The following is a 107,973-nucleotide window of genomic DNA, read 5'->3' as shown; positions in this document are numbered from 1 at the left end:
CACTGGCAAAAACAAACACTTTTAGTGGATGTACTTTTCATGGACGCAGTTGCCCGCAAAGGATTACGTTGCAGCCTGTTCACGGCTGCCAGCTAAGGAGACCTACGGGACCAATTCCAAAACTTTTGGTAACTATTACTCATTTAGACACTAAAATGTGTAAAATCAGGGCCCTGGTTAAAAAAAAAAAATACTGGAATTTCCCTTTAATGGATGCACTCACCAAACACACAACTGTGTTCAAGAAGGAATTATATTTGTCTCTAGTTTTAAACCTTAGTCGTCACATATTGGCTTGTAGAATTAGAATGAGGCAAATTAAACAGGAAGGCCAGTTATGTCATATATCATCAAGCTGGACACTTAAAATATAATACACACATTTATACAAGTGCATGTATCAGTGTTTTTGTAGGAAGTCTAAAAGCCACTAGATCATCAAACAGGTCAAATTAGGATGACACCACAGTCAACAGATGGCCCACTGAATATCCAGTGGTTCTTCTTGCTCCTCTGAAAAAACAAACCACCTCCCCCCACTGCTGGCATTCCCTATTCTCATTCAGCAGGTGAAAACAGCCAGGGAGCAAAGTGTGCAATGTTGAAATTCCAGTCGAACGTTTCAAGAAGCCTGACCAGATTCTGGTGGCAGGTTGTTGATGATGGCTGGAAAAATCGGGATGTTTTTCCACTTCAGCTTAGGATGGATAATAAGACCCACCCCTTGCTGCTATAATAACTGAAACACACCTGTGTTGGCCTGATGTCAAAAAAGCTGCTCCCCCAGTAGTCCACAGGCAATTCCTTTAACTTTCCATCAAGAATAATTGTAGAGCTGCAAAAAACAAATTCCCCTCAAAGTTCCGGTTAAATTATTATTATTTTCTTTTTTAAATCCTAGTAAAATTCCTTCAGCATCGAACTGTCCTCTGAAAAAAACTTCCTTCAACTCTCCTCTGTGCTGTGCTGAGAGCAATGCCACACCTGACTGATGATGTGCTCGTCAGACGGGTGCATATCTGAGCCAGCAGGTATCTGGGTGGGGCTGTAAGTAGAGCTACACTCTCTACCTGACCGAACAGGCCTGCCAGCTCTGTCATGACAAGGATGACAAGATCTGTAACAGACTTGTTGTCAGCAGATGTAAATTACAAAAACATAAGAGCCCTAAGTTGTATTCAATAATAAATGCTGCCCTACAAAAGGCAAACAGTATCAACTAGGGCTCAAAAAGCCTTGTGATCTAGCAGAGGGCACTCTAAAGATATCAGCTCGACCTACCAGTAAACTAAGCTAGAAATGTTGATGCGTTGTTTGCAGTGGAAATGGAGGACACTAGGGAGCCTGTCACTCACACATGCACAGGTGGCATTCAGCATGTTAACGTGGGTCATTTACAGTTATCTGAAGTAAGGAGCGTTTGCTGAATCTGATGTGGCACATTCGTACGAGCCCACCGTACGAAAAAGAAAAGGATGAGAAAGTTAAGATAATACGGAAAACTCTCATGCATGAGGACAAATGTTTTTTTCAAGACATTTGTTCAAACTTGATTTTTGGAAAAGGTGACAGCCCTACTACTGTGTGGGTGGTTCAAAATAAAACTGAATGCAATAATGCCAGGTATTCACGTTGTAATGGAAGGGAAAGTGTGCTCGGCAAGCTGCCTGATGAGTTTCGTTTCAAAATACCACGCTCCTATAATAGGAGCAGCACACGCAGCAGCCAACTGGCAAGAGTCACATTTCTGACTTTCATCATCAATGCATGAACACAGCATTACCTCTGGATGCTGTGAGCTGACCCTTGGCATCTTTGCTACTTATGAATGTTGGTGAAACATTTGATATCACTTCCTAGTTACCAAACATCCAGTAAAGCGGTTGGTTCTTGGAAGGAGTTCTCCTGCCTGTTGGAACCAGAGAAAAAGAAAACATTCCCTGCATGCTTTGTACTACACATCTTGTGATTATCTTGGTTACAGACTCACTGTACAAAACAATCTTGACACGAAGTGATAAGTATTGTTTTGTTGGTGACACCCAGCCTTGTGAGGCTGACGTGCCCATTTTCTTTTTCTTGTTTCCGGAACACAGTGTCTGTTTTTGTTATGTGAATAGGTCATAGCTTTCCTTTAAGACACGTGCTCCTTTCAATAATGATGTAAAGCTGGTATTGACACCAATAATCATATAGAAGAAAATGTGACAATGTTGTGCAACACACTGCTGTGGTGGGTGGTGCTACAAAGGGCTGGGCGATATAGTTGAAAATTGTATCACAATAAATTGAATGTTTAATTTCAGTCGATAGATTATTGGTCATTTTTAATGATTAAATTCTATTTAAAATTTAACCACCTTACTTTGAATTTGCCATACTCGCGAGCTAGTCTCACACAGCCAGACCAATCTCCAAAATTAGTTTTAACGCTGAAAGAACACTTTCACACAAGCTGACCTGTCCTTTCTGATTAATAACTTCCTCACCGTCTACACTCATTTTCTCACTCCACCCTGTTTTCTGTTGTGTCACATGTTGATGGTGCAAACGAACAACAAGTTAAGTTAAGTGAAACTGTTGAACATTCTATTGAACAATTTTCTTATCGCTAATGAAGTGTTGGCACATATCACTATCGTTTTATCGCCCAGGCGCTACCACTGGCATATGGTTCGTGAGGTTCACTGGTGTAAATTTCTCCACAAACTCCCTAAGATCATTCAACGAGAAACACTGCAAACTAAAAAGATATCTACAAAGTTAAATTGCAGCTGCAACAACCAGCGATTAAATTTAACAAACGGCTTCTTCCCACTGGCTGCCACTCATGAACAACGCCCCCTAATCGTCCCATCTGCCTCTCTTTGGCAGATATCCACAGTGACAGTGGAAAAATTCACAAAAATTCCTCACAGCTAATATCATAAACCAGGTATGACACATGTATGTGGAGTCATTCACTAGAACACCTGAACAACCATGAGAAGTATGTGGTCTGACCAGTAAACCAGAGACGGAGCAGGGGCTGAGATACAGCCCTGAGAGCATTATTCTATGCCTCAACAACTGTAACCTTGCCTGGAGCAGAAAACAAGGCCATGTGTCAGTTGTACAATTTGGTGTTTGGATTCTGTGAACTCATTCAATGCCACGTTTCCTGTAGCTCACTGCATGTTTCAAAAAGGTGCACAAACAAGATCCTCGGCTTCAGATTAATCTGTTTGAAACACTGACGTACAATGGCTACATTTCGTGACTCTGGAACATTCCTGGCTTAAGTCAAGTGTGTTCTGCCCAAACAGCAGTTGCACATGCTGAATGCTAACCAGGTAGCCAGTTTGAGTAATAGATCTAGGAGTTTGAAGGCTTATCAAAAGCTCAACCAGGTTCAACATTTTTGGAGGACAACCCTGCATTTTCTTTTTTTTGTTTGAGACCTCCATGTATCCCCGCTGTGCGTGTGCATGCTAGTCAGTCTGTTGTGCCTGTCCCGTATAAACCAGCACTAGCTGCAGTTCAGGAATTATCTTGAATGGAGCATTAGTGTTGTTTATTTTTTCTTTTATTGACAATATGCTAGTATTTGAGTGCATTAACTGTTACAGTAATAATCATGGCCAATGAGCCACTGTTGAATGTTTATATTTTTCAAAATAAATGACAAAAATGTTTTTAGTTTTCCCCACTGTACCTAAAACATACCAAACCACGACCCCAAAATTGAGATACATACCGAACAGTATGTATTGATATGTTAGTTAGCTAACACAACAGTTAACTAACTCGGAGTTATTCATAAACCTTTGTTTGACTAGTTTATTAACATTGTAGCGAGTCACCAAACATAGCCTAGTAGCTATGGGAACTATGGTACAACTGGACCAAACCAAATGCAAGATTCATAAACAGATGCAAATTGTATCGTGGTGCGCGATTTAAGGGAAGCGTTCACTAGAACAATCTGTACTATCACATTCATGTCTGTGATGTCACCTCAGACAAGGCCTTGGCTTTTTTTTTGTTAAATGCACAGAGATTTTAAACCCGTTTCTCAAGTTGCACTTTTTTTCTAACCCAAACAAAGACGGTAGCTGTACATGGCATCTCCTTAATCAATTCATACAACCGTGAACCAAATTAAAAAAAGGCTATTTTCAGTTGTAAATGCTTGTGTTTTACACAAAGAGATGTCATTTCCGGCTACCTGAATTAGGTCATAAGTCATTATTTTAACACAGGCGGACTATTTTTTTCAGTCAGATGGTTAGAAGAGTCTTTGAGGATGGTTAGTGCCAAGTGTTCTTAAAACCTCCAGCTTGTTTTTCTGTTTTTTTCAAAGAACATAGGGTATTTGTTGTTAGTAAAATCAGATGTTTCGCTCTGTAACTGGGGATATTAGCAGTACAAACACAACTGGGTGGTGGTAATAATAATAATAATAATAATAATAATAATAATAAATTAAAAAAACTTCTCAGAGACAAAACAGGATCTTAAATCAGCGTGAATTCAGCAGCAAACACAGCAGTGTGGAAATCTACCAAACAAGACAACACACCCCGACTGGCTCCTGGTGAAAAAGAGGAGCATCCAGTCACCCAAGAGGCTGTGGGAGGGGGGATGTGCGTGTTGTTGGGGACAGAGGAGGAGGCTTAATCAACAGGTTTGGTTCTAGTGAAGTGAAGTGAAGTGAACTGAACTATACACCCCCCCACCCCCCAAAAAACCGCCATAGAAACACAACGATACATTTTATATGGCATTTGGCTAGTTTCACGCGAAGAAGAAAACTACACGCTTTTTTTTTGTTTGTTTTTTTTAAATGCTGAAAATAGTGAGTTAATAACGTTTGTCAACTTATTTCACCTAGCAAAGAAGGAGGAACCGCGTGAACACAAACCCCTACCGACCAAACAAAACAGCGGAAAAACGCTTCCACCGCTTGGGAACTGAAAAAGTGTCAAACATTTAACTCGGCGTCAAGACTGAAACAATATCAGACATTTTAACTCGGCGTCAAGACTGAAACAATAGCAGACATTTTAATTCGGCGTCAAGACTGAAACAATATCAGACATTTTAACTCGGCGTCAAGACTAAAACAATATCAAGCATTTAACTCGGCGTCAAGACTGAAACAATATCAGACATTTTAACTCGGCGTCAAGACTGAAACAATATCAGACATTTTAATTCGGCGTCAAGACTGAAACAATATCAGACATTTTAACTCGGCGTCAAGACTGAAACAATATCAGACATTTTAACTCGGCGTCAAGACTAAAACAATATCAGACATTTAACTCGGCGTCGTAGAACGATACAATTAGCCACTTTTCTGTACAAAAAAACTCACCTGTTTTTATGGTGAGGCCGCGTCCTTCCCGGCCGGAGACCACCTGCTGAACTGATGAAACTCCTCTTCCAAGTTTTGAGCTTGGCCGCGCTCGCGCTGCTATCTCTGCTCGCGCGCGCGCGCGCGCGTGGCACAGATTGCAGTTTCGCAGCTGCACCGGCAGGTACAGGTGCATCATGGGAGCGCCTTTTATTTTATTTATTTATTTATTTATTTTTTAACACAACATTTTTTAAAAAATTAAAATCGACAATTGGAGAACATTATCACATCGTCAACAATTATAATAAAATAAATAAAACAGTAAAAAAAACACACACACACACACACACACACAAATCTCTCATAAAGGAGCAGATCTAAGACATTAAAGAACAAAACAATTAGTGACAATAAAATAAAGTCAGACGTGGACTCATTATTTTAAGATCAGATTTTTGCCAAGGTTGTGTCTCCTTGGGGACAAAACTGTAGTGCCACAGTTATGTAAATATGCGTTTGTAGTATTAACAACTGGCTTAATAACCTGTGCTCAGGTTGATTTCTAAGACTGAAAGTGTGGAGAGAAGATGCTGGAGAAGACTGAACTGGAAAAAGGATATGATTAAAGAACAATGCGACAGCTTTGGTGGATACGTATGTGGGGGGAGCAACCTAACCTTGTCAAGAATCTGATGGTCTGATACAGCACATATGTTATTATTGCCATGTATTAATGTCCACCGCACAAGCACACTGACTGACATATGAAACATTGTTGGGGTAGAACATAGTCTATTGTTTGTTTTTAATATATGTACCCAGTACTTCCTGGAAAGCAGTATTGATAGTGAGTGGATCATCCTGAGTCTTGATTCAGGGCAACTAAATTCTTGAAGCTTGGCAAGTTGGTGCTGTGCACGCCTGCAAAAGATTTAGACAAAGCTCTCCATCTAGTGGACAAAGTAAAACTAAAACCTCCTTATCTGTGTTTTTTGTAACCTTGGGAAAGTTGTTCCCTGAGCTCGTCCTCTCAGGCAACACTTCATTCCCTTCTATGTTCTGCTGCCAGCAAGATACTGATGAATAATGACTGATGCTCATGAAATACTTAAGATAACAGATGGTCAAGTTTAGGATTTAGATCACGACAATGTTAAGGTACCTGCCAAGCATACTGAATGCGGCAGTAGACGGCGTGCAAGGAAATGTTGCCTGAGAGGCTAAACTCAGGGAACTAATGGATCCAATACCATTTCCCGCCTCAGTAGACACGTCACAATGCCAGTTGCCAACTCTGGACCTGAAGATCTCTTGACTTTCCTCTATGTGGAAATCTCTTAATTTGGATGTGAGTTCTCTGTGTTTAAACAGTGGATTATTGCCATATATGCTATTGTTATATATAAGGATGACTACAGGGGTAGTTGTATATCTGAATATTCATTTGAGTTATTTGTAATGCGATCGATCAATGTGAAGTTGCAACATGTTTCGGTGTCGGTAAGATGTGAGAAAACAGCAGAACTAGTCTGCCTGTTTAGATCATTCAGGCCGAAGGGTGTTTATTTACGCCATTGCCACTAATATTTCAAGTGCAAAATAATGCTGTTTCACCCTCTATGTGCAACATTCAGGCCTCATTTGGTGTCAAAAACTCAGCTGAAAGTCATGTAGATTTTAGTCCATACAGCAATAATATATGATGATAGTTAATGGTGCAAATATATTATTTTGAAGGACTGTTTCCTTTTTTAAAGTTGCTTAAAAGCCTGTATACCAGCAGGCCTGTATTAAACAGTGGGAAATCTACTGACAGATGTTTTTATTTGAAGCTCTGTCACCATAGTTCCCCTTATTTTACTTCCCTAACTGTAACTTCTGCTGACATGAAACTGAACTTTTACACACTTTAATGTAAGATACTGCCATGCAAATCACAAGAATTGACACTTTTAAGGAACATGCCTGAGATTTTGCAACCATTTTACTAAAAGCCATGTATACTTGACATGACTAGAGGCCATTGTTGAGTGGGGGAAAGGAAAAAGCGGTGGAGTATTCTAGTAAGTAAGTATTCTAATAAGGCGGTGAGGCTGTACTTGGACACAGTGGAACTTTGATGACATGCATGTTAGGGTGCAGGTATAACGTCTACCATGGTCGCCATTTTAGTTTAGCCTGTTAGCATGCTAATATTCATAAATATTTTGACCTCATGGTGGTGCTAGATGAAAAGTCCCCGATTCCTCAAAGTTTCAAACTGCACAGTTCATCCCTAGGGGACCATGAATTCCTGTACCAGATATAATGACAATCCATCCAATAGCTGTCAGGACATTTCATTTCTGACCACACACACAACCACAGCTGGCTTCGTTCAGAGGTTCAACAGGCCTGACATTTTTAACCACAGGGGGCAGCAAAACACTGTTTTTTCAGCCTGGTGTTAAGTTGCTCTTTAAGGTCCACTTTCTAGATTTTTGGTTATAGCAAATAAATTACGGTTAAGGCATGGTAAGGGTTAGGCAACTAAAACACTTGGTGCATGAAAGTCAGACATGCTAGAGTCAGATGCCTATCCACCACCCTGACCTGCACACCCTCGCTTTCTATCTCACTACATACAGGGTACACTACTTCCTGCACTGGCGCCGAAATGAAATGTTAGCACTGGACGTAAAATTGTGAAGTGCAGAATTCTCCAACATGAACACAATTCCTGGGGATACTGGACTGGTAATCACTTAGTACCATCAAGCTAGCAGCTGTGCGGACAGACTTATGAGGTCATGTGAATTTTGCAGGAGCAAGGCATTCATGTTTTGTTGCTTATTCCAAACTCAGGATATAGAGTCAATCATGCGAGAACAGGGATTTGACGAGTTCATAAAAATGAAAGTAAATGGCAGAGAACCAGTTCGCAGATCTCCACTTTTTTTTTTCATCGTTGAAGCAAATAAGAGAAGAAAGACATCACAGCAATAGATGAATAATCAGGTTCTAGAGCAAAATGGAATCACCGCAAGCCCCTTGCAGCTGATCTTTGGCTTTCCAGTGGACTAGGTATGGATTACACTATAAGTTTTGACATTAATGTGCCAGCTGCCCATAGGGTGCAATAATGTTGGATGGCAGCTCAGTAACTCCTGCGAAGACGTGAGCAAAATATAAAAATGCGAAATATTTATTCTACACCTATTAAACTTAATATTGCATATTATAATATTAATGAAATAATATTGGAAACACTGTTCAATGCTGTGAGATGATTCCCCTCTGATCATCTTGCTGTTGCAGGTAAAAAGGCCCTCTGATTTACCAGGAACCAATGATGACGGCAGTTACGGAGCTGCTTTTGGAAACGCTGGATAATCTGGGAGATGAAGAGCTAAAGATCTTCAAGTGGTTCCTGCTGCGGGCTGAAGCCCCGGGAGTCTTCCCAGCCATCCCAAAGAGCCGCCTGGAGACGGCTGACAGGCTGGACACACTGGACCTGATGATGCACACCTACAATGAACAGTCTGTGGAGGTGACCAAGAAAGTGCTGACGAAGATCAACAGGAATGATCTGGTGCAGAGTTTGTCCAGCGTCAGCTCGGGACCCAAACGTGAGTCATCAAACCTGCTATGTGACAAAAAATAAAGTCCCATGGCCAAGCGATTAAACCAATTTTATTCAAGTCTGTTTTTGAGATATTCTGCTTTCTAACAAACTAGCAAACATCAACAAGGACCAAAAATACAACTTACTAGGCGGGGGGTCATGACTGTTCAATAAACCCAATCCCCAAACAGCAGCTTCCCAATCATAGTTTAACAACTAGCTGAACAACCGTAGCTAGGCACAACCGCTCTGTCAACCTTTTGATTTCTTCACATGCCGAAATGGTGTGCATGGAGCTCCACTCTGTATCTAAAGGCTTTGGAGGGTGGTGTCTTTTTTAAAGCCTTTACAAAACCAAACACACGGGAGCAAAAGTGTAAGGAATGGATTCAACTCGCCTACTGTCTAAAGTAGTAACCTAGCATTATTTCCAAAGGCAAGGGGCACAGCGTACTCCATTGGGGGGGGGTTACATATTGTCCATATTGTTTTCTACAGCAGAGCATCTGCAACCGCCAACGGTTAGAACAAATGTCATTTTACATTTGTATTTATACAGCAACAATACAACAGTAGGACTACTAATTCTACATTGCAATACAAGACCAATGCTACTCCTTTATTTCTGTCTTCTACGAGGATCATTAGCTGGTAAGGATGCTGATGTTTTGCCTAGGACATGCAGCTTTAGCCTCAGTCTTTTAGCATTGCATCATTTATGCAGATGTCAAGTCCGTATTTTAAACCTTTTGACAAGATTCTCCTTTTAAAACAAGTCAACTGGAAACTTTATTAAGCCAGCTGGAGACTGGAGCTGGATTCAGCTTTAGCATTAACATGCATTTGCTAGATAAAGCTGATAAAATCTACTGGCGACAGTCATTTGCTACCATTATGATTGTAAATTGCATATATCCTGCATGTGTGAAGCTAGAATGGAAAGACTGACAGACGTAGCAAAGGTAGCTAAGGTGGGGATGGGCTTGACAAATCTTCAATTGGCTGCTACATATGAAATGAAATATGTGAATCTGTTTGTGGATACACAGATTGATACTTTGTTTTTTACTGTGTGTTCATTTGTTCTGCATAGATTTGCTGGAGCCAGAACCTGACCCTGACCCCCCAGAACTCATTGCATCACACCAGCACACGCTCCAGTCACATTTCCAGAACAGGTTTATGTGTGCACAAGAAGGGTGGACAGGAAGGGTTGATAAAAAACACCTAGATGACATCTACATAGAGCTCTACATCACGTATGGGAGTGTTGTAAACATCAACAGGCAGCATGAGGTCAGACAGGTTGAGATGGCATCAAGAGAACCAGGGGGAACGGAGAAACCAGTCCAACTGAGCGATATCTTCAAACACCCTTCTGGAAAAAACACGCCTGTAAGAACAGTCCTGACCAATGGGATCGCAGGAATCGGCAAAACGTTCCTTGTACACAAATTCATCCTGGACTGGGCAGAAGGAAGAGCCCATCAAGATGTGCATCTCGCATTCCCCTTCAGCTTCCGCCAGCTGAATTTACTGAAGGGGAGGAGGTTTCGTTTTGCCGAGCTCATTCACAAATGTATCAGGGAAACCAAAGGCACAAGGGAGGAGGATCTTACTGACATCTTCACAAAACTACAGGCTTCAGGGAATACCAACTACGACAAGAGTAAGTTCAAACTTCTTTTCGTGCTCGATGGCTTGGACGAAAGCCGCCTTCAGCTCAACTTCAATTCTGACGAAATTCCCGCTATTGATGTGACCCAGGCAGCTGGAGTAGAAGTCCTGCTGACAAACCTCATCAAGGGGGAACTGCTGCCTTCTGCTCGCCTCTGGATAACCACACGACCGGCAGCGGCCAGTCAGATCCCTCTTGACCTTGTTGACATCATGACAGAGGTGAGAGGGTTCACTGATCCACAGAAGGAGGAGTACTTCAGGAAGAGATTCAGAGAGGAGGAGCTGTGTGGCAGAATCCTCTCCCACATCAAGACATCACGAAGCCTCCACATCATGTGCCACATTCCAGTCTTCTGCTGGATCACCGCTACAGTTCTGGAGGACTTGTTGAAAAATAGTGATAAAAGAGAGCTTCCCAAGACCCTGACTGAGTTGTACACAGAATTCTTGGTGTTTCAGATCAGACAGACGAAAGAGAAGTACAGCACAGAGAACAGCATTCAGTACATTCAGTCTCTTGCAAAACTGGCTTTTCACCAACTGGAAAAAGGGAACCTGATCTTCCACGAGAAAGATCTCAAAGAGAGTGGCATTGATTTAAGCAAAGCCTCGGTGTACTCAGGAGTGTTCACACAGGTCTTTAAAAAGGAGCAGCGCTGGAAGAAGGACGAGGATGAGGATAAGATGTTCAGCTTTGTCCATCTGAGCATTCAGGAGTTTTTGGCTGCTGTTTATGTGGTGCAGTCACTCATTAACAAAAACAAAAATGTAATGGCACAACAACAACTCAAGTTCCAAAGGGTGAAGACGCTTTTCAGCAAACCGTCTATAGCAGAGGTCCAAAGAATGGCTATTGACAAGGCCTTACAGAGTCCAGATGGACACCTGGACTTGTTCCTCCGCTTCCTCCTGGGTCTCTCCCTGGAGACCAGTCAGATAAGCCTACAACACTTGCTGAAACAGACAATAAGTACTTCAGAGGCCAATCAGGAAACAGTGCAGTACATCAAGGAAAAGATCCGTGAGAATCCGTCTCCAGAGAGATGCATCAACCTGTTCCACTGTCTGAATGAGCTCAATGATAATTCCCTAGTGGAGGAGATCCAGCAGTGCCTGAGTTCAGGAAGTCTCTCCACAGACAAACTGTCTCCTGCTCAGTGGTCAGCCCTGGTCTTCATCCTACTGTCATCGGGAAAAGACCTGGACGTGCTTGACCTCAGGAAGTACTCTGTTTCAGAGGAGGGTCTCCTGAGGATTCTGCCTGTGGTCAAGAACTCTAATGTATTCTTGTAGGTGTATAGACAACTTTATATAGAACTTGATGAAATTAATTTCTGACAGAAGAGAGTGATTTTACAAATTCACCTTATTACTTTTTAAGCCTGTAAAGTCTAAATGCTGACTGAGTCACAGTTCCCATTGCATATAGCCAGCTAATAAACCTTTTTCACAGCAGACATTCTGACTTGTCATGTCAAGGTGAAACAATCCATCAAGTTTCCCAGTAAGCCTCGACAGTGAAGTAGCATGCACAATTGCCCTGGAACCCTGGAATTAGGTCACCTAAACAGAATGCAGTCATTTTTAATGTTATCATTTACACCTGTGCTTTTCGTCCTATGACAAAATGTCAGCTGTAAAAAAAGGTCTGTTTTGGTTCGTGGCTAATGTTATATTTGTTTCTAATTCTTCTTTAGTTTGAGTGGCTGTAACATGTCAGAAAGAAGCTGTGAAGCTCTGGTCTTTGCTCTCAGCTCCCAGTCCTCCTGTCTGAGAGAGTTGGGCCTGAGTAACAACAACCTGCAGGATTCAGGGGTGAAGCTGCTCTCTGCTGGACTGGAGAGTCCACACTGTAGACTGGAGACTCTCAGGTTTGTAATTTGCAATATGCAATTTGTAATTTTTAATTCACTATTTGTGAATTGTTTTTTTATTTGTGCTCTGCTTTAGTCACTTTTGTAATAACTAAACACAGTTGTACTACAGCAAAATATACTATCTGTATATATCTGTGTGTATTGCCCATATGGGTGTGGAGGTTTGAAGCTAGGCTTATTGTGAACAGTTTCTGATTCCTGTTAAGGCTGAGTGGCTGCAAACTGTCCTGGAGAAGCTGTGAAGCTCTTTCCTCAGTTTTCAGCTCCCAGTCCTCCAGTCTAAGAGAGCTGGACCTGAGTAACAACAACCTGCAGGATTCAGGAGTGAAGCTGCTCTCTGCTGGACTGATCAGTCCGTGCAGTAAACTGGAAACACTCAGGTTAACATTCATGAAATTGCACATTTTAACTGTGATTTGTAAATCAGTTTGGAATTGTTAAATATATATATATATATATATATATATATATATATATATATATATATATAATATGTTATAAGGCATGAGGGTAGAGAAGGAATGTAACCTGTTTCACTTTAGGACATTAATGTGAACTAATATATGCGCTGACATTTTTTGTTAATGTTCTTGATCCATCCAGTGATATGTGAAGGCCAGTTTATTTGGTTGTTGTTGGGAGTGCGACGGGGTAATTATTGATTTGTACAATAATTTGTTTTCACAAAAAATAATATAATTTGGCACCTGGCAAAATCAGACAGTGGGGGTGGCAGCAGAAGGGGCTATAGGGTGGAGAGTGTGTACCAAGAATAATTTGATATTTTTTTCTATTGACCATGAAACACTTTATTTATCTTATACAATAGTGGTTCCCAACCTGGGGGTGGCTAAAGCTCCGTGGAGGGTTGTGAAGCCCTCTTGATTTTAATGGTGTAAGAATTTTTATATACATACTATATATATATATATATGCATTTAATTAATTTCCGTGAGAAAGACAACTAAATGTAAAGGTTATTTTAGAAGTTTAGAAATATCTTTATTTATTTATCATAAAGCCAGGCTGCTTTGAATATTAAATACGTATGTATGATAGTGAAATTAAAAGAAAATCATAACACGGACATAGAATTGTGTATTGCTCATACTGTATGTGGCCCACATACAAATAGGCCAAATTTCCCCTCAAATTAGTATGCTGGTGGGTCCATATCTGGCTCATGTGCCACATACACCGTAAAATCTGCATGCTCTGTAATTGCCACATGTGACCCATACGCACCAAGCTGAAATTCTGGAACATATGGTTGCTGCCATTGCCAGAACTGAACTGTGATTGCCAGAAGTGCCCCAGATCTGGACCAGGTGTGTGCTCTTTGGGGTATAACTGAGCATGCAGGACATTACATTTTGATGCTTTTTTTATTCACACCTCTTCAGGTTGAGTATGTGCAACATGTCAGAGAGAAGCTGTGAAGCTCTGTCCTCAGTTCTCAACTCCCAGTCCTCTAGTCTGAGAGAGCTGGACCTGAGTAACAACAACCTGCAGGATTCAGGAGTGAAGCTGCTCTCTGCTGGACTAGAGAGTCCACGCTGTAGACTGGAAACTCTGAGGTCAGGAATCCTCACATTGACTATTTAAATCTTTATATGCAGCTTCATATCAAGGAATACATCTAATGTTACACAACATTCTATTCTCTGAATAACATTCTGCATTTTATCAATATATGTGTGTATATATATATATATATATATATATATATATATATATATATATATATTGATAAAATGCAGAATTTTAACAAAGTGCTTAACAAATGTATTAGACCACCACCCAGTGTAAGGTGTTTGCTGCCCTAAATGAACAGTATTGCTGATGACCAAAATATCTGATGTCTCTGTAATGGTTAATCCACCAGTATGTGCAAGCCAAGCTCTTTAATCAAAATGATCTCTTTAATGCTAAAATATAATTATTGTTGTTATCCATGAATTTTCAAATTTACTGTTTTACAAAAAAGCAGAAAAAATAGTGAAGCATGTTATTATTTTTTGATTGAGATGCCAAATTACAGTTATTTACTTGCATTCCTGAACAGAAAAATGTGTTTTGTGGTTTCAAGAATGCAAGCTGTTATCAGGGCCAAAGGAGGTCGTACAAAATATTAAGATTTTTGGTTAATATATGTGAATAAGGACTATTTAGTTGTTCCAGTTTGTTATTTGTCTAAGCTACATTATAAAAGAGAATTTTGAGGATTAAGCAGCAAGCTTATTCAAGAACTGCCAAAGTGACCGAATACAGGCAGAAGGCAGATTCTGCTCTACAATCGTCCTTCTGTCTGTATTTGGTCATGTTGCAGTTGCAGCACACATACCAAAAGCTTTGGAGGAAGACCGTGGTCGTCTCATGTGTGTCTAGGTTGTCAGGCTGCCTGATCACAGAGGAAGGCTGCGCTTTTTTGGCCTCAGCTCTGAGCTCCAACCCCACCCATCTGAGAGAGCTGGACCTGAGCTACAACCATCCGGGAGACTCCGGAGTGAAGCTGCTGTCCGTCCGACTGGGGGATCCCCAGTGGAGACTGGACACACTCAGGTATAGCTTTAAACTCAGTCACACCGAAGATCTGAGATGCATCGTCTCCTAGTTGATAAGGTTGTGGACTGATGTTGGTTGTAAATATAAAATATAACAGTCTGACTTTTTTTCTATTTCCCCCAGTGTGGACCATATTGGAACGCACAGGTTGAAATCTGGTCTGAAGAAGTGTAAGTGTGTATTTCAGTTTGACTCGTCAAAGTCAAGAAAAACGATAAGTCCTGCGCATTCGATGATGGACATTGGACGTTTTGTGTGAATGCTACGCTATGATACCTTTGGGAAGCACTTTTTAATCAAAGTTTGAATGTGGGAACAAAAATGAAACGTTGAATCTGTAGCAGGGGCAAAATGGTAATAAAAACCTTCCTGGGACATTTGACTCAGACCGGCCCACTGAAACCCACCTGGAGATACACCACCACCCATACAGACCATGTGACATTTTACGAGAATTAAGCGGTAAACTTAGATTAAATATGATGATTTACAGAACGGTGCATGAAATAGAAATGAAAAAAATACAATGTTATATAATGATAACAATATACTACATAAGTGTGTAATGTTATAATTGTTATTTACTGGGCCAGATCTGATTCTGTGGCGATTCTACAACTGTAGTCCGTGAAGTTGCGGGGTGGACAAAATATCCGAAACAGAAAATACCACGTTCTCAAAAAACGACAATGTAACTAAGTCAACACACAAACAAGTAATGCATCAACAGACAAAATAATTTGTTTAATTAGCAGAATTAGAATTTCCGATAAAACCGGAGCCGGGACCAGAGCTAATTACCGTTATCCCTGTTGTCTTCTGCCCACCACTTCAGCTTCCGAACTTGGTACTTTCACTGGTCTCACTGGGAGCTGTTGCTCTGGAAAAAAACTGTGCTGCTCTGGTCCTCCCCCTCCCTGTCACCCGCAGCACTGAAAGCAGTTATTAGAGTAGTTATTAGAGTAGTTATTGTGAAGCATCGTGATGGGATTTCAACTTTTTTCTCAGCACCACCTTTTACATTTCTTAGCTTTTGACATACATGTAAAGCAAGTCGGCTGCTCGCTGGGTCAGTGTTAAAACTATGTTCCACAGAAATGGTAAAGGGGTGGGGGGTGGGGGGTAGCCTACCAGGTAACAAAATGTGATTGGCCCCGGGGGAGGGAGACCCACACCGAACCACAGTGGGCCGGGACGCCCAGTCGACTGGTCCACAAGACCTCCCGGCACTCCTGATGGCCACTTACCTGTAATAATCTGTTCAAATGTAAGTGTGTAAGCCGTAGCTTCCACTCCAGCAGTTCAGCTCCTAAAATGCACTCTCCGCCTGACCCATTTCTAAAAAAAAGCAGAAAGAAAGAAAGCAGTTTGGTCTTGAAAGACGGAGGAGGAATCACGGATAAAGATCAGACTTGTTTGTCTTCATCAGATGCCTGTGAACTCACCCTGGACCCGAACACAGCAAACAGGTTCCTGTCTCTGTCCGAGGGCAACAGGACGGTGGCGCTGGTGAGAGAGAAGCAGCCATATCCGTACCACCCGGACAGGTTCAACCACTGGAAGCAGCTGCTGTGTACGAACGCTCTGACTGGCCGCTGTTACTGGGAGGTGGAGAGGAAAGGGTGGGTGTCCGTGGGAGTGACTTACAGAGGAATCAGAAGGAGAGGGAAAGGTGCGGACTGCTGCCTCGGGCTCAGCGACACGTCTTTGAGCTTGTGCTGCTCTCGTGACCGCTACTCCGCCTTTAACGACAGCAGAATGACCGCCATATGCACGACCACCTGTGTTTCCGACAGAGTGGCGGTGTATCTGGACTGGCCGGCCGGCGCTCTGTCCTTCTACAAAGTCTCCTCTGACGCACTGATCCACCTCCACACCTTCCACTGCACGTTCACCGAACCCCTCTATCCCGCGTTCGGGTTCGAGTACTTGATCAGGTGCGACTCCACCGTGTCTCTGCGTCAGATGGAGGAGGGGGAGTCGCCTCCTGTGGACAAACGCTGCTGCTGAAACATGACTGTACAAGAAACAACTGTGTACAATGAAATGACTCAAGCTGTTGTGTGTCTGTATATGATTGAATCCTTTCACTTGGCGTTTCCCTTTCTAAATCTCACCTTCCAAATGTCGTTACGCAGATAACGATAAGCTCAAGGTTAAAGGACTCTTATTGTCACCCAATCTCATGAAAATTCCAAAACCAACAATGTGTGTTTTTTTTTTTTGAAGAAAGGCTCAGTAATTTCCTAAAACAGGGGTCAGCTGTAGTTTTTTAGTAAATGGGTCTATTTTCAACTGCGTATTAATACCCAGTTGGTGCGCTATTGAGTATTTGGGGCAGCAGGGCAGTGTGGGATTGAGTCAAAATAAACTACATTGTGCACATGTGTTCATGGTAATGGTGCGACTGGTGCGTTTTTAATGGTTTTGGACAACAACGGAGCTCTATGGCACAGAGGAAGAAGATAGATCAGGCATTTGAACAGGCACACGACACTTGTTGCAGGTAGTACGATCAGTTCACTGTTGGTTTTGGCTCTGCACATCCGACTTGTTGGCAATCACAAAATTATAGAGTGACACCGGTGTTAACATTACTTAATCTTAAATTAAGCCGGCAGAGGTCCTACTTTATTGGCCTGAAACTAAACATTACTTTTGACCATGAGAGTGTCATCACTGGCTTACATTGTTGAAACAAGAGTCGCTGAGGCTCGGGTTCAAATATTTTAATTTGGGTTTAGTGTCTAGAAATAAAAGGGAAGTGACGCTACACCAAATTCACGGCATTGTTTCAACTCTTTAGCTAGCTGCAATTCTTGCCCACACTTATTGTATATAATAAGCAATCTAAAAGAAGTCAAGATGGCAGCGTTGCTCCCACTTACAGGCACCCTGTGGAGTTTTTGTACGGAGCAGTGCGAGTAAAATCCTATTTGCAAATGCGTCGTGAGAGAGAGGAAATGCATTCATCACAAAACCCATGAGGTTTCATGGTAGGCTCAAGCATCCACATGGCTAAACACTCTTGAGACTCTTTATTAGGGCTGGGCACCCTTGGAATTCTGATACTAGCGCTGGTACTATGAAAATACTTGTTAAACATTTTACTTATCATACTCATGTAAGGATTTCAACTTTTATTTTCATTCTAGAGCAAGAACTATCCGGTCAAAGAGTAGGTATTGTTTGCAATGCTTTGTTTTTAGTGTTTTTAGCACGATACCCAGCCCATCATAGCTGTCTGAGACTTCTTCCAATGCGTCTTTCCAAAAAGCTCAAAACATGATACTGCGGTTTTCAGCCCGTATTCTTAAAGCCGCACTTTTGCTAGGTAAAAGCTACAAGTTACTTGATAGTTTAAAATGAAAAAGATGTTAAGATTCCCGCTGTCCTTGCTTCAGATTTTAAACGAGACAAGTAAGATGTACTCGCTGTGGAAAAACAACAAGCAGAAAGTTGCACCTTCTCTCTGGATTTACTCCTCAAAACAAATATCACCCTCTTTTGCATTGACAGTGGGTGTACACTCCACCTACCAGACCCAAAAAAATAAAGAAAAATAAAAAGACTACTCACATGTATCAGGACTGAACAACATTTTATTCTGTACTTTTCCAGAACTTCTGTACAATACCAACATTTTCAAGACCTGGAGATGATCACTTCGGCCAGTAACCCAGGCTTTATACAGCCGCAGAAGAACCCTGCTTTAAGTACAACACAACACAGCCAAACAGGGACATGATCTCTTCACTTCCATTTTAAAAAGGAAGTGTGCTGCAATCAACATTTTGGCAATCACATATATTCTGCTAGCAGCTGCTCCTCATATCGCCATTCTAATATCGTAATAAAACAAATAAAAACGTAATGCCCTATATTAGTGATCCCGGGTGAATCTTTAGCAACCTAACCCCCTCCACCCCCCCCCCTCCCACCCCCCGCCAGTGTACCAGGGTTTGACGAAAACGCCGCAGCGGAGGCGCGCTGCTCGTCTCTCCGGCCAACGCGGCTGTGGAGAGCCAAAGGCCGAGACTGGAGGACAATGGGAAGGCAGAAAGGGAACACGACGAGCACGGCGGTCATTCGTTTGTCTGACCGTTTTTTGTCTCACCATGTTGAAAAGATTCTTGACAAGTAGTACAAGAAGGGTGACGATATGCTGACGTTTGGACTTAAAAAGGAATGGTTCAACGTTTTAGGAAATACACACAGCCAGCAGCCAGTTTAGCTTAGCACAAAGACTGGAAACAGTTAGCCTGACTGTCCCAAAAGAAACCCTCCTACCAGCACCTCTAATGCTCACATATATATATATAAAAAAAAAAAAAAATTATATATATATATATATATATATATATATATATATATATATATATAAAATTTTTTTTTTTTTTTAAACAAAAACAAAAGTGAAAAAACATCATTTTAGGTTTTCATGGGTGGGGGTGGGGGGGTTATGTACCTGACTATATCTTTGCATATAACCCCTATATATTCCTTATACCTTATTTTTTTTACAGCTTAAACAAAGAAGATATAACGTGTTCATTCGTGAGCTTTGGAGGCGTTTCACCCAGTTTCCGGTCCTTACGCTAAGCTAATCGATCTACTCACTGCCTGTGAGGAGAGCCCTTCCTGACGGTCGGTGAAGGGAGGGGCGACGAATGTTAAGTCTTTTTTAGTACAACATATCCGTTTGTATCTTGACGGGTTAATCGAGAAAAAAAAAAAAAAAAAGGGCCGGCAAACCCAACAAACGGTAGGGTTTTCCAAATTAACAAAGCACCCTACGCACTGCGGATTAGTTTCAGCACAACAATGAGGAAACAGCATAACAAAAAGGGTATAAAGGTCGGATGTCAATCAAGCTGACATTTCGGCTTCTTATCTGGTAAACAGGTTTACTGTCAATTCAACAGCGCTAGTAGAACCGAAAGCGAAGCACAGTTTTTCTTTTTTTTTTGTATAATATACAGGAATCATATTCTCAAAATCGCAAGCTGCTGATGTTTTATGTGGCCTGGTTGTAGAGGCGGTTCAGTCTGAGAGCGTGGCCGGAGGCGACAAGGCACGTGACTCGCGAAGCCTCGGCGAAGAGTCACTTTCTCCGACCGCCTTATGTCGTTAAAAAAAAAAAAGAAAAGGTCCATCTTTTCCTCCTCCCCTCTTGAATTCAAAGAAGACGGGGCGACTATGGAAGAGAGCCTGCTTTGATGAACACCATCACCTTTCACCCCAACGTTATAAAAGGTCCCTTCGTCCGGCCCCAAAATCTGCCTCGACTTCGAAGCCGTGGTGAACTCCAGGCCTTCTCCTTTTGCAGGGTCGAGAGTATAAACATCTGCCTAGATTTCTGTTCAGGCTTGTGGGTCAAAGTGGAACAACTGCCTTAGAATGCTGCAATATCCATTCTTTTGTCCATTTCTGCAGTGCAAGTCAAAAAGCCCCGAATCTAACCTTCTACATCCACAAGCAACGATGGCTGGTTTATCTCAGCATCTATCAAACATTTGGGCAGCACACTTGTTTTAGAATCAAACAGGACATCAAAATGACAGCTGGTTATAGCTACGAAGGTAGCGCAAATGCACTGCTCCAGGCCAAATTTGCCAGCATTTGACTAGCAACTTCCAAACAACAGAAGCTTGATTCCAATCCCGAACCCCGAACTCACTAAAGCCATAAACGTAGGCGCTGCATTCTCTCCTGCGATTTTGTTCCTCCACTGCAAACAAAACAAAACAAACAAAAAAAAAAGGTCCCTTTGTCTTTAGTTCTAGGCCTGGCTTTGGAGTTGGCTCTGGGGTCCGGCACTGTCCGGGCAGTCAGGGCTGAGAGCTGCCCTGGCTGTCGGGGTCCGTCCCAGAGGAGCTGGTGTCCGAGTCTGAGTCGTCGTCGTTGTGGTCGTCCTCCGCCAGGCTTTTCTCCCGTATTCGCCTGTGGGTGGCGCTGAGGCGAGCCAGCAGGCCCTGGTAATCGAAGCGGCCACGCTTCTCGCCGAACGGGTCCTGGGTAGAGGCGGACAAATGAGAGAGGTATTGACAAAAACTCTGAAAACCCTCTCTCGGGCTATTTTGCGTGCACTTTTGAGACGGCCCTTAACTTGAGTTCATCTGTCAAGTCACCAAAGGTGCCAGGCTTCAACATGTTACATTATATTACATTTAGGCAAATCTGCATCATAGAAAGTCCTTCTGCTTTTGGCTTCTGGCTGTCCCTGTTCACACTGTACCGACGGCAATCACCTGGATTACTGTTGATACTGAAGAAAAAGGTCGTCTGAATCTGATGACTATGAGCCGAGAATTTTTTCTCCTAAATTGATTTATCATTTATCCTCCATGGACATCAGAGATCCCGACAGCACTCTAACAGGGGGGGCAGTGTGGGCGCCAATGTTACTGTACAACGTTGAAGTAATCTGTTCAGAGCACATTATCTAGTCGTCCAAATAATGTATTTGTGCTCGCCGACGTCCCTACACCACTGGGCCGTTTGGTTCGGTACGCAAAATCCTTCAGTTCAAAACATAGGCATGTGCAGAATGTAAAATCTAGAGCCCCACCCTGAAAGATAGCGGCCGTGTCCGGGAGAGTTTTGGCTTCATTTTTGTGCAGTGGAGGAGGAAGTGGAGACGCGTCGGCCATCTTTACATAGAGTCTATGGTTGTAACTGAAAACATGGCGATGTTTGAATGATGGAATTCTTAAAAGAATGCATCGTGAGCCACCAAAATAAAAGGGTTAGAAATATGCAGAACTGTGAGCGCGGAGCCGAGGCCAGCACTGAGCTTTGGAGACACCCTTTCTTAATCAAACATTGTTGCATCCCTATGGTGTACGTATGTTGGTAAATCTTTGCATCAGGGATATTAATCTCACAGGAGGTTCTTTACATTGTCGCTAAACATAATGCTGAAGTTAACATTGAATAAAGGACAATACATATAATCACCTGCATGTTCTGTCCCTGTAGGTGCAGTCTCTCTTTGCAGACGCCCTCGTAGAAATCATAGTATTCCAGGAAGGACTTCTCCATCACACTCCTAAAAAACAAACAAACAAACAAACAAAACAAAAAACACATGTACACAAGAGAGCGAATGAACAGGAGTGAGGACATGAGAAGGACAGCCCAGGAGTGCAGAGAGGAAAAAGGTGTTAAAGACAGACAAGAAAAGAAGAAGAAGAAGAAGAAGAAGAAGAAGACGGAAAGTAAAGATGAGTTGGGCGGTTATGTTGGTCTCACCACAGAGCTTCGGGACAGGGGACTTTGCCCTCCAGCATGTCACACACAGCCACCCTCATGGTTTCATGGCGGATACACTCGTTGTAATTCTTACTGTCCCCTGGGTGGCGCTCCTGAGAGACAGACACACACACACACACACACACAGACATGAGCTGAAATCTATACTGGCTGTGACTGACTGTTGGTATCAGCTCGCACACAGAGTAGATGCAGACCCACTGGAATCATCTCAATTCAATTCAATTCAATTTTCCCACATCAGTGCAAATGGTGTATGACACGGCATCTGTTTTCCTGGCTGGTGTTGACTCCACGCATTTCACTAAACCGCCACATTTTTATAAAACGCGGTTTACATGTAAAAAAAAACCCAACGTGTCCACACCAGGAAAAAAACAAAAAACATTTACTAGCCTCGCACCAAAGCTTTGCGGGTTGTTAAAAGTTCAGGTTATAAACCAAATTCCCACGGCGGCCATTTTCCACTGACGTCACGCTCAGGTTGGGAATGCCCTGCTGCTGTGTTCCAGGTCGCAAGTCTGGGAGCAAAAGCGTTGGATTGCAATCAAGCTGTAACGTTAACTGTCCCCGGCCAACACTGTGAAGCGGTGATGTTAACGCTAGCGAGGAAAGTGGATGAACGCGAACGCTGGCTGTTGTCAACCGGTAGCTAATGGGTTATCAGATGTGTTGTTTTACTTTTCAGTTGCTGATCAATCGGGAAGCTGTGAAATGACAATACTAATTGTCAGATTCCCTACAATCACACGACTTGCTTGACAGGATTTCAGCTTCCCACCCAGAGGAGAATGGCCGCTGTGTGAATATGGTCTATAGAAAGCTCCAAAGTTTCCGGTTGTAAAGTTCCTGCAATGGAAAAGAGGACGTAGCTCCACTAATGTTGAGGTACACAAGCCTTCACGTGATTCACCTTCAGAAAGATTAGAAAAATGTTGCGTTTTAAACAAATCTTTGGATACTTTTCGGGGACAATAAAACGCAAATGGGTGGCGCGTTGTTTTGCGCTTAGGCTTGCTTTGGATATTGTAATATGGCGTGTTAATCAACTCTGACTTTTGCTCCCACTGCGTTTAGGTGTGCGTGTTAAAGAGCCTTACTGATTTTCTCATATGTCTCTGATACAAAGATGTGCGACTTACTGTTTTTGTAATGAACATGTTCCTCACTAGACGTAAAGCCGAGGTATACGCACAGCCTTGCCAGCATTTTACATTTAAAAAGAAAAGTGTGTCGTGGGGTGGGGTTAATCAACACACACGCACACACACACACACAGTACCTGTTCAAAGCCAGGTTCATTGTGATAGGGGTTCTCCGTCATCAGAGACTGGATGGAGATGAGGACAGATGAGATACTCTGGGCTGGACTCCATGCTGGGCCTGTCCATGTCCTACACACACACACATACACGCACAGGTTATAGCACCATATAGTCGTTTACAGTGTATGCAAGTCCAAGTTGTAAGATGGATTCCTGTGGCGACAAATACAAAACTGGGAAAGGAACAGGAGCACTGACTCACCCCAGGATGCTGAGGCAGACCTTGCCGTTGCGGTAAAAGTTGGGGTTGAAGCGGACAGTGTTGTGTCCGGTGGTGATGAGCTTGACCCGCGGAGGGTGGATGGGGTAGTCTGGGGGGCAGCGGAAGAGGAAGAGGAAGAAGCCGCCCTCGTACGGTGTGTCGAATGGCCCTGTGATCAGGGCATGGATCTGCGGGAAATGAAAGAAGAGAAAGAATGTGTGTCAGGAGGCAGAGAGGCTGGATGGACGAGAGGAAGGAAGAATGTTGGGGGGGGGGGTTCCCACAACAATGTGAAACCAAAACCGGATCAAATGTATACAATGTCACAAAAAACAACAACAACAACAACAGGTAGAGAGCGGCTCCAGTGATTTCAACACATCACCACACAGAAGGCGCACCGAGCCTCTGTACCGTTTATCTGGTCCCTGATCAGTTTAACCGCTGAATGATCTGTATGAATGAGGAAGCAGTGTGAGTGAGAGCCTGTGAAGACAGTAGTAGTAGTAGTACATAAATGCAATTCATCCATATGTTTGAGTTAGTTCATGGCTACTTCTTCTTGTGCACCAGGGTTAGAGAGTGTGGGTTAGGGTTAGGTTCTTCTTCTTCTGGTGTTTTTTTTTCCTCTTTTAGCTGTGGCCCTGATTTACATGTAGCCTGGGGGAAAAAAAACCCAAATCGCAATTACAAATCAGATTTGTGACCTGGATAACTAGGAAGCATATATGCGGCATTAAATCTCATCCAGATTTCATCCGGATGCCTCGTCACGGGGGTTGGGGCCTGGCCTTTTACCTTGGTCATGTCTTGAGGATCAGGGACGACAAACATCCCTGGTGGCGGTTCCTTGTAGATGGACATGATGTCTCTGCAGAGACAGACAGAGAGAGGGAGGGAGGGAGGGAGACAGATGAGGATCCTGAAAGGACAAAGTTATGGTAGAGATGGAGAGACTCTTATATAGAGATATATGCCCCTGGCCTGGCCACAATCTTGCTGTGAACAATGTTTCATGGGGACTGTTTATTTGGTAGTAAGTAGTTCCAATGGAAACTGTCCACGGTGAACTTTGAGGATTACCTTTAGTACCTGTGACACTGCTTCTGGAAACCCAAGACACTGTGGAGTTTTCCCCCCATCGACAATAGTCTGAGCACCACAGCTCCACTGATGTATGTACTAAGTGTATGTTAAATCAATCTAAATAGGCGATCCTTACATCTTTCTGGAGTTAAACATGTGGTCTGTGTACTCTTGCCTCAATTACAATCAATGTAAAGTCTCTAAAAAGGTTTCCAGTGATGGCAGAAACTTCAGGTGAGGCTTTCACTTTCGATTTCTACTCGCCTCATTGACATTTTTAGGCCCAAACTTCAGTGAACACATACAACCGTGACTACGCGGAAGATTCTTCAAAAACAACGTCGGAAATGTTTTTATTACCTCTTTATCCTCAGGATGCACTGCTGCGAAGCCTTCTCGTTGTCCCAGTCCGTGCTGAGGGTCGGGTCCCAGGAAGTGGCGTGGATTTGGGACAATAGGCCCGCTCCTGCTACCCCGGCCACCCCGCCGACCCCTAGCCCAACACCGGGGAGCGGCGAGGAGGTGTGTACGGTCGGAGACACGGCCACGACGGGCGGCGAGGAGCCGGGGGTGAATGTGTTCCCAAAACCGGCTGGGGTAGCGGTGACAGCGGACATAGGGGCCACCACAGCGGTTAGGCCACTCTGCGCGGCCGCGGCGGGAGGAGGGGAGGCTGGGTTAGAGCTGGAGTGAGCGCCGCTGGCTGCCGAGTTGCCCCCCGGCAGAGAGCTGGCCAGAGTCGGCAGCGGCGGAGCTCCGCTGACCTGTCCGGTAACGCCTAAGCCAAGGGCACCGCCGCTGGACTTCTCCCCAAAGCTGTCCGCCATGGCTCGCAAGCTAGTACGCTAGAGTAAAAAAACCCGTCGGTGTTGACTAATTTGTGATGCTAGCTAGCTGTTAGCTGCATTGACAGCTGAGTGCGAAGTTACCTCTGCTCGTTTTCGTCCGGCGGGATCAGAGAGCTGAAAAACCGGGTAGAGGCGAGGCCAGAAAACAAGGCATTTCTTCCCACGACATGGTGGCTACTTATCGCTAGCTTACCGTTAAGTTGTGTGTTTTTCCCCAGGCCTCCAAAAAAAAAAGAAGAAAAGTATGAAGTCGATATAATAATTACCTCGTCCACCCTGCTACTGTTCATGCAGCAGCTCGCCGCCCGGTTGTTATCGGTCTAAAGTATTACGGTGACAGATTATTTGGTTTTTAAAAAAAAAAAGACCACATCTCCACTAGACCATACAACGCAACTTCAGGATCTGGTTTCCCACCGGTCAAGCTGCGGCGACACGATCAAACACGGGACATCCGGTGGGAACTTTCAAAGTAAATTTCCTCTTTCACTTGGGTGTCGCAATAATGCTACGGACAGTGGCAGGTACAGTGGGGGGGGGGGGGGGGGGGTTATAATTATTAAATCAAATAATAAATGGGGGGTCCAAGCCACCCAGACCTGCTGATGCATCAGATTTAGACTTAGATTTAGACTTTATTAATCCCACAGCAGGGAAATTTAAAAGTCACAGCAGCAAAGACAGAAAGGTGCAGAAACACACAGCAGACAAGCACTGTGTCAATAAGAATTAGAAGTATTTTTTCAAATAGAAAAACAATATACAAATAATAAATAGATATAAAAAATGTGGGGGACAAAAATAAATATAAATATATACACGGAAAAAAATATAAAGTATGTACAAATTGTGCAGATTTATGTGCAGTTAAACAGTCTTCTAGCCGCAGGAATGAACGACCTGCGGTGGCGCTCCTTCTCACACCGTGGGTGCATCATGGATACTGATTCTTAAGGATTTACAAGACATGCACGGGCAACAGTAGCACCATGCATATATCTGTGCATGTTATTTTTTTTCTTACTTATGAGTTAGTTACTGCACTGTGACCCTTGAGGGGGTCAAAACCAGTGATCTTCCAATACCAAAATTGATCTTTTGGGGATGTGACAAATACCGTGCAGACCTGCAAAATATGTCATTTAGTTAGCTTGTAGTGTACCCTCTACCCCACCATAACACTGCAATGCAACATTCTTTTCCCAGAGGGCCATACTGACTTAAATTCCAATAATTTACTTTAGTAAATTATTGGAATTGGGCGGCATGGTGGCGCAGTGGTTAGCACTGTCGCACGGGAGGTAAAAGCTGGTTAGAGCGGGTTGGGGGTTTGATCCCCGGCTGCCCCCATCATGTCGAAGTGTCCTTGAGCAAGACACTGAACCCTAAGTTGCTCCCGATGGAGACCAGCACCTTGCATGGCAGCTCGGTCGCCATTGGTGTGTGAATGTGTGAGTGAATGGGTGAATGAGACTTAGCTGTAAAGCGCTTTGGGAACCGTGAAGGTTGAAAGGCGCTATATAAGTGAGATCATTTACCATTTAATTTACCATTTATCAACTTTTAAATTGGCCTACATCTACAGCCATTAGTCTGAGATGCACCGCTGCATAGGCCACTGATGAAACACATTGCATTATGTTGTAAATGTGGACTCAAAGTACGCTGCTTTACTACAATTGTCAAAATTGAATATTTACTATTAAGAGTACAGACTCATGCATCACTGAATGAAGAAATGTATATTCACAGACACCAATTAATGTCGTAGGGTCATAGAACTGATCCCCCCGATGTACTGTAGAGTTAACAGTACATCAAGTTAAGGACATCTGGACATAAGGACAAATTTTGTAATATTATAATTGCCATGGTCAATCATCATGATACATCTTCATTGAAAAAGGTTTGTTTTATTTAATATCTAAACAGGAGGTAAGACTGGGGAATACATCAAACACTTCTCTGCAAACTTGCGTCATCATTTATAGGAGGAGGGCAAACACACCTGAGTGACATTTGAAACAACTACCTGTACATACAATGAAAGATTAAAAAAAGAAAAAAACACTGGAGACCGTTTTTAGTTATCCCAACCATTTATTTTGGACAGATTTCAACCGAAGTGAGGTCTTACATAAAACTTCTGAAAAACAAAAATAGAGTAGGAACATAAAACTGTAGGGTTGGAGGTTTGCTACCCTCAGATGTAAATATTTTTCCTTGTTTTTTTTTTTTCCCTCCTTTGATTGGAACGGCCTACCAGCTCACTCACGGTACCGACCCCCCCCTCTGGATGGAAGGAAGGGAGAAGGGAGCGAGGAAGGAAAGGAGACAGGGAAGAAAAGGGCAAGTGATGGGAAGCTGTGGGGCGTGGTTCCAGGTTTACATGGCGAACAGGATGAGGAACGCCACCATCAGACAGAAGAGACCCATAGCCTCAGACAGAGCAAAGCCCAGGATGGCGTAGGAAAAGAGCTGCTGCTTCAGAGAGGGGTTCCTGTGGAGGAGGGGGGGGGGGGGCACAGAGGTGCACAAAGTTAAATTTACAGACAATAAAAAACCCCCCAGCAACATTTATTTGACTATAAATCAAAACAAAGACAGGCATGTAGTGTGTGTTCATAATTTTCCTATAGCGATTGTTCGACCGTTTGCAAAATATGCATATTTCGCTTTCTTGTCGAGAGTTAAATAAGATCACGTCTGTACGGTATACATGTAGCTAGAGCCAGCAGCGGGTTAGTTTAGCTTAGCATAAACAGCTAGTTTGGCCCTGTCCAAAAGATACTGGAAGGAAGTTACTGGTCCTGGCAAACAAAGTAGTCTGGCACATAACCGGCCATAATAAAAAAAAAAAAAAAATATTTACACTTGGCCTTTTGTATGAATTGAAACAAGCTAGAACATGTTCATTAGTAAGCTTTAGGTGTTTGTAGGGTATAATAAAAATATGCGTAGCTTAACAGTGCAAAATAAAGCAGTATAATATTGACATTGTTTAACATTATCTTCTAATTATTTATATGCATGAATTAGCGAGTGAGATAATTATTAACTTGTGCTGACATATTACTCATTTCCTTTTTTCACCCATTTAAAAACCTCATGCTCCGTAGTTATTCATAACTATGATTAAATGACGACAAACTGTTTCCAAGGTCACTAAAATTTCCCCTTTCTGTTTTGGACAGAGTAGGGGTAGATTAAAAATCCAGTTCTCATCTGAATGGGACCATGAAGAGCGGGACGTCCCACCCAACACTTAATTTCAAGGTTTTGAAAGGCTTTAAAAATCTGTCAGGGACTACCTCCAATTATGCTTCAAGTCTGTTTTAAAAAAACAAAAAAAAACAACCAATCAATGATGGTGATATCAGGGATCGGTTGTCGTCACCGTCACAAGCTGCAAACACTGAGAAATGCTTCAAAAGTGGGCCGACGAGTAAAAACGTTACCTGGCGTAGCCAATGATGAGGCTGCCGAACACTGTGCCGATTCCAGCTCCTGAGCCGGCCACACCCACTGTGGCAGCACCAGCGCCAATGAACTTGGCGGCAGTGTCGATGTCCCGGGAGACGGCGCTGGTCTGGAAGGAGCGGGTCAGGACCGCCGACTGGCTGACTGGCAACAGGGCCTGGGAGAGGAGGAGGAGGAGGAGGGAGAGAAACGTAAAAAGCTGACTTTTATGCGCTTCATGCATTTAAAAAGGTTATCTGAATGTATCCACTGCAAGGCAGCTATATGGCATCTTGTACCTCAGGGACATTTACAGTAAAATTTGACCTACTGAATTGTTAAACCACAGGATGTGAGGGGTGCTTGTACACACCAAAAGTGTGGAATCCAATATCATAATACAATTTAATGGTAAAATGCAGATAAACTGATGTCAATCACCACATGCAGTACATTTGTTTATAGATGTGTTCTATGTTGATATTAGGGTTGCAAATTTTGAGCATTTTTCTTAACCGAGAGCTAAACATGTTATCAATACGCAGCTAGTAATCGTCCCTCTTGAGTGGTTGCGATAGTCTGGCTCAATGCAGTTCAGTTGCTCACGAAATCCCACAATCCCTCAATCCACCATGTTTATAGGCATCGCTGCTGCCTCTTCTAGCCAACACTGACAGGATAGTTTGTGGGGGGGGGGGGGGGGGTGTTTCACTTTGCAATGCAACCGTGGGGCGCTAACTTTTCAGGTGCTAAAAACAGTGACGTCGCACTGGAGCTGTATTTGAAGACGGCGGGCGCGTACCAAGCCTCTTGAAACATTGCATCCACGTTTGCCCTCACTTGCGTCTTCGGCCCTCCCGCCGAGGATGCATGGAGAGACGCAAGCGAACCAAGTGAAGAGAGCTCAAACGAGGAAATGCGTTTTAAGAGTAACCCGTCGTTTCCTCTGGTGTCTTTCCTGTGCCATTATGTGGCGGCCAGGTGAACGCCTGTAATGTTATTACCATGTAACCAGGGGCGAAGCAGGAAATGGTCCATATATACCCTCACTGGGTCCGTAAGGTACCACAAACGCTTCACTAGATGAGGCAATAAGGGCGCCATGTCCGGCCACTGCCAGCCTATTTAGGCCTATGTTCTCTACAGTTACGAGTTTCTAACACATGAGGTCCGATAAATAATGGAATGCTGTACAATAGATGATCAAACATGTTGTTACACACACACACACGCTGCCGTTAGTGAGATTTATGACCAAACAGGCTGTGGATTACATGAACTCCATTGAAGCATGACGATGTTTAGGATCCCCATCTTCTTGCATTAAATAGCATTTCTCTTTAGGAGTCACGTCTGAATTACAGATGCGAAGAAGAAAATAACGGTCACTCAACACTTTTAGTGTTTCTCTGCCATCTCGTTCAAATGTATCAGATGAAGTGGAGTATTTAAACTGAAAGTCTTCCGCGATGGCTGGTCTTGTGTATCCTCGCTCATCTGTGCAGAATTGCAAAAGGTGAGGCACACCCCCTTGTGGTATTAAAAGTTTACATGCGAGCGCTGGAGAAATAGTACAGAATCTGCGTCTTGTGCCCAGTTACCTCAGTTTGACATTGATAGAAGAGTTTTTTTTCTTCAATATTGGCAATCCGTATACATATCCCAGTGTCTGTCAGGCCTGTTGGCAAGAAGGCAAAAGCTACTTGAAGGTCAAAAAGGACTGACCTGCTGCTCCACTGTGGCTTCAGGTCTGTTGAAGAGGGAGACGGAGACTGGCCGGGCGAGGACTCTGGACCCCCCACGCAGCTACAGACAGACAAAATTAACAATATTTAATATTAGCGCACGTCCACCACGGGCCATGCTTCAATACATTTTCTTTCGCAAAGAACAAAAAACTGCATACTAAAGTTGACAAAATAATATAATTACATTAGATTGTTGTGTAGTTTTTTGGGGGAAATAAGCAGCAATGAGCAGCTGAGATGAAGCATGTGCATCAAGATCATTTCAAAGACTGCAAGATTGTGATAACAAATTACCAAATTAAATAAAGCTAGGAAAATGTAACTTGTTATGGAGCATTTCTCCTTTAATTATTATCAATTACAATGACAATAGCCACTGTCGCAACTTGAAATGTTCAGGTTTCACACACCCCACAGGTAGTTACATATAGCAGGGCAATGCAGCTACATATACACACGCAAACATTGTGAGAGAGAACAGTGATCCGTCAACCTGTCGAGGTTTTACTACACCGTTTCTACCATGGCACCTAGAATGATTAAAATGGCACTTCTGGCCATACGATCCATTCAGCCCCCCCAGTGTGTCAGATGTAAATAACTTTGTCCTCCACGACTGTGATGGCCCAACGTGCTTGCAGGGGTGGGGGGGTCAGCTGACAAGGAAACGTCGCTAACTGTGCAACGGTCATAAAGAGAATGGAGCAAACATGGCTGTCATTCCTAACTACCGTGTCCTTGGGAACAAATACAGGATGCCCCCAAAAAAAAAAGCTCACGCAGCCATGCAACTCTGAAGGTAGTCACCCTTTGGAGTCATGTCTGGGAAATATAACATTATGGGTTTATGCTTCCTAAAAAAAAACCTCCCCCAAACAATTAGACTTGTTTTAGTCTCAAGAAGTATTGCAGCTGACATACCACAGCAGGAGAAGTGACAAACTTGGCGCAGGCATACATGGCTGGAAGCTGGAGAAAGAGAGAGGGAGAAAGAGGGGAGAAACATTTTACATCTGTAGTCAGTGTTCTCATGCATATCCACTTCCACTTGTGATCCAGTGGCCTGGTTAAGACCTTACAAGTTACAGACAGTGCAACTACTAAGCCACCCATGCAGATTACGAGCACAAAACGCAAAAGGTGGGCGAAACCTGGAAATTGACGGTCTACAATTCGTGGGGAGTTTCATCTTAATGTCAAGGTGTGGGCAATAAATATATCCACAACTGGAGTTCAATACAGCTTTGTGACACAGCTTCTAACTAAACACCTACAGCTTTACAGTAGAGAGAAGCTACCTTAGGTTCAAAGCCCAGGGTCAAAGTACACACACACACTCTCATGTAGGTCATTTTCAGGATAAAAATGCCCCGATCATAGAAAAGACAATGTGGAGTAGCGTTATGCAAAAAAAAAAAAAAAAGGTCAAGATTAGCAACAAGTTGATCGAGGGGGAAGCAATTCGGATCTGTTGCTTCTGGCCAGTTCAGCCAAGAGGCTAATCCAATTGCACAGGCTGCCGCACAGGGATCAGCTCCAGATAAAACTGTTCCAATATCTACACATGCTGAATGGATGGCTTTAACGCTCCCACTTTCGGACGCCATTAAGCTTAATCCTCGAGGACGTTTCTGCTGGAAAGATTCACCTAATCCAAGATGTGGAGTTCCGTGAACATCAGAATTTTGACTTAAAAAAAAACAAAAACGAAACAAAGACAAATGCGATTTTAACCCTCGCAAGACGGAGAAGGAGAGGTTAGCTTGGATTATTGTGTCAGCTGTTGTAGACCTGGGTTTGGCTGGCTGTCCTCGTAGTAGAAGGGAAGCGCCGGAGCTAAGCTAAGTTGCTAAGCTACCCAGTCTGCAGACTTGAAGGTCAAAAATGAGCCACGGACGGTCACATTGGGCCTGGGGAGCGGGCACGGTGCACTCTCCGCCGCAATAAACCTCGACCGCGCCGAGTTGCAATGACAAGGGACGTGTGTGGCGCCGCAGGTCTCCGGCAGGGATGTCCTTGCAGCGGCGGGCTGATTCGGTGCACGGTAGGCCCAGAGTGTCAGACATTTTACATTCAACCGCCTGTCAACGCTACTTGGCCGAGCTGTGTCCGGTGCGTGACCCGCTGCTTGCACCGGCGCCCAGCACGACAACCGCAAAGGTTCTGGCCGACATGCACTCCTCGCGTTGCTACTTCTCCATTACCTGTCACATAGTTAAACCAAGAGCATACGTGCGAATCGGCTCAGAAGTCACTCCTAGGAATCAAGTCATTGAATGGCCGACCTAGCTTGCTAGCTAGCGAATTTAGCAATGACAGCTAGCTTTACAGACGTTTCCCGACGACTAGCACGGTGGGGTGTAAATGGCAGACACACATGGCTTTAAAACACGACCCAAGTGAGTACATATGAAGCGCGGGAGCTGTGAAAGGCAAATATTACCGGTTTGTTACGGCTTTCGGAGGGTCCGGGATTAGCTGCTCTCGCACACCGCGGCAGTCAATGAGTGTAGGATGAGCTAGACTGTCACCTTGTCATTTATAAGCTCAGTATCTACGTCCTAAATGCCCATTGGTCAGAAAGAACCCTCCTTCATTCATAATTGGCCCGTCGCCAGGTTACTTCCGTCACTCTAGCCTATCAGAAAGAGCCTACACTGAACTACAATGTTTTTGGCTGGCCGGGAGGTTTGTGGAGGCGGGACCAAAGGAACGTTCATTAATTCCATTGGACATTGTTGCCGGGAATGACGAGTTTACGAGGAGTGACCTTTCAAAGCACATCCAGTGTCCTATGTACCTATTGGTTAGTCTATGGGAAGTTCCGCCTTTTTATAAATTCAGTGTTGATATAATCTCCACACATTTGTCAGAACTTCATAGGAAAATTCTGTTATTTTTGAAGATGTTATATACACACAATGTCTCACCCCATAATACCACAATTTATAACTGGATCTCTTAAATAAGACACTGTTTTGTATGAAACATAACCTACATAATTATGTAACTCATTAACAACATCTTTTATTTGTTTTCAAGAAAGAATGTAAATGTGGAAGTTTCAGTTTAAGCACTTAATGAAGAGTGCCAATTTATGTGCAAAGTGTAAATGTTCAAGTGCTGGAAAGAGTTGAAACATCAGTGTAGAAGTGTAGATGATAAAGTGTCAGTTGAAGTCTAATTTCTGAAAGAAATGAATTCCGTAGTGTATACATGGAAAGACGACGTCAGACCTGAAAGGGTTTGAAGTATCAGTTGAAGAATGACTATTCTCTCCCAATTTGGTAAAGAGTGAGAGCAATCAGTCTCCTCCTGTATTACCCGAGACAAAAAAGACTATGAGATTATGAATGGTAAGCTACATATCCCTCTAAAGTGTGATTTAACCACAAGCTACATTCTTAAGAATAATATTAAATCAACAGACCCTATCTTCTTTTCATGCAATCGCATTTAATCGCATTATTTCATTTCAGGCAGGTGTAGTTCCGTCCTTTACACCCATATAACATTATAAAGAGTCTGCTCTATTTTTGTAAAGTGTCATGAGATGACTTTTGTTGTGATTTGGCGCTATATAAATAAAATTGAATTGAATTGAATATTTCAAGAAAAGCAATGTAGCTTTGTGTTTAGCATAAAGTTACAAGATATAATAGAAATGCCAGTTTCCTAGCATTTCTAAGTGAGTCAATTACATGTGAAATCTTTGAAACCAATGAAAAACAAGAAAGCACTAAATTGTGTATTATTTGCTCTTTTATTACTGCAATAATATATTTACCAAACTCATTATGTTTATTCATATAATACATTATACCATATTATTTTCTTAAATAATATTATTTGATTATATATTTTTTGTCAGTACACAGACCTGAACATACATATTATTTGACAAATCAAACCTTCGAATCCTTAAATGATTTTATTGAATTATCGGCAGCCGCAGACTGCCATACTCCTTCGCCGTTCCTTCGTTCCTCTGATCAACCCATTGTCAGGCACTGTGACCTCTGACCCCTACACCCTCCACTGTGCTCTAATGTTGTCCAGCGAGTAACCGCAGATGAAAACGTCAGCGAAATGTAAATGATTCAGCGCCATTTACTGCCGCCACTGAAAAGAGGAGGCGGGCTGTCAGCTGATTTACGCTTTCCACGCTGACAGCTGATTGGACGAAGGCCCTGCTCATAAATATTGATTGTGTCTTGTAAAAGAATGATAGATTCCTCTATAGAGCCTCAGAGAGAGCGAGCTCGTTTTATTTACACTCCATAGCAGCAGAGGGCGCCAGAAGATAAGAGGCAGCAAAGTTTACTTTGGTTTGGGAGATTGAATATTTACATACTTTAAGAGTTTGTTTTCATCTGAATTCATTTTGGGTTTCTTTTTTTTACTATACAATTTATCATTTTGTTATAATCTTAGGCTTATAATCACCTCTCACTCCCCCTCATGCTTTCCTGGACAAGATGCACCTTCAGTAACAGCAGCAACACACTGATACCACCAAGGTGCACCCCCCCCCCCCACCCCCACCACTGAACACCACAGGAGATCCTTCCTCCCAGTTGCCATCAGTCTGGACGCAACACACTGGACACTGATAAAATCATCATGCAGTCCACTGCTGTTCATTTCTGTTCCGATGTGTTCTCTGTGCGTGTGTGTGTGTGTGTGTGTGTAGACTATGCATATATTTATTTGATGTACACTGAGCATCTTTGGCACTAAAACCCTTCGAAAACAGGATGTTATGAAACGTTGGGCCCCTATTTTAACCCCCGTTCTCTCTCTGTGCATTGTGTATGTACCCCATCACTTTCAAATACACATTAAGGGCAAACCACATCTCTCTCTCTCTCTCTCTCTCTCTCTCTCTCTCTCCCCTACTTCCTGTTCGCCTCTCACACTGTCACTATCAAGCAAAGGCAAGCGTGCATCACGAGGTCTGGATCACCCGAGACCAGCGGCCAGACATGTCTTTTGTTTGACTTCTTCTTCTTGTCTTTTTCTTTTCTTGACAAGCAGCAGTCCAGCTGAATTGAAAGTGACGACTTCTGCACTGTGAGCGAAAACGAAGCGATCTTTGCAAAGTGCTTCTGTGGATGTACAGAGCTCCGCAGATGCCCAGTCTGTCCCCGACGGGGCTCTGGAGGGACTCTCCTCCAGCTGTCCACCAGATGTCCTCCTAAACATGATACCGTTGCTGTCGGTGGAGCCGGGTTCTCGTCACAGTCAGGAGAACCCACGCAAGATAACAGCTGAATGCCCCCCCTTTTTCATCATATTTGCACAAAAACATTCTAGATGGACCTCGAGCATCTTATGTGGGGAAAGACTGAGAGACTGATCCATCTGCCGGATAAAGACTTTGTCTTTGTTTTGAAGGCAGCAATTCTTTATTTATTTTATAAGAAGAAGTGGACTGACCCCAAACCTAACTATAGACACTATTTGAGTATTACACCATCATTAGATAACCATATTAAAAGCAAGTAAAAAAACCACATATTTTATTAAATACAGTGTATACACATAATGTATTATTGTTATTATGATTTTATTTATTAATACACTCTTGTTATGTGCCCTGTTTTAAGTTTAGCTGTTATATTAATAATAAAACGACTACAGGCCATTTTATTCCGTCAGCTCCATTCATACGAATGTGTAGTTACGTCCCCAGTGAGCTTGTTCAATCCTAATTCCTCAGCAAAGAGCTGCAGTCAAATCTGTGACCAATGAAGACAGAAAAATCATTTGAATATTCAAATGAACGTGGATCAAATGTAGACTTTTTTTAAATTTTATTATTTAATCAGCTTTTATTTGTCATAAAATAGGATTCTAACCAGACAGGTTAAAAAAACCCACAATCCACAGATTAGTCAAACACATTTGGAAGAGGCAAACAAAACGGTAACGTGATTCCCGAAATATGAATAGGCCCTCTCAGTCAGTTGATTGATTTTCAAGTGATGATAATAGTATATTAACCCTTTGGACTCCGGTCCGCCGGTGCCTATATTGGACTTTTAGCTTATTGTGATACAATTCTTCAAATGCTTCATATCCCTAAAATCTGTGCAACCTAAGCTGGAAGATGATGTTAGTCAATATGCCATAATCACTGATAAAAGTATTGAAATTGTGTCATAAATAAAGAAACTACTAAAAGGATTTTATTTCATCAAATTTTTGCAAAATAAACACACAAAACAACATTGATCCAAAAGATTTCTAAATGCAGAACTGTGAATAAAATATTTACACTCTGTAAGTTATTTGAACTATGTCCATTTTTTTTGTTTCTCAACCCCTCTCTGACTTCTTCACCGCCCACAACGTAACGTAAAATGGCGTCATCGCGAGCGCACAATTAGCTATTCATGGTTGTCACTTTAGATGGATTTGAACGGGACCGTGCAAACAACGACACATCGCTGTTCCGTTTTCAAAGGGTTCGATACTGACGATCCCAATTTGCCAAAAGGTTGCCAAAGGTTTTATTTGAACTGCACAAAGATCCCGAGGCACAAGGTGTTGTCGTGGGACTGAAATGCAAGTTGCTGAGGGAAATGCAAACTAAAATGATGCTACGGCTATTGCGCTGCATAAACTACGAACGTCGAAACGAGACGTGCTTTTCCCTTTTTTAAACAAGCACACGGCACAGCGTTGGTCGTGGTACCGTCGGGTCACAGCTGTGGATGAGTTTTACGCATACGTATAAGACACAGGGTGGTCTGCATACAGATGGTACAAAAGGCACGGCCAACAGCGTCGGCCCACCGCTTGCGTTGACGGAAATTAGATCCAACATCAAAGATGGCGACCGTTCATTTGAACTCAGAGCCAAAAAAGGTTTTCTTGCTGCGTCCCACTGCACATGCACATTAGTGTTTCCCCTCCCTGACCCTGCCCACCTGTAGACGTTACAAACACACACACACACACACACACACACACACACGCACAAAATAGCTATTCTAAGCTCTGGGAAAATTTTACATGGATTAAAAAAAAGAAATAATCGTTGCAGTACTGCACTCGGCCACTGGGGGAAAAATTGGCAGTGAGGTAGGTGGGCAGCGTCCGGCTCTCTCAATACCATCCATGTGTCGGCCCCCAGCTGGTTGACTGGAATGACACCTATTCAAAGTGAATGCCCATGCAGATATTGAACCAATTCAAATCACAGTACCGTCATCGCCGGTCTGTGCCAAAAACAAATTGACGATGGGCGAACACTAATGCAGCGGTGCGCTGCCACTGCAGAAAAATAAATCCAGCAATGTTTGAGGCGGACAGACTGAACTCTCCCTTCACCATCCAGACAAATCCAGGCAACGCATACACACACACACACACACACACACACACACACACACACACACACATATGTACACACTGAGAGAGAGACTGCGATCTTTATTAGTGCTGAGTGCCAATGTGGCCTCTGGATTTATTGGCAGGCAGAGGGCAAGCAGACATGTATACACACACACACACACACACACACACACACACACACACACACAGACCGCCTCAGCATTCCACTCCACAGTAGCCTAGTAATAATGACCAACCTCTGTGGGATCACATCATCAATAGACTGGAGACAGATGAGCCTGGTTAAGACACACACACACACACACACACACACACACACACACACACACATTCACATCTTCGCTATGCTGCTCTGGTCTAAGCGCAGGAAGATGGATAGCTGCAGTCACACTCCAATTAATGATGGTTTTACAAGACTGATGGCAGTGTGTGTGTGTTCGGGAGCGATCTATTGCAAGATGGAAACATGGCCGGATATTCCTCCCTCCGTCCCGCAGAACCGTCCATCCGTTTTCTAAGCTGCTTATGGTGACGGGGGTCCTGGAGAACTATCCCAGCATGCAACGGGAAAGAGGCAGGTTGTACCCCTGTACCCCCATGTGGAAGACACAGACCATGCCAGTGCCAGTGGACGCACCTGCACCTTTAAAGGATACAACATACATGATTTTACTTGCTGCCTGTTGTCTGGTGCATTTGCCACAGTCAGAAACTGCCATTATCTGACCTCACCAACCCTGTGACCTCGAGCCCAATTTGTTGTAGCTGGTTAAGGGAAATTTAACTGGTACCGTAATTGCGTTCGGTGGGAACGTTTTCCCCACGTGTAGCCAGTTCTGAAAGTGTCCCTCCTGAGCCACCGTAGTGCTAGACGGCCCATAGCAGCCATGGACTGTATATAAAGAAATAAAGAAAGTGATGGCAAAAATATCTGGATCGCCCTCTGGTGGTTGGATGCAGTATAGGTCAGAAGCCCCGCCCCCTCCATCCATGTTAGCGGATGGGACGTGGGCCAAACTGAAAAAATCAATACATTTTTCCCAGAGATGGCTTCCTGTAGTAGTTCTTATCACGCCGGTGTTTGTTCAAGTGTTCACTTTTATGATCTGTTTGGTTTTGATTAGCTATTTGATGCTGTAAAAAGGGGAGGTGAAATGTCATGATTGACAGCTGTGATTGACTGCGGTGTGCTCATGATTGGGATGCATGGGCGGGACCTCCACACCACGGCTCCACTCGCCCATCACCACTGCGCAGACTCCAAATGACATCACCAGTGCCAGATGGCAGTGGACCCCCCCCCCCCCCCCCCCCCTCCCCCCCGATGGAGTCTAGTCTCTGGATGTGGTGAGGATTGGACTTCTGATGAGATCAACCCAGCGATTCCATGACTGCTGACAGAGAGCGAGGGACCATATTTATTTTTGTTTTGGCAGCAGCAATATGACTGTCTGATCATGGCTAAAATCTGGTTGGATAGTGAGAGAGTGAACGCCCATGATCAGCTGATCAGAGAAACAGGAAGAGAGTAATTATACTGATAATGTTTTTTTTTTTGCCTACTACAACATGTTTATTCTAAATCCATTATTATTATATGAACTGTGACAAGCTAATTGAGCCTTTTGTGTGCCATGTGTGTCTTCTCTCTGCACTGTGTGTGTGTGTGTGTGTGTGTGTGTGTGTGTGGGCTGGGGGACAGTGGGATGTGTTCTAATAAACTCTTTGTTGGGTAGTTGTCTGACTCCGATGTCACCAGAGGCTGAGACACCGAGTATCACTGCCTAATAAACTGCGCTAATAAGACACACCCAAATAGTCTAATTATCAGGCCAGAGACTGTGACTCCAAAATAATCCCACTAATCCAATATGTCGGATTCATGCATGGGGGGGGACCCTGTGAATTAGAAATTGCCATTTGAACAGAAATGTCTGATTTCCACTAACTACAGCAAAGTCATATATAGCGAGTGAGCCGTGGAATAGAGAGAGAGAGAGAACACGTTTGAGACCCAACCGTTTTTCTGAAGGGACCCCTATTTTCCCATTGCATATGCACTGACCCCCCCCCAATTAACTGTACAATTCCTGTGGACGTTGCAATGTATCAGATGATGTTTCCTCATATTTTTAGGACCACAATTCTATGTCTGTATTATGATTTTCTTTTAATTTCGCTATCATACATACGTTTTAATAGTCCAAGCAGCCTGGCTTTATGATAAACAAATAAAGATATATAAACTTATAAAATAACCCTTAAATGTAGTTGTCTTCATCCTAGAAATTAATTAAATGCACGGTATATATACACACACACACACACACACACACACATATATATATATATATATATATAAAACTTCTTACACCCTTAAAATCAAGAGGGCTTCCTGGAACCTCTAGATGGAACAGAGCTGACCTTAATGTTATTAGTTTCACATTCCCACTAATGCAGGGTGTCATTTGAAGATATAGGCAATATTACACCTTTCCCACAGCTGTTCTTTTACAGGTATCTAATCCGAGGAATATCAACCAGGTCTCACAACAAAAGACGCCAAAGTTCTCAAACATGGTATCTCAAGTCAGGTTTCCGTCCCAAATTTAGCAAATAAAATCCAAATCAAAACGCCATTTCCATCCACGGCTGTAATGCTGTAGGTGGCCACCATTATGTGTCTCTTTCGCGGTTTTTTCATGTGCAAACTGAAAATGTACAATGAAAACAGACGGATGGAAACGCGCTTAATGACTCTGACCAGGCATTCAATAGAAGCACGGGCACTAGAGGCAAATGGCTGATACCCATGGACTATGTTCACATGCATTTCCACCTGCTCAAACTTCTTTCGCGGCTTGTCGGCAGAAGAGCTTTTTTTTTTGGGTCGGCACTAAAAACAAAAAGTATTGAGGTGTAAATGCTCCCTCCGTCTGCTCTGTCTGATTATCTGTGCCATCTCTGCGTCTGTGTCAAGATGCTACCAAGTCCTGAATTTAAAAACGTTAAAATGTGTCTGTCTCTGTGCCAATTTTGTTGAATAACGCCGGGGCCTGTGTCTGTTTGTTGTGTACATGAATGAATGTGTGCATTCATGTGGTGCTTATTACGCTGCCTCTGTATGGTGTGTGTGTGTGTGTGTGTGTGTGTGTGTGGCTGTGAGGGAGTTTTACAAGCAATCTCTTTACTGCTTTGTGTGGTGCACACCTACTTTTACTACCCTACCACAGCGAAGAAAGAGCAGAACGCGCGCATGCACACACACACACACACACACACACACACACACACTCAGACACTCAGGCAGTTCCATGTGAATGATATGAGCCGGTCGGTTTGGTATTGGGTTCTCTCTGGCTCAGTTTATGAGGAAGCTGCAGTGGGCGATGGGGGCTGGGGGGGTTTTCGGGGTAGGGGGTGTAGGGGATTAATTGTCGTCAGGGTCTGAGACACAATGCAGATCCCAGTCTCATACAGTGCTGCCTCTTATCCACACTTTCAGTGGACAAGATATCACCGACATCAGAGGCAATTAGTATTAAGAGTCGATCAAACATGTTTAATTAAGACGTCATTAAAGAGCTGATGCACTGTAATTACAATAGGCCTAGTTTCCCCGCTTACCCCCCGGGGGGTCTGGCCACGCAGATAGTTTTGGTTTTATTCGTCCAGGAATTGAGATATCCATCTCTGAGATTAGCAACCTCACCTGTCTGGCTAGATTTGAACGCTGTCGCTGGACTGCTGGACTTTTCTTTTCTTTCAGTGGATTAACAAAAGAAAAAGAACAACAGGAAAACGACTGGATAAAGAAAAAAGAAAAAAAAGAAAGACGAATAACGTAACTGTTATTTCAATGTAAATGTATTGACCTGGAATTGCATTTTCTGGTGATAAATGTCCTTTTAAGAAATTCAACAAACAACATGCGTGGTCCGGCCAGACACAGTGTCACTCTGGGTAACTCTGGACCGGACTGGCTGAAATGATGAGGGCTAACGGTTAATCGATTAGTCAAAAAAAACAAAACAATGCACTAATCAATCAATCAATCAATTAACTGTTGAAGTCATTTATCGATGTTAAAAATGTGGCCAAGAGTGCACTATGTACTTGGTTTTGTTTCCCCCAAACACAAGTGAACATCTGTGAAATGTCTGAAATGTGGAAAGAGCTTCAGACAAAGCAACAAACAGTATGTAATGTTGTAATGAGTTTTTAGTTTAATAACAAACTTCTACACTAGACACTATTGTGATCAATAGTCTATCAGGTCTGCCTATGTATTACTGCATCAGTTACCACGTGTTGAGTTTGAAAATTACAGGCTTAATCTTGATTTAGAGAACAAGCTTTTCAAAAAAACATTTGGAGGAAGACAAACTTTGCCAATGTTGTTGTAGTTGTTGTAGCAAAATGTGAGGAGTTTGTGCTTTTTTTTTTTTTTTTTTTTCTGTTTTACTGTTCTGCTTTTGTATTTCTGACTGTTGGTCAGACAAAACAAGCGGCCCGAAGCCTTGGGCTCTGAGAAATCGAGAGGAAAAATGATTCGTAATGAAAATAATCGTTAAACACGTTAAACATCATCAGTACATCACAAAAGGTAATACTGGGTTAACTTATTGTGACCCGGTGTTTGTGGTATTTTTTACATCACTATAAATATATATATTTATAGTGTATTGTTGCATTGGTGCTATATCGACCTCACATTCCCTACTCTGGAAATTCACTGTTAACAGTTGCCTTCTACTGAAGAATGCAGCCCCTGTGCCGACTGGGTCCCCTCGCAAAACGAAAATGCCGCAACTAACCATCTAATCAGGGTCAAGTCCTTGCATTCTTTACATTTCATTAATTCCATTCTTATTGACTTTACATTGATCTGTAAAACATCGACGTCAAACTGCCTTATTCTGACTCTGGTCCCCTGCCCGTATCCTGAACCAGACCTGAGAACGTTGAAGGACTAAAAGTAAAACTGGAGACATAAAAAAATGCATTTCTGAGAAAATCCATTGTTTTTAAGTTACACTTCCTCCAGATATCTCCTGTTGAGGAATCATTTGTCATTTGCAGCGTAATATTTATATCTAACTTTGCCTGTACTGAGGCTCGTTGGATAGATAATGCTCAGAGAGGAAACTGGTCTGGTCACAATTCAAAGACGTCATTGCAGATGATGTATAAAAGACACACTATAACACACATTCCGAGAGCTGGGGAGTCCGTCTAGCCCCTCAGTTAAAAAAGCAAAACACTACCGATACAAGGGATTAATTAATAACCGGCCAATCACGAGTGAGTGAGAATAGAGCCAACAGAATAAGTAGTACGTACGAAACGAAAGCCTGAAAGATTATGTCGAAAACATTACGGAAAACACACATTTTCCACGCCATTCAAACGTTTCCCGGCAGCGATGCCGTACCCCCAGCCTGTAACAGCATAGAGCAGGCACTGGCTGAAAAGCTCATTATAAAATAGTCCTGTCAGTAAACCTTAATGAAATATGTAAAGGTCATTTCCTCAATGAAAATAAGTATTTGAGAGTAGGAATTCCTTTTGGACTCATTTTATTTACTGAACAAACTGTATTACTGTAAATGTACATACTGTACTACTTAACCACAGTACATCCTACATGTACACAATGCAAAATGATGGTTAGACTAGTATTTCATTGCATCAGTTTACTTTTCTTTCTTTTTTTTTTGTCCTGACCACAAAAGTTTGAGTTTTTATTCCTAACGTGAAACATTTAGTATTTTACATTCGGACCAGGTTTGAGATTTCTGCCGAATATAATGGAGGTGAATGGAATTTTAGACACCTGAAAATGGAAAGGGCTAACATGCTGTAAGACGCTGCACACGGCGTTTATTCTTCCTAATCTTTTCATCAAGCAGCGGACTCATTCGTTCATTGGTGCAGCTTTATTAGTTGGAATAAACATGCGGTATGTGTCGCGCCGTGTGTGTTTACAGGTCCTCCATGTGGCTTTCATGGTTTGCAGCCTTCTCTGTCGCAAGCCGCTGTTCCCCTTATAAAACTTCTGCTCCTCGCTTCGTTTGACCTTCACCGCCACGGCAATTAGCACCAAACCACCACTGCCTCTCTGCTGATTTGAAACAAAGCCGTAATGCGGCGTGACTACCAGTACCAGGGACCGCACTACTGTGTGCGCCAGGGCATTCAGACAGGACGCCGTGATCAGACCCGTGACCTTGTGTGCTGCCGCTAGTTTGAACAGTTTGAACCCGCCTGGACAGCCTGAACGTTAGCTTTGGTCTCTCTGTACAGAATAATGAAGGGACTGCTGAATATCAATCAAGGATCTTTAAAAACAAAAGTCTTTTTAAAAACGAACCTTAAGGAAGTAAAACTCTTGTCTTTTTAGGACAGAATATACTATGAAATACTTTTTTTTAACAAATTGCTACACGCATTTCTCTATTGAGCTTCAGAGCTGTTGATGATTGTCGCTTTCATCTTTCGTTTTTTTTTTTATTAATTTCTGCTATTTACTTTTTGCATTCAATTACAGCAAAAGGAAGGACGCTTCTTTATTGTATCGGCTGTGCTGTGCCTTTGCAGTACATGACACAGGAAGGAATCTGCAATGTGCTTCTTTAGACGAATCTGGAAGCTCATGTTGCCCCCCCCCCCCCCAGGTCGTGCCAATCACAGCCGTTTATCTAATATGGGGCGGGTTCAAGCATTGCTGAGGCATTTCCATAAACGACCAAGATGGCTGCCGCTGACGTGGAACGCTCTGAATCCGCTGTCGCGTCAGTATTAAACAAACCGGACGGTTACAAACCTACTGCTTTGTCACATGTTCCGTCGCTCTGATTGGTTGTAGCGCCCCCCCCCCATTATGCATACTTGTATAGCATATATAGCATACGTATTGTTATATAGCAATGCTAGTCATCTCTGTCCTCTGCATTGGACTATAACTACTCATCCACATCACACCTTATGTCTGATCCATCCCTGGCAATCTTCTGGAATCTGGAATGACTTTCATTCAAACTTCGTAAAAAAATTATATTCTTGCACAAGAAGTGTTTAATTATTTCTGATTCTGGTTCTGATCCTGCAGATATGTCCACACTATCTATCTGCGTGTTACCGTTTCGCAAGGGCACCGTCGGTTTAAAGAAGAAATACAAACAAGCCAGGGTGGAGTTTTTTTTTTCCCCCTATCCCAGAATGATGATGATTCTCCAAAGTGTGGCGATAGGTCTGGCTATGCTGTTTGAAAACTCTTCACAAGGTATATGCTCGGCAACACGTTCAGGCATTTCAACTCTAGGCCAGATGGATGGACGTTGCAACGGCTCTGGCTGGGTGCAGCACAGCCTAGTGAACAACAGGTGGCAGTATAGATGTGTTAGAACCCACAGAGTGTGAGGGGTGTCTTGTGATTTTTTGCCAGCCAGGGGAAGGGAGGGGCTTGGCTGGGCTGCCCATTTCCTCACAATCCCACACACACACACACACACACACACACACAGTGCCATGCCCCCCCACCCCACCCCGAGAGAGAGAGAGAGAAAGACACTCTACCTGTCTTGCTTGTCCACAAATTACGAGTGCGTATTCTGGCACAGTTCATGCTGACATATGTTTGCGGTCCCACGTTCCCTCGAATGAATCTGTCACATTTAAATGCACCAGTGCAGTGTCTCACCCCCAGCTTAAGCTACTGACAGGTCCCACATTCAGTAACATGTGCACGAACACGTTATGGACGATCACGTTCACCTTGACAGCGTCTTCTTTGAAAAAGGAAAACTCCCAGCATCCATATCGTTTACTGTAATACTCCTTGTATAAAGAGGAAAGTGGGATTATTTTCTCTGGGACACTGAAGATGGGGGCAATGCAGTTGGTCCCGCTGAGTTGGGTCGAATATATTTATGCAATATACCATAATAGCACAATACACAACCTGCGTCACTCACTGTGTGGTTGAATTGCCAGAAGTGCAAAGCTAACGTTGGGCTATAAATATATATATTTCAGGCATCTAACCAAAAAACCCATTAAAAAAAACCCACTGACTTCCAGAGGAGGGAACCGGAAGTGTAAAAATGCGGACTCATTTCCGGGTTTTAGGACTCTCCGTTAGTGATGCACGATGCATTATCTCGCAATAATATGGAGCCTTACCTCAAAACGGCGTGGGCAAAGCGCAACGTCTCAAGCAGATCCGTGTCGGCCACTGCTCGCGAGACTGCAATATTATCAATAATTCATGGCTGAGGCAGGCGAGCATGAGAGGCAATAAAAGTTCAGTTGAAGTACCACAAAGGAGGTACTACATAAGTATAAAGAACCGCAATGCTACAAGTTTCATCAGTCATTCAAAAACACATCACGGCGACGATGTATTTAAAGAACACGAAGCCGCTAACATGAGCAAGGAAAGTAAAGTAGAGGAGGCATTTCAGAGGTGCGCCCCCCCCCCCCCCCCCCCCAAAGAAAAAAACAAGCAGATGATGGCGATGACTCAGCAGGTGACAGGGAAGAGCATCCATGATCACGAGTTGTTACGAACCGTTAGCACACACTGCATCTTGTAGATACGCAGCGCTGATTGACAGGTTAAAACGCGTATTCAATAGGCTCCTCTGCCTTTTATTATCTCCTTTGTAGCTACCAGGATACGTTGCCGAGCCCCCCATCCCCATGGATGCGAGTCCATTGGAATGTCAGAAAGCAAAGGGTCAGAATCGGATGTAAGAACAAGACAAATGTGACCACATTGATGGGTGGGTTTTGTTCTGGACAGAGACAGGCCAGCTACATACATGAAAGTGGTACTGATCTTCTCATCAAACCCTTGCTTCATTAACAACAAGACATTTGGTATTTAGCAGTGGAATGATTTCATTATCAGTGTCATGTCTGGTCAGCTCTGTCGAGGCGGACACAAGCACGACCAGCTGTTTGCGGCGCTGAGGACCTCCGATATGGCCACCAGACAGTAAATGATGTCACATGAAAGCCCTTTATTCAATCCTTACCTCTCTTCATCCCACCTGTGCCAGTTCAGACAGGCCAGTCTGTCCCCCCCCCCCCTCTACTTATGGCCATGATTACACCACATCATTATCCCAGCAGTACCCTCTGTGTGTCCCGCCGTGCTAAGCTCTGTTCAGGCGTACTCATCTGTAATTAACCCTTCTGTTTATAGTCCTAAATGATTACACACCAGCCCGTGTGGAAGCTGCCTCTGGTTGCAGCCCGCACAAGTATGGCTGTCAATGGCGAACACCTGCCCAGGTGAGCTGGAGATCAGTGCGGGGGGCGTCTGAGGTTTAAAGGCACACCTGCTGGCCTGGAGTCAGCAGACGGCGCGGCACTACACTCTGGGGCTCTCGCGGCCGCGTTGTCGGAACTGTTTTTCACAGCACTTGTTACAGCGTCGCAGCCACCAACTGGATCTGGAATTCATTCTGCTAAAGGAAATGAATTACCTCACAAAACCTCAGGGGAGATCATATGCGTCAGTTACAGCTTTGTTTTGATTCTGTAAACCCCCCCCCCCCCCGTATTGATTTGTCAATAAAAGCCTAACTGTTGCATTGTAAAAGCCCTCACAATGAACACACAATTTTATTATTCATATTCTTGCTTGTTCATACTCAAACTTTTACTGCCATCAAACTTAAGGGTCCGCATTTGAAATGTGCATCAGTGTTCTCATGCCGCTTTTGTAGGCTCGAGTTGTTGGAACTGTAAAAAAAAAAAAAAAAAAAAAAGGTATAGGCCTGGCGTATCCAATCCACTGCTGTCGAGGGGCGCAGTAAAGCGTTTAGTTTGTTTGAAAATTGTAGTGTTGTGTTATTTGATTTGGGCTGTATGGTATAACACGCCGCGGTAGCGGAAAACGCAATGGAAAAGATTTGTTTGTTGTTGTTGTTGCTGCTTGTTATTTAGCCAGTTTCAAGGTATAGAGCCATCATTCAATCTGCAGGCGTGTGAGAAAAAGAATCTTTTCAATGCATCATTATTACAAAGGTAAATCGTGTCATCATTTCACAAAATAAACTAAAAATTGGCAATAGCAATATTACAGCAATGCTAGCAGCTCTGGCTGAACAGTAGGCACGTTGGTCCTTTGGGCTAAATGCTAACATGCTCACGGTGACGGTGCTAACACGCTGATGTTTAGCAGGTATAATGTTTTCTGTATTTACCATCTTAGTTTAGCGTGTTAGCGTTACCATTTAGCTAATTACGAATAAACGCAGTGCACAGCTGAGGCTGATGGGAATGCCATTGGTTTAGCAGGTCATGAATGGTAGATAAATGGATGTATTGGGGGGCTGGGGACCGAAGTGCTCCACCTCCTGAGCCACAGCCGCCCTGTGGACAAAATATTGACCTGTTGATGGCGTTAGATGAAAAGCCAGGGGCTCATCAAAGTTACTGCAATGAATCCGGAAAATGAAATGAAAATGCAAGTTTCTCTAGAGATCTATAACTCTCAAATTAACTTAAGGTTGAGGGCACCTGCCTTACGGCGATTTCCCCTTTATGTCCCAAAGTGGATATAGCATATTGGTGAGACGATAGCGACTCATACGCCACGGCTCATGCGCAATAAAGTAATTCTGATCTCTGAAAACTATCTCCAGCCATGGTTACTTCTTTCTAATTCCACATAGCATTTATAGCAGTATTCATATATACACCTTCCATCTAGCAATTCATTTGTCACACTTTTAATTGATAACTCCTGTCACGTCGTTCATAAAATGAATGCAAAGTTCACCACAGGCTTGGGCGCGTATGCGTCCAAAAACTGCAGTACCTCTACATAACCAGCAGGAGAATCACTTAGACGTTAGAGGTTTTCTGCCTAAGTCACACTTAATTGACCGTAAGTCTGTTTTATATATGAGGCCCCCGGCGCGGTTTTCTGGTCAACCGGACACAAAGCAATGCCAGCAGCAGTCTGCGCACAAGGAAAAGACTGTCACGTGGCTGCAGAACACATCAGACTCAGGGCATCAGATCGGGTTAAAAGCAGAGAAGAAGAGTTCAGTGGTGGTGCAGTTTAGCAGCAGCGTGCGCACAGCTCATGTCTTTTACAGGAATCGCCAGCCGACAGACTGATTGACTTTTCTGTCCAAAAACCCTTTACAGCCTCTGCACCATTTACAAGACGAGGGCTGCTGCACTCTGTGAGGGCTGTTGGACCCAACAGCGACTGCAAGGCATGAACAAAAAGGAGGGCAGGTGCAAACAAACAAATTCAAGCATGCACACGGTTTAGCAAGACATATCTTTCTCTGTCTCATTCTGTCTTTCAGTCCGTCGCGCGCGCACACACACACACACGCGGCAATTTCAATCTTTTAATCAGTTTATTGCTTCAGTGGAAGGTTTGTGCTTTGACTGTAAAACTCCGACAGACCACAGGGAACTGCGGCAAATTAATCAGTGGTACCACACTAATATGAATCGGGTCAGAGAGGATATTTTATTCTGCCGAGTGAACATGACAGATTCATTGTGAAAGTGGCATTTAAAGGGATTTTTCGATCGAAGTGCATTTGTACCATTTACAGTAGATTACAGTGTGTTACCATACTTTTAAGTGAATGGAAACAGAAAAACAAACAAAAAAAAAAACTAACCTTTGGAGATGCAAGGTATAATTTTTTTTGTGAAGGGAAATACCAACTGAGAAAACATGGTATTTCAAAAAACATAGATTTTTCAAAAAAAAATTTAAAGGGTCTATATGGAGTCTTCAGAAAGTCGTTTTTAATGACACCGGTGGCCGTTAAGTGAACTGCAGTCAGCATCCTGTTGCTCGCGCCCACACAACATACAAAACGACTGATTTACTGTGATTTATAATCATATTTAGAATAACATTGCTATCTGTAATGTTCCTATATTTTATTTGGACCATTGGCTCTGTGATACAAACTAGCTTACTGTTTGCAAGTTAACTTCATCAGCTAACGTTACGAGTCAACCAAACGCCAGATCCATGCTGCATAGCTAAGTTATAGCTACCTAACCCTAACCTTACCTTAGCTTAGCTCAGGTTAGAGTTAGCGAGTCTTGATAGTTCGGCTATAATTGCTGCTAGATGCTCAAAAGTGTGTATCAACGCTAGGCTAACATTAATTTAATTACTGGCGTGGTGTAAAATAATTCATTGTCATAAGGAATGATTAAAAACTCACGTTTGTCAAGCGTGACTGGTCCTGCCCGCTCCAATATGGCGGCGACATTGACGTACGATCCAATGCAGCCATTATTAGGACCCATGGCAAACATGAACTCCATAAATATTTCCATCTTTTAAAACTGCATAGGTGAAATTGGGTGCTTTTTACTGGGGTCCCACAATACATTTCTATTTAAAGTGTATTTAAAAAGCACTAATTAAAACAGAAAACAGTGATATTAGGAACAAATTTATTGACAAAGTCATGAAAAATTGGAACGATAGAACAAAGCGCTGCGAGATTTCTGTGGATGTGCTTGCACTTGATTATATATATTCACGTAACCGTGCTCTCAGCGTTCATATCAAAGTGATATATGTAGTATTAATCCCGTCCCATGTCCTGACACGACAAAAACACTTCCCCTTCCTCCTTCTGGCAGTGTGAGCGCCAGTGGTGTCAGTTCACTTTCATTTGATCTCGTTTGGTTCCGTCGGTTGAAGCATTGTCTCTCCGTTGCACAACCTGACCAAACACACAGGTTGTATCCTTGTATATTGTGGCTCTGGGCAAGACAAAGCCTGCCTCTGTTCTGTAGAGTTTTTACGGCTGTGTACGTTAACAGGGATCACTTAACAACTGGTCTGATGTCAAGAGCAAAGGTCGGCAATTTGAAAAAAAAAATCTAAAACATCATGCAGACACATTATTTTCAACCGTCAAGCAATTGTTCTTCAAGTGCCATAAACTACATAGATGAATTGGGTGGAGTTATTTTTAGGGGTTTACTCGAGTTATAAATATAGTGGACGTCATATCATATGGCCAGCAATTAGGAATTATGGACAGGGGGACAAAACTTCCCAAATTGCGCCCCTCATCCACACCATAGACTGTATAGAATATGATATGACAGCTCCCCAAAAGTCAAGCCGAAACGTCTCGCCCCCCTGGTGGTAGTATAGGTCATAAGCCCCGCCCCCTCCATGTTATCAGATGGGACATCAAATACACTTTTCCCAAAGATGGCTTCTGTCATTTTAGGTAGTTCTTATCATGCGGATGTTTGTTCAAGTGTTGTGACTGTGGTGTTCTCGTGATTGGGTCGGGGCGAGTGTACGGGCGGGACCCCCCCCCCGATCACCACTGCCCAGACTCTGGCTCCAAATGACATCACATGTACAGTGGGAGGAGGAAGTGGAGACGCGTCGGCCATCTTTACATACAGTCTGTGTCAGTCAGTATGATCCACACCCACTCTAGCACCACCACTTCAAATTTTCCCTCGGCTATTAGCCCTGTAGTTAACAGATGGAGTCTCTAACAACCATTTCAAAACCCCAGTGTTGCAGACCCATCCTGCTCTGTTCAGCATGTACTCAACGTGATCATGAGGCTGAGGTCCATCGTTTCATCTCACGCTCAGGAAGAAAGTGAATAATCTCCCAAAAATATTGAACCATTCCTTTAAGTCGACGTAGAGGCTACAGTTAAACTCAAGCACTGATAGTCACGCATATACACTGGATTGAGAATGAGAATTTATTCCATATGTTTTTTGAAACACACAACCACTCCAGCCTCTAGTTTCCCCAGGGATTTTTTAATTTAAACGTTGTCTCTACTCTAGTCTCCTTATCGTGCAACTTCGAACTTTACAGTTGTACAAATAAATAAAAGCAGTAGTCATTAGTATTACAGCAGAGAAAACAATGAAAATCAACTCCAGAACCACATTATATACATTACAAGTCTTCATTCGGTGCGATTGTGCTTTTATATAGACGCTGGCTTCAAAATGGTTCCTTGCCAGTGACAAATCTAAGGATTCAGAAGGTGTTTGGTTCACATTAAAGTGCCCGGAATGGCAGAGCCGACCCCCGGATGTTAGCGTGGAAATGCAATCAACGGCGGCGGAGCCCGAAAAATGAGACAAGGGCAGATTTCAGAAAATCCGCTGGGATCCTGCCATTTGGGCAGCTCTCGCCGACATCTACTCCCCTTTTCCTGGATAAATAACCGCAGGAACGCTTGCACGGACTGAGGACGACCAAATGCACCGAAACGAGGCGAATTCCTCCACTTGGACAAATGAGAAGTGGTGGGAGGATGTGCCGAAAAAGAAAAACAGAGGATCTAACTATTCTGTATGGCTGGCATTGTGGTTTTTGAAATGGCAACAGCTATTTTCTGAATAATCTGTACTTTGCCAAGAAATTCCAGTGTCCAGGGAAATGGAGTAGTTATTCCTAGAAAGTAATCATCTTAAAAATGATGGAAAAACCTTTAATCCTAGCTTACACTGAAAAATGTAATGCCATTCGGGCGCTTTTTGTACAATCCTGACGGAATACATTTCTGCAGTAAGTATACGGTGGTTCCTTAACAACAGTGTTCCGACTGAATGCAGAGCTTTTTAGAGCTGTGACTGCACACAGAGTCAGTGGGAATCGGAATGAATGAAACTGGGACCGAATGAAAACACCCGTGCGAGGTGAATAAACATGGACTGTGCCAACAGTCTTAGTGGGAAAAAGTCATGAAAACAACGCAAGACAAACATTTGCTTGCTGTTAAATATATATATATATATATATACTGAATGCATCCGCTAGGCTGGCAGCGTGCTCCAAATGAAACTGAATTTGGCAGGTTTGCAACCGTAGAAATTGTTGGCCACGCTACTGACCTACTGAAGGCGTTGAACACAGCCTTCCAATGCACTTCCACATTTTTGTCGCCTAATAAACGTTTCCCTCCGGTTAATCGGCAGCGTGTTTGAGATAAGACCTTGGAATTGTGTGTTTGGAGGAGCTTGTGGGTCTTGTCTAGACTAACTGAACTTAGAGTTACACAGAAGCTAGTGAAACTCTTGGCGAGCTCCGCCATTTAGATAGCATTAATTGAAGTCGCAGTGAGTGTACTGCTATTTGCACATTTCGGTTTCGTTTCATGTAGTTTTTTTTTTTTTTTACACCATCTCTTCCCTCTGCTCCAGACTGGCAGGCTGGATGTTGGCCTTGGGACTACGGGGCTGGCTCAGTCCCAGCGCCTCCCCTCTGGCTTTGAGCAGTTGTTCTGGTCCCCAGTGAAGGCAGAGGGGGCAGGGACACGAGGCGGTATGGTGCACGATGCTGGTAGAGGGGTAGAGGGCTGCTGTGGTTGGAGGCAGCCCCCCTGGTCTGCTGTGGTACTGGGAGAGGCGGAGTGCGTCCAAGGTCCTCATGGGCGCGCCGTAGCGAGCGTGAGCGGGGGATAGTGGGTAGTGATGGTGGTGGAGGGGGAGGTGCGGGAGGTGGGGCGGGATGAAGGGGTACGGCAAGGCGGAGGAAGGAGAGGCCCGGCCCATCAGGAGCGCCCCCAGGGGGTCGACGAGAGGGTGAGGCCACGGCAAGGAGTGTCTCTGCCGTTTGTCCTTCATCCTCCTGTTCTGGAACCACACCTGGAGAGAGACGGGAAGGAAGGAGGAAAGAAATCACTTTCACTGGCCATGATTCGTTCTTTTTACTGTTCAAATATACTGAATGGGGTTCAGGCACTGTGGGGTAAACCACGTATGTAATATAATGTAGGGGGTCTAACTGCAGATGTTCTGATAATTGTACTAAATTGACCTAAATATATGAATATTGCATAACTCCTGCTTTTCTCTGTTGCAGCACTGACTGTCTCCACCTTCTTAAAGCTTTAAAGCTGAGACTTACAAGTTGCCGGCATGTGTGTGTGTGTGTGTGTGTGCGTGTCTGTCCAGCCCTCAACTATTTTACCAGCTCACAGAATCTCCCGCAAAAAGGCCCTCGCTGCTAAAACGTCAGGTGGCAGCGTTTTACAAGGCCTCGCCTCACATTCCTGCTCTTTCATAAAAGACCCTCCAGTAGCTGGCAGGAAGGTGGGCGCATCCACTGCGTGTTAAATCTGCCGCGTTGGGTCAGAAATGCTGAGACACTTCTAAACCTGTCACTGCTCAATCTGGAAGTGACAAGTAAAGGGGGGGGGGGGGGGGTCTGTATTGACCTGCTTGGCTTTATGGTTTTGCCTTTAAGCAAAGACTGTGGACATGTGAGGTAAGACACCATCATTTCCTAAAGTAGACATGAGGATCGTGTCGGTGCGGAGCTGGAGCTGAAGGTTAGCTTAGCTTAGCATAAAAGCGGGGGGGGGGGGGTAAACAGCTGGCCTGGCTCCGTTCCAACACCTCTAGAGCTCGCCGCACGGAAACAGGCGTTTTAGCTTTGTGTTTGCGCGTGGCTTCGACCCAAACAGATACAGTTCGGAATTCTGGGAAAGGCGCTCATTCGCTTTCGTGCGGAGAGTTAGACGAGCCGATAGATTAGTCAGGCCGGTTGGCTTAGCTTAGCACAAAGACTGGAGACGGGGGGACAACTAGCCTGGCTTGGTCCGACCAACACCTCTAAAGCTCACAAATGAACATGTTCATATCTTGTTTGCTTAATCCGTACAAAAGTAGAAAAAATGAGCACGAGACGCCACCTCACTCTCGGAAAAATGAACCTAACGGCTGTGTTTTCCCGAAATGTTGAACTTCTACTTCTTAAACGCTTCTCTCCAACTCCACGATAAGATGTTCTTCATGGGCGCCCCCCGTGAAAAGTGTCACTCTTGTCTTGCAGGAAGGTGGGCGCGTTGAGACTTAAGCCAAACTCTAAGTTGCAGAATTGGAATCATGTACTGATACATTTCAGCGAATTCACACTATTCCTGAGTTAAGGCCTGATTAACCAGCCAAAAATGACCCCCCCCCCCCCCCTCCCAAGTTCCCTCCCACTCTTTGTGCAGGTGTACACTATTCCCGTGCTGGAATATTGACTGCAAACAGCTTCATAGGCCTATTTCTTTCAGAATAGGTGCAGTTCTGCTGCTTTCAGGGAGGCGGATCAGACGCATTGGGTCTTCACCTGCTTGATGGCGCGTACATTAATGTATTAAGTGAGTTCATTAATTGACCTTCAACCTCTCTGAGTGCATGGGTTTGCTGGCCGGCTGTACCTTTATCGTCGTCTCCGGTAGGTTCAGCGCCGCGGCCAGCTCGCAGCGCCGGGGCCTGGAGACGTAGCTCTCCTTGCCGTACTCCTGCTCCAGCCGGGACAGCTGCTCGCGCGTGAACGCCGTGCGGTGCCGCCGGCTTTGGTCGAGCAGGGCGCTGCGCGGGTACGGCTCCCGGTCCCGGTCCCTGTCGCGGTCCCGGTCCGGGCACGGGCTCGGGTCCGTCTGCTCCTCTCCGCCGGGACCGTGCGCAACGGCTGCGGCCGCGGCTGGCGTCTGTCTGCCCTCCGCCACTGGAATCGATATAGAGATATATATATATAGAGAGGCACGAGTTCACAGTGGGAAACATGACTTTTATTTAAGCAGCACAAGAAGTCTGTGGAGTAAAAACGCCCACAGGCTCAAACCCTGAAGCCTGAAGCAAACGTTGTGTTCGGGCTCCTGGAGACGCGGGGCCCCCTTTAACGGCCCCAAAAAACAGATCAGTTACTTCATGACTTTTTTCCTGATTTTTATTATATTTTTTATATTTTTACGAGAATTGCTCGAGACTCCAGCTCTATATAGCCCTCTCCACGGCCGCGACCGGTCTGTTGTGTGACAGTAGGCTCCTTTTTTGTTTGTTTGTTACGCAGCAGCCTGCTACTCTTCCCTAATCCTAAAGTTAGGTTTATTATGAAAGACTTTTGCAACACTTTGCCCAGAAGAGCTCTAACTGGGAGTTCGACCTCTCTTGGGTCCCAAACACAACATCACTCTTGTAGAATCACATTCTATAGGCCTATATATGTATATATAATTTGCTTTTTTTTTTGACCTTCATCAAATGGGCCAAAAAGTCACTTTTGTAGCAATGGGAATTGTCAGCCTGCCACTTTAGTACTTTTTAACAGGAAAAAAAAAGTGTGGTGGATTTTAGCAGTTAATATTATTGTTATTTACACAGCCAGAAGTGGAGGAAACCACGCGGAAGTGAAGCCACAGGGCTTAATCGTTGAACACATTTGGCGTTCAGGCCATTTCATGTACTCAAGACGTTATTTGTCAGAGTTTGTTGGCTTCCTGGCGGCAGAAGTAAGACGGGATAAGTCAATAAATCAACGGGTCTCCGTGATGGAACTCAAAAGCAGCTTTTACGTTTACTTACGCATCAGGCCGTTTCTGTGATAGAGGTGCAAAACAAACAAAAAAAAGTAGAAATCCGTCTTTTTTCCTCTGTCGTTCTTAAGGTCGAGTATCTCCCCTCTGCAGGCTGTGTCCCCCCCCCCCACCCCACGCCCACCCACCCACCAACCAACTCCGCCGCAGAGAGAGAGAGAGGCCGGTGAAGGTGCTGGGCCGCAGTCCGACCGAGCAAAATAAAAAACTTCTCTCCTTCGCGCACACACACACACACACACTTCTTCCAGGTCTGTTCAGACCGTCACGGGAGAAGATGGGCTGTTTTTGTCCCAACATACCCCCCCCCCCCCCCCCCGCCCCACTCCTCCTCCTCCTCCTCCTCTGTCTTCCCCCGGGGGCTGCTCTCCTCTCTCTCCTCCTCTCCTGTCCCTATCGCGGGCGCTCCAGACGGGGCCGTGGTGTGCGCGTCGGCCCGGCGCGGCGCCGCGGCCCGGAGAGGTGTTAAAGGTGTTTAGGGATAAAGCCTTTGGTCTCCGTCTCGGCCTTTGTACTTTTGTTATGGAGAATTATAGACAGCACAGGCAGAGACAGCAGCCAGACCCTCATTGTCCTCCGCCGTTTGATGTGTGCGGGGTTTGGAAGTAAATCATTACAGGCCTAATGGCTCCAAATTGGCCGCGCTGGGGAATTATTAATTACGTTGAAATTATGGCTATAGCTGTCGGCATTACAGCCGATAGCTGTGTTTTTCAGTCTTATTTCATATTAGACATTTTTCTTATTTTTCCCCCCTCAATACTCAGAGTCCTTTTTAAATTTAAAATTGTATTAATGACGTTCGGTTCCAAAGTGATGGTATCCTGTACGGTTCTTAGGGAATGGCTTCATATATTTTCACGTATTACTCTTAAAAAACCCCAACAACAAAAGTGTATTTGAACGATTCTGGGATATGGATTAAATAAAGGAATGGTTTTTATTTTTAAAATAAGGCTTTTCCTCGAAGGTTTGTAATAAAGGTGGTGACTCCGCCAGGCGATGTGAGGAAAATATTCTTCCTTTGGTTCTGATCATGCGTTTAAATAATAACCGGTTATTATAAGGCTGGGCGGGATTAATCGGGCTTTGTGCGGCGCAACAGCAGTGCAGCGATCCTGTAAGTACACAGCCCTCGGCCGCGGTGTCGAAACTGACCCTTGAACCGGTGCTTTTGGATCTTATTATGGCTATAATCTGCGCTGATTGTTAATCCGGCGGCCAAATGATGATAAAGAGGGACAGGCGGGAGGACAGAGACAGACAGACAGACAGGCAGGCAGACAGACAGACAGACAGACAGACGCCAGGTAGGGTGGAGTCACTGTTACAAGCAGGAAATTTATCATTATGACAAAACAAAACAAAACAAACAAAGAACAACAACCCCACTCAGGTACTGTTGAAGAATCACGTGCAGCCACTCAGTGAGCTGTCCTATAATAATATATAATATATATATTATATATATATAATTAGAAGTATTAGAATCATGAATTGTATTTTTCATTTCTACAGCTCCTCTTAAGCTTGTTTAATAGTTTTGCTGAATTTTTATGACTCCTTATGTGTCCCCCCCCCCCCCCCCCCCCACACACACACACAGTTTTTCCTGTCAAATATATAATTTGTTTGATTTCATTTGAACATGACATAATATGACCATAAATGTGAAAACACAACAGCATTTCCTGTTTTATATGTTACGTAGGCTGCGCACTAGCAAATATCCAGTGTATTCCTGTTGTTCTTTCACAGGTAAAGAAATGTACAGTGTCTGATCCCGACAGGCTCAGTTGGACCCCAGAGAAGCCTGACTCCTTGTTAGAGCTCTCATGAGCAAACTAAATACAAGCGATCAAAATCAAGTCTAAATAAAAAGTGTGAAGTCTGAAAGTGACAGAATGACACTGAAGGAAAGCCTGCTGTTGATGATGTCCGTAAGGGGTCGCCTGGTGACCGAGCATTGCACTTGTCAGACACTCAGGAAGAGACTGGAAATCTGGACCTACTTCACCTGCCATATACTACCTCACTATTTATTCTTTAAATGTTTCAGTGCAATACATATATAGCCATACATAAACATTGTTATTGTATATATTTTCTACTTTATTTTTCACTTAAATACTGTAAATGTGTATATTTTTATTTTCTATTTCTTATTTTTATATTTTGTACATACTTTTAGCTCTAAATTTATGCTACTTTCCTACTTTTGAATGGGAGCACCGGTACTGTACAACCCCCCCCCCCCCCCCCCGCCCCGAGGATCAATAAAGTATTTCGGAGTCTGATTCTGATTCTGACTTCCATGAAGTTAGGGGAACAACAAAAGACGTGCTAGCATGGTCAAGACAGCGTGTCGATGTTTAACAGGTATGAAGTTTGATACGGGTTTGTCGGTTTTCCCAGGTATTTGGCCATAAACCAAAGCACTGGACACATTCGACATTTTGACCAGACGATGGCGCCGGATGAAAAGTCAGGAGGATCAGAGTCATTGCAATTCATACTCTCGAGATGTTTCAATATAAAGCACTAAATAGTCGACCTCCTGGTGGCGCAAGAGGAAAAGTCAGAGGATAACCAGAGTTAGTGGGATTGATCCTCTTGGGACATTGCTGGTTGGAAAAAACAGCTAGGATTCACCCTCTTGGGGCCGCCAATATATGTTAGCTAGCATATGCAATTTGTACATTGTCTATAGACAAAGTTTTCAAGCTGTTTTCTCAGCTTCTAATCTTTTTCTCCTCCGAGTGCCCCCCCCCCCCCGCCCCATGCATTTGCACGAATTGTCACCTATACCATGTACTGCCACCGCCTCGATGGATCAAGCCCCAAGAACACTTGATGCTACAATTTACATCAGGCAAGTTGACAGCGTCGTTTGTTCGACCATCTCTGCTCTGAGTGAGCAGGTGAAGGGCTCCGTGACTCGTTCAAGGTCAGCCGGGAACTCACAGCGTCAGGGGGTTTAAACTCCTCAGGCACTGGGTCCATGGTGTCTCCTCACTCACCGTCCAGTAGCTTGCTTCCCTCTGATAAATCCAACGTTGTTTTTCCCCCTCTCTCTTTGCGGTAAACACTGGAACAACGTGAAGATGTCTTTCATGTGTTTTGAATATCGGCGGTTAGAGAAACGCTCTGACCTCGGTTTGAGGTCGCGGGGGGATAAAGGTCGGGAGGCTGTCATTTAGAGCGATGAGCTGTTGTGTGTGAGCGATCAAACACTCTTCTTCGCCATATCCACATTTGAGGAACAACGCACATGTTGCATTGCTTCTCGATGACAACATGTGTTAAACATATGTAACTAGGCGGCACATGTTGCTATAATGTTTTGAGAGCTTACAGAAAATATGTGCGTTGTCCCCAAGTACCCCCACACACTGAACGTGTTAGAAAAAAAAAAAATCAATCGACAATCTAGCAGGGTGTGAGCAACATATGCTAATGTCCTCATCTAAGTTCTCGAGGATTTCTGTTGTGGTGTTGGCCCTTACCAGCAACGTCTCAGCGCAGTGGAACTGGCGACTGGCATCCCTCAGTGGCAGTGACGATTGGTACCTTTATTTGTCCATGTATGAGGCGGAATTGTCTGCTATCAATAAAAGTAGAACAGTGTTTAGGAAGGGGGAGGGTGTTATCAATTAACTTTTCAGTCATGTTTTTGGCTTCCAGTAGCCTTCACATCTTGACAGGAATACTGATTCGAAACATTCATGAGGTCCGTCAGCCTCCAAACAGTTCAGTGGTCAGTGTGGTTCTCTAACACGCAGGGGGAAACAGTTGTTTCCGCCTTCTGTCGAGCCTTCACAACTCAATCTGTTTGATTAACCATACGGACGGTAGTTTCTACAGGCGGCAGGGATTCAGATTAGGCAATTAAACTACGGTTAAAGTATGGTTAAGCCTGTAACCTGGAGCTTCCCAAAACTGGAACTTTTAAATACTCTCTAAAGCTTTGCTGATAGGTCGTGCCTTGTGTTCCCACTGTTATTTAAAGACGGATATACGATATTAAGGCAAGACCAGGACAAACATGGTCATTTCCATGTTGTGTTTGGTAGGTGATGTAGCTGTGGAACAGACGAACGCTGGAAGAAGAGGCACTGCTATTGATTTTCTTTCACATTCACACATTAATGTCAGCATCAATGAATTCACTGAAGATTAAAGAGATCGACCAAAACCAGCCAGCGCCTGCTCCCACACCACTGACCAGCTCCCAAGAACTGCTGCTTTCTCTACGAATTCTCCCCTGAATCAGAGGACGGGGAGATGCTGGTGAAGAACCTGGTTTAGAACAGACGGGGCGCAGCGCAAAAAAAAGTCTCAATGCCTGGTTTTTCCTCTGCAAACAACGGTTGCATTCCTTTCTCCAGGAGAGTACCTGGAGCTTGGATCGCGTCCTAGTGCCGCGATTCACCTCCAAGAACTCGTCCCCACAGCGAGCGGAAAGCAGTGGAAACTAAAGCAGAACCCATGGCAAAGACCATGGTGGAGAATTTGTGAAGGTTAGGCAACTAAAACACTTGGTGGTGCTTCACAGCGACCTATCACTCTTGACTTCCACACGCTTACCGCCCACTTTGCTACATGAAAGGTGAGGACTGCCAGTCCTTGAAGGGACTGCCTAGGTTAGAATCTCTCTTTAGCGCCTGTGTTTAACCCGGGTCTCCCAACCGGGGGCTGACCTATGTTGAAACCTTTTTACGCCAAAGATGATGACCTGCAATATTCCAAAATCAAAAAAAACAAAAAACCCCACTTGTTTAAGGTTAGGGAAAGTTTCCTCCCTAAGAGGTTTTGCGGTGCCATTGGAGTTTTTTGGTCAGGTACATGTAAACATAGGTGGTTTTAGGGATTTTAACAACTGACTAATGCTGCTGTTTTCCTTGTGAGGACAGTGTTGGCCTCCTATCAAGCCTTACAAGGAGACTTGTATTATTCTTTAACAAGGCTCTGACAGATTATCCAATGGTGTGTAAGACTGAATTTGTTGTCCTCACAGGCGAAATGGCCTGACTGGGTTTGAAATAGTAGGTCGCAAGTTGCCTTGCTTGGGGCAGTTGGGGACAACATAGTTTCCCGCTGACTTTGATCATCCAGATTTCATCCAGATCAGATTCCCACCAGCTGTTTTCTGTTTTGTTTTTGTTTTGTCTTTTTTCTTCTCCACACTCGTCGTTTCAGCTGCCATGAGCTAACACCTAAAATTGATACAAGTTAGGACGGCCTGTATTTAACTAACTACAGTGGCAAGAACTTTGTTACACATGTGTCTCAGAAGAGCAGATCACTCCCATTGTGGACTGCAGAGTAATGACAGGGGGGGGGGGGCTTATAAGAAACACATGCCATACAAGAAGAAGGAATAGCGTCCCATACAGACACCTATTAAGCACATATCCCTCTCAAATGAATAAATAGGGTTATATACTTCATTTGTGACTGCGCATACAGATGAGAGTTTCTGCTTTGGCTTTGATTTGATCCGCAGCACCAGGACTTACAAGAGATGTAATGCTTTCCATTGTTTTATGTCTCACTCTGCCAATCCCAAACGAATGGTAGTTTTGATCAAATGATCAAAGTACACTGTTGTATCTGTAAAACATATGGCTATTGAATCTGTTTTATCGCTACCATCCATGCTTGTGGGGAGTCGACCCTGCAGTGATCGCACAGGCAGAGCAGCCCAGATTGTGTTCGTGGTTTTTCGCTGTTGCAGTTCTGCCTTTTGGTGTTTTGTAAGAGGGCCCACTTTCTATCTACCTGCTCTGTCTGTTTGATTGACGTCCCTCATGGAGAACAATGTTCTTCCACAACCCCCGACTTGTTGCAAACTTCCAGATCACTTTCAGGTCACCATGACAATATCACTGGTAACACAAATGACCACGTGGGATGAGAAAGGTGTCACTCGTAATGGTGAACCCATAGGGAATTAGCACCAACCCAGCGGTTATACTCACTTCTGCAGAGCGTTATAGCGTCTTTCAGCTCATTGTTTAGCTGTCACACACCTCTCATAGTGCTGTTTTGATTGCAGCAGGCAGGTTTTCAGTGAAAAAGCTCTGATAAACCCACTGTACACTGCATGCTCAGCACCAAACAGCAGGCGGACACAGTTACAAACTAGCCGGTGGAGCATTTAGCAGCTGAAGAGCCCGATATTTCCCTCAGGAGTTGGTGGAGACAAATGCTCGTACAAGTAGTTATCTGACTAAATATCTACAATACAGAAACACAAACAAACATTACACTATACTGTAGACTTTCCTAGAGTGTCTTTTAGTACAGCCGAACAGTACAGGAGTAGCGACCTGTCAATCACATCGTAGCCACGCCCTAAAGCACACCCTGAGTTACCATCTATTTTTGATAAATCAAGTGAGACATAGGGTCATTTTCTCATAGACTTCTATACAATCAGACCCCCGCCCGCTGGCCATTAGAAAGAATGTAGCTTTAAGGCACCTCAGCATCAGCTTCACTTTTCAGACCCGGAGGTTGGTGCTTGACCTCGGCCAACCCATCTTCTTGCATTACTTTAAGTACATCTGGGGGCATTTTTTATGCTATTAATTGAGAGTTGACAGTATAAAGATGACAAGAGTTTCAGCTAAGAACGATACGCAACAAAGGTCCCCGACCAGACTTGAACCAGGAGCATTTGCGGTTCATTGTCAATGCCTTAAACCCCTCTGCCACCAGGGCGCTCCCAGCTAAACTCTTGGCGGGAACTCAGTGCGAAGCCATCCGGCATTTCATCGTCTCACCGGTACCTGAAGCAACACTGGGCTGATTTCAACAGCGTGGATGGAAGGCTGAAACTGAGAGTCTGTCGTTCCTCGAATCCTAATTCATTAAGGACATGTTATGACGTGAGATTGCTGTGATTAATCCCCTCCTGACTGATAACCCACTCCAGTCGTTGAAGGAGAAAAGATAAGGTGCCTGACGATGCCTGAGCACTAATTGCATCAAGTCACGTCCCATGTCGTGGCTGTTTTTTTTTTCTTCCATCCGTTTCAGCTGACTCTGCGGCAGATTATATGCCCAGATGTGATGTACTGTTTGCTCAATAAATCTCCGGGCTTTGTGTTAAGAGTCAGTGAAAGCAGCTGCTGCAATGAACAACAGCAGGGACAACAGGACTCATTATCGCCCAAAAATGTGAGACTATCACGTAGCAGCATTTTACAACGTGGACATGGATATATATATATATATATATATATAATTATATGATCACCACCGTGGCTGCAGTTTGCTCTGTTTAGCTTGTGTTCTTTTAAAGTTTGCTCAGTTATTTACTGCTTTGCCCTGATCTTTTGTGGTGGACTCGAGCTTCCGGCTGTCTCTGTTGTCCTACTGTGAGCTCAGGCTGTCAGGCTCCTGATGGACCGACCAGGAAATGTTGTACACATATGACCATACTATACCCCTAAGACACACATTAGAAGACATAATCTTAGCTATTGAGAACTGCACCTCCTGCGAAAGTACATTATAAATTATTAACCGAGGCATGGAAGTTCGTTCTGAAGAGGAACTCCTGTGAAATCAGGTTTTATGGCTTTCGCAAAGTGTGGTGCCATTTTGTAAAGCCTGTGTCACAAAATGAGCGTGCAGAGGCTGAAAGACGTGCATGTCTACCAGGCAGAGAGGTCCTGACAAAAAGATGCTCAAAAGTTAGATATATCCTTTTTGGAGCTTAAAGGAGTCAGTACAGACCGGCTTTCTTCGTCTTCTTCTTCTTCTTCTTCTTCTTCTTTCTTTTTTTTTTAACAACAATGACGCCTGAGAGGACAAGACTGATCGGCATTGCAGTCCTGTATCTGCGCCGGGCACGATGACGACCCCTCCACTAGTTTAACGGAGCGGTAAACAGCAGCTCAGCGCCGTGCTGCAACTCCAGGTCCCATTCACGGTGGATAGCAGCTGATCCCGGTCCCAGGCTAGCGGCTTCTGTGAGGCTGTGCACGTGGGGTGCTGAATGCTAACGTATCACAACGATTAGCTCTGTCGTCCTTAGCCCTAGCTGTATTCGTGTCTCCCTGAACATTGTTGGAACTGCCAGCGACTGGAAACAGGAGTCACAGTCCTTGTACACGGGGACATATATTGGCCAATAAAGCCGATCCTGATTCTGTTTCTGATTACTGGCATGTACACGGAACTCGCTCATTTCGACGGTTAATGTGTTTTACCGCAGTTGTTTTATTTTTCATAATTCACTGAGCCCTTAATGCAAAGCAACGCCAATGTTTTCAGAAAGCAAAGGTCAAACCGGCCTGAACGCTCACATTTCCGTAGCGGCCCCCCGCTCTCAGAATACGGGGCTCCTCGTCCGTCCCCAGAGTTGAAAAGAAGTCAGCTGTTGTGCCCCCTTCCCTCTGGAATGACCTCCCTGTTGACAGACAGTCTGACTCTGTCGATGCCTTCAAATCCAAACTGAGAACTCATCTTTTTGCCTCAACTCTTAATTAGTTTCCTATTTTTTTTTAAATTTCTTTCTTTATTTTTTGATGTTGGTCTCCGTTTCAGTATATAACAATATACAGGTATAAGGTTATAGGTATAAGATTTTTTTATTTTATTTTGGATTTTCGAGAATAAAGTCGAAACGTCCAGAATAAACTGGACATCTCGAGAGAGCTGTCTGTCTTCATGTGTGAAATGAGCGATGGGTTTCAGCAGTAAGCACCTGAGATCTTATTATCAGAGTAAATGAAACCAGTGACATGGTGAAGCAGCAGACGGAGTACATCGGGGGACCTGGTTTTCTCCAGACAGCTGAGACCAGAGTTCAGTCATGGCGTCTGGAAGTGATTAAAGCTCAGTGGGCTTTGTGCGCAAATGATGTGAAAGGCACCCAGAGCCTACCTGTCCTACGGCCCGCTGTGCATCAGGCTACCTTATTGCTCAGCGCTCCGCCGATACGGTAGTAGTGTCCCATTCAGACCTGTCTTGACAGACACCTGACCCCGTTTGGGACTGTGTCTGGATGAGACAAGGGGAAAAAAAAAACGAGACTGTTTGAAAGCACTTCTGATCAGGCATAAATCTCTATGACAGTCCCAAACAGAGCAAAGGAGGCTGTGAGGGAAGGGGAAGGGGAGGCAGGGGAGACGTCGCGCTGTTTTCTAAAGTCGGAATAACTGCGGGCTGTCAGGAAATACTAAAACATGCACATGTAAGTGTGTGACTCAAAGCAGCCAGTATTGATTTATTCTTTCGACCTTATTATTACCACCTTATTGTGGACATTTTGACTTTATTCTGTACATAACACACTAGTCCAAATATTCAGGAAAAACTAAAAAACTAAAGAAGAAAACCAAGATAAAAGACACAAAGTAAATCTTTACGTGTTGTGTTCTTCTTAAATGTTGAAATGTTTCGTACAGCTTTTCCAGCCAATGTTGCCACTATGTCTCTCCGTATTGTAGCTTATTATTGCCTCTGTTGCTCCTCCTGAAGATTCTTCCTTCTTGTTCCCTGTTACAGTTTATTTTTTGATTTTTGTTTTTTTGTTTTTCCTTGTTTGAGCTGAGGGTCTAAGAACTGTAAAACCCATTGAGACAAATTTGTGAGTTGTGATTTTGAGGCTGTATAAATAAAATGATTATTACAACCGAGTGTGATCTGTCTCTTGGAGTTAGTCTGAAGCTTCCTGGAAGAATATATGGAGTGGAGCCAGAAATGCACACAGTATGTCCTCACATTCCTCTATTGGCGCGCTTATAGATGTCTTTGTATGTGAGCCAGGATGATCACCTGAGCTCCAGACTGAGGTACAAGGCTCCCTCCTATTGGCCGCTGAGGGAACAGAACATCACACTGGGAGAACCTACCATCGTAGGCCTCATGGACAACCTGTTAACAGAAAAAAAAAAAAAAAAAAAAGCTGCCACTTGAACTACATTTATGTTGTTCCTTTTATTTTTTCATACTTTACTAATACCGTGTGCTCCTATGGATAATGCTGCTTGAAAAATGCTTTACGCATGTGTTTCATTTACCGCATCTAATCTCATCGCTCTTCTTCATCAGAAAAAACAGAATCGATCAAAAGGAATCTAAAAGGATTTCTAAAACTTCTTTAAACCCTAACCCTAACCCTTCCTGTCCCGGATGGGACGCCAGTCGTCACCAAACTAAACTAAAAGATGAAATCTTCTAGCTTCCTGCAGATGCGCTGGGATGCATCATCAGTGATGGAGCCTGGGGTCCCCGGGTGTTTCAGGTCTTTCATAATCAGACACCCCTATGTAGGTAAACAGAATGTAACACTATCTATTACGCTGTCAGTGGGAGCTGCTCAGTTTCCGCTGGTCTCTGACCAGTGACAGTGGAGGGTTTGTACTGCCTTGCTCAGCAGCATCTTGATGGATAAAAAGGACAACAAACAGCACCTTTCTTACTCAAGTTGGCAATACAACAATACTATGACTGAAAAACATCTTATGTTATAATATGCGGTATTACAGGGCTGAAATAACACACAAACATTGGTTTCTAAATGAAATAAAATAAATGAATATAAAGGCTGGACGTGGAGCCTGGATGCATCAGAGTCTGTTAATATCCATCATATAGTCAGAAACCTGGTGACCCATTCAAATAAAGACAAACAGTGTGTAAACAGTCAGGCTACATTTTCATCCATTCACAACCTCACCTAACAGTGGGCGTATTGCTGCTACAATTATTATTACTACCACCGCTACTAATAATGCTACTGATAAAAACAATAGCTGTCTTTCGTCATGATAATCTTTCCGTAAACCTTGGAATCTATGCCTTGTTTTGTCCAAAGCTCAAAGATATTGAGTTTCCTACCGTATAAGTCAAAGAGAACCAGAAAACAGAGAGCTGGAGCCTAGAATATTTGACATTTTGGCTTAAAAAATTACTAATTTATCCAAAGTTGCCGCAGATTCATTTTCTAATCGATTAATCGACACATTGTTTCAGGTCGCCTATAAGATATTCATATTATTACTGTAGTTCTCTACGCTGTTGCTGTTGGATCACTGCAGCTCTCTTTTTTTTTTTTTTTTATGAAATGAATAATCACCACTTTCATATTTCGCAGCAGGACAAACATGAATATTCCTCAGTAATAACCCATTAAAAATTACAGGATTGTTTTTGTCCAAATACAAAAGAAGGTGATTGACTTTTTTTTTCTCAGTATTTTGAAAACAGCAGGGACAGATTTGATTTTTAGCATTAAGACCCACTGAATAACAAAAAATGCAACATTTCAAACTGACCAGTGAACTCGTGAATGGTTCAGTTATCAACAAGTTAGCACAAGTAGGTCTAGTCGCACTATTACTACACACACACACACACACACACACACACAGCCGCTCTACTCTTGTTAAATGCTCAACAAGGTCAAGTTCAAGGGCACAACACAATGAATGCTGGGTAAAAGCCTGCATTGTAACCACATATGAAAATAACTGCCTACATTTGCCTTCAGGGCTGGGTGGTATAGCTGAAAGGAAAATCGATATATACCGTTTCATGATGTGGCGAAGACAGGTCAATTGCTTATGATTACAATTGGCCCATAATTACTGATTAAATAATAAACAGAATTTGGTAAAACGATAGGACAACGTGCTCACATCGGCACAATGTGATTCCACTGAAACTTCAATAAAGGATCATATTGAATTATCGTCCAGCCGATGCAGTAACTGCAATGATGGTGAAAGCTATTTATTTACTGTTCACATTAAGCAGTTACAGCAGAATTATCAATAGGTGGATTAAGCGTCCGTCATTCTCATACTGTTTGGATTTGTGTTTTTCGTCTATAAAGGCTGCCATGTTAAATGGGATTTAGTCCGCTGATTTGTGCCGGTGAACCTGTGACAACATGCAGAGGTCATGTAGTCCAGATTAAACTGGTCCCGGGGTCACCTCCGCTGCACCACTGAGTGTCCAGCGCTGGACTGAACCCAGTTTTGTGTTCGCTCAGTGTCATACGACCAAAGGCCGAGTTACAACTGGACAACTGCCTCAAAGCCTCTGAAGCCCAGGGGACCTGGTCCCCAGGTTCACCATGTGACAGTGGATTTTGTTCTCCAAATGTTTCTAATATGCGCCACTCACGGGCCCTTATGATTAGTCCTGCATCATTGCCTCATCCTGAGGATGTCTTGTAGATGGGGAATAAATCAAAACCTGGTCTTCTATGAGAAACTCAAGACACTTGCCTTCTAGAGAAGTGACGTGTCATTCAGGGAGTGAGTATGAATGCCAGTATGCAGGCTGCAGGCCGTTTACCACCCCACCGCTGAACATCGAGTGCAACCAGTGCAAAGAAACAAACGGGCCGCCGACGGCAACCGACCTTCAAGTTTCTCCCAGGCAGTCAGGTACGGCTGCAGGCGCTTTAATGAGCTGCAGTAATAATGAAGTGCGGCGCTGAATGAGAGGCCGGCTGCTGTGTGCTGCATGGAGGCGGAGCGACGGCCGTGCTGCACAATATGGCTGCAGGCACAGCACGCAGGTTTGCACGGTGGCCCATGTGTACCCATGCGTTCTCTCAAATATCAGCGTGGAACTTAAATTAAATGCACTTTCCTGTATCAGGAGTGTGAAGAACGCTGCAGAGAAACCACGCAGATGTTAACGCTCTGTATAGAATGTTATATAACACGGTTTCATTAAATGTTTTCCCTAGTCTTGTGTGTTAAATGTTATAAGGCAGCGTGCAGGACTTCACTCAAAAGCGAATTGCGAAAGTTCATCCTTGACCTTGGAAACAAAGTACCTCGATTCAAGGTCCACTTGCTGGCCTTCTCTGGAGCTTTCAGCCGCGTCTCGCTGTCTTCCTCGGTGGGTGGACTTTGCTCGGGCGTTGTGGAGATTGCTCGGCCATTGTCGCATGGCCATGAAAGCGTGGGAAAAATTGACTTCCTGGTCCCGTGACAACACACTGAGGAAGACCATGAGATGCTGTTGAAAGTTTCAGTAAAAAAAAAAAAAGCTAGTATAAGGACCTTATTTCTTTTTTAATCAAAATGTTTATGTTGTTTCCAAAAAAATGACAATATCCTGCAAGTGAGGCTTCCTTTGGGGGGGGATATTTGTGTAAATGACCCTCTACAAATTTGAAATATTTAAAGTATTGGAAGTATAGTGAGTATTTATATTTATTTGGTTAAGGTGAGGGTAAAGCTTTTGTCAGTGTTTTCCTCAAACCCCCCCACCATTTTTCACCGACTTGCCCTTGCCCTGCTCTGGTAAGTAGAACACACTGAAAGGCCCTCTGCCTTCCTCCCTCTAACATCCCTCTGGTTTACGCTTTAAAACAATCCATCCCCACCTCATGCACAGTCGGAACATTCGGTCTCTGCAGGAGAGATTCTCATCCAGGCAAGCTGAGTGTTGGGGAATATAATGACAGCACGTAAAGGTCAGTGGCTGCACTTCACTTTTTCAACGACACATCCAGCTGATTCTGGATCAATGGGGGAGCACTGCCGGTGTGTTTAGTGTTTGGTCCCCCCCCCCCCACCTCAGTATTTTGTTTAACCTCCTAAGACCTGGCATCCACATGCGTGGACATCACATTTTGGGTTATACCATAATACTTAATTCTGCTTATATGGAAATTCAAAATTGTCCCCGTATGCAGAACCACATCATGTCAACAGATGATGCTTAATTGTTATACTTATCAGGTCCCAATAAGCCCAAATAGCAAAGAGAAATTAAGATAGAGCTTGGGTCTTAGGAGGTTAAAATATCCCATATAAATCATCAGAAGTTTTACAAAAAGAAAAAAAAAATCTTGGAGCTGTGACTGTGAAAAGAATGGCTATACATGTGTGTTTTTAAGAAAAGCACAGAGATCTACTCAGGAAGTGGAATTCTTTTGGAAATGGTGCATAAGAACATGGTCGTGATATTTTTTTTTTTTTTGAAAACATAAGTAAATAAATATAGCTCATAAATGAATGGGAAAGCAGCAGATGCCACAAAATGGGAAATATGGATGCATGTATAATAAAAGGAGCAAAGTGAGCCTTTCCACATCTTCTGTATTTTTACTGCATTTGTGTTTTTTTTTTTTTTTTGTTTGTTTGTTTGTCCTCATCAACTGTTTTTATTTTTTTATTTTTAACAATGTGGACAATGAAGTTCCTTAACTGAGTAACTGACTGACTCGCTGACTAACTACTTTCCTACTAAGATATGATGATGATGATGATGATGATGATGATGAGGAACGGCTCCCAGCGCGCGCTGCGTCGGCCGGTTCTGATCAATAGATATTGATAGATAGGATTATCATAACGCACGGCGAAGCGGACCAGGGGACGTGATCAGGGCTGCGGTTCGGCTTTGGAGGTGTCAATGCGTTTTTAGTGCTGCCGATCAGCGCGGTTATTAACACGATAGTGCGCGCACGGGCAGTTATTATTATTATTATTATTATAATAATAAATAACGGACTTTCTCATGTTTTTTTAACGCATTTTAGGTGACACTGTAATTGCTTTTGAACATGCTTGTCTTTGTCTTCCCCGTGCGGGCCCACGCGGAGATTACGTCATATATCGGCCCTTAGAAAAAACCGCGTGAAATGATCAGAAGACATCATCATGGGTGACGAACTGTGGTTTTTTTTATTTTTTTTAGTTTTTAGATTTAGTTTCCTTCAATCTGACGAGTCTCCTCGTCTCGTCTCGTGGCGGGGCGGGTTCCCTTTAGCTGATATGGTTTATGGAGCGAGCAGAACGGGATGTTTGTCTTCATACCGTTTAGATTGGACCGTGCCAGTGCCCGTATCACTGGGACAGCGTGGCGTGTTCGGTGTCATCTGCACGGAAGCAAACACACACACACACACACACACACACACACACAGGAGAAGGTTCAAGGAGTGCTGCGGCCTTGAACTTGAGCTTATTACATCTGTCTGTCTTTCTGTCTGCACCCTCCTCCCCTCCCTCTCTCCCTCTCTCTCTCTTTCCGTGTTAAACTTGACCTTGACCCTCGGGGGCCAGTCTGCCCCCTTACCACCCCCCCCCCCCGTCTCCTGCAGACCACACTATGGGAGAGAGACTGGCTGTCTGGGTGGTTTGTGTGCGCGCGGATGTTTGTCCGCAGTGTTTGCAAACTTCAATGCAAATGCCTTTTAACCCACGTGGCCAGTTGGCGTCCGTTCTGGTCGCCAGTGAGCCAGTGTTCAGGTGTTATTGGGTGTATATTATGGGATGGACACACACACACACAAACACACACTTTCACAGAGAGGACGCTCGCTCACTCTCCTGCAAATACACACATGTGAACCTCTTCCAGTGTGTTAACACTGCTGATGTGTATCCATGATCATTTGACTTGATTTTGATTTATTTGACTTGAACTTGCAAAAAAAACAAAAAAACAAAAGAAAACAAACAAACAAGTTAGGGTGTTAACTGTGGCTTTCTCTCTCTGGAGCTTTCTGCCGCATCTCGCGATATTCATCTGCAAACTGAATTTTATTGCATTCACGTTGAAAGACTGCGTTTTTTAAACCTTTGATTGTATCTTAAAAACCATTCAACTGGGGGTGGGGGGTGGGGGGGGATAAATTAAGAAGAAAACAAAACAAAATGCTTGAACACACAATTCGGCTTCATTTCCTCATTTCAGTCGTCCGAATCTATCTGTGGGCTGCAAGTGGCCTAAAAAGCTTCCAGCTCAGATTGTGCTGCTGCTGCTGCTTTATTTGTTTTGTTTTTTTGAATGAGATCTCATGCAACAACAACAACAACAACAAAAAAAGTGTGAGTGAGTGTGTTTTACGGAATCAAATCTGCGGTACACGCGGGCCTGTAGGCCCGCAAAGCTACATGGACTTATCCAGCCCCTATAGGTCCCTAAAATATATATATATATATATATTTATATAAATCACAACAATCGCCCACCAGGGCGGATTCCCCGATGAAAGCACCCCAAAAAAAATAAAAAAAAATAAAATGAAGCCAAATAGGATCAAATGAAATATAACACTGGCCCCCACTTTAAACTGCCATCAGCGGCAGCCAAAGTGCCGTGCAAAAGCTTTCTGACGCAAAGCCGTCTTTCTCAAATCTTTAAAAAAAAACAACAAACAAACAAACAAACAAACAAACCCCAAAACCAAACAAATCCCTTCCATAAATCCCCGTCAGTCTTCCTGCAGTCAGGTGGTGTGAGAGCGGAACACGAGAAATGTCCAAGCGGGTACAATTATTTTAATAATCAAATGATCCTGGTGTGTGTGTTTCATATATATATGTATATATATATATATATATATATATATATATATATATATATATATTTTTTTTTTTTTTTTTATGGCAACGATAAACTTTTTTTCCCTCCTTTTTTCCTTCCTGCATTTGGCAGCGGCGGTTAGAAGTCTTTAAAAGTGTCCGTAACTCTTTTTCCTTTTAACACCGGACTTCAAATAATTAAAGGCAACGTTTAGAAGAATGAAAGAAAGCCAAAACGTTCCTTCAACGTTTATTCAACGTCTAGAGACGTCATTTACTTCACGTCTCCGTCCGCGTGTCCACTTGCAGGTGGATTCACACTTAATTGCGGACCACGTGCTTCTAACGGGAAATGTGCAAAGTAGTCCAGCGGTTCAGGTGGCGGTGCGCACGCATCCACACTGTGTCTGTGGTTTATTCTCGTGCTTCTGAACTCGCGGCGGCAGACCGGCGCAGCAGACCAGGACAGGAGACTCGGGCTTTGACGCGGTGCAGCTGCGCGAGGACAAGCGGCACATTCGCTGCACGAAGCTCCTGCTCCTCTCGTGCCACAGCTCGAGCCTCATAAAAATATCTTTTCTTTGACTGACAATCCCCACCAAGTCTCTTCTCCTCCTCCTCCTCCTCCTCTTTTTTTCTTCTTCTCCCGTCTCTCTCCTCTTGTCCCATCACGTGATCATCCGGTCTCATCCAATGGACACGCGCCCCCCCCCCCCCCTCCTCTCTTGGTCTCTGGGGCTTGTTGCGTCAAGGCTGCGGCTGGGATGTAACTGGGGGTCCGGCCGGTTACCGGGAGTCTTTGCCTCCGAGCGAGCGCCGTCACTTACGGTGCAGCGCACGCGTGGCTGTGACAGTGCGCGTGACGGCACATGTGAAGTAGTTGCGCTGTGTGTGAGCACGAGAGCCAGAGGTCTGAGAGGAATAGACGCGCACCGGTCCGCCTCATTCAGCCAATGTAGCAGCTCAGCGCACGGGACCGGACCGAGTGAGAGAGGAAACGACGACGAACGGAGGCTAGACCGGGAAACGGAGCGCCTATGACAGCCTCCCTGGTCCTAAACCCTCGCTGGCCAGCGGAAACGGTAATGTTTGTGTATGACAACAACCTGGACGACCTGAACAAGAACATGGAGGGGCTGGTGGGCAGCGGCAACTTCGCCGCTAGCCAGTGCCGCAACATTATGGCGCACTCGGCGGCCGCCGCCGCTCTGGGCGGCCACCCATCCGGCCTGGTGCACTCCTCGGCCGGCTACTCCACAGTGGACGTGTCCGCCTCAGGCTCCGGCGACACCGGCACGTCTTCGGGGAAGCAGTGCGCGGGCGGACCGTGTCCGGCTGCCGCCGTGCCGCACCAGAGCTCCTCTGCCGCCACCGCGTTACCGTACAGCTACTTTGGTAACGGCTACTACCCGTGCAGGATGGGGCGGGGTTCTGTCAAGTCGTGCACCCAGGCGGCCGGAGCCGCGCTCAGCTCGCAGTATATGGACACGACGGTGAACTCTGACGAATACTCGAACCACCGGGCCAAAGAGTTCGCCTTTTACCACGGCTACCCGAGCCCGTACCAGTCCATGGCCAGCTACCTGGACGTGTCGGTGGTCCAAACGCTGGGCACAGGGGAGCCGCGCCATGACACCCTGCTCCCCATGGACAGCTACCAGCCCTGGGCTCTCACCAACGGCTGGGGCGGACAGATGTACTGCTCCAAGGACCAGGGACAGGCCGGACACCTCTGGAAGTCCGCTCTGGCTGGTAATACACCGTTTTCATGCATTTATAGGAAGTAGACAACATTTAGTGGCGTGTGACACATGTTATTAGGAAGAAATAATAGACTTTTCTTTTAAAGTAGCCAGTCTGATGACATGATTAACGTGCTCTGGTAATCAAATGCAGCCTTCATGCATTTGGAACAAAGCTACAAGCGGGCCCCTCTCCTACAGACCAGCGGAGACTGGCGGGCGGATGTTAATCACAAGTCCAACAATCCCGCCGGCTCTGAGGGCGTTTTCGTGCGACTGGTGCGCAAAATGAAACGAGCTGCTCGGATCGGAGCTCAGCTCGTCGTGGAGTGTTGATATTAATATTAACATCTAGAGTCGCCTCCCGGCCTCCTCGTGCTCGTTACGGCGAGGCCGTTTGTTAATCAAGAGGTCACGCGTGGCCTGGTACCAAGTGGCTCATCCTGATCATTGTAGCCAATTATCGGGTGACTGATGCTCTGCTTAGCAGGGACGATAGCGAGTCCACCAGCGCACTGATCCCGCTGAGCTGTGTTTAAAACCCCCCCCCTAAACAAAACAAAAACAACAATCACGGCCACGCAAAGATGCTTCAATGCGCACATTACAATTGAGGACACGAGGTGCGGGTCGGCAGGCATCCACCATGTTGTCAGCTGCTGTGTCGCGAGGATGGATGTCCAATCAAGCTCCAGGCACCAAGTCGCCTGTCCCCCTCGTTTTTTTTTTAAGCCCGCAAACGCAGCACAGCACACATTTGTCTGCGTTAACACTTTCCCCCAGACGTGTGTCCCCGTGTGTGTGTGTGTGTGTGTCCCCGTGTGTGTGTGTGTGTGTCCCCGTGTGTGTGTGCAGCCTCCTCGCCCTCAGACCGCCTTGTCTCTTTGTCCCGCTCTTCAACAGATGTGGTGGCGCACCAGCACGACGGCTCGCCTTTCCGCCGCGGCAGGAAGAAGCGGATCCCGTACACCAAGCTGCAGCTGAAGGAGCTGGAGAAGGAGTACGCGGCCAACAAGTTCATCACCAAGGACAAGAGGAGGAAGATCTCGGCCGCGACCAACCTGTCGGAGCGGCAGATCACCATCTGGTTCCAGAACAGGAGGGTGAAGGAGAAGAAGTTCGTGGCCAAAGTGAAGAGCAGCGCGCCCTAGCACGCTGAGGAGGAGGAGGGGGGGGGGTTATCTTGCGCGCTGGACGATTTAGTGAAGAAACGAGACTGAATTGAGAGAAATTACAACGAAGTTAAAAAAAATGGAGGAACTGGACTGACGGACTGGGGGACTGCGCGTGCTGGCGTGCGTCAAACAGAAAACAGGAAGAATTAAAAAAGAAAAAAAAGGACATAAAGGACATAAAGGACAAAATAAGATGACAGAAAAAGAAAAAGAAAAAAAAGCCCTCTGATAAATCTCCTCAGAGGCCCCCTGTAAATACAGCACCTCCCTGCCTGCTTTCATTCATGTAAACTGTCTGTTGTCTTGTGTTTTACTGTTCGTCAGTGTTGTCAGTGTCCCTGCCCTGTAGCCCAGATAGCGCCGAGCCGGCACGCTACTACGCTGTCCATATTGTTTATAACGCCTGTAAACCAGTAATCAAAGTATAGCTCAACACTTAATAAATTCTTTTAATCCCGACGTCTTCATATCTGGCATAACTTTTTTTGGATTTCGCGGCCAGCGGTTTTCTTTCTGGTCCGGTCGCCAAACTGTGCCCGTAAAAATAATTTAAATAAATAAATAAATAAAAAATGTGCAAACAAATCCGCATACAGTGCACATGTCAAAAGGCTGACAGTGGACACCAGTGAAGCGGACAAACGGAGCGGGAGGATCGAGACTCCCCACGCAGATTAAAAGTGTTTATGAGACTGTGAATTCATATTTGGATCAGGGAGGCGGTGGGGGGGGGGGGGGCTTCCCCCTCTGGAACATTACCACAACAGTGCTATCCCGTTTCCTACTGTCATTTCACAGGCCTGTACACACCCGCGTGAGAAAACACCAAAAAATGAATTCCCACTAATTACATTTGACCAAGTATGAAACATTCTTCACTCAAAGTAAAAGCGCAAACAATGTATACATATGCATACATTTTGTGTTGTTTTTTTTGTTTGTTTTTTTAGGAATATTGTTCTCCCTCGTGAGAAGGTTTAGTTGACGCATCTTCCTCCAGCTTCCAAAACACAACTCGCAACTATTTCAAAGTAAAAGTATCGCGACCAGGAGGCGTCAGGGACCCGGAGCGCGAACAGGAAATAAGTAATATTCGAAAAGTAAATACTGTTAATGTAATATATTCAACTTTATCTTAAGACCCATCAATAATTAAACAAATTACTTAATGCGCTTTTTTTCTTTTTCTTTTTCTTTTTTTTCTCTCTCTCACATTTTGAAAGGCTTTTGTTCATTTTTTTGGAGTTTGGCGTTGTGTTGAATTATGTGAAGAGTAAAATGCGTGAAAATGGCGCATTCATTTATTTAGAAAAAAAATTTGACAAAAAAAAAGCAAAATGCTTGCATACACGTGAAGTGAGGAAGTGGCAAAGCTAGCAGGAGATTACAGCATAGCATACTTTCCTTTCATTGGAACTATTTTTTGTTTGTTTTAAAGGCTCCTTACTGCGCAAAAAGGCCCGCGTCGTCTTTAAAAGAGTGGCAGGCCGGAAGAGAGCTGAGACGTTCACTTGCGCCATTGTTTGTGCGTCCTGTGCATATCCTTGTGGCATGCATGTGTGTGTGTGTGTGTGTGTGTGTGTGTGTGTGTGTGTGTGACAGAGAGAGAGACACAGAAGCCCTTGACCTTGAGAGTCACGTGACCAGCTATAGGCTCGGCTCTCACTCAAATGTCCCGCGAGCGATTTTACGACAGAGCGCCGTGTCGTCTGGTCTGATAGACACACACACACACACACACACACACACCTCTCTCGTCAGTGAGTGACGAGGGGGGGTCATCATCAAGGCTCATAGACAGCATTTTGACATCCACGGGCACCGGGGAGTGGGCGTGGGTGGTTCAGGGACTCTGGTTGACACGTGAAACACTTGTCAGCTTAACAAAATAAAATAAAAAAAACCCAAAAAACCAAAAGGTGTCCATCCAGCTGCAGCTCCTCTGTCAGCTCCAACACCGGAGCAGACAAACCGGTCAGGCCTCCTGAAAACTCTCAGAACTCTGGGTCCACGCAAGAGGGGTTTTGCGTGGCTGTTTTGCGTGGCTCTTTCGGCTCAGAGGCAGCCTCAAGTGGTCAGAGTTCTGAGAATAAAGTCAGAACTGAATAGCCCTGATTCTCCACCTCCCTCCATTATTATTTCCTATTCTAATATCATGGAGTCCCGGTCGAGGCCCTGCGTTGCGTGTCAAGTGTCATGAGATGACTTTTGTTTTTCAATATATATATATATATACATTTCACTATTCACCTTTTTTGGGGGCTAAATTCTCCTGTTTGTCCAACTGTTAGGCAAAAAAAAAAAAAAACTCAGCGTGAAAACAGGCTTTAAATGTCGTTTAATGGCTGTGCTGTGGTGGTTAAACAGCGCGAATATATATATATATATATATATAAATATATATATATATAGTCTCAGGTTATTTAAAATTGCAACGAAACGCACTAGATACAGAAATAGAATATAATAGAAAAGACGCATAGATGACACAAGTTGATTAATGGATTCTATTGAAAGAAATATTAATTTCGAACAGATATATAATAAAAGAAAAAGAAAAAAACAAGCTGGATTCCAGTCATTGTAAAACCCAATTTAATTTCCGTGTGTGTGTGTGTGTGTGTGTGTGTGTGTCGGACCGTTAAACATTAACATTGAACTTGACAAACGGCGGTGCGCTCTGCCGGCCTGTTGACTCTCTTTACTGCTCCGTCTCTGTCCTCCTTTAAAACCAACAATGCCGACGGAAGCCCTGGAGCTCATAAAGCCCTCTCTCCCCTTTAGTCCAAATACCAGAGCGCCGAGGAGGAGGAGGAGGAGGAGGAGGAGGAGGCCAGCGAGACGCACCACCCGACTCATGTGACTCAGTTTTGCTGTACAACAACATTTCTTTACACATTGAGTTTTTTTTTTGTTTTGTTTTTTGCCACATCGCATGAAATGACGTGAGACTAGAGTTAGATGAGATGAAATCCTTTACTTGGGAGTATATTTAAATAGGCTGGCATGCAACTTTTTGCAAGTGCTGCCGAAGACAAAAGTGTTTCAGTGCACTAAAAAAAATAAAACAAAATCCTCATTTAAAGTAGATTATTTTCATTTAAAAACAATAAAATTAAACACAAATTAGAATTTCCTACATAGGCTGCGGGCGGTGGTGGAATGCAACTAAGTACGTTTACTCACTGCGTTCGTGTAATTCTGAGGTTTCCATTACACTCCTACACTTGTACATTTATCGGACAGCTTCGACACCGATTACCTTTCAGGTTAGATTAAGATTTTACACGCAAAATGTACAAAGATGAAACTTACACAAAATATATCAAGCAGTTAAAATGATCTCAGCACATGAAGGCATCAGTGGCAGTGATGCATTAGTGCATTATTTCGGCTAATGGAATCTGAATGGGTCACTCCAGGTGACCTCTTCTGATGGTGTACCTACATTTTGCTGGTAATATATCTGCACTTTTACTTAGATATCAATTTGAATGCATTACTTTTACTTTTTACACTTTTTTTTTTTTTTTTACAAAAACAAAATTTCATTCCATAATTTATATTTTTCAAGAGAATTTCAGAGAATCCCCCCCCCCCCCCCCCCCCCCCAACCACAGCACTTCAGTATTCATAGCTAAAATTCCTACAAGGATATTTATACAGAAATCAGAGGTAAATATATATGTATGTTATAATTACAAGCCAGGTTAATCAGTTTATTAGTTGTTGTTGTTGTTTTTTTTTTTACATCACAGACACTATCGAACAAGTGTTGTTTTTTTTTGACAATACAATGTTAACGTTGGTGAAATGAGTCATACATGCAGACTCTCACTGAGGACAGGATCAGCTGCCAACTGCTGTCCGGTTACGTGCACCAGCACCGAAACTGAAGTTACACTCGAGAGGAGGTCAAAGGTCAGGTCTCCTCGCACTCCGGTAAACAAATATTCACATGAAACTGAGAGTAGTGAAGGTATATATCACATATTTTTATCATATATATATATATATGTATATGTATATGATAAAAAGATAGATGTTTGTTTTGTTTTTTTCACATTTTGAGTTTCACATTTAAAATCTGGCAATAAAACACAAAACAAAGTGAATAGTCACACTTTTACATTCCTGCCTGCAGACAGCTGCACCCTCAGAGAGTAAAGGGTGGAGCTGGGAGAGCCAGATCTCACGTCAATTTTATTTTTACTCAATAATAAAAGGATTCAAAATGAAATGATTCATCGGATCCAGCGGGTCCGTTTGTGGTGCAATACAAAAACTGCAATATGAATGACTCCATTCTAACGAATTCAAAGTCGTGCATTTAAAATGTGTTTTATGTGTCATTAGAAAAATGCCCTTAAAGCATCAAAACACAAAAGAAGCACAACAACAAAAAAAAGAGTGACTATCATAAATTATATTATTGGATCATTATGAACATTGCTGCAACGTCATAACGTCGTCGTACGCGTTAGCTTCGTGGCTGACATGAGCCACTTTACATAGCAGCACATCGTACGACTGAAATATCATATCAATGAATTAGGTCTCTACAGGATTACTGCGTTGCAGTATGGCATGCAGCCGATGAAAACGTGATGCCGTATTACCGTGTTGAGCTGAGTATAAATCTGTGACACCGTCACATTCCTTCCATTCTCACTCTCTGACGTGTCCTCTAGTGTTTCCCCAGAAGTTACAGCAACTAGAGGGGGCAAAGGGGAGAAGGGATATGAAATGCACCGTTACCTTGAATAAATCTATGGATTTTATAAGTATACAACTCGACAAAATATATAATATATTAGACATTTTAATGCGGAAATGTCGCATATTACGCCTTTAAGTACAGTCCACCTGAATTCCACGACTGACGGAATTACGGAAGGCCATTCCTTCTCAAGGAAAAGGACAATTTTCTGCCCCAGAAATTCCTTAATTCCAGTTATTCCATGTGCGCAATTCACCCAGTTATGATGTTTTCTCCTACATATGGACCCCACGATGAAGCCAAAGGAAAAGAGACATAATCCGGATGCGGCCCTTGTTGTCCCTGAAAGCAGACAGTGATCACAATAATGACCTGTTGCAGTCGTTTGCAACACAAACGTGGTTTGAAGAATGAAAAAATACGCGGCACAAGTGCTCATAATACTGGGGTCGTGATTGGCTTACGTCAGCAACTGGCACACATTTACAAAGCCACCTGGACTCGGATGGCTTTCAGTCGTTCTGGGAGAGGAGCCAAAAAAGCAGTGAATCCAGCTGAGATGACAGTGAGTATTAAAGTGCCTGGGGGGAAAAAAAGGATGGAGTTTGGAAAATTGGAGTGAATTTAAACAAGTGAACAAGTAAAATAATTGTTCACCGTCGTTAAAAGCAAACATGCTTACATATGGTGTCCTTACTAATAAAAGCTTCTATATGGCTTTTTTAATCAAAAATCAAAAAAAGTGAGTTGCTCACATGAGACTATTCTAATCGTTTTAGCTTGATGTTTAATGAATTCTTGTTCCTATGCTTTAAAAAAAAAAAAAGAAAAGAAAAAGAAAAGGTTCTATCTATCTATCCCCAAAGCCATTCTTTAACTTGGTGCTACTGCTGTACATATATTTTTCCGTATATATATTTATTTTGTCCCCCATATTTTTTATATCTGCATTTATTATTTGTATATTGTTGTTTCTTTTTTTTTTTTAAAAAATGTCCCTGCTGTGGGATTAATAAAAAGTCTAAAAAAAATGAACCAATCAGTGCTCAGAATATACACCGGTGGACCAATCAAGTTCTGCCAGTTCAAAGAGCTGAATATTGTGAACTTACAAGTTTTCTGGAAGGACACATTAAAAATACCAACGAAGTTGAGTGTCAATTTTTTTTTCATCTTGTTTGGAACTTTTGTTAAAAGCTCATTTTTTTTCCAGCATTAGCTACCATGCTAGACAGCTAGCTTACTGATTACGCAGCTCATGCCAATTTTTGTCCGTTATTATGACCATGAGTGAGTTAAAGTGACCACTTTGATGAGGTGTGACAGCAATCAAGGCAGAACAGGTTTTACGCGCATGAATCTGAGATAAATTCAGGTTTCTAGTTGGCTAGCCGTGTTTTTAGCGACCTGGTGCTAACTGCGGAGCTCTTCACTGGAGGCTCAGACGCTAACAGGACTGGACTCCAGCTTGTCCAGTTTAAAAGAAAATAAACTGTGTGTGCTGTCTGAGATGTGACGCTCAGTTTTTCTGTGTGCTTTGTTCCCTGTAATACGGGACATTTCATTTCTGTGGGTGGAAGGCTTTGCATTTTCGCATTTTAACATGCTTTTTACATGCTTGCCTGTCTGTCAGATTATATGTTATATGTTAAAAAATAGATGTAGCACCGTCAGACCACGGCACATTCCTTGTAATGTAGGTTACTTGGCAATAAACAGTTCTGATTCTGATTCTGGTACCTTTTCTTGGTAAACTGTAGTAGAGCCCCCCCCCCCCCCCCCCCCGACTGTCAGCTGTCAGACAGAACAGACCTTAAATCACATTTCCCTCCTACCCAACATCATCCATCTTCAGTCCTTCTAAATAGAACAGAATAGAACCCACAAAATGTATATATATGCATATATATATAGTATATGTACCTTTACTTTGCTCTATTCTACGCTGGTTTTATGGGACAGCGGGAGAAGAGGAGAGGACCCACCCCCTGAGACACCCACCCACCCACCCACACACACACACACACACACACACACACACCCACAGCTCCCCAGAGTATACTTTATGCTTCAGACCAGGAATGCAGGACTGAGGCTCGTTTTTCTGTCTCAAGTTCATGTCCAACAGACCCCTCACACACACACACACACACACACACACACACACACACACACACACTTTCCCTACCGTTTTTACCACCTTCTCTCTCCACCCCTCCTCCTCCCCCTCCTCCTCTGTCTGCATTGCGGACTGTCTTTTTGTTCCCCAGGTTGGTGGACTTTTGCAGTTGAACTTGAGACAGACAGACATCTTGTAAACAGTTACTAGTCTGGCCCCTGTCTGGTCTGGAATGGCCTGGAATGGCCTGAGGGGGGGCAAAAAGGCGCTATAGGCCGAACAATCCTGTTTTAACACAAACACCTTTCTAATGAATTTTTGCGACGTTTCGCATCTTTAAATATGTCCAATTTAAAAAAAAAAGAAGAAGAGAATGAGAGACATTTTGTGTCTGCGCACTATATAACACACAAATTAAAATGAAATCATCACTGGGAAATAAAAATAAAAGCCTTCATTACTCAATGGACACGGTGGACAGAAACTGGCACAAACCGCTGTTACCGCACTGCAAATTGTGTCGCTTTGTGCAACTGAATTGACTTTAAACTGAGATACGCAGTGAAATAAAATCAGCCCAACCCCGGATCAGTAGACTGTGTGTGTGTGTGTGTGTGCGTGTGTGTGTGTGTGTGTGTGTGTGTGTGTGCGTTTTAACAGCTCAGGAAGAAAAGGAAATGACTGTAAACACACTATACAGCTGGACAGGCCTCCAACAAAGCCTGTGTGTGTGTGTGTGTGTGTGTGTGTGTGTGTGTGTGGTGATTGGCACGGACTCTTAAGTCTCCATTCTGAAACACCTAGAACCTTTATTTCATCAGCTGAATGGAGTTCAGCGCGCTGATGAGGCAGATAAGGCCGAAGGTGAATCCGGTGTGTTTCCAGGAGCCATATTTGCTTTTCTAGAAATAGAAGAGATCCGGTGGCTGCGTCCTCTGAGTAGGACGTGTCCACGCACTGAAATACTAAACCTCCTCTCAGCGATGATGCTGGACGGACGACTTCACCGACGCGGTGATAGTCCAGCCAGGCTCGGACCCCCTCCGTGGGTGTCTTTTATTTTTTTTGAGAGAAGACAAAGAATAAATGGACAAATCCAAGTAGTAACAAAGTCGTTTTACGTCATCATGAGAATCTGAACTCCCTCCCTCCTCTTTTCTGCTTTCTTCTTCTTCTTCAGGTGCTCCTGGTTGGCGATCGGTGGGAGGAGAAGGAAATCTCTCTGTTTCGTCCCTTTCGCTCCTTGTTTTGAGTTTACTTCTTTTCTGACTTCTTACGCTTTAAAATCAGAATTCTGATTCTGATTCCCGATTCTGAGGATGGAGGTCTGGCAGTCCGGGTTTTCACGGCTTTTGTTTGTCCCTGTTCTGCAGTTTTAGGGGTGGAAGCTCTGGATCCGACGGCCCATTGTGCGGCTGGCCCAGACTCCCCCCATTCTTTTGTTATGTTTGGCCCGGGCCTCCAGACTCCCATAGTTTTGGTTCATATGTGGCAATTTTTGAGTTCGTTATTTGCATTTGCTAAATGCCTGTCATTGAGCAGCTACATTAGCTACAAACATCTGTTTATCAGTTTCACGTATATGTCTCTAAAGACCTGAGGTATGTCGGAATGTTTGGAGAAAACGACCTTGCAAGGGTATTTACTCTGTGACATATTAATGAGAGTATGAATCCCCTAAACACATCATATATAGCAGACATCTGAGAAGATTAGTAGGTTTGTCCAAACAGATGGCTATGGTTATTGTGCGAGGTAAAGCACAATATAAGACATCCTCATCATCCACTGTGGTGCGCATTTGCATCCGACCACCAACACGCGGAACATTAAGAGACGAAAGCATCATACGAAGCAACAAACTGATATATTTTGTTACTGATCTGCAGGCCACGTGCTGCCCTCTAGAAGCAGCACCGGTAAGGGTTAGAAACGATAAAGAGACACACTCTAATCAGAGGCGAGACCTACAGACACCACTACAGTCCTCCCCTGGAGTTCTGTCTGTCAGATGTAATAATGATATATCTCAACACTGCCATGCGTTTCACAAATCAGAGTCAAAGTTATGATAACATAGTAAATAAGAGGGCCGAGAAAGGACATTTTTTTTATCAAATACTGTCAATGTGAATATACCACGAGTCCTGTGCAATTAAAAACAAAATTTAAAAAAAGACAACAAACAACGGCAAACAACCAGAGGAATCAAATAGTGGGAAATGCAAATGCAAAAAGGCACCGGGCCCGAAACGAAAACTGAGATCTTCAGAAAAAAACACATCCTCGAACCGTTTGACAGCTCACAGTGGCACAAATGAAAAGCAATGACAATCAGGCAAACAACACAAAAAACTCGGACAGCCCTACAGCTGCACCCTCAAAGGGGCTTTAAGAAACGAGACTGAAATTGGAACGTGCGGTGTGTACAACATCAGGACGGAAATGAAAAAAAAAACAAAAAACACATCTATGAATCATCTATTTGAAGCTACAACATTCTAATGGGGACAACAAAGACCATAATAACCCGTATTACTATAAATATTTTTCTAATTTTAAAAAAAACCCCAATAAATATTGTCTTTTTATTGAAAAGAACATATTAGACAGACAGACAATAAAAGCATGTACCTCAAAAAAATTTATTATTGCCAGCACTGTTCTGTATACTGTATGTATTGGAAACATTCCCAACCCCCAGGCAGACAGACGAAACTACACGCATCAGAAAATGTCAAAATGGCCAACTCTCCAAAATCAAACCACTTTAATTATTCAAATCAAAAACATGGGAAGTCCACGGAAAACTGGAGACTGCAGGGGACCATCTCCACGTCCCTCATCATCTACCCACACAGCATTTGAAATACTGCGACTCATGTTTCTGTGGCCACGATGGCTTCCTCTGGGATAAGTTACGGGTCACACCTTCCGGAGATCCGTCTGTTTGCGGGACGACGTTAGCAATAGCGATAAATGCTAAAGGATCGTGATCCAATTGAAGTCCTTTAACTCTGCGTGACATCAGGCACGTTCAGATTTTTGCCTCCTACAACGACGTGCGCGCAGCGTCTACAGTATGCTTAAGGTCACAGGGAAAGGTCACGGTCAGGGTCAGGCGTTCAGCGAGGCCGGATGTAACTTGGGAGGTACCAGTCGTCCATAATGAGCAGCAGGCCAGCATGCGGCGGGGGGGGGCGACAGAAAAAGAGACTCCGAGTCCTCTTCAAACACGTTTAAGACCGCATGTGGCCGTTAAACAAACCAAATGTACTGGCGGCCGACGCACTAGTCATCTGTGAAATCTTTTTTTCTTTTTTTTTTACAGCCATCTACAATGATGTTGACCTTATAAATGCGAACGTGTAGCCGGGTGTGTTTAGCAGAGAGGTGAAGGCATGCTGATGCGGAGATCCGTCCCGGCTGATTTTCTCCCTCATTTGCGCTGACTCGCGTTTGGACCGCCATTAGGTTCGCCACGAAACAGGTCACTAAGCGAGCCTTAATTGCTATCGTTTAGTTAGTTAGTCAATTTGCACAGAAACCATGATATAAAAAAAAAACAACAACCCCAAAATAAGATGCAAAGCAGCTGTGCAGAAAAAAAACACACCCAACCCCAAGTGTATGTTCAAACTTGTGAAGTGAGCAGATTAACTCAAAAAACTCCCATTGCGGGGGGTGGAAAACAATCATTTGATCTGGTTCCATGTGAATGAATGAGTGAACGGAAAGCGGTCTTAGAAGGGTTGAAGCTAATGCATCATGATCAGAGCAAAAACAAACCCTTTCCTGTGTGTGTGTGTGTGTGTGTGTGTGTGTGTCACCAAATTGAATTAGTATCATCTGCAAAAAAGAGACGAGGTATTAAGGTAGGTGACGAAACAACAAAAGAAAGAATGAAATAAAGAGCGATAGGAACAAGTAGGGCGGAGTCTTTGAGCGAAAAGGCAGGGAAAGTGTAAATGTTGACCTGTGCTCGTCCGCCTTCTAAGAGCGACCGGAGGAATCATTCACCGTTTCATTTCCCTCTCGTCTGATTCATTACATGGTAACATCTGTACGGGCTCCATCAGCAGCGACTTTCCCAACTTTCCTATAACAGACACACACTATAAAAACAGCTAATATCATCTGGACCAAATACATCCCCTCATTACAGTAAAATATATATATATATATATATATATATATATATATGTGTGTAAAAAAAACGTGACCTGACTACACATCACTCCACAGAGCATCATGACTCACAAAGAATCTCAGCAAGTTTTTTTTTTTTTTTTTTTGCATGTCATTTTAGTTGATCGTTTTTCAGGCAGCGCAAGTAAAGAGGTGTCCGACGATGAGGACGTCGAAGACCTTGCAATGCCGCGAGCTCCTTCATTTCAGACAAATGTGTCGGGAATATGCATTCGTGTATTTGCGAGGTACAGCTCAGGGAGGTAAACCTTCCGGATCATTTCATTCGTTTTTCTTTTTTTTTGTTACGCAACCACACAGTCATCCCCAACTTCATCTTTTTAAAAACACAAAAAACATTTAGTAAGGAAGTTATGGAACTCTTTTTTTTTTTTTTTCCTAATTTGGAAAAAACTCTATTTGTGTCTTTTTATATTTCATATGTCATAACCTTAACAGGGTGAATATTGTTTTAGTTTATTTAGGTAGAGGTCTTTTTTTTTAATCCCTCATGCTCATTATTCTGCATTATTTCATTGTCATTTTTCTGTTGTTAACTTATAAAAATAAATGAACTCAAACTCAGTTTGTTTTTGACCATTTTGTTTCTGCATAAGATACCCATGCCATTTCTTTAAACTTGCCTTCTATATAAAAAGCATGTAAATTGTGTGTGTATATATAATTGCATTATACATGCATGCTTTGACTCCACTCTATATACCAATAGTGAATACAGCCCACATCATTCCATATAGCTATATAATAAGTCACACTGTCTCAAGTTCATGTCCAACAGACCATGCAAACACACACACACACACACACAGCGTTGGCATGGTGATAAGAAGCAGATGTGTGTGTGTGGGATCAGCTGACCTCTTAGTCATTTCCTGCTCTGACCGCCATGTTGTTGCTCCTGTAAAACTGTGTTAAAGGAAGAGAAGATTTCCACCTGGGTGGTTTATCAACACCTGAACAGACATGCGTGTGTGTGTGTGTGTGTGTGTGTTTTTATAGCTCCTGTCTGACTTTTGTCAGATGTCCAGCTGCAGCTTTTAAAAGGCGCCGCACGGCCAATTCAAAAGAAATGGAAATGAAAGAATTGGAACGGTTTTAGTTTGACCGCAGCAGCAGGAGAGAAAGGTTTCATTTCTGAATCGTCAAACAAAGACGTTTTTTTGATCCGGAGGGAGGGACTTAACACGTGCACAGGTAGGGAAATGTAATTGGAGACTGATATTGAAAAGAAAAAGACTACGTGGATTCAGCCAGGACAGGGTTTTCCGTCAGACTTCCATCAAAACCGCTACCGGCCGCCTAAAAAAAGCTCAAAGGACAAATTGATCATCTGCTCAAGAACACTTAAAAATTCAAATAAAAATAAAAATAAATGCGGAGTGACCCTCCGAGGTCACTGGAGACCGGTGTGCCTTCTCCCGACGGTCAAAGTTGTTTTTCTTTGAACCGAGACCGTAATCTGGCCTGATCGCAAAGCCGGCGTGGTGTGTGTGTGTGTGCATCAATGACACTGGTGATAATACTGAAGGACAGTACTCACCCCAGCAGGGTCAACCTGTTCTCTGCCGCCTGCCAAGTGATACCAAAGTATATAAGATATATATATATATAGTATGATTATTACTATATCTATTGATCTATTTATTATTAGTATTTTGTATTATTTATATAATCGTACATATTGTAGGGGTATGCTTTTTTAAAAAACTGAGATCATAGAAAATAAATGTATCAACCCATAGTGAAGAGTGTTCAGCTAGTTGTATGGTGTGTGTAATCAAGTGTGTGTGTGTGTGTGTGTTCTGGCAGCATAAAAAACTTTAACTTTAACACACACACACACACACACACACACAGGTTGTAAGAATTGTGTTGGAATAATGCAGTGTCGGCTCGTTCAGGATTGCAGGCATGCTATCGGCAGCATCTTTCCGGAAATAAGGTTTGCCTGACAACAGAAAAAAAGCGCCAGGTCACACCAGGGTGATAAATAAGACCGAATTGGCCACCAGTCATGTGGTGATCAAGGTTTCGAGTCGACGTGACGTGGATCCTTTTGTCTTTTACCTCCTCATCCACACGTGACTCCTTCCATTTGTCTGTGAAACACATTCGGTCCTCGGTTCATCGAAAATTACAAGCCAGCAACGGTGTAAACATCCACGTCTGAGCCTTTTGTCAGTGGATGCAACAGCCAATAAGTCACAAATATTGGCAGGCTGCTGGCTTACTTTTAACAGCTTTTTATTTGTCAGTCAAATTGTCAAAATGTCTCTAAATGTGTTTTTTTTTTTTTTTTTTTGTAGTTCATTGACATATTATTATATATTACCATATATATTTCAAATCAGGATCAGTTGTAGTGGCCAGCCAAGATGAAGATGTATAGAAATCAGTAAAAACTGGTCTCCTTTTTTAAATTTTATTTAATTTAAAAAAGATTTTGTTGAATGAATAATGCCTAAATGTAACTTGTGCATGAAACTAATTAAACATGACAGGACATATATGGGCACCGGGCTGATTGAAACGCTACTGGGAGGCAGGAAGTCACCAGCAAATGAAGAGGGGTATCACCACAGACAACAGGAAGAGGGACGGGATCGTCAATCTGTAACATTTCAGCATGGAAGTGTTAAAAATCAATCATCGTATCTATTTGTATATATATATATGTATATATATATACATATATATATATGATTCATATATTTACCACGGGGGATGGCGGCGCATGCAGCTCCTTCAAACTTTGCAGCATTTTTGTTTTGATTTTATTTATTTATTCGTTCCCCCCGAAGCTAACCCCGGCAAGAGGAGGTAAACACCGAGACGCTGACAATATTATCAACACTACCTTGTTGCTGCTGTTTACACACACACCCCCACCCCCAATTCCAAAACAAAATGCACAAAAGAATGATTACTGGGTGTGTACGTTTATAGGTATATGTGTATGTAAATCACTGCGTATATTGTTTTATTAATTTTATTGTACATTTAAGCATTTGCACATATGTTCCGTGTGCGTTGCAGCATGACGGGGGGGTGGGGGGGCTACAACTTACATTTCATTGTGCAACTCTGTGCTGTAAAATGACAAATAAATGACCTTGACTCCTCGATTCCTCGGTATTCAATGTGTAGAGAGGAGCGCTCAGTGTTTAGCTCTCTTTCTCCATCTAGTGTTCCTCATAGGGAACTGCATCTCATAGAGACAGGGAAAAGACCAGACCAGGATGGGGGGGGGGGGGGGGGGGGTTCTTCCCATGCGGGGTCTGTGAATGTGCAAACCAGTGCAGTTCATTACAAGAGCAACCTGTAATAAAGTCTTACATAGTGAAGCTAACAATGATCACTTTGGTCCAGACTGAAATATCTCAGCAGTCACTGGATGGATTTGCCATGACATTTGGTTCAGACAGCGCCAGCCAGTATAGGTCACTTCTTCATCGAACGTCTACTGACCTTGGCTCCATGGATTGGAAAGACCCCCTTTCAGGATGAACTGAAACCTCCTATCGCCTGACTTTTCATCAAAAGTGATGACATTCCCATCCAGCCTCAGCTGTACTTTGTTAGCAGCAAATCACAACTAAAGTCATCTCTTGACACTTTACATATAGAGCAGGTCTAGACCGTACTCTTCAAACTGGGAGCAGTTTAAAACAGCTGGCCCACTGCAGGTTTTTAGCAAGCGTTCCTCAAAAAGGAGGCAATAGCGGTGCTAATTTGTTGGGGACTATTTTCACCGGTGCATGAATCCTCGTTTGGTGCTGTAGTGCAGAATGGGGCAGCAGGGCGGTCTTTTCACGGGATTTGTTGACAGTAAGAAAAAAACGTAGAATATCAACCAAAGACCCTGTCCTTTTGGCAGCTAAAGGCAGCATTCGACCTCGCTTTATTGTTTCTGACGTGATTATACACTTCAGAGGGGACTCAAATTTAAGTTCGTTCTTGCATTGAAGCGTCACAGCGAAACTTTAAAGCATTGAAAATAAATAAATAAATAAAAGGTCAGAGAGCGTAAGGTAAAAGATTAAAGGCCAAACGTTGCAATAAATGCAGTAAATGCACGTGCAAATGGAATGGGAGCAAGCGGAGGGCAAAGGGTTTACAGATGGAACTGTCAGCAGCATGACATACAGTTAGGCAAGGCTACCGCACAGTTAGTGCAGTGGATCTTCTAAGCATTTTGAGCAGAGGATGAGTTCGATTCCCACACTGTTATGGACACGTTGGGTTTCTCAGTGGCTGTATCCTTCTGGCTGCATAAAGGGATACTGGCCTCGCAGCGTGGCTCCAGCTGTTGGTTCCAGGCTGAAATATCTCAACTGCTGGATGGACTGCCACGCAATCTGGCCAACCGGCCCGCACGCTGCGCGTCGCGTTTGAGTGCCACTTTGCATTGATGTTTAAATGACAACATGTGCTATCAAACATGTTCATGCCAAAATGGTCCAGCTTATTGTTCTCTTCAACTTCTTTTGATATTGTAACATCGTTGACCTTCCTGCTCACGCCGCCACGCGCAAAGAAACGCCACGCATCAAAAGCACAGTTTGCACCTTAACTTTTGTTTTAGTTTTCCTTTACAATGAGCACTATAGAGCTGCTATGCTGGCTGTACACTCATGTCTTTTTGCAACATATACGGGATTCAAGAGCAGGCATTTCACCACCGTATCAACCCCTATATATATACATATATATATATATACATATATATATATATATATGTATATATATATGCCCTGCCACACAGTGGACAACTGCCCTCTCAGGATGGTTTCATATGGTGTCACGTTGTCTCAGGCTCAGGTGTGGTGCAGGAGAAAGCACCCTCAAGGTCAAAACGAGACCTATCTGGGGTGGGGGGGGGGGGTGTTGTGGGGTCCCTGTTTTTTTTTTTTTTTATAGAGCACAGAATAAAACCACCCTGATTGCTGTGGGTTTTCTATCTGCCTCCGCTCCCTCTCCCCGTGACGGCGCGGCCGCTCGTTTTTCGCAGGAAAGACGCTTTTTTTATGGAGCCGCAGCCTGCTGACGGGCAGCAAACGTGTGTTCAGCAGACTTTAATTGTCTGTCGGTGGCAATAAAAGAGCCGGTGAAATACACAACCGTTAAAGGAGCTGCAGGGCCGGAGCCCCGTGCATCCCCGGGAGACGGAAAATTGAGAAAACACCGGGGGTTAGGGGTTGATAGCGACGGGATGAGACAAAGAGCCTTTCACCTTAAAATGTAAATTACTGGAATGCGTTTCAGTCGGGGAAATGACTCCGCGTGAAACCCATCAATCAGGGTTTTCTCTTTTTCAATAAAAGGTGACTTGACATGCGATCGTAGCGTCCAGAGCACACAGTGCGTTTATCAGAAAAGGTCCTTTCAAATAGGTTTGAAGCCTAATGAAGTCCGCCCGCCTCGACACATAAAACGTTTTGAAATTAACTGGCGATAATGACTTCAGTGAAACATCTCGAATGGTCATGCAAAGTGATATGAAACACCGACTGATGTATTGTGTTGCGCTGACCGTGAAGTTATCCAACAGTCACGTCTTCCTTCCGTCTTTTCTTTATTTGTACCACAGTGCCACCTCCTGGCAATAGTTAGGCACTACATGAGCATTTCATTTCAGGCAGCTAATCGCAAATCTCCCAGCCAGATCACACAGAAGAAAGCTTTATTACTCGGTGCTTTCTGGAGTTTCCGGACGGTCTCAGATTACTCTAAAGATCCAAAATGAGTCCTCCATTTGTCCAAAGAATAAGATGCAAAAGAAAAGTTGATACAGATCTGATCCCTCAGATTGTGCAAAGGCCGTGTATTCAGCCAATAGCCTCCGGTTCACACGCATGCAGCGCGCCTCACGCAACGCACCGAACGGCCCATTGCGTGAACACAGTTGAGAGAATGAGTTTCAGATCAGTAACACGTCAACGTCTTGTATACAGCTGCGTTTGAACAGTCAATCAGGGTGCACCCCCCCCCCCCCCCCCCCCCCCCCCCCGACTGAACCCACTGTGACTGATCCCGATTTCTTCCCCCAGCATTCGCATTCCTGAAAATGTTGCAATAATTGAAGAGGAGAGATATTTGGCAGTGCAGCGGAGTATCTCTGCAGTTGTGACTCCGCTCTTTCAGACAAAACCACATGTCCAGACGCAAACATCTGGCTTTGGGAGAGGAATGAGCTTGCACGACATGTGGCGCGGAGGATTAGGAGGAAGAGGATGAACGTTCCTTTTCTGGACGAGACCTTCTTCACGTCTTCTTCTTTCTTCCCGTTACTCAAGCACTCTGCTTAGGTACAACTTTTTGATGCAGATGTACATTGCTTGGGAATTTATGTCACTTTACACTACTCACCATCACATTCAACGGCTACATTTTTTACATCTGACAAATTACGTTTTTGCATTTTACATGAAAAACATGTGATTGACTTATAAAATCAAACTTGAGCAGCTAAAGTTGTTCAAATAAGCTCCGTCTACTGCTTACGTGTTAATGCAGCAGTTCTGATAAACAACTGCAATACATGTATATAGGCTACATCTCTATAGAAACATATCTATATATATATAGAGAGAGAGATGTGTGTGGTGTGTTGTACATCAAAAATCAACCGTTGTAGTAATTTGATTATGAATTATTTTAACATCCTTGACCTTAAACTCCATGAGTGTTCAGTTGAAATGTGTAATACTGCAGGAATGTTGCATGACTTGCCCTGCTTTACTCTGTCTTCATCACTGTCTGCAAACCGTTTTAAGGCCAAATTCATGTACAAATTGTCTCTTTTTGACTCGCTGACATTTTGCGCAAAATCCTTATGCAGCATCAATTGAACCCATGCATCTGTAATGTGATGAGGAAAAAGATTTGTTTCAGACTTCTCAATATGATGCACCATTTTTTTTTAACTTGGGGTAAAATAAGGATTCGTCATTACCTCATCTCCAAGTCTAGTTTCCCATAACTCACCATCCAAGTCTATGTTCTCTCACCTTCCTTGGTAACTAATTTAGAGTACCATACTGCACCATAACTGTTGCCAATAATTCTAAATAATAATAATAATAATTCTTCCACAACTGTCACTTACAGAGGCAAAAGTCTAAGTAGCTGTGGAGGCACTGTCATGTGCAGTTCACTGACACGCAGAAGTGAGTCAAGCCTGATGAAAACAATGATGGCAGATCAATAATAAAAGATGATGTAATTCAGTGGGCAATGTGAGATTATGCTTTTTATTCAGAGGCATAAAGACTCAATGATGCAACGAAAGTATGGACACTGTTTAATTATGAATCAGGTATTAGTCTCTCTGTTTCACACTCACCTGCAGCATTATGTCCAAACAAAAAGAAGGGTTTGATCAGTTTTAAGTGTCGCTGATCAGGTTAATAGATGCACAAGTCCTCTTGGACCTGGGGGGGGGGGGTTAGGCCATCGGATGCGCTCGGTGAGACAAGGGGGAAGGGAACAGTGGAGCTCCGTTTCGAACCGAACCGACCTCGACCTTCAGGCCGCGGCAAGGTCACCGAGGGCCGCGCGCGTCTGCACCCGTAAGAAATGCAAATCCAGCTCCATAAATGCGCTTTAATCCTCCTAATGCGCTCACTGCTCCGATTTAATAAAAATAAATAAATAAATAAAGAAAAGAAATGCCTCAATTCCCCCGCGACTCGTTTTATGGAAAACAACTTCTGAAGGCACGAGAAGGAGAGAGAGAGAGAGAGAGAGAGAGATCTGTTTTGACATGGATTCCATTTATCCTTCCTCACACTGACACACACACACACTACACTGACACACACACACACACACACACACACACACATATATAGAAAAAAAAGAGGCAGAGTGGGAGTTTCGGGCCTCTTTCTGTGCTGTAAAACTTTACAGCGATCTGGGGCCCAGTTGTCATGGTAACCGGTTATACGAGCATGACTGGGGGGGGGGGGGGGGGGGGGGGGGGGGGTGGACGGTAGGCAGGGGTGGGCGGTGGTCCACCATTTGCAGAATTGTGTGTGTGTGTGTGTGTTCTTCCTCTGTTTATAATTATGGGAAAGTCAGAGAAATGTGTGTGTGTGTGTGTGTGTGTGTGTGTGTTGGGGGGGGGGGTGCAAAAACGTGGACAGGAGGATGTAGAGGGAGATATGTGTGTGTGAAAGAATGAAAGAGAGCGCGAGAGAGAGAGAGGGATTATTGGAATGCATTTGAAAGCAGAACTCTCTCCACATCTTGTTATGCACACACACACACACACACACAAGGTTTTACAGCGGGGGGGGGGGGGGGGGGGGGGGGGCAGTAATCCAGGCCCTGGACTTTACGTCAAAGCTCATCGGAGACCTGCGGCGAAGCAGAACCGGGACCGACGGGCTGACGCTGCCGAGGCATACAGCGCAGACAGACCGTGGGAGAGAGCCTCTCCGGCCCGCCGCGGAGTCCCGCCTGCGGCAGCCTCCGAACACGGTGAGTCGCTGGGGGGGGGGGGGAATCTCCTGCCTAATTTGGTGATGTGCCAGCTTCTCAGACAGACAGACAGACCCGAGTCATCATCGTGAAGTTACAGTGGTAGCCGGATTTTTTCCTAAAAGTGACATGTGATAAGTATTAAAGGCCTATATCTGGACACCATGTGTGCGCTATATATATATATATATATATATATATATATATATATATATATATATATATCCATCTGGGCTTCACATGTAGCAAACATTTCATTCAGCTCATGCAGGGTATTTCTGGCAAATCTGTCTTCCAAGAGAACTTGATCCAAGACAGGTGCTGGTGTGATCATCAATTACCGTTCGACTTCACCCCGATGTGACTTTTTCCTTAAACACCGACTGGCGACAACCGCGCATTAGCTCTGCATCTGTGACTGCGTGGTGTTGACGGAAGGCCGTAAACAGCACTCAGTCCCGGGAACAACTTTTAGACACACGCACACACACACGCACAGGGAATGTGTGTTTGTTCACATAAGGCACGCTTTAAGGTCATTCCTGGAGGCTGTTTGTAACCTTCATCAAATGTGCACGTCCGGTTCGTGTCGCAGAGATGAGTTGCCACTTCAGGACTCGTTTTATATGTTGGGTTTAATATGATTTAGAAGAAAAGATAAAATATATATATACACAGTGCTTAACAAATGTATTAGACCACCTGTCATAAAAACGAGAAAACACAAATATTTTAGAAATCTGTCAAAAACTTGTTTCAAACTAAAAAAATTGTATTGTTATTTATTAGGCAAATAACAAACTGGAACAACTAAATAGTCCTTATTCACATATATTAACCAGAAATCTTAATATTCTGTATGACCTCCTTTGGCCCTGATAACAGCTTGCATTCTTTGCAACCACTAAAACAAATGTTTCTGTTCAGGAATGCAAGTAAATAACTGTAATAATAACATCTCAATCAAAAAATAATAATGTGCTTTAATATTTTCTTTCTGCTTTTTTTGTAAAACAGTAAATTGGAGAATTCATGGATAACAACAATAATTATATTTTAGCATTAAAGAGATCATTTTGATTAAAGAGCTTGGCTTGCACATACTGGTGGATTAACCATTACAGAAACATCAGATATTTTGGTCATCAGCAATACTGTAATTTGCATTTAGGGCAGCGGGGGCAAACACCTCACACTGGGTGGTGGGCTAATACATTTGTTAAGCACTGTACATATGATGGGAAAAAAAATAATAACTGTGTTATTTGTTTTTTACATGCAATGGACCCCAAACAATGAGGAAGTGACCCAACGTCAGCACAACACCAGGGTTTTGCTTCACCAGTTGAATCTGGTGGTGGCAGGGAATGAATGCAGGATGTATGGTGAGTTCTGGTTTCACCTTTAATAAATGATCAGGTCACCGTGGGTTTATGGAGCGCTATTTTAAAATGTATTTTTAATCAGAGCTTTTTTTCTTTTGACAGCTCTTAACCTCCGTAGCATTGAGTCTAGCCTTTTAGGATAAATAGCTGCATCCTTCTGCTTTCAACAGAAGCCCTATTGATCTTTTGCATAATTTGTTCACACTGACTCGCACAATTCCCCGCGTGCAAAAGCATCAATGTCACATATTTGTACTGCGAGTGCGAGCTCAAGAGGCGGGTATAGAGTTGAACTGGGAGACGTGTGTCAGAGAGTGGGGGGGAAACAGCGACACCTGCAGGCGCAAGTGGTGCACTGCGTCCGGCCCCGTCACATTCCCGGTTCGGTCAAGTGAGCGAACACAAGAGCGCGTCAGTCCCCTCGTGTCCTCCTCTTTCTTCTTCTGGAAGTCTCAGGCCCCGTTTCGAAAAAAACACAAACGAACAAACTAACATTGTTACAACACAAAAAAAAGAAAAAGAAAGATGATGATGAGCAGTTTACATCTGAATTTCATTTATTTCAGTCGATGTGAGGTAGTGGTGTTTTTAGAGGCTCGCGGGGCAGCATGCGCTGTCAACCGGGGGGGAGTGAACACGGAATGATGATTTTCTTCTCATGTTTCCGCGAGATTAAAACGGAACTCCCGCCGCGCACCCCCCCCCCCCCCCCCCCCCTCAGGAACGTAAGAAAATGCTGCTTCGTCCGCTCTCTCAGGGCGACGCGCAGGGCCTAATCGGAGGGGAAATTCCTCAGCGGGCTGCCGCGTAGAACCGGACTGTAATTGGATGCAGCTTGGGAGTCGGGCTGCCCCCCCCCCCCCCCCCCCCCTGCTTACAGACTCTGGTTCTCGTTTGAAGCTGCGGTGAAATATGGACAGAGAGCGTTTTAATGGAGCCTGTAGTCGACGTTCCCATTATGAATAAAAAAAAGATATATATATAGAAAGCCCATAGCTGGGGGGGGGGGGGGGGCGTGGCCTGCCCGTGAACCCCAGACTGCCATTGGCCGCCCAACAGGAAGCATTTCCAGCCAAAGCCTGTCTTGACCCCCATCAACCCAAAACATGCCCCCCCCCCCTCCTCTTCGCAAATGCGCAACACACACACACAGTGAACGTGCATCTCCGTTAACCCTCCCGCCTCTCCAACATCCTCCTTAGCAGCAGTAGCAGCACGACCTAACCCCCCACCCCAATGTCCGCCGCCTCCAGGTGGGCACGAGATGTAGCCGTTACCGCAGAGCCTCCACCAAAACACGTTCCCGCTTCTGGATGAGAGTAACGCACGTGTTCACTTTTCTCAGCATTCCAACAAAAAGAACCCCCCCCCCCCTCTCTCTCCACCTCCTCTTCTTCCTCCTTCCTCCACCACACTCTCCTCCTCCTCCTCCTCCTCCATCTCACATCACTCAGGAACCGAACCGGCAGCTCAGGTCCAGACTGCCGCCTGCAACGCGCCCGGTTTCAGCAGCCTGACCGCCGAGCCACCGCGTCATCACCACCACGGTGGTCGCGGATGCTTCTCCCAGGGTGGGTCCGGTTTCGGGGACTGAAGTCCTTTCACCCTCACATCTGCGACGAACCTCCCCAGGTTTAAAGTCCACGAGGGCGTCCCGTCTCGCTCCCACCGCGCTCCCGTTCTTCCCAGTGGACCTCCTCGTGGACGAGAGCGGCCCGTTATGAATGATGGCAGCCGGTTTTTATCGCCGAAGCCGAAGAGGAGGCAGGAGGACTGAAGGGGTGCTGCTGATGCTCCGGGAAAGACGGCAAGAGGATCCGGTCCAAGACAGGCGCAGAGACAGCTGCAGCGCGGAGGAGGAGGACGGTCTGATCCGGGGAGAGCGGGCCGGTGTGCACCGGGGACCGCAAACGGGAGGTAGGGAGAAAGACTGGGAAGGAGGAGAGAGGATGACAGGGTTGGCAGACAAGGGCAAAGAAAAAGCTGAAGAAACGAAAGATTAAAAGAAGAGGGAGAGACGAGGCCAGGGATGCGGACGGCAGGGAGGGAAGACAATAAAAGGAATGAGAGAAAGTGGGTGAAAGGGGCACGGAAGGGGGGGGGGGGGGCGGGATGGATGGAGGAAGAAAGGGCTGAAGAGAAGTGAAAGGGGGAGGAGACTCCGAAAACGACAAATGGAGTTGGACGCGGAGCGGCCAAGCTGAAACAGGAAAGAGGGGCCGCAGTGCCCCGCGGAGCCCACCTGGCTGTTCGGTCTGGAGGCGAGGCAAGGTTCGACTCCTCTGTCCCTCTTTCCTGTCTGCCTCACACTGTCTCCCTGACTTCTTCCCTTTATTTCGTGTTTATGGCGGGGGCTCTTAACGACAAAGAGGGCCTCTCTCTCTCTCTCTCACCTCCCTGGAATGATTTTTATTGCTCCGCCAGGGCTGAATTGCCCTCTTCCCGTGTGCAGCAGCCGGACAGGAAAGGCCGGGCGAGACCGGGCCTGTTGTGGTGTGACAAACTTTAGTACCCCCCCCCCCCCCCCACACACACACACACACACACACACACACAAACCAAACGCGGCGGTGTTTGGCCCCACTTCTTCTCGCCTGCTTTCTGCACGCAAACCGGAGGGAACTATTTCGCGGCTGTCCGGCTCAGCCTTTCCTTCTAAAGTACAGGCGCCGAATGACGACTTGAACTGTTAAATTAGCAGTGAAACTAAAGACAACAGTGGGCTCTTGAGTGGATTTCATCATATGGACAAAACAAGTCAATTCAATTCAGCACTTTGCAGCTACTGACTTTGTCCACAACGCAGCCTCCAAAAACTCTACAAATGTTTCTGTTTAAATTCTTAAAGCCGAACTCTGTTCAGTGCTTCTGCTAATTATTACAGAATTTATATAATATTATTATTATTATTGTATTATAGTTTAGAGGACAGCAGTGTGTTTATCTTTATTTATTCTTTGTTTTTACATGAAAAATGTATTTTGTATTTCTTTATTTAAGCCACGTAGGGGGACCAAACTGAATGCCCCCCCCCCCCCCCCCAAATGAGGGTGCGTGTTTTCGGATGTTGTTAAAGCTGAAAAGCCCGACACGAGTGAGGTGACATTTTTAAAAAAGCGTGTTAACCTTTGCAGCTGCTCTGAGTCAGGAAAACAAAAATGGGGGGGGGGGAAGCGATGCAAAGGTGAAAATAATAGTTTGATAAAGAGTAGCATCTCCGCTGCTTTACAACACCGTGACCGACGTGCAACATAGGACTGAAATAACATCTCCGCACACACACACACACACACACACACACACACTGACTTGTATCCGCCCGGGCCGAGTGAGGCTCGCTAAATCCGGGGAGTTAGAAGCCATAAACGGGGCGCATATGATCCTCCTCCGCTGCGCGTGTTGTACAGTTATTTATGCGCTCCCTCAACACACAACCTGAGGTCCGCGTGATGTGGGACAGAAAGCAGAGATGCCATGTTGAAATCCAATCTGCTCAGTGGGATGAGAGAGAGAGAGAGAGGGGGGGGGGGGTGTCATCGTAAATTGTGATTATTAAACTATAGGTTTTTCGGTTTTAAAACGACCGGAGTCTGTCAAAATACAAAGCAACGTAAATTTGAGGTTTCGATATTAGAGAGAGGGGGGGGGGGGGGGTAAAGAGGCCGAACGGTTTCCTGGCTAACTACGGAGCAAAAAGCCGCTCACACTCTGCAGACAGGGACAGACAGGAGGCTGCAAAGGCCCGTGCACCTCAGTGCATAATGCGGTTTTTCTGCCATAAGATGCCATAAGTTCTGATATTATATTACTATCATTGGCTCTCAAAGTGATGCCGAAATGACAACGTCATTTGGACAAACGCAGGCACGCGGGCCTGCAACGGCTCGCGCTCTGTGGACGTCAGTACCGGCGATTTTTCTTTCTTTTGTCATCTGGTCATTGGAAATTCGTTGTTTGTTTTTTTTCCCCCCTATCTCGTCATACCTTTTTTTTTTTTTATGCGTTTGTCGCAGTTCTGCGCGATATTGAAATGTTTGAATATTCCAAACCGGAGATGGAAATGTTGATACTGATCTGCCAGATCTGATTAGAGAGCAGTCGTGACGTAACTACGTATGTCTGATAATAATAATAATAATAATAATAATAATAATAATAATAGAATCAGACATTTAGTGTTAAATACTTAAAAGAATAAACAATCAGCGTTGTGTGGTAAATAATACTACATATAGGCTAATCGAAATAATACTTACCAAACACTACGATTCAAGCAGAATCTATATTTACAATATAATATTGTTTCTCCATCGTCAGTATTACTCTTAAATTGTTGCATGCGTTCATGCTTTTTTTAAAAAAAAATTTTTTACACAGCCTTCCTCAGTAAAAACAAACGACACTTCCGAAATAAAAACAGGAGGAAATAAAATGTCTTAAAGTGTACAACATGTGCCGCAGCTTCAACATGTCGAAATATAACACTGTAGTCTGCTATACACAGTTCGTTTAAAACCGAAAATAAAAAAAGAAGTAACATTCACGTTTCATTGCATGAAAATGTTATATTCACATAGGACCCTCTCTCTCTCTCTCTCTCTCACACACACACACACACACACACACACACACACAGTCAGTGTTTGCTGGCCTTGAAGAATTGCTGCTCATTTACTTCCGGAAATGTTGAAATTGCCAAAGAATCAGAATCATACTAGTTACCATTGTTGTAATTATTAGTAGCTTTCTCACTGCGTGTGTGTGTGTGTGTGTGTGAGAGAGAGAGAGAGAGAGAGAGAAGCTGAAACAGAGAAAAAAAAAACAGTTATTAATCCAATGCTGACACAACTATAAATATATATATTCCATTTTACGTTGTTTAAATGTCTTTTTTCACCCCAAAAAATTAGAAATCTTTTCTTTCACTCCTGAAAAGTGGATTTGCAGGATTCATCCCGGTCAGAGACACAAGTAGTTTCCTTTATAAAATCACTACTACTTGTTTTTCATCTCTCTTTTGGTAAGAAATGATAAGCTGTGATGCATCAGCATGTTGCCGCCGTCTGTCTCTCCTTCCGTCCTCTCCAGATGAGCCCGGCGCCCGGTCAGAAGCGACCTTCGGCGACGTGGTTTCTCGGCCCGAGAAGCTCCAAGGCAGCTCCCGGGGTCTGCTGCTCCCTCCTCGGCGTGTGGCCTAACCTGACCCGACAGCGCCGCCTCGAGACCAGCGAGAGCGCCGAGAAACCGGAGGTGGAAGAAGGTGGAAGAAGCAGAGAGGCGCAAACTGGAAGGCACCTCAGCACCCGACGCGAGGAGAGCCCCCCCCCCCACACACACACACACACCCTCCGGCTCGGATATGCGGGAAGCTGGGACGCACGGGGAGAGGATGAGGAAGAGGATGGTGTGAGTTGCAATCCACTGAGCGTGCAGTGTCTGCCCCCCTTTTTGTAGCCGCAGTTTTACAAACCTTTCACACGTTGGACGCACACACACACACACACACGGTTTACACACAAGGCTTGTGGAGCTGTAGCGCCGGCCGGCTGGCCCGAGATCAGGCAGTTGTTCAAAAGACTACAGTCTAGCAAATATGACGTCAGTTACCACCTCAAACTTCTCACATCCGGCCTTGTGTTGCGTCTTGGGGACAAAGTGGAGTGAGGACAGTTTAACGGGACATCAGTGTGATAAATCATCGACACATCAGCGTTTTTGGAGCTCCAGGCGAACACACACACACACACACACACACACACACACACACACACACACACACACACACACAAACAAAACAAAACAAAAAAAAAGGGGTTGCTCAGTTTGATTCCTGTGTGGCAGACTTTTCCGACAGAAAGAAAAACAAACAAACATCTAACTTCGGAGCTTTACATTGAACATGAGGTGCGCGTTACCGGCCGCAACCGGAGGATTCAAGGCCCGAGCAGACGAGGAGAGGAGGAAGAGGAGGAGGAGGAGGACCGAGCAGACTGGATATTTGATTATACTTTTTTACTTTTTTTTTTTTTGTTGTTTTTTTTTCAAATATAAAATCTGAAGCGCTTTACGCTTTAAAAAACCCCCAATTTGATTTCCAGTCCCCGTCCTTTGGACTCAGCCCGCCGGTCTTCATCTAATGGGTGAGTGCGGGCCTTGTTCTTTTTTGTGTTTTTCTCTCCTTCTCCTGTGCATACTGTGCATGTTGTTGAGCGAAAGGCCACAGCTTGTTTACAGGCTGTTGATTTGTCGTGAATTTTTTGGAAATACTCACTAGCCTTCTTAACATTTAGAAGAAAAAAAAGAAAAAAGTAGGACACTTTTTTTTTTATGGTAACCTTTATTTACATACTTGTGTGCAAAGTGTTGAAGGGACTTCAACCCAGTTTTTGTTAAGGTTTAGTGGGACATCTTGTTGGTCAAAGTGGGCGCTTTGCTTTTTAAAGCAGAGACCATGTCTGAACTCTTTTGGACAAGTCAAAAAAAAAAAAAAACAGCATTGTTTAAAAAGTACAATTGTGTGTCTTTAAAAAAATTGTCACATAACTACATAAGACTTCATTTTAAATGATGAATAATGGAATAACACATACTAATTGGTCCTGTAAATGGCAAAAGGCACTGTTTGAATATTTCACTTTTGCCAAAAACCCAACCTATTTATTCATTATGCTATTTAGTTAATTTAGTTAGTTTAGTTAAGTCCAAAATGACCGGAGTCAGCTTATTGAAATACCCCATCATGTGCACGTCTTTAATGGCAAAGCTCACACATATCATAGTGGCAGGAGAGCAAGAGAACCATCATCTCAGTGTCCTCGTGTGTTAGCTTCACGGCCCTGCGAGGAATGTCTCTGGAGCCCTTAAAGCCAAGATCTTCAACAACAACAAAAAATAAATTAAAATTAAATTATTGCGAGAGGAAGAATTCCTCCCTGTGTGTGAACTCTGTTAAAGCTGCACATTCTTTGGTTTCAGAAGCCTGTGTCAGAAACAGCGAGATTAAAAAAGCATAAATGATGCTAATTTTGTGTTTCTTCAAATAATAAAATAATAACATATAGGCTGTATGACCGTAAAGTGTTTCTTTATTTTTGAACACACTGGAATTCCAATTATTATGACATTTAGCTTGCCTTCATTTTGTGTTTGTCAGCACCCCCCCCCCACCTCCCCTCCTTTCCTAACTCAAAATGTGCAGCTGTATTTTTTTTTTTTTACTTGAAATACACCGGCCTGCACGTCCCATGGTTCAACTGCGAACACGCAAGCAGCCAAAACTGTACAATCCAGTTTGTATTACATCAAATACCTCCCATTGTTTCTCATACGTTGACCCCCAATAGGGGCTTTTATTTTATTCGTTTTATTTACATTTCTGTAAACCGCGCATGAAACAGGTCAGAACGGTTGTGCTGGGGTGTCAGTGACGTGAGAGAGAGAGCATCAATGAAATCAATGAAAACCCCCCAACAGAGCAGAAACGACTCGTCACTCCGGCCTGTGGGAAACATGTTAGCGGCTCTGCCGATGCTAATATTTCCTGTGAGAGCTTTCTGACTTCTATTTCTGAAATGTCTTTGACCAGTTCCACTTCCTGTTGCGCTCAAAAAAAAACAGACAGATGGCGCAGGCAGGGCACTTCCTTTAGACAAGGCGAGGCAGAGATAAAAAGCCAAACATATTCCTTTTTGTCTTTTAATGAGTGCACGGTTGTACTTTTACCAACATAGTATAATAGTACTATAAAAAAAAATAAAAAAAAATGCCTGTCTGCATCCACGAGGTCTGTGTTTGAGTCCTGCCTAAAGCATCACATACCTTTCTGTGGTACTAATTCAACATGACATCAAGCTGTAGTAATATTATCAGTATCAGATGCACTGATAGAGCTGCAGTAAATGGCCCCCGTTGTCTCTGTATTTCTCTTTACAGACGCAAGTTGCAACCTAAGTGACTGGTTTTTCCTCTTTCCTGCAGGTTGCGGCTGACGTCAGCTCTGAGATACCCTCTGACAGTAAACATCTAATCAGTGCACCAAGGTGGGGTGAGATCTCGGAGGTACTGCACGCGGTTGAGGTTACATAATCAGGGCAGCAGAGCTTGGGACGTGTCAAGCGTGGCAGGACAGGACAGCGAGTCGGCAGCAGATCCACGCTCCTCAACCTGACCATCACCCCTGTTTCGTAGCGGGCTAAAGCGCAGCGCTCGGAGTCGCTGCGTTGCATGAGAAGCGACCCGTGGGGCTTCTATGTGGAACTTTGATCAGGAACACATGGCTGAACTTCCTCCGCCGCTGTAATAGCCAGCTGCTGTCCGTTTGCGGAGGAGAGGCGAGGAGAGGAGGGGAAGAGAAAAAAAGAAAAGAAAAAGACACTGGAAGTCAAGGAGAGCAACGCTGACGCCGAATAAAGAGCCAGAGTGGGGCAGGCTGGAGATAACAGAGGGGAAATAAACAAGGAGAGGAAATGGAAGAAGAGAAGAAAGATAGAGAGAATGGCAATAAAGGAATGGGTGGGGGTGGGGTGTGTGTGTGTGTGTGTATGGGGGGGGGGGCAGCCTCAGATCCCAGGCTGCAGGTCTGCAGACGCCATGTTGAGACAGAAACATTTCTGCAGCGCCACACTGTCTCCAGCCTCTTCTCTGTCCTGTCTGTCTCCCTGTCTGTCTGCATGCCTCTTTCCTTCTCCCATCTGTCTCTCTCTCTCTCTCTCTATCCCACCTTTTCTTTTTTTTCTTTTTTTACCACGGGGGTAATTGACCAACTAGTTTATTGGTGGTCAGAGGAAGTAGAAGAGGAGGCAGTTGGACCAGTGGCATATATTACTGCATAGTGTGGTTTTTTACGGGGGCCGTATTGCCCCTTATTGCCTATTGGTGGTCAACAAAAGACACTCCAAAGGACGGTTTGTGCCTCCTGGAAAAGTTTGCCTCCTTTGTTGTCCTTCCTGTCCGTCTCATTCCCTCTTGATGGTCGGCTTTGTCTCTCGGAAGCCCACAGGCGGATTCGCAGAGACTGAACAGATATGACTCTTCTTTTTCTTTTTCTTTTTTCTCTCTCTCTTTCACAGAGATCCTCGTCCACGAAAAAAAAAAAAGCCATCCCCTGACACGATTCCCTAAATTACATTCTTCTATGCACCGACCCGCACGCCAGCTGACCTCAGGCCGCCTCCGCCCGCCTCCCTCGCACAGCGTTCACCGTGTATCATCGGCCTGCTGCTTCGGATGATCGCGGAGCAGCTCGAGAGGTTTTTTTTTTTTTTTTGGTTGCCAAACTTCTTTTCGCATCGGGGGTCACGCAGTTGGATATTCATTAAGCCAAGCAGGAACCTGGTGCTGAAGGGATTTTACTTGTTAGATATGATTTACTGCGGCGGGCTGACCTCCTGCTGCTGGATTCAGTCACATGCACTCTAATCATTTGATTATAACCAGAGGAAGGCAATACTGCAAGTCTCGCAACCGTCGTATGAAAACCTTGAAAACCAGAGTCGTTGCACTCTTGCGTGACGATTAAACCGTAATTCAATTAACATGGATTTGCATTTTGTCAGTCTTTCAGATGACTCTTGGCATGTACAAAACATAGTCTCGTTTCTTTTTCGGTGTTTTGATTCTGTGCCACAAATGTGGAATGTGAAAAACAGACCAGCATGGCTAGCCTCGGGGGGGGGCTGACAAAAAGAATCTGACACTACAAGTAATTGAGTTTGTGCTAATGTCTTCTAATCACAAGAAACAATAAAAAGCAACTAAGTTCTTTAATTTTAGCCTGAAGACTACACATTCTTGCAGATACCAAAGGCAACTTCTGGTATATTACAACTTGGATCTTATTTTCCACTGGTGGCGCCGTCCGTTAGATCAATTATAATAGCACTGTGCTCACCCAGTTAATTGCTGCAATCTCGGGAACGCAACGGCATCGCTGAAAAAGAAGTCCAGCAGGGGGGGGGGGGGGGGGACACCAGCAGTCAGATTGTCTAAACCCCAAAGAAAGCCATAACATCAGTGGGACATCTCATTGGTCTCAAGATAACTAGCCGACAACCAACTAGCGAATTGGTAGAGCATTTGCTGGCCGCTTCCGTGCTCCGAATGAAATAAACCCAACAGCCTTTCGTCATTGTTTCATGTTAGCTTAGCATAACATAGCTTTTTGGTGTCCCGTTCTTTACCAACAGTCAACGTTAGTTTCTTTTAACCATGGCAACCCCCGAACTTAAAGAATTAGTTCGATCATCTTGGGGTAAATTTGCTCATTTGCTTTCTTGGGTGAGAGGTCGACGAGAGGACCAGTACCGCCACTGCGTGTCTGTACGGTATATAAGAAGCTACCGCTAGCGGCCGGTTAGCTTAGCTTACCGCAAAGACTGGAAACAAGGGGAAGACAGCTAGCCCGGCTCTGTCCAATCCACCTACCAGCATCTCTAACGCTCACTGCTCGACATGTTGTGCCTCATTTGTTTCATCCATACAAAACCGGAGGTTTTACACGGATGTTATGTGACATTTTTTTTCCGGCAACATCTCAGTTCTACTTCAGATAAATGTGCACCTACTGTCGTCTACCGAATGAGAAAATGTCTTTCTTATTGGTTTTGATGGAGAGTGTTGTTCTGCGCTCTGTTAACCCTGTGTGAAATCCCAAAGCCAGCTGGAATGCCCCCCCCCCACCCCCGGAGTTTTGGTCACTGCTGCAGCCGCAAGTGGAGTCCCTGGATTAATAACAGGAGCTGTGAGATGTAGGTAGTTTCAAGTTGTTGGGCTGGATGCTTGAGATCACAGGAACCTGAAACTGCCTGAATCACACCAGCCTCAACTGCACGCAGCAAAAGAGGACCAACCGAGCAGACCTAACATCAGCTTCCATCGTCTGCGTAATGTATAGGTGTTAAAGGGTTAAAGGGTTTTTTCCTTAATGCTGCTGGATGGACAGTCTGATGGATGCTGCAGCCTTTTGCTTTGCCACATGTGAATGCAAAACACATGTTCCCTGAGTTTGAAAATTGAAAATGGATCCAAATGTCTCACAGGTGTCTCTGGAAGCCCTTTAGCACGTTTTGTATGTAAAAATTACATTTTTTTTATTTAT

General features: G+C 44.1%; 6 protein-coding genes across 6 annotated transcripts in view; 2 read left to right on the top strand and 4 right to left on the bottom strand.

Moving 5' to 3' along the window:
* The window catches only part of LOC139299771 (oxysterol-binding protein-related protein 7-like), a 13,378-nt gene extending 12,418 nt beyond the window's left edge, over positions 1-960 (bottom strand). Inside the window, exon 1 of the mRNA XM_070922672.1 lies at positions 751-960. The gene's annotated coding sequence lies outside the window, so the exon portion shown is untranslated. The remainder of the gene's footprint in view (positions 1-750) is intronic.
* A 7,709-nt stretch (positions 961-8,669) lies between these two features.
* On the top strand, positions 8,670-17,466 carry LOC139300371 (NACHT, LRR and PYD domains-containing protein 12-like). Its single transcript, XM_070923438.1, has 8 exons — positions 8,670-8,949; positions 10,039-11,914; positions 12,323-12,496; positions 12,709-12,882; positions 13,906-14,079; positions 14,891-15,064; positions 15,191-15,237; positions 16,497-17,466. Exons 1-8 carry the CDS (start codon positions 8,670-8,672, stop codon positions 17,075-17,077), a joined length of 3,480 nt encoding a protein of 1,159 aa, XP_070779539.1. The 3' UTR covers positions 17,078-17,466.
* Positions 17,467-20,191: 2,725 nt separating this feature from the next.
* Positions 20,192-25,909, bottom strand: ube2z (ubiquitin-conjugating enzyme E2Z). The gene is made up of 7 exons (XM_070923436.1): positions 25,316-25,909; positions 24,668-24,740; positions 23,870-24,057; positions 23,625-23,736; positions 22,322-22,434; positions 22,028-22,118; positions 20,192-21,081 (listed from the first exon to the last, which is right to left on the bottom strand). Exons 1-7 carry the CDS (start codon positions 25,780-25,782, stop codon positions 20,899-20,901), a joined length of 1,227 nt encoding a protein of 408 aa, XP_070779537.1. The 5' UTR covers positions 25,783-25,909; the 3' UTR covers positions 20,192-20,898.
* A 1,974-nt stretch (positions 25,910-27,883) lies between these two features.
* Positions 27,884-33,541, bottom strand: atp5mc1 (ATP synthase membrane subunit c locus 1). The gene is made up of 5 exons (XM_070922477.1): positions 33,454-33,541; positions 31,932-31,979; positions 30,988-31,068; positions 29,262-29,440; positions 27,884-28,303 (listed from the first exon to the last, which is right to left on the bottom strand). The coding sequence occupies exons 2-5, from the start codon at positions 31,968-31,970 to the stop codon at positions 28,189-28,191; spliced, it is 414 nt and encodes a 137-aa protein (XP_070778578.1). The 5' UTR covers positions 31,971-31,979; positions 33,454-33,541; the 3' UTR covers positions 27,884-28,188.
* A 20,011-nt stretch (positions 33,542-53,552) lies between these two features.
* On the bottom strand, positions 53,553-59,749 carry eve1 (even-skipped-like1). The gene is given in 4 exon segments (XM_070922800.1): positions 53,553-54,023; positions 55,589-55,854; positions 55,857-55,878; positions 59,711-59,749. Coding segments are annotated over 4 exon segments (798 nt in total).
* A 14,332-nt stretch (positions 59,750-74,081) lies between these two features.
* Positions 74,082-75,937, top strand: hoxb13a (homeobox B13a). Its single transcript, XM_070923130.1, has 2 exons — positions 74,082-74,796; positions 75,690-75,937. The coding sequence occupies exons 1-2, from the start codon at positions 74,082-74,084 to the stop codon at positions 75,935-75,937; spliced, it is 963 nt and encodes a 320-aa protein (XP_070779231.1).
* Positions 75,938-107,973: the final 32,036 nt, after the last annotated feature.

Source organism: Enoplosus armatus, chromosome 17 (genome assembly GCF_043641665.1).
Source record: "Enoplosus armatus isolate fEnoArm2 chromosome 17, fEnoArm2.hap1, whole genome shotgun sequence".
Lineage (NCBI taxonomy): Eukaryota > Metazoa > Chordata > Actinopteri > Centrarchiformes > Enoplosidae > Enoplosus > Enoplosus armatus.
This window is presented reverse-complemented; position numbering and strand designations above follow the sequence as displayed.

Coding starts and splice junctions, on each gene's coding strand:
- ube2z (XM_070923436.1), bottom strand. CDS start 25,782: ATGGCGGACAGCTTTGGGGAGAAGTCCAGCGGCGGTGCCCTTGGCTTA. Junction 24,058..24,667: donor ATCCTCAAGACATGACCAAG/GTAAAAGGCCAG, acceptor CATTTCCCGCAG/ATCCATGCCCTGATCACAGG. Junction 22,119..22,321: donor CCCTGTCCCGAAGCTCTGTG/GTGAGACCAACA, acceptor TTTGTTTTTTAG/GAGTGTGATGGAGAAGTCCT.
- atp5mc1 (XM_070922477.1), bottom strand. CDS start 31,970: ATGTATGCCTGCGCCAAGTTTGTCACTTCTCCTGCTGTG. Junction 29,441..30,987: donor AAGCCACAGTGGAGCAGCAG/GTCAGTCCTTTT, acceptor CTCCTCTCCCAG/GCCCTGTTGCCAGTCAGCCA. Junction 28,304..29,261: donor CTCATCATTGGCTACGCCAG/GTAACGTTTTTA, acceptor CCTCCTCCACAG/GAACCCCTCTCTGAAGCAGC.
- LOC139300371 (XM_070923438.1), top strand. CDS start 8,670: ATGATGACGGCAGTTACGGAGCTGCTTTTGGAAACGCTGGATAATCTG. Junction 14,080..14,890: donor TGTAGACTGGAAACTCTGAG/GTCAGGAATCCT, acceptor ATGTGTGTCTAG/GTTGTCAGGCTGCCTGATCA. Junction 15,065..15,190: donor TGGAGACTGGACACACTCAG/GTATAGCTTTAA, acceptor TATTTCCCCCAG/TGTGGACCATATTGGAACGC.
- hoxb13a (XM_070923130.1), top strand. CDS start 74,082: ATGACAGCCTCCCTGGTCCTAAACCCTCGCTGGCCAGCGGAAACGGTA. Junction 74,797..75,689: donor CTGGAAGTCCGCTCTGGCTG/GTAATACACCGT, acceptor GCTCTTCAACAG/ATGTGGTGGCGCACCAGCAC.